Raw genomic sequence first — 144,179 nt, forward strand, 5'->3', positions numbered from 1 at the left:
AATTATCCCAGGAATATCTGTGTAAAGCAGAGCCACCTGCCCCAGGATAGTCAGGAGCTATCCGTAACACACTGTTGTGAATCTGCATGGAGACTTTGTCATTGGCTTTCTACCCTCACTTACCAGCGCCTCTCAAACATTAGCCAAATATGTCAACTCCAGAGTAGACCAGGTACATGTCCCCTCCCTTGATGCCGTGCCACTGCTTATTGGTTCTTTTTCCAACTGGATTGCCTCTTCGTGCTCCATGCACCATACTCCTATTTTATACTCTGGATTGAGAGAAGTAGAGAGAATGTGTTAAAAGTCTGGGTACGTCTTGACACTTACTATAGTTACCTAATAGACAAGAAAAGATATTAAATGTAAAACCAGGCTTGAAACTTGACAATCATGTCTACAGCCAGATCCAGTTTATGGTTCCCAGTGAAAAATGAACATGCATCATTTCTTGCTCAAAAAGCTAGAAAAAGTGCTATTTAAATATACTGAAATAGTAAACTTCCTTTCTTCTGCAGTCTCTCAAACTGACACGGGGTTTCCTATTTGCTTTCTGGGAAAGCTCCTGTATAGGCACACTGGAGGCTCCAATCTGCAACTCAGTGCATGTGTGCACCTGGCCTAATCTTTCTCACCAGGTGTCAGACCAAAGTGCTCTTCCCTGCCTGGTAACAGGGAAGTCAATTTCCTTTTACTATTGGCTTGCTGAAAAACTGCAGCAGACAGAAGACCGCCAAAGAACTACAACCCTCAAGCCAAAGTGCCCTTAGTACATGGATGGGTAGATGAGGAGTTAACACCGTGCCCTGACCTAAGAAGGCATGGTCAGCTGACCATGTCCATTTCCACTTCCTCATAAGTTTTCAATGCCAAGTCTACCAAATTGAGGCCTATGGAAAGTGCTGGGACTTATCTGTCAACACGGAGCTCTATATAAGTAGATGAGACGAGAAAGAATGGTCTTCAGATTGCAAAACTCCCTACCAGAGCTTAGCTTTATTGTGGTTATTCTTGCCAGTTTCGTTGACCTACATTCCACTGGGATCTGTTCTGTCTGATTGTTTGGAACATCCAACAGAGAAATGGAAAGAACAAAAAGGGCCATAGTTTACTAAAAAATTATCACAAAGATCACACTGATGAATAATGTCTTGTCACCGTAACACATTATATAACACATAACAATTATTAACACATTGAATAATGGGTCGAATGCCTTTAGGTAATTTATCCACCTTGGAATTAATGTTCTGTTTACATAAACATTTTAGCTGAAGTATGAAAATATTTTTTCAGGTTAAATTTTTTTTTGCATGCTAAATAAAGTAATCCACAGGTTCACTTGCTATGCTTTTGCTTTAGGATCTTCATGCTTAGAATTAGACATGCTTCACCCTCTGAGTTAGATAGGCCGTTTATTTAATTACTTTGCAGTGGGCATTTCTGGACAACAGGGGAGAAGGGGAGAGAGAAAGAAAGTGTGTGTGTGTGGGTGAGAGAGGGACAGACAAAGAGAGAGTTTGCCAAATTTTTTCAAAATGGACGTAAATATTGCATATATTTATGATGTAAAACATGTTGTTTTGATATATGCACATATTTTGGAATGACCATATCAAGGTAATTAGCATATCTATTACCTCATACTTAACATTTTTTGTGGTGAGAAAATTTAAAATCTACTATGAGCAATTTTCAAGTATACAATACATTGTTTTTAACTATGATAGCCATAGTGCACAATAGACCTCCTGAAATTATTCCTCATGTCTAACTTAAATTTTGCATCCTTTGATCAATCTCCCTAAACTCCTCTCCTCTTGGTCCCTGGTAATCACCATTCTACTCTCTATTTCTATAAGTTAGACTTTTCTAGATTCCACATATAAGTGGGATCATGATGTATTTGTCTTTCTGTGTCTAGGATATTTCATTCAACATGATTTTTTCAGGTTCATTCATATTATCACAAATTACAGGATTTCCTTCTTTTTATGGCTGAATAGTATTCCATTGTGCCTATATATTACATTTTTAATCCATTCATCCACTAATGAGCATTTAAGGTGATTCCATATCTTAGTTATTATAAAAAATGCTCCAATGAACATGTGAGTAGAGGTATCTTTTCAACACAGTGATTTAATTTTTTTTTGGACTTACACTCAGAAGTGGAATATCATATTGCTATATCATCTAGTAGTATAGGGCTTCCCTGTGACACTTCATTTATTATAGAATCCAATGTCTAAATTTTACTTAGTTATTATGTTCCCTCATTTCAGTCTTTTGCCAGAAATTGAGAGACTTCAATCTGCCTAATATTTTATTTTATTTTATCATATTGTGGGGGTACAAATATTGTTGGGGTTACATATATTGCCCCTGCAATTCCTTCCCCCGCTCCCGCCTTACCAAAATATCAAGCATGTCCTACCCCCAGGTGGTGCACATCGCACCTATTTTGTAAGTATAAATTCTTCCCCTCCTTCCCCCACCCATCTGCCCACCACCACATAAAATTTTGGGTTTTTTTTCTTTTTTTGACCTTTGGGTTACATTGTATATCTTTGCCTTTTCCTAGGAAGGATTATAGGTATTCCCTCCCCCCCACTATGCTCACCACAACCCTAAGATGTGTATCCCCCCCTCCCCCAAACCCTGGTGAGCACTATCACCATCTGAGCACCATAGTTTTAATCAGTCAGTACCAATTTGATGGCGAGTAGATGTGGAGCCCGTTTTCTTGATCTCGTGTCACCTCACTTTGGATAATGGGCTTAAGCTTAAAGCAGGATAGCATAAACAGTGCTAGCTCACTATCATTTCTTAGAATTGAGTAGTATTCCATTGTGAGCATATACCAAATTTTAATTATCCACTCATGAATTGATGGACACTTGGGTTGTTTCCATGATCTTGCAATAGTGAATTGTGCCGCCATAAACATTCGGGTGCAGATGTCTTTATAGTAGAATGTCTTGTGCTCTTTTGGGTAGATGCCTAATATTTTTATTCCCACAGCTAGAAGGCTCGGGGCAGACGATGGCAGGGTGTTTTCCAGTCTCATCACTGATGATGTGCAGGCTTAGCTTGACCTCCCCTTCCATCAAACCAATGGGTGAGACGATTGTTACAACAAACCCCTCAGGATTGCTTGTGATTGCATTCAGCTAACACAGGAAGCAAAGCCCTTGGACCTCACTCTTATGAAGACATTTCTATTAGCTCATTAGGAAAACAAAAAAGAAAGTTATTGTTCATAATAGATGGTGGAGGCATACACATAAAAAGTATGTTAAGCAGAAAATTTGTATAGGATTCAAATTCCCTTCAGCATGGACATACAGCTCCCTTCTAGGCAAGAGCACATTGATGGAGGTTGGCTTCTTAAGGAATAATGGCCTTAGTTTACTATCATTATCTTAAGTTTTAGAAAAATATATTACATGACAGATATAAAGATGTTGAATTCCTTGTAGGAATTTTTTGGAGGATCGTCCAAAATAATCTCTATGGAAAGAAAATGGGCAATTTGGCACACTTAAAAGAATTTATAAAAGAATTGCACATACTGTACTTTTGCTAATGAGTATTCTTCAAATTTTTACTCTGAAGTAAATATTATTAAATTAGTTTTATGTGTTATAGAGTTCTAAAAAGATAACTATATGTTGTGTTTCACAATTCCAGAGAAATGGTCAATTCTTAATGAACAATAACAAAATAAAGGTATTCATAAACGCATTTGATGACAAATATTCTCTTTCTTCTTCTATCCCTTACGTTGTGAGACACATTTCTTCAGGTACTGTCTAGTCAGTAGATAAATAAGAATAGGAATAGAAAAAATGCTACAAAGCAGCTATAATAAACGTAACTTACCCCTATGTATTAAGAAAATGTTTGCTCTATTTTCTATATATTGAAGGATTAAACTTTTTTTTCACTATATGCCTCTCAAAGGATCAATATTTAATACAAAATATTATTATTATAGTAAAAATGCATACTTTTGGTGATAAAGATTTAAGTAGTACAGATAAAATCTAAATGTCAAATACATAAATTCAATTGATTTTTAAATATAGAAAACAAATTTTCTAAATAAATAAACTATTTTACAATAATAGAAAGTACATAAGCACTTTAAAGAAAGTGCACTATTATATATCTACTCTGACTTTTTATTAGGGTCTAGGGATAATATTTTAAAAATATAATCCATCGAGAAAAAACAATGCACTAGAGTTGGAGAAATTTAGACATAATCCTGATCCTGACATTTAACCTTTTTTGTGACTTTCTTTAACCATTTAATCAAAGGAATAATAATGTCTTCCCATTCTATTCCACAGAAATATTATAAAAAGGAAATGAGAATATGCTACCTCTATAGTATGACCCAGCTGTAATTTCTTGCATTTGGATATATATCATGGTCTGATAATCATGGTCATGATGATACCACAAAAGTATCATAAAAGCTGAATATTTATAAAATTTTATATCACTTACATTGGTGCTGTTTCCCAAATAACTGTTTTTGAAGATTTACATTGTATATAAAATAATTTAAGCCTCAAAGTGTAACATGAAAACATAATTTTTTTTTTTTTTGAGACAGAGTCTCACTTTGTTGTCCAGGCTAGAGTGAGTGCCGTGGCGTCAGCCTAGCTCACAGCAACCTCAAACTCCTGGGCTCAAGCGATCCTCCTGCCTCAGCCTCCCGAGTAGCTGGGACTACAGGCATGTGCCACCATGCCCGGCTAATTTTATATATATATATCAGTTGGCCAATTAATTTCTTTCTATTTATAGTAGAGACGGGGTCTCGCTCTTGCTCAGGCTGGTATTGAACTCCTGACCTTGAGCAATCCGCCCGCCTCGGGCTGAAAACATAATTTTTTAAAGAAATTATTCCATCAGTATGCACTATATAGTACCTTCATAGCCTCAAATATCTGATAAAAGTATACCAGTTTTGACTTTGTATGTAATATCTCAGTAAAAAAAAAAACATAAATCCTATGAGATTTAGGTTAAATGACATGAAGAGTGAGTAAAATATTGTTAATCAAAATGCACCTTGTAATGCCACAGAAGTAAACATTGAATAACATCATCCTTCTATCAAAATTGCTAAAAATAAAATATTATTTAGAGACAAGAAAAACAAATAAACTATATTGGGGTTCTTCAGGTTTAAATGTTTGGATATTTCATTCTAGACCTAAGGAAAATTAAATAAGCTAGGGATGAATAGTACAACACAATGTGGACAACTTGGTATGAAAAGTAAAACAATTTTTACCAGGTTAGACTACTACATGGTCTAAATCTTATAGCAGAAGCACACTGATGGAAGTTGTATTTTTATGATAACATTCTCTTTCATTATTTCCACAGTTTTTCCAAAGCAGGTTTTATTTAATACTTACTTTTGAGAAATTAACAGGTATTTCTTATAATTTCATGATCAAAGAAGTTTGTAATATGTTGAATGTATCAAAATTAACTTCTCAAAAACTTTATCAGACTTAATATCCAATAAGACTATCCAATCTTAATATCCAATAAGACTATCTTAAAGGTGTGACAGAGAATATGGCATGCCCATGATGGTGACACTTTTCTTAAGGGAATATCTCTCAGCTAACACAATTTGGCAAACAACAATGGCTTGATTTGCTTTACATCTCTCTCTCTCTTTGTCTGGTTATTTACTTCTTACAAATAACCTTTCAAATTACCATGAAATTCCTACAACTTTTGACTATAATAATTTCCAATGAATAATTCAGCTTTAACATATCAGCAAGAGAAATTATTTATTTTATATCTGTTTCTGTTTATTCTTCTGTCTCTATAAAATTACAAACTCCACAGGTATTTCCTAAAGCCAAAATTAAAACACTGAAAACTAAGATGGTATGAATGATGGATACCATGTTTATTGAGTCTCTTTGCCTACTTACAGAATTTTCAGTAAAAATGAAGGAGAACAAGGAAAGGTAAGATACTCTTTTAATTCTTAAAGAAGCTAAATTTGAATGCTGAGACATATTTTATAAAGAAATAAAGTATAAATAATAGATAATAAGGGAGACAGTAGAAAAGGAGATAGGAAAAAGGTAACTTCAATGTTTTATGACTAGGAAGAGGATTGTAATAAGAAACAATAGGAAGCAATAAGTGGGAGGAAATTATGAGTTCACTACCAACATATTAATTTAGGCAGCAAAGGGATTAACAATGAGGGTTATTTGGAGGTGACTGAAAAAGAACACTTGCAAAGGAGATGAGCTATAATAACCAAGGGTATCATTTCAGGCATGCCATAGACATGAGAAGGTAGCTGAAACCAAGAAAGCTGTCATTTCCCTACACACTCATAGCAGAGGGGAAAATTAGAGCCAAAGGTTTAACAGGAGAACTCTAAGCCTGATAATGGAAGGAATGAAGAGGAACCCAAAGAAAAACAAACAGTGCAAAAGGCAAACAGCATTGAAGAGAGTTTCATCCACAAATGGGAAACATTTAAAATCGAATTGATAGAGACCTAAGAAGAGATAAGCAACAACAGATTTAGAGCTAAGCCTGCGTTTTGCTTTTGATTCAAATTCCTATTACAGGAATTACAATCTGGCTTGACTGAGTTAAATATGTGATTATAATGACAAAACAAATTAGTCAGAAATCAAATATAGAACCCTACTCTTTCCGAATTTCCCAGTACAAATAGTCCATTGATATTTACTATTTGAAGAGATATTAAGCATTATTAAAATGGGAATAAAAGAGGAAAAATGAAATCTAGTATTTGACAGCTTTTTAATATTTAATAATACTTGCAAACCTGAGTTTACATAGAAAATAGATCTTTAATCTAATAATGGATATTAAATATCTATTAATATTTAATATGAAATATAAAGTTATATTTCTTATGATAGTTCTCAAATTATTATTATTATTGCTGTTACTTGTATTAACCACAGGAAATAGGATGAGGAAATACAGATCATTTCAGTCTCAGGAAATAACCTGCTTTTAAGTCAATATTTTAGATCTGTGGTTTCCACATCTAATTAAGAATTCACCAGATTGATGCCTTACCATTGTTCTAGAAATTACCCATGGAAACCTAAATTCTCTTACCTGTTATTTCAAGTACTTTAATTTCTTTAAATTGATTTCTTTTTTTTTTGCTCCCTTATTTTTTCATGTGTCTCTTAGTTCTTGGCACTCACACCTACAATTATATTCTGCATGCTGCTTGTAATTATCTTGCCGCTATCAGAGCCTGCATGGTTTCCCGCACTTCAGATCTACAAAAGCATACTTGTGATCATAATTATGATCTTGTATTTCTGTTCAGCAATTTAAAAAATTTCTTAAAGCAATGAATCTTCTGCAAACAGCTTCTGGAACATACCCTATATAAGTAGCTATTTATCTTTGGGGATTTTGGGCCCTCTTTGAGAATTGATTAAATGCTTGTTTTCCCTAGTGAAACATATACACACACATTTTCAAACAAATTTAAAGGTTTTACTTGCTCCCTGAAGTCTTTTATGATTTCATCTAGGGACCACAGCCTGTTACAAAACTACTGCAATGTTTTCCAGATCAGAAAACCCACATTATGAGAAATTTCATAACAATGCAATGTGTCTTCTTACATAAAACTCATATCTATGTGCAGCATTCTTCATTCAGTCTTAATTCTGTATTTTAACACCACCAAACTGCCAAGAAGTTTATAGGTCATTCATGCTTTTTCTTACCTCTGCGCCATTTCCTAATGCCCAATGTGTCTTCTGTCCCCTTTACATATTACTTCAAGGAAATCACTTCTCCAGCCCTCCTCCACCTGTATCACCAATAATCTTCATGATCCTATATCTAATAGATGTTTTGGGATCTCTGTTTTACTTGACTATGCAGTAGAATTCTATGCTGTTGTCAATCACCTCAAATTTGAACTATCTTTTCTTGGCTTCCATAATCCCCCACTTCATTGTCTTTTGTTTCACACCAGCTGAGTCTCTGTCTCTATACAATTTCATTTTCTTCCTCTCAAGTAATGCATGTAATATTTCCCAGGATTCCGCATAGTTCTGCTTATCTTATTACTCCACATTCTCTCCCTAGACAATTCATCCCTATCATAGCTTCATTTACAATCCACACACTGATGACTGCCATCATATTATATATACAATCCTGACCTCTCCTGAGCTGCATGCACATATATCCAAATTCCTCCCCGGTATTTTCTTTTGTACATCTAAATTAGTTACCAAGTCCAACTGAATAGATTATCTTTTGGTCTCAAATCTAATCATTTTTCAATTAGCCCAGATCAGTGAATTGCACTCCATAAAGTAGAAAGCTAGGAGTGGTTCCCGGTACCCTGCTGTCTTACCCTGGGTTTCACAGAATGCAGAGCCTACAGCAATGGTATATGTGTTACTGCTTTATTAGGGCAGGCAATCACATGGACGAAGTGAAGCAGAAAGGAAGAAGAATCAATATGAGGGTACCTATCAAGTATGACTAATTGCTCCATCTCCCAGACAACTCTCTCTGGTGGCCATATAAATTGCACTTCAATACAGATTATGCCTAAGGAAAAAGGGAAAGAATTTATCCACCATATCTAATTTTCCATGAGTAAAAAAATAAAAATACAGACCTCTCACCTAGTTTAGACTAATTTTGCAGGAATGAGAAACTAATTCTAGTTTTGGATCTCTGGAAAAAACGATGAGAAGAACCAATCCTAAGTCTACTCCTTGGTTGCTAGATCTGAGTATTTTAGCTGTTGCAGATACAGCATTGTATATTATCTGTTGGTTTCTTATATAATATCACCAGGTGTTGTCCCCAGTGTCCCCAACCTGGCACCTTAATGAGACATTAACAGGCCAATCTGCTGCTTGCATCTGATGGTGAAGATACAGTAAAATAGTAGATCCTGTGGACATGGACTCACTGTCACATTTCCATTATGATAAAATGTTTCCCCTGCCCTGATACACAGTTGCATGGGCCGAAAATATCAGTAGATCATCATTTTTCAAGTTTTTGGGTATAACTGAGAGACTGAATATACAAATGGACAATGGCCAGACCATATAGAAAAATAGAACTCTTAACTTGCAGACTGAAGCAAACCAGTTCAGTGAAGTCAAATCACAACCTCTACAGCAATAAGCCCAAATGGTCAAGGGTTAATCAATAGCTGTTAATCAATAGTTAATCAATAACTGTCAGATTCCCTAGTTTCTGCCCCTCCTTCCACCTTAGAATGAACTAAAGAAGCCAAATATGCTCTGCTAACCAATCACATAGGAAGCCTTCTTCCAGTTAGCCTGCCTTCAGCTTCCTCATGCCAACAGACTCTAATCAGGATATGCCCGAAGCCTTCTCGTTTTGCCACTAGAAATTGTTTACATTACCCTTCCTGCCTGTGAATGTTGGCCAAACTCAAGTGAAGTTGGCTGACTCCCTTGCTACCACAAGCTCTGAATATTTATTCTAATCATTGGTCAAAGGGTGATCTTGGAGACCCCACCAAACAATATGCTTATTTATATGCATTTCTCCTACTTGACCATGACCTGTTCAATGATCAAGTCTTATTTAATTATATTTTTAATTCTTAATTCTGTGCTTGGTAAAAAAAATACATATGCAATCAATATCTTCTTGACTGTATGAAAGGAAGCATAAAAACAGAAAGGAGAGTATTATTTACTTACAACAGCAAAAATATAAGTGAGAATAAGAAATGGAACTTGGAGAAAATAGTTGTATGATTATAAAAATATGCAGATATAAAATAAATTAAATTCTCAAAAATAAACTCAAACTTAGAGGGTTAAACAAAACTCTACAGTAGAGAAGAGAAGAATAAAATAAAAGAAAATTGATGACACAAGGAAGCAAAGAGCTCATTTACCATGGAGACTTGTAAACATCTTCATATTTATGAGCCAACTCACTATAGAAAGAGATTATGATTTTATCAAAGATAAATATAAACTTTGGCATCAGGTAGAATTGATTTGAATTCTGACTCTGACACCACAATTTATTAAACTACTTTTGTCTCTGGTAATTTAAGGAAATATTTGGCTGGTATTAAACATTGCTCCATATTTACTTGATGGCATAGTTTACCACAGTCCATTTAATAAGCAGAGAATATAACTCAACCTATTGCTTGCTTAAAATACTGATAAGAAAAAATAAAATTTCTCATTCTCAGACTTCATAATTCTCATATGAAAGTAGGCATTTGCTTCATGGTGTTATTATAAGAACAAACATTTTATAATGAATATAAAACACCTACGATCTACTTTACCTGGCGGGCTCTTAATAATGTTAGTTTCTATTTCTCACAAACACACGAATTAGAGAGACAATTCAATATACCCACCTATTATTTTTGAGGTAAGCCCTACAAACTCCAAGTGCCTCTCAACTAAGACTAAGATAAATGTTTTATCATCAAAATACGTTCTCCTCTCTTGGGCACAATTATATCCCAACTCTCAGGAAATTTATTGTTCTTCAAATGTCAGTAAAGATATGCTTTGTAGCTTATTCTTGCAGTATATAAAATTGATAGGGAGAATATTCTAGTAAATGGAATATACCTTTTCATTGACATCACTTACATAGTCAGGATTTTTACTTCCCAGGTCCAGCATTTTTTTGGGGGAAGGTCATAATCCTTGGTCTAAAGGAATATTGACAATATGTTCACTCTTGACCTCAACATCTTCAGTAATAATTACCTTCATAAGATTTCTATAGTTGCTGTAATCAAAACCCTTGGACCTTCTTCCTGGCAGGGAGAACAGGAAGAGAGAACAGATAGTTTGCAGGTGGTCTGAGCCATTCCTCAGTGTACATTCTCTTTGGGTCTAAAAACTGAGATTATTCTTATTTTGTAATCCAACTACCACAACAAAAACCAACTTTTCATGTTGATTCACCTATTCTTTGGTTTTTTACTACTTCTGGGAAATCTTTTAACCTACATTTATATATTCAATCATCCATGTTTATCCACTCATTAATTAACTCATTTATTCATCACAAAATAGTTATTCAGTGCTTAAAATGAATAAAATAAGAAAAATCTAGTAACTTCCATCAAAGAACTTTTAGCTGAGGGGGTGGAATGGGACAAGTGAGACACACATATTCAAAAATAACCGTAACACATCATGAAATTGATGATAATTGGCATCATAATTGCCAATGCCATAAAACTTTTTAATATAACATATATGAAGGAGTAACTACTTGCAACTTAAGAAATTGAACAAGGTTTCACAAAACATTTGAACCAGATCTTGAAAAATTAGAGGGATGTTAATGGATGAAACTTTGGGAAAGAATATCTTTTGGCAGAGGATATAGCAATTGCTAAAGAGACTTGAAAGTACATACTGCAGAGTAAAAGTGAATCTTAATAGAGTTAGTCTATAGGATGTGTTCATTGTTCATTTTTGATGGAGACAGCTATGAATGGTTTGGGAGAAACCATTTAATTAGGTGTCAGATCATGAAGGGAAATGAAGATGTTAAAGGGTTTCCAAAGGCAGTATAGAGACCTCACAAGTTTCTGAGCAAAGTCACTTGAAGTTTTTTTGTCTTTAAAAGAAAAACACCTGCAATCTATGTTCAACATAGTAGAAGGAAAATAATTGGGAATTTGGCAATCACAAACCTGGTATGAAGGTCTGAGAAAGGGATGTGCCACTGGCAATGGAAAGGAAAGAATAGATTTGGATACATTTTATATTTAAAATTAAAAAGCCTTTATGACCAAGTGGATATGACTGAGTGGATGAAGAATAAGGAAAACTCAAATCACTTTAAGATCCTAGCTTGAGCATCTGGTGAAGGAATGGGACAATTTGGAGACAGAATTATCAAATTGGAGTGTGTGTACCATTATATTAATAGATGCCTGGAGGTTATTTGAATTGGATATGCCCAGGATGCTTTGGTTTTCAAACTCAGATATGAGCACTGGTACTCCTTTTCCAAGAGTATATATGTAAATTCATAAACTCTAAAATCAGTATTGTACTTATCTTCATAAAAGATAAAATTCCAGGTATTTACTTGCCTTTTGAACAAATTCCAAATAATTCTCCAAATGTTAAGCTTTTGGAAAATGAACTATAATTAATACAACCAGTACTTAATATTAAAAATAATCTCAGACTTTTATAACTCCACAGTAATTCTTTTTAAATGGAAAAGCTTAAACAACAATATGTAACAACCTATTCTCAAAACTGGGGCTACAGTTTTAATATAAATGAACTCTTTATTCTTTCACTTAAAGACTTTCCTGGGTTACTGCTTGCAAATAGTGGCAGAAAGAGTTGGAAATTGTTAAAGAAGCAAGAGATAATCTTGGTGAATATGGGTTTGGCTGCCTGACACCAAAGAACTGAACATGACAGGTGAGTGTTGGTGAAAGAAAGGTGGTTTATTCAAGTGCCAGCAGCCTAAGGAAATGGCAGACTATTGTCTTAATGACCATCTCATCTCCTCTGTTTACCAAATAACTTGTTATGGAAAAAGGTAAAGGGGGTTGTGACAGAAAGCAAGCTTTGTGCAAGTCATCATGACTTGCTCAATGGTTATTAGCAAACCATAAGTCTTCTGGTGGATCTTGTCATCAGCAGTCTTTGGTAGGCCTATTTGGCACTCTTGATCTGTTTCTCCTCTGGGTCATTTTCTGGTTTTGTGCCTGACAACTATGTAAGCAAGCAGCAGGTTAATTCTAAATTTTTAAGATGGAACAAACTGAAAGCATATTGGTAGCAAAATGGCTTCCCTTTAGCTATCCTACCAATATAGTCTGAATGGCCCTCAGAATGTGCTTACAATAATTCTTCCTATTTACCATGGGAGACTCCAACAGGACAAACAGTTGAAAATATAGGTACGGAAATTATGGAGCTGTAAGTTAGAAATCAAAATTTAGGAATCATTTCTGAGTAATGGCAGTCAAAATCGTAGTATGGTATTAGATATTCATAGGGAAATTCAATAGTTCATTTAAATTAAACTCAGTAATAAAACATATACTTAAGCATGTTATAACATGTTAACATATTGGGGGAAGCAATACATTAATTTATACTTCCAGTTTAACTAATTTTTATGAAAGCCACATAATAAAATCTTTTCTACAATTTCTGTATAAAGAAATATTTTGCACTTATTAAGAATGCTCTATCGTTTAGGAAGGGTAAAATGTGCATACTCAGTTAAGTAAGTCATATACTCAACTTGGGCAAACAGAGCAACACTCCGATGAATGCCAGACTAGGCCTCGTACACTGCCCTCCATGCATGCTGTCTCAATAAATGTGGACAAATTCAAGTGCTGAATAACATTATACAAAAGATAGTTTCATTATAATCAAGTTCCATTTATTTATTTTTGTTACTGCTGTAATTGCCTTTGGAGTCTTAGTCATAAATACTTTGCCGAAGCCAGTGTCTAGAAGAGTTTTTCCTACATTTTCTTCTAGAATTTTTATTGCTTCATGCCTTACATTTAAATGTTTTACCCATCTTGAATTAATTTTTTTATATGGTAGGAGATGGGGTTCTGTTTCATTCTTCTGCATGTAACTGTCCAGTTTTCCTAGCACCATTTATTGAATAGAGTTTTATTTCCCCAGTGTATGCTGTTGTCTGCTTTGTGGAAAATCAGCTGGTTTTAGGTAGATGGTTTTATATCTGGGTTCTCTATTCTATTCCATTTGACTATGTCTCTAATTTTATACCAGTGACATGCTATTTTTGTTACTATATCCTTGCAGTATAATTTCAAGTTTGATAATGTGATGTCTCCAGATTTGTTCTTTTTGCTTAAGATTGCTTTGGCTATTCAGGCTCTTTTATGGTTCCAAATAAAGCATAGAATTAATTTTTCTAGATCTGTAAAAAATGACATTGGTGTTTTGATGTAGATTGCATTGAATCTGTAAGTCACTTTGAGCAGTATAGACATTTTAATAAAGTTGATTCTTCCAATCCATGAGCATGAGGTGTTTTTCATTTGTTTGTATCATCTGTGCTTTCTTCCGTCAGTGTTTCATGGTTCATGTAAAGAACTTTCACTTCCTTGATTAAGTATTTTCTTAAGTATTTTATTTTCTTTGTAGTTACGATAAATGGTACTGAGACTTTGATTTGACTCGCAGCCTGTTATTAGTATATAGAAATGCTACAGACTTGTGTACATTGATTTTGTAACTCGAGACTTTGCTGAATTTATTTATCAATTTTAGGAGTCTTTTGGTAGAGTCTTCAGGATTTTCTAGTTACTAAACCAAACTATCAGTAAAATGCAATAGTTTGGCCTCCTCTTTCCCTATTTGGATACACTTTATCTCCTCTTGTCTGACTGATCTGGCTAGAACTTCCAGTACTATATTGAATATATATGGTGACAGTGAGCATTCCTATCTTGTTACAGTTCTTAGGGGAAATGTCTTAAACTTTTTCTCATTCAGTATGGTGTTAGCTATGGGTTTGTCATATATGATTTTTATAATTTTGAGGTATGTTCCTTCTATGCCTAGTTTGTTGAGGGTTTTTATCATGAAAGTATCTTGGATTTTATCAAATGCGTTTTCTGCATCTATTGAGATAATCATATGGTTTTTGGTTTTGCTTCTGTTTGCACAGCAAAGGAAATAATTAACAGAGTAAATAGACAACCTAGAGAATGGAAAAAAATATTCACAAACTATATATGTGACAATAGGTTAATATCTAGAATCTATGAAGAAATCAAACAAATCAACAAGAAAAATCAAAAATTCACATAAAAAGCAGATGAACCCAATTTGGTAAAGCTGATCTGAATGGCTTATAATTGCAGGTAAAGTGTCAATGAATGAAATAAAAAATAGCATTTTCACTAAACATGCAAAACAAGACAAATTTGACTGCCTTGAAATGTTGAGTTAATTTCTAAACATAAAGTAGTTGATTCTTATTATCCTATTGTTAAACCTCTCATTACAATAAAACACATTTGAAAGAGTCTTTTTCAGGAAACAATGACAATTTGGAGGGACCAAGAAATCCATTAATCAACTCTCAATTGAATTTTTAACAGCATGAGAATAAGTTCATATGCTAGATTTTGCTGCATCATTTTTATAAAAAATGTCTAGCAACTTCTGAGTTTTTGGTTCACTAAATAAGGAATAACTTGAGAGTTTAAGATAAATTGTTTTAAAAACAAATGAACAAATAGAAAGCATTGGTACTACTTATAATTACTTTAATGTGTGAATCAGGATTTTATCAATACTATGAAACCAAATAATATAGAAACCAATGTGATACTACAGTTGATAGAAGATTACAATTATCCTCTCTAATGAATCTTTCAAATTTTTGTGTCAGCCAAAATAATTTCATTATTTTTATTAACCAATTTATAATAAGCTTATTATATGAATTTAAACTTAAAATATATCTTATATAAAGTTTTATATGATTTATACATTGGATCTTCATATAAGAATTTCACCATAAAACTATTTCTTTGAGCACTAAAATATACTAAATGTATCTTGGTATACAATGTGCTTAGCTTCAAAGAGTTGTGAACAAGCCAAACTTGGTGTTCACATACAAAAAACAAAGAAACTGGACAAATAATTACTTAGACCCTGTGATTCTTTGGATTAGTTTTAGGAGTGAATCAATGCAAAATAAATACCAGTATAATAACTAAAGAAAATTGGCTGGAAGTAGGGTTGTGAGATTTAGATAAATAAACAAAAACCAGGATGCTAAACTAAATTTTAATTTCAGATAAACAGTGAATATGTTTTAGTATAAGTGTGACCCTAGGCAATATTGGGAAACAATTATAATTTTGAAATACTTATTGTTTAACTGAAATTAAAATTTAACTGACCATCCTGTATTTTATCTTGTAATCCTAGTTAGAGGATCAAGGGTCCTCATTAATGTTAGACATATTTTGCTTGTTCAGGTAATTATTTTATAATAAGATTTGACATGGTTCTTTGACTCTTTGTGAATAGCAGTGTGGTAGTTATTATTTCTGTTTGCTAAAGAATTCTAGTTCTCTTTCTTTCTGAGCTTATAATAGATTTGTACATTCTGATTTATCTGTAGTTAGGAGGGATTTTTATGTCAAGTTCTGGCCAGAACATTTAATTACCCACAGAAGACACTCTAGATAATTTTGATTTCATGCCTGTTATATCATCCCTGAAATGACTACAATAAGCAGAGTTTCCCTGCCCTGCAATTGACATATATAATTATTATTTTAAGATATGAATTTGGTGACCATTTGTTTGCAAAGGATAATATATCTTATTTTAACTAATACAAACACCCGAAGTTGAGGGCTCAGTGCAGTCAAGTCATGGTGATTGAGAATTTACACTCGACAGTAAATCAGATGCATCTGAAATGTCTCCTGTTAGACTGTGAGAACATTCAGGCTTGGAATCAGGTTTAGGAATAAACAAGGCCATGGCTATCTTCCATATGTTCTCTCCTTTTTTCATTTACTACATCCAATATGTAGGCAATATTCATAATTGCCTGTTTTCAGTATTAAATTCATTTATACTAATTAGTTAAATTAGAACAGATTTTAAAAGCTTGGCTTTTTTTCTTTTATCTGCCTTTGAGTCTAACATCATTGAGAAGGTTGAGAATAAATGGACAGAGAAATTACAGGGTGGTCATAGAAGTAAGAGGACATTGGGCTGAGTATAATGTATTTCTCGGAAGCCAAGAGAAGAGGTAAATTTAAAAGAAGGTAAAACTTACCATGTTACAGGCAAGGAAGAGATGTGCATGAGGAAATGAGGTGTGTGGAGCACAAAATTTAAGAGATTATGTACATAGAAAAAGAAAAAGAATCTCTGTCCTCATAAGAATAATATACTACTTAAGAGTTTGAAGACAATAAATAAAGAAGTAGCATGTCAGTAGTAAGAAGTGCTAAGGAGAAAAATGAGGCAAGCAAGGGGCACAGACCAAGGTGCAGAGAGAATGGGCAGAAAATGTGAAGAACGGTGTGCTGGGCATTGCACTCATACAAGATAAGCTGTCTATCATATTCATTATTTTCTGTGCCTGATTCTGCTGTTTTTTCCCAGGGAACACTCTCATGAAACTCCTTAGCAATAAAACAATAATTAGATATATTTTATTGGAAGAAATATTTTATTTAATAACTTCTTAATAACAAATTTGCTCATGCCTGACACTGATTTTATTTATTCCAGAGAGGTGACTGGGCTTGGGAATTCAAGGTTAATTTCCAGAGAGTCAACTTATTTCATTTACTGATTTGTTGTCAACGTGCTCATTTTTTAAAATTGTAAAACTTCCCATGGTACTAACACCCATAACCATCTACCACTTTAGTATACCACATATTAAAATTAGGAGAGGAGAAAATAGCCATTCCTAAAAGAACTCCCAAATTATCCTATGCTAAATGGCATGAAACAAGTCTGGGTAACAGTAGGCAGTCATATTTAGTTTGCTACATTTCTGCTTCCTAGTACAGATTATCTTTCCTTAAATAGCTCACCAAGGTTAATATAAACACTTTACTTGTTCCTTTAAGACTAATACAGGGAAGGAGGAATATTGATCTAATTGATCTAATATACAACTGTTTTATAAATAATGTGCATTTCTTTGAATCTTGTCCCCAACTTTGAACTTGACCAATGTATCATTCATTCAACAAAAATTGAGCAAACCTTTGTAGAAGGTTTTATATTGGACATTATGAGTGAGAACAACTTATAAAGGAAATGAGTATTAACTCAAGAAGATCATAGTCTAATATTCATGATATCAATATGCATAATCAAAATATAACATAATGTAATGAATATTATATGAGTTGTTTAAACTAAAGGTTGTATATAGGCAGAGGAATAATTATATCACTCTTTGTCAGAATATAAATATAGAAGATGGTAAGTTTGAATTTAGAATAACTTACATAAAATAAAAATAATTATAGACAGAGAAAATACATAACATATGGAAGGTAAAATAATGACAAATATTTAGAAAATAGGAGCAACATATTACCTACAGTATGGGGGGTTGTGCCATGTTTCTTACACATTAATATTAAAATTTAGATTCATTCCTATTCAGTATATCTAAGGTGAAGACTTAGATTTGGTATTTCTAATAGCTCCCAGATGATGTCAATTCTGCTCATAAAAATAGTAGGAAATAAGATTGCCATATAGCTTACAAACAGATTGTGGACTGTGCTAGAAAACACACTAAGGGATTTTGTCCTATCACCAAGGCCGGGTGATTTCAATTTTTGCCTTAATGTTTTCTGTAGGCAAAGAGTTTCTGGTATCCTAATCTCATTGCACCAAGTCTATATGTTTTTTCTGTCTTATGTATTGGCTTTATTCATAAGATGTTATTTGACGAAAGGATGCACAAGGAGGGAAAATGTTTTAAAAACATACATTGCTTGCAAAATTGGGGATTTTTTGAGCAGGTGACATATATTAAGAAAATCAATCTGATAGCCTATGCAGGGTGAATTGGAAGGGTATGATTGGTCATACCCTTCATACCCTGGGTATGAATGGTATGATTGGTCTGAAGAAGGAATAATACCTATTGGTCTATTTTAATAGAATAAGTATCTAAAATGAAGATACTTAATAGAGCAATAGAAGTGTAAATCAAAAAGGAAGAACAACTGAATATAGATAGATACCAGGAAAAAAGGCACATAAACCATTGACCTATATGAGAGAAATAAAGAATACAAAAATGGTTTGAGCTTGTGTACTTTGTAGAATTATTTTATTGATCATAAAAAAGTTGAGGACTAAGAAAAATAGTTCTTGAACCTCTAAACTTATATTAAGAAATGATTAGAGATTGAACCTAAAAGAAGATTACTGAACTGGATGGATTGTGAGAGATATATTAACATTGTGGAAATAGCTAATACATTTGTAATTGGAGTTCACAAATGGGAATGTGTCAGAGTAACATATGATGATATAAAGGTAAAGAATTTTATCACTAAGGAAGACATTGAATTTAAGTAGTGCTACAAATCTCAAATATAAGAAAAACAGAGAAAACCACATTTGAGAACTTCATGGTAAAACTTCTGCAAAAAAAGAAAGGAAGTAAACAAATGAAAAAATAGTAAGAAAAAGGAAAAAAGGATACATTACCTGCCATGAAACAACAGTAAGAGCTACAACTGACTTTTCACTAAAGCTATGGAAACATGAAAACAATGTAACTGTGTCTTTAATATGTTAATGAAAGTGACTGCCATTTCTATATCCAGTAAGAATATTCTTCAAAATTAATTCAGGTCATTTCCCCTTCTATTCAGAATGTATAACAATGTGAAAGAATTTTACTCCTTTATTAATTATAAGAAAAAATGTATGAAATACAAATTATGTTTTTTTGGGGGGGGCAGGTATCCACGAGTGGTGATTATAAGGAAGATGTACTGAACTAAATTTGAATGAAAAATAAGCCCTTCATAGTTGAGCAGACAGTGGACAGACTCCATATCTAGAATCAGATGGCTGGTCCTGGTTCAGGCTAGAGAAGGAACAGGTCTGCCATTGACAAGGAAGGTATAAACAAATGAGAGGAAAAGATCCAGGCTTTTGTGAAAATATAGGCTGATGAGATATATTGTCATCTTGAAGAGCCTCAAATACAAAAAAGTGTCCCTCAAGGCTCTTCTGACTTTAGTAATTGTGGAGTAGCTTGTATCAGACTAAGATGTCCACTAATAATAAGAAGAACCACCTTAGGAAAGAGAGGAGCATATTTTAAGCACAGAAAAACAAACAAAATAGGCAGAAACCATAGAGAATTCAACATTCAATTTTTCCCAAGATCATTCAATATAGAACATGAAGAATTAAAGCAAAAATATGTGGGCCAGGTGTAGTGGCTTATGCCTGTAATTCCAGTGTTTGGGAAGCTCATGTGGGAGGATCACTTGACGCCAGGAGTTCAAGGTTACAGTGAGCTATGATTGCACTACATGCCAGCCTGGGTGACAGAGAAGAACTTATCTCTTTTAAAAAATGCAATTTCACTAGATTGAGGTATCATAGATGAAATTTGGGACTGCCAGAAAAACCGACAACCAAGAACAAAAATACAATAAAGGAGGGAGGTTCAGAGGGTTGGAATCCCCCAAATATATATTTAAATATCTCTCTTATCATTAGCTAACCCTTAAAATGCACTTGTATAGGGAAGACTCCAAAGAACCTAGGAGAAAGCAACCTAGTAGCAGACTGATATAATGAGCTGTTATCTCAGACACCAGCCCATGCAAAGGAGGAAGAATTTAGATTTTTGAGTCACACTAATTTCAATGGGCTTAGGAACCACCTCAGGCTTTAAACTGAAATTCCACAGAAGTTATACCTTTCAGGTAAAGGCTTTCAAGTAAAGTATTTTTCCTTGCATTAATGGCAGTATTGAAATATATCTGCTTTCACAAAGTATAAAAGCAAAACTCTACAGATTTACAGTGATCATCCAGTAACATAGTTAAGTACCACCAAAGAAACACTCTGTAGAAGGAGACAAAATCCAAAGGGTCTGTAACACATTATCCACAGTGTCAATAATTCAATCAGCATTGCAAGATGTGAAGAAACAGGAGAATGTGAAACATGTTCAAAGTGAAAAGTAGTCAGTAGAAACATATCCTGAAATAAATGAGATGTTAAAATAAGCAAACAAAGACTTTAAGGCAGCTATTTTTTAAATCTTTAAACATATACATAAAATATGGTCACAAAAGATGTAGAGGGGAATCTTAGTATAGAAATTGAAACTAAAAAAATGTTAGAAAATACAAAACTAAAATATAAATTTCTCTAGAGCAGCTTTGAGATGACAAAAACAATAGTCAGCAAACCTGATGACACATCAAAATAAATAATCACAACTAAAACATAGAGAAAGAGAATCATTGATAAAAATATATAAACACATAATGTTGGACAGTATCATACTGTGTAGCATACTTATAATTGAAGTCTGAAAAGTAAAAATAGAAAAGTTGTAGCAGCAAAACTATTCAAAGAAATATCAATCTTTAGTTTAATTTTCAAAAAAGCAATGCAAAACCTAGAAAAATTAGTAAAAATCTAAGCAGAATACATGAAACATTGGCACATGACAATCAATATACTTAAAGTAAAAAACAAAACAAAAAAAAAAAAACTCAAAATAACCAGAGACTAAAAACACATATTTAGAAGAACAGCAATAATGATGATTGATTTCTCAATAGAAAAAATGGAGGTCAGAAGAAAACAGAGTATCTGTAGAATGCTTGAAAAAAGTAACAAACAACAGCGACAAAAAACACGCAAAAAATCCTACCAAGCTAGAATTCTATAATAAGTGAAAATATCTTTTGAAACTGGAGGCAAAAATAAATTGAAATCAATCAATAATCAACAATAAATTGAAATATATAACTAGTGAATGACTGAGTATTTGGAAATGAAGCAACAGTCTTCTAAATAACCCATGACTTCAAGAAGGAATCACAAAGGAAATTAGAAAATATTTTAAACTAAATGATAATGATACCCTAACGTGTCGTAATTTGTGGGATGTAACCAGAGAAGGGCTTATAGGAAAATTTATAGTTTTAAATAATTATTTTAGATAAGAAAACATATTTTAAAATAAATGAATTAAGCATAAGCCTTGAATTAAATGAAGAATGGAAACCTAAAGCAAGTAGGAGTAAAAAAAATGAAAACTGCTAAAATGAGTGATTAAATAAAATGGAGAAAAATAATAAGGAAGACCAATGAAGACAAAAACTTGAGGCTTTGTAAAGATTAATAAGATTAATAAACCTCTAGAAAACCTAGTGAAGAAAAAGAGAAAATCATAAATTGTCAATATTAGAAAGAAAAAGAGGACCATAATCTTATAGATTAAGTAATCTCCCCACTGTCTTCCAATATTACACTTCTCCTTTGATAATACACATTTAAGAAAGCCTAATTACTTTTTACCGCTCTAATTAGACCATTAGACTCTTATCCTTAACTTGGTAAATTGTATCTGTGTGTGTATGAACATGCATGTATGTATGTTTGGTTTAACCATATAATCAACCATGAAAACATTGGTTAAACCAAACGATTTGCCAATTGTATGTTTGTGTATATGTGTGCACATGTGTGTGTGCATGTGTGTATGTTTGGTTTAACCAAAGTATTTCCAGTGCTTATTACATACTTATTCACAATTAGATGCACCTGAGAGAATTTGAAAAGTGAGAAGAATTTTTGGTGGGCAGTAAGCTTTGAACAAGAGCATTACAATATCTAAGATATTATTCCCATATTCTGTACCCAAATATGCTTACTTTCCAAAAGAAAACAGTTCATAACAAGTACAGTTCCCAGTCAAGGTATGAACACACTTATGCAGCCATCTGAAAATAGCTAGCTTAGTAAGTTCATAAATCTCTTCTTTGTGAAATTAAATGTTTCATGTTTTTCAAATTCTTCAAGTTCACTTTTCTTTTTATTTTTCCTATGATTTTAACAATGTTTTCTTGGAAGCTCTAGCCTTTCTCAGCAGCAGTAAGGAGAACCAAGAGTAGGAGTTTTAGTCCACACATGGCCAAGAGCTCAGGAAGGAGGTTAGTTTACCTTTTGGAGGCAGCCTGGTATTAACTGTGGTAAAGGGAGGAAAAGCCAAGAATAAAGCTCAGTTGTGATACAAATTCTAGTTTATTCATGACTCTTTGCCCCAGACAATCCTGGCCCTATTTCTATCCGACTTAAAGTTTCGAGATCATAGGTTTTGTTCTCCAAGAAAGATAGGTGCTCTTCCATCTTAGTATAGGATTGAGAAGATCTACCCTGCCATTATCACTCCAGGTTTTAGCAGAGAACAAAATAAGCAAAATGACATACCACAGTACCAGAATGTCATAAAGAAGCATCAGGCAAACAAGAGGATATTGGTTTGTACTGTGTATTTGATATGAATTTCTGAGGTCTCAGAAGTATAATTTATTTATAGTGACACAATATTGATAGCAAAATGTGTGTATTGATATAAATTGGTTTAAACCCAAGATTTATGTATTTATAGAAATATACCTAAGCATACATGATAAAGCTAATTTAATAAAGCTATATATTGCTTTGGTTCTTTTCCATAAATTCTTTTCCATTTCATTTAGGCCTCATAGGAAGCCAAGTAACATTCAGAAGTTATTACCTTGGTAGCCAGGAAAGAGTTAACACATATTGGCTGTTCAGGATAACAGAGACTTCTTCTAAGACGGTATCTATGGAAAATCATTCGACTTCATTACTCCTCTTTCAATGACTCCTGCTCATCTTAGATTTCATATACTGATATGAAAATGATTCAAGAGGGCAGCTTCAGTGTCTCCACATTTATTGAATAGTCATTGTTCTTAGGGTGTTCGCAGATTTATTCTCTGAACTAAATGCTTTTCCTCTTCCCTGCTGTACTTTGATGAATTGGTACAGATGCTGGCTTAGCCTACTACTGTGTTCTCTTGTTATGGCAGTTGCCACAAACTACAAACAGAGCTTCATCCCAACTAAATCCCACAGACAGCCTGTTGCTATCCTGGGCTTTGTTTTGTTAGCTCATTTAGAGAGGTTACAATCTTAAGGAAAATAAACAATGTCTTCTGAACCATCTGTTTTGCTTTGATTTTGTCCCAATCCCAACTTTATGTTCTACATCTTCAAAATAAAGATAATAACAATTTTGTAAACATATTTAAGAAAATATCCTTGCTACCAAGAGAAGAATGTCACAGCTGTGTGTATGATGAACCAGACATCAAAGGAACCAAATGGGGAAGATTTTTAAAGCCTTGGTTTTGACTTGGGACTCAGTTCATGATGTTGACAAGATTAGAATTTAATGCAGATATGTTCACCCTTAACTACATACAGTATTAATGGTTTCTCTGTTTTCCAGGCTATCATTTCATGCCAATATGGTGATTTGTAAAGAATAACATAACCATTGTGATAGAATGGATTATTAAAATAAACTATCAATTTCTGAATAGGAACAGCTATTTATTGAGAGGGACTATGTGAAAAAATAGTTCTAGCTAGACCATTACATTGACCTGCATGAATTCAGTAGGCTCTAATCCTGAAATGGCCAATGATCCTATGTTTTTATGTTTTGAAGCTGTCTTTACTGATTTTCATGTATAAAATATCAGAAAGACATCAGAGGCATGGCACCACAAATGTACACAATTGTGATTATCAAATGTATTTGAAGGACTTCATAATATTTCTGCTGTTCTCTGGAGTCACATACAAGAGTCTGTGCAACCTATAAAGTGTCAAATCCAATATACTGATTTAATGGTTAAAAAATGATATGTGAAATTAAGAACCTTAAATTCTTTTCCTAATTTCATAGGAACACAGTGGGTGTCTCTGGAGGGATCTTTTAAATTATATAATTATCCAATTTCTCCTGTCACTGCAACAGGGAATACAGATAATTACATTCACATGACTGCAAATGTAAACTATTATATATGCTAAATCCCACAGTCAATATGAAATATGATAAGTAAAAATATTTATGGCACATAATTACAAATCACTGAAAATAAAATATTAATCTTTATCATGTGAATGAGAAGTATGATCAGTTTAAGAAAATGTCCATGTCATTTAAAACTATGTTTAATCATCTTTTGCACCCTTCACCCCCATAATTAGTGGGCATATTCTTACCGAGAGAACAATTCAATGAAATCTAATGCTAGCAGAACTTCTCAAACCTGCATAAAACTGTTATTTTTATTCTGCTTACTAATGACATATAGCATTTCCATATTCTTTTTAAAATTAATGTGTAAATAAATAATAAAATCTCTGTGTATTAATGTATAAAAGTCCGATTTCTATAGTGCTCTATCTGATGGATCAAAGTGCTTCTAGCAGGAGAAAAACCATAATTGAGACCCTAACCCAGTGCCACCCCCACCCATGCAGAACAGTTTGAAACGCTTTGCTCCAGTAAATAACCATTCTCTCAGTGGAGCTCAAGAAAAGATGAACAAATTTGGTAGCTTTTATTTTTAAAAAAATGTATAGCTAATATTTAGTTTTATGGCCTGTGGAGATTGATAAGAATGAGGCCTTCTCAAGATGAACCAGAAGGGACCAGAAATATTCCTAAGCAAAAATTTAAAATTTGTCTCTGATCCTCTGTTGTAATTTCTTACTTTCTCTTCACAATTTCCTTTTTAAATCCTTTTACCAGTGGGAAATTGCTGCCAGGATCCTGACAGTTGAAATATAAAAACCATTGATAATCATAAATGACAATGAATATAAGAATTATTCCTAATCTTGAATTCTACTTTTGAATAGATTTTTATGACATATTTATTACATAGATATTTACTATATGTTTATTGAGGCATTTTTTATTAGCCTGCAAAATTTATTTATTTATTTTTTATTTTTTATTTTAGCATATTATGAGGGTACAAGTGTTAAGGTTACTTATATTGCTCATGCCCCCCTCCCCCCTCGAGTAAGAGCTTCAAGCATGTCCATCCCCCAAAGGTTGCACATCTTACTCATGGTTGTATACACCCATCCCCTCCTCCACTCTCCCACCCTCCCAACACCTGATAAATGTTACTGCTATATGTTCACTTAGGTGTTGATCTGTTAATACCAATTTGCTGGTGAGTACATGTGGTGCTTGTTTTTCCATTCTTGAGATACTTCACTTAGTAGAATGGGTTCCAGCTCTATCCAGGAATATACAAGAGGTGCTATATCACAGTTGTTTCTTAAAGCTGAGTAGTACTCCATGGTATACATATACCACATTTTATTAATCCACTCATGAATTGATGGGCACTTGGATTGTTTCCAAAGCTTTGCAATTGTGAATTGTGAGGCAATAAACATTTGAGTTCAGGTGTCTTTTTCATAAAGTGACTTTTGATCTTTTGGGTAGATGGCCCAGTAGTGGAATTGTTGGATCAAATGGTAGATCTACTTGTATCTCTTTGACGTATCTCTATATTGCTTTTCACACAGGTTGAACTAGTTTGCAGTCCCACCAGCAGTGTAGGAGTGCTCCTCTCTCTCTGCATCCATGCCAGCATTTGTTGTTTGGGGACTTTTTGATAAAGGCCATTCTCACTGGAGTTAAGTGATATCTTATTGTGGTTTTGATTTGCATTTCCCTGATGATTAGAGATGTTGAACATTTTTTCATATGCTTGTTGGCCATTATTCTGTCTTCTTTTGAGAAGTTTCTATTCATGTCCTTTGCCCATTTTTTGATGGGGTTGTTTGATTTTTTTCTTGCTGATTTTCCTGAGTTCTAAATTGATTCTAGTTATCAGCCCTTTATCAGATTGCAAAAATTTTTGCTTGCAAAAATTTTCTCCCATTCTGTGGGTTGTCTGTTTGCTCTCTTGACAGTTTCTTTGGCTGTGCAAAAGCTTTTTAATTTCATTAGGTCCCATTTGTTTATTTTTGTTGCTGTTGTGATTGCCTTTGGGGTCTTCTTCATAAATTCTTTTCCTAGGCCAATGTCTAGAAGAGTATTTCTATTGAAGCATTTTTTAAATGTTGCTAAAGTATAGGAAAATTTTTACTTTTTAAAAAACTTTTGCTTATGTTTCAATTTCAATAAAACAAATGCTCCCTTAAGGAAGGAGAAGGAGAGAAATCTTCACTGTTCTAATAAATAGTACAATTCATTTTCTCTTCACATTTCCATGTTTTTTCTAATTTTAATACAGGTATATGGCATAATGTTAAGACATCTTCCAAAATACATCATTTATTACTAAGAAATATAATACTTACTGAAACATCTGAGTGTTTCAGTAAATAATATAAATATCTAGTTAATGATACTTGTCATTCAAAGATTCATTAACTGACTTTCCCAAAAAATTAGATTACTCATCATAGCCTACAATGTCTGTTTAAGTAAGTCTCAGTACTGGGCCACAGATATTACCAAACATTAAAGAGTTGCAATGCTAACCTATGTAGAAACCCGTATAACTTTTGGTTCAAAGCTATTTTTTACAATTTAAAAAGCTAATTTCAAGAATAGTTTCATCAAAATCTCAAAAGTGTTTATGGAATTCAAAATAAATTAATTGCTACTAATTTTCTTTTTTCTTAAGCTATATAACAAAAAATAAATTCAGGGTAATTTTGCAAATTCAATGAAACAATGTTAGGATTTTTTTAAAGGCTTGGGAAATACTGAATTAGAGAAATGGCTAATATCATATACAATATAAATATATATATAATTACATACAACATAATATATAAATATATTTAAATATATAATATAAATATATATGCATAATATAAATATAGATTTATCATATTAATATTCGAATATTTATATGACATGTAATATAGATGTCATATATAATTACATATAATATAAATATAAATATAAAACAATATGAGTATTCATTCTCATTTTCTACATTTGAGATATATTTTATTTCCTTTTCTACAACATAATTCAGGTCTATTTGTACCTTTTGTTTCAATCTACCAGCTAGTTACTGAAATCTATATTTCTAACTCAAGGCTTTAGGGAGACTTATTATTTTTCCACATTAACCATGTACCAGTCACTCAAGTTTAGCATTTCTGCTGTGCAGATCATCATGCTTTGCCATACTCCAAAATGCCTTCCTCCAAAACACCCCACTAGGCAAATCAGAAATTGAGGATTCATCCTAGATGTCTCAGTTTCCATTGTCCTGTAAACTAAAGTCCTGTACTAAATCTTGTGTATTCTACCTCCTAAACCTATCATGAATTCTTTCCCTCCTCTTTATCCTCAATGGGGCCTCACACACCAGGCCCAAACCAACTTTAAAGAGAATTTTGCAATAGCCTCCTCTCTAGCCTCTCTTTATCTTTTGATTCCTCTTTCCAAATTACTCCCCTTCCAGAGACATTTTCTTTTTTTTTTTTTTTAATTATTTTTTTTATTTTGGTATATTATGGGGGTACAGATTTTAAGGTTTCAATAAATGCCCATTTCCCCTGACATTTTCTTTTTTGAATCTATGAGTCTTTCACCTCACTTCTTTATAATAGTATTCCATTTATCACCTTCTGGGTACATTTTAACTCCTTAAAGTAGATTCTCAGACATTTTATAATTTGTTTCTGCTTACCTTTCCAGCATTATCCATTGACACCATTTCCCCTTTTAATAACCCAAATTATGCTGAATTACTTATAATTCACTAACCACATTTTACATTCATACATCCAAAGTACTTTCAGTTGCATTTATACCTAAAAGGGATATCTTTCCCAAGTTTGGTTGTCTGGCAAATTCTATGGCTGTCAATTTGAATTCAAAATGTTCATTTGATATGTTTGCTACCTACCACAGGCAGACATATGCATGTATATATGCCATCATGTATTCATATTTATGCCAATATTTAGCTTATTCCACCATAGCAATTGCAGCATTATTTTTAATTGTTGGCCTACCTATGTCTTCATTAGAGAACAAGATACTCAAGAGCAGACATGATAGCTTTTCCTCTTGGTAAACCTTGTGCCTAACATGGTGCTGGATATTTAGGTACTCAGTAAATATTTACTAAACAAATAATGAACAATGAATGAATGAGATAATATATGTTTAGCATATAACACATAGTTGATACTCAGATATAGTTTTGTATCAACTATTAGTTGGTATTCAAATGCTCATTATGTTTTCAATATGTGTCAAATAATGATTCATTATTCATTCAACTAATAGTGATTAAATTAGTATCATATTCCAAGCAGTGCCCTAGATCCTGGGAATGGAGAATAAAGTGATGATGAAAGAATAGCCTTTTTCTGTTGAGAAGTTTATATGCCAATGGAAGAGACAGACAATAAACAAGTAAACCAATAAATCAGCAAGAACATTTTAAAGAATATGAAACCAATAAAACAGACAATGAGTGATAGTTCCATGTGTGACTAATTTTATTTGGATGTTCTAAGAACATCAGGAGATAACACTTGAGCTGGATCTGATTGGAAAAAAGAGCCAACTGTTTGCAGGTATGCAGGAAGATCTAATGGTTCAGAAAGTAAAAAAGCTTTCAGATCAGGAATAAATGAAAAAGAAATAAGAAGTGAAGGGGGAAAAATCATGGGAGGATAGATATGAGATAAGAGATGAAGGCAGAAGACAAACAATAGAAGACCTTGTAGAATATGCTAAAAGTTCTGTTGTTTTTTTTCTTTTTCTACGTGCAGGCAGACCCCATTGGAGAATTTTACGTGGTTTGATTCACATTTTTTTTTATTTCGGCATATTATGGGGGTACAGATTTTAAGGTTTCAATAAATGCCCATTTTTCCCCCTCCCCCCAAAAGTCTGAGTCTCCATCATGACCATCCCCTAGATGGTGCGCATCTCACTCATTATATATGTATATACCCACCCCCCTCCCCTCTCCCACCTGCCCAATACCCTATTACTGTAGTACCTATGTGTCCACTTAGGTGCTACTCAGTTAATACCAGTTTGCTGGAGAATATATCTGGTGCTTGTTTTTCCATTCTTGGGATACTTCACTTAGTAGTATGGGTTCCAGCTCTATCCAGGAATATACAAGAGGTGCTATATCACCATTGTTTCTTAGAGCTGAATAGTACTCCATGGTATACATATACCACAATTTATTAATCCATTCTTGGATTGATGGGCACTTGGGCTGTTTCCACAGCCTTGCAATTATGAATTGTGCTGCTATAAACATTCGAGTGCAGGTGTCTTTTTTGTAGAGTGTCATTGGATCATTTGGGTAGATGCCCAGCAATGGGATTGCTGGATCAAATGGTAGATTCACTTGTATCGCTTTAAGGTATCTCCATATTGCTTTCCACAGAGGTTGAACTAGTTTGCAGTCCCACCAGCAGTGTAGGAGTGTTCCTCTCTCTCCGCAACCACGCCAGCATTTATTGTTTGGAGATTTTTTGATAAAGGCCATTCTCACTGGGGTTAAGTGATATCTCATTGTGGTTTTGATTTGCATTTCCCTGATGATTAGAGATGTTGAGCATTTCTTCATATGTTTGTTGGCCATTCTTCTGTCTTCTTTAGAAAAGTTTCTGTTCAAGTCCTTTGCCCACTTTTTAATGGGGTTATTTGATTTTTTTCTTGCTGATTTTCATGAGTTCTAAGTATATTCTAGTTATCAGTCCCTTATCGGATGCATAGGATGCAAAAATTTTCTCCCATTCTGTAGGTTGTCTGTTTCCTTTCATGACTATTTCTTTGGCTGTGCAGAGGCTTTGTAGTTTGATCATGTCCCATTTATTTATTTTTGTTGCTGCTGTGATTGCCTTTGGGGACTTCTTCATAAACTCTTTGCCCAGGCAATGTCTAGGAGAGTGTTTCCAATTTTTTCCTCTAGAGTTCTAATAGTTTCATACCTTAGGTTTAAGTCTGTTATCCACCGTGAGTTGGTTTTTGTGAGAGGTGAAAGGTGTGGGTCCTGTTTTAGCCTTCTACAGGTGGCTATCCAGTTTTCCCAGCACCATTTATTGAAGAGGGATTCTTTTCCTCAGCGTATGTTTTTGTCTGCTTTGTCAAAGATTAAATGGCTATATGAGGATGGTTTTATATCAGGATTCTCACATCTGTTCCACTGGTCAATATTCCTATTTTTGTGCCAATACCATATTGTTTTAATTACTACAGCTTTGTAGTATAGTTTTATATCTGGCATATTAATGCCTCCCATTTTGTTTTTGTTGCCCAGAATTGCTCTTGATATTCGGGGTCTTCTTTGGTTCCATACGAAGCGTAAAAGTATTTTTTCTATATGTGTGAAGAATGCTGATGGGATTTTAATAGGTATTGCATTGAATCTGTAGATCAATTTGGGTAGTATAGACATTTTGATGATATTGAGTCTACCAATCCACGAGCATGGTATGGATTTCCATCTGTTTACATCCTCTGCTATTTCCTTCCTCAGTGTTTCATAGTTCTCCCTGTAGAGGTCTTTTACGTCCTTGGTTAAGTATATTCCTAGGTACTTTAATTTCTTTGTTACTATTATGAAGGGAATTGAGTCTTTGATTTGGTTCTCAATGAGATTGTTGTTGGCGTATATGAATGCACATTTTTAAATTACTACTCTGACGGCAGAGCATAGATTGTCGGGAAAAAGAGTGATTAGTTTAAAATCAATTGTAGGAAGTAAGGTGAATAATAATAGTTGCTTGGGCTAAGGGGCAGCAGTGGAGGTTGAGAAGCAAACAATTATTTTGGAGGCACAACTGATAGCACTTGATTGATTTCACATGGGACATGAGAAGAATAAAAATATTTTTGCATTTTTAAGTATTTCTTTATTCTTTGCTTGTTTTGAGCTTGAGCATCTGGATGAAACAGAGGATGGAGTAGGAACACATTTGGGATATCATCAAGAATACAGCTTTGATTGTATTTAGTGTAAGATAGCCTCTTGGAATTCAAGTGACTATGTCAAGTAGGAGTTTGGTACTGAGGGGAGACTTAGAGCTAGAGATACACATTTGTGCGTCTTTAGATATAGATGGTGTTTATAGCTAGAAAATCAGAAAAGACCTTTTAGAGAAAGAATATAGGTAGAGAATAGAAGTAAAGAATATAGGTTTTAAGCTAATCCTAGGGTACTAGAACTCAAGGCAAAGCAGAGTGGAAGAACATAGCAAAGAGATTGGGCTAAGGCAATTAGTAGATAGAAGGAAAACCAGGAGAGTGTAGAGTTCTGAAAAGAAGAAAATAAATCATTAAGAATAAAATGGTCAACTAGTAATCTGTTACAAAGAACAAATAAGATGAGGAATGATGAAAAGTGATCACTTTATCTGGCATACTGGAGATCATTGATAATCTTGAAAAGAGTAGTTTCAACATAGTATACAAGCAAAAGGACCAAACGAATTAGATTGAGCAGAGGTTGGAGTCATTATGATCCTGCATAATGGAGCTCATTCTAAGGGAAATCATTTCACACAGTGTCTTTGTAGAGAGGCTTAAGGCAACTCTATTGTGTAATTTACAGTGCTCTTACCCTGCCCAACCAGAGCTGGTTGCACAAAGCCTTTGAAGTGGTTTAGCCCACCTCACTATAAAGTACAGCGATAAGAGACCAGATCAATCAAATTCTCTCTCACGTCTGACTTTGAAGTGAAAAGTATATAAGCGATGGGAGCTGAGGTTATTCAGATATACAGAGCAAGGCCTTGAGACAGGAGCTTTGATGGTCCTGAAGCGACTAAAATCCTGAATAATCATAAGCTATAACTTATGGGGAAGCTATTTGGGACTGAGGATAAGGCATCCACTTCTTAGGGAAAAATGAACTACAGGAGCCACAATGTCTGAGAGAACAGGGATGAGAAGGGGTAGCAGGAGCTCATTCACACAGAGTATTAATATAAAGATCCACAAGCTTTTGATGCTAACATCTCTTAGATGCCTCAGCTTCTTCATAACTAACTTCAGTTTCCTGTTTTGGTGCTTTTTTGGTACTTCTTTGGTTCCTGCTTTCTCATAAGGTCTTATTCCTTAGATCTCAGAAGACCTGGCTTATCTTTTTTACTCCTTTAGTGCTTGCATTCTTATAATAAAACATCAATCCTGGAAATTCCTGAGTGTGTTTCTGTTCTATACAGCCAACAGATTCTTGCTAATTTAAGATACGATGTACAAAGAATAGTTTATCAGATGCTTAGAACAAAAAGCTCAAATAATAACCACTGACAGAACATTCCAAAAATTGGTAGATTCAAGAAGTGATTTAGAAAATAAAAAGAAAAATTGTCAAAGTACTTAGAGTTGATGAATATGTGTTTATCATTGAATTACTTGCATTGTACTTACACACATTGTAATTACACACATTGCACTAGATAATAATAGAGTATTGAAAATAGAAGGCAAAGTGGTTGATTCTTTAGAAGCAGGAAGGGACAGGAATATGTTTAATTTTTGCTATATAATCTTTGCTGTTGCTGATCTGTAGGAGAAGCTGATAAGTTAAAGTATCATCCAATTGTGTGTGTGAGCAGGGGTGAGGGGGAATCCTTCTTTGTTTCATTTTTCAAATCATTGGCATAACAGAATGTTTTCATTATCTAAGGATATCCTACACAGGTAGAGAGAAAAAAATAATACTGTTTCTTCTACATAAAAAAAAAGCAAGAAACTCTTTGTATGCCATAATTTAAGATGAGAAAGTTTCTTAAACTTCTCTTTTCTCTTGGCAGAAGTATTGAAGCTCTCAGAAGTTACATTCTAAACTTTGGTAATGTGAGTGGCCAAAAAATAAAAAGATGATGACACTTGAAATATTAACAAAGAGATTTTGTAGGAGGTTTCCATGAATTGCTGAAAGACCTGTCAAAACAAGTCTCCCAAGGCTGTATTATGATAAAGCTGTTGGTTGGGATCATGAAACAAGATTTTTTGACCTTGAACACATCACAAATCTTGCCTTATGGACACTTAAACATACCCTGGCTCAATGCAAATGGAATTTTCCATTGGCCAAACTAATGGGCTCTTGAGCTCCTTGAGCCGAGCTCACCATTAAGGAGCCAAACAGTTGCAGTGCAAAATAAGAGACACCTCTGAGCTTGGTATTATCATAATCTCTTCACTAAAGGATCAAAGAATTCCACACCATGCATAAGAACATATAGGGAAGATGGCAAACACCAATAGCATTCTTCCTGTTTCTCTAAGTAAACTCAGAGAAATTATTAATTAATTGCTTTTCATTTCAATTAACAGTGTAAACCAGAGTAAGTATGATTCTCCAACATTCTAACAGAAGAGAAGCAATGAATAACTGGCTTCTCCATAGTTATTAAATGCTTCCTAACTATTTTCATGTCTTCTTCTTTCATAAACTTCCATATTTCTAAAAATGGATGTGGCTTAATGCATACAGAGTAGATGGTAGAATTACCTAACCACCAAGTGGCCTTTCTGTTCACTCAAAAACCTCACTGATATTTCAATTTCCACCAAAAAGATCCTTAAAAGTAGTTGTTCAAGTTTATATTTGAATGTCTTTAATAGAGAAACTACTTCTATCTTTTAATCTTCTCTCATAAGATATATGGAAGTTTTTTTTTCTAGTGGTATTCAAACCAAAACAGAACTTTTAATGCCACCACACTTATACTAATGCTACCATTCAACTCTGCTAATGCAGGCATCTGCACACCTAAGCATAGGACTTCATGAAAGACTCCGACATAAAGAAGAGGCTCGCTCACACTCACACATCTCTGCTTTTATTTTCACTTTCAAAGTCCTAAGAAAAGTAAAATAAACTATAATTAGGGTGACTTCATATCCCAATTTGCCCCCAGACAGGAATAATTTATGCCATTTTTTCTTCCATGAGAGTAATTATTACTAGTTACTCTTCACTTTCAAAATGGCCTCATTTGGACATGCATTAGATACGCTCTTTGTATCCGTGAGGATCATTTATTTTCCCCCAGTCTGGCCTGTGAGCACCCTTTCCAGAGCTGCAGCAAGTCATCAGTCACTTCACCTTCACCCTAATTACAACTCAAACATAGGAGCAATTAAACATCAGATAGCTTTTGAAATGCATAAACAATACAAAAACAATACTCCACTTTATATAGTATGTAATTTGCTTTTCCTGCTCTTTCCAATTTCTATGACCTTTCCTTCTCTCCTTTTCCCTCTGCTATTCTCTTCTTTCTCTTTCTGGGTTGCCTTTGCAGGAGGTCCTTCTGCTTCAATTAAGAAGCCTAAAGGATACAAATAACAGTGAAATCAGACCTAGAAAGAAAACTTTGCCTTAAGATACAGGCTGTGTAGGCAGTCATAATCTTTCATGCAGAGACCAAGCTGAACTAATATAACATGAATTGTTGCTACTTATTTGCCTGCTATCTCTGCAAAAGACCTTTTGGGGTATAAACCTAAGACCTACACATAAGAGTCTTGTTTGTATCATATGAATCTTATAGCTGTTTGCACTCTGTTGATATAAAGGACCTCAACAGGACCAGCCATTTAAAGAAATTCTTTTACTTTGTTTGGTTGGTTTTTCATTTTCAGAAACACATTGACCTTCTTCTTGTTATAAGTTGATATATTGCTAAGTGGCCAAAAATATAAGGTTATCTTATAAATAAATACAAAGCCTGAAGAGTGGGCTATGTTTCCTCTTTTGTTTGTAAGAAAAATATTCTTTAAATATAGAACTATATTATCTTCAAACATCTTTTTAAAACTATAACTTACAGCTGTTATATATACACATATCCCTATATGTAACATATTCATATAATTTATAAATTTATGTAGCATAAATATAACAAATTTATGTTAGTTATAAATAATTTATATAACTTAGAAGTTATATATAATATATAAATTAAGACATTAATATAAAACATATATTAAAATATATAAAATAAAATTGTATATAAATTCATATAACTTAAAAATTATATATAGATATGTAACTATATGTAACAGACATAACCTATGTATCATATAGTTTAATAAGTGAGGGAAATTTGATTCAGATACATTCAATTAAAACACATAACAGGTATCAAGTGTGGTGATATAAGTAACAGAGCATAATATCAATACAAAGTGGTGAGAGACAAAATGGCTAACCAGAGACACCAGCCGCCATATCACCTCAGAAAGCAGGAAAAGTTTTAGATGAAGCAGAAAAAACAAACAAACAAACAAACATAGATCAAGAGTAATTCTAAAGGAGAAGTTCCAGAACCTACAAGAGATTCCATGGGAAGAAGTTGAGGAACAGAACAGAAGGAGCAAGATATTGGCAGAGGTCAACCACCAAGAGGCTTGGAGTCCAGTGAAAAGGGTAGATAGAGTGATTTTTTTCTCCCTCCCTCACATCTTTGGCAGTCAGCAGGCCCCTGAGTTGCTGGAGAACCTTTCTACCCTCACAAGCTCAAAGGCTGCTTCTGCCAATGAACTGGGAGCTTCTCGAGGACAAAGCACCAGGCTGTGAGCCCCTTTGGGATGCTTTCCATCATCATAGACCCAAGCCAAGGCTGCAGGCTTCATATTGCTTCTCCACCCACTGAGCACCTTTGTCCTCCCCAGGGACCTTCAGCCCCTCAGTTTTCATCTTGCTCATTCCTGTACAAATGTTTCCCAACTCCAGCCCAGACTGCAGGAGCCAGGGAGGGCTGGTGGGTCCTGGGGGATCTGCATGACCCCAGAGCCTGGACATTCCAGTCAGGCTGCCTTCCAAAGAGAGGGACAGAAATGGTCAGAGTGCTAGCTTTCATCCATTCAGACTTTTTGCCTCCTCTTCCCTCTGTACATCCACCACACAAGGACTTCCACAAAGAGTGGGGTTCAAACCTTTCCTCTTAAAGAGTTTCAGTGGACTAAGCCCTCCTTGGTGCCACTTGCTAGGATTCTCCATCAGAGCAGGGCACACCCTGAAACAGAGGAACACCAAACCTGCTTGAGCACCACATAGGTAACTTGGGACCAGAATGCTTCTCCCTGGCACGGTCAGGCATTGATCTTCAGGTACCCAGGGACCAGCCTGCAGGCCAGAACCCATACACCCATTCCGAGCTTACTGCATGGAGAATGTAGAGATAGCCAGGAGCAGAAAAGGTAAATTTATCCAGGCTTTGGAAGCTAACCAGCTATGGTATCACTATGGTTTGAATATACCCTCCACAATCCATGTTTAAATTGCCATTGTGATGGTATTGAGGGGTGAAACATTTAAGAGATGATTAAATTATGAGGGCTCCACCATCATAAATGGCATCATAAAAGTAATGCCATATCACAGGAGTGGGTTAATTATCACCAGTGGCTTTGTTATAAAAGCGAGCATGCTCTCTCACTCTGTCTGTCTGTCTCTCTCTCATGTGCTCTCTTGCCATGTGATGCCATCCATCATGTTATGATGCAACAAAATGGTCCCCACTAGATGTGGCCTCTTGATATTGGATTTCCCAGCCTCTGGACTGTATGCAATATTTTTTTTAACAATTATCTGATGTGTGGCATTCTAGATAGCAGCAGAAAATGGACACAGACAGGTATACTTTATATTAGCCGACATTTTGGAAAGGGCAAGGAAGGGTCTAGTGGTAGTGGCTGTGACCTAAAACTAGACCTACCAATCAGTGACAAATAACAAATGTATGTTATGTCAGCTCTTGCCAGTAGGTAAGTCATGTCAGTGGGGAGTTCAGCAACAGTAAATAGGTTCTCAGAGGTCAGGGTTCCCTAAAAGGAGAGCAAGACCCCAAAATATGAGCCAAATATCCACTTTACAGCAAAGAATAAAAGGGAGCTAGACAACTAAGATAGAACCCTGCCTTAGAGGGAATGTGGTGTTTGCCAGGTTACCAAGAAAAACATTCACCCATAGAGGAACAAGCCAGAATCCCTCTGATAAGACAAGTGACCCAATCACAACAGTTCCAGAAGTAGGTTAGGGAGCCTCAGTGAATGGGATTAATGTTTCTTAGTTCCTTCTATCCTGCCTAAAATTAGGCTTGGTTCTAGGGATCAGAAGAGGGCTCAGTGGAGATTTAATGGCCTGTATAATAGATACAGAAAATCAGATGAGCCTTAAAATTCACAGGTTTTATTAACATGTTTCACCACAGACTGACAACTCGGCCCTTCTATGGCTGACTTGTGGTACGAGTGTAGCAGAAAATGGTACCTGAGATCATGAATATGGATCACGAAGGGAGAAAAGCTGATAGCCCCAGGAAGCAGCAGACATAAAAAAGAAAGAAGAGGGTGTAGAAACCTGAAGCAGCAATAAAGAGGGGAAAGAACAACTAAAGGGAGTTTAGCATAGTAAGTTGGAAATTACTTAAAGTATCATATTTGCATATAAATCAAGTTGCCAGCACCAGAGAATGTCGGCTCCATTGCACTTTTTATTACATTGATATTTACTTCTATTTATAGTCTTAACAGTTTTTCTTGTTTGTTTTTTCAAAGTAGGCGGAGGTAATAGGCATTTGGTTGGCAGTGCAACTTTCCAAATTGCTACTATCAAAAGGAGAAAAGGCAGTTAAACACAGATGTAGGGTACTGTGTCATGAGTAATGAGCTCAGCATGTGGTAATGAACCCAGTTTTGCTGCAAACCAAAACAGAGCAACACTATTTTCCAATATTGGCTTTTGCCCTGAAAGTCGGAGTCATATAAAAGAGCTTCAGAAGAGTAACTTTAAAAATATAGTTCTACCCCTATAATGTCAGTACCCTTCATAGGGTACTAGTTTTCCTATCATGGTTATATTTGACAACAGAAGGAAGTAGGACATTATCAGAGAGTCACGGTGACAAAAGAATTCCATTTTAGGTTACCTTTAGTTTAGGAGGCAGAGGTGTAAACTTTTCTTAAAATCAAGATAAGTTTTTGCAACCATTATTACCTCTAAACAGCAATTACAACAACAGAAAGAATATATAGGTCACAGATCATTGATAGCTTAGTGATAATATCACTTTCAAATATGGGAATGGTGCATTTTAACTTTTTCTCATTAGAAACAAATGGAAAACACCCAGCACTTTGGGAGGCCCAGGCAGGAGAATAGTTTGCGGCCAGGAGTTCAAAACCGGTCTGGGCAACATACAGACACCTGGTCTCTACAAGAAAAAATAAATAAATAAATAAAAACACATATAAACAACAACAACAAAAAAGAAGTAAATAATAACAGACAAAAACATTGGCTTGAAGTTTTATTACAAACCCTAATATATCTGTTACATGGGTATTTGAAATCTAAGTCATTATGAGAAACAAAATAAAAGATCTCTCCAAAATGGAGATTTTTCGCATAAACCATATTTTGTTAAAGTCAAAAGCATTTTTTCCCAAACCCCAGATTTTCATGGCAGTTAGTTGATGATCTGATTTCAAGAACACACAGTGCTCTAAGAACACTTAGCAAATGTCCTGTGTTTATATTTTGGTTCACCAGGCAAAAATCTTAAGTTTTTGGATCGTCGTTAGAGGCTGTCATCCATAAGCAAGAAAATCAAAGGTGTGAAAGATCTTGGAGCTTGCTATTCATATGCAGGATAGTCATATATAAGAGAAAGGGAGGAGAATACACACACACCACAAAACACAAGACTGAATTAAAATGATTTTTGTGGAAGACACAGGTGGGTCCGCATAAACCCAATGCCTGTAGATGGCTGTACAGTGGAGAATCAAATGTTGGGGGGGAAAAGAGAAGTACAGGAAGGATTACCTAAGTACAGTGAAAACTATACAACATGACAGTGACATATGATTCTTCTACTCATAACACCTCATTAAATCACATTCTAGAAGTAAATATTTTTCAATGACAAGAAACTACTTTTCCCTCTCAGACAGCTTATTTTTAGGTCCTTTAAAATTTTTCCTTTGCAGTTAGGAATGATAGGGCATTCGTTAATGAAATGCCATGATTTATTTCAACTACAGAAACATGGCACTTAATAACTACACCTCTTCTGACTACAAACTTACAGGAGCAGCGGTGCCAGTGCTGGAATGAAGGCTGCCTTGCTGGACTTCAGGTCCCCTGTCCCTCAGGTGACAAAGGGGCATGTGCTGGGTTGGGGAGCAAAGACTGCTCACCCAAGACTTTGGGATTTATTATGTCTCACTGCTGCCTCTGTAAAATGAAGCCATTGGATGGGAGACTGTCAGCTAATGATCCTCTCCTGAGGTCCCAGAGCGGAGGACACTGAAAACCCAGCCCCACCCACCATCTCAGCCTTTATTTTCTATTTACAATAGCACAACGCATTGGAATATTTGCTACTTTCAAGAGTTCAATTCCAGTCTATGTTCTAGTTGACCTCTGGTCCCTAAAGAAAAATTTATTAATAGTTATCTGATTCACTTTCAGATTAATTAAATTTATACTTATTTCCAATGCTGCTTTTTCTCCAGAGGTTTTTAGGAAGGTGATAAAATAACCATATACATTATCCTTCAAACCAAGACATTTTTGAAAGTTGAAGAAATGCTATTAATAATTACCTCAGGAGTATAGGCATAAATCTGTACTGTTCCAAACTAAAACGTGGTCACCATAAATATGTATATTAGGGTAACACTCTTCTTTACAATTCTTGAGCTCTAACTGTTCAACACAGTTCACATTTCAAACTGCTCTGTCAGCTTCCCTATAAAAGGAAACGTAAGTTCAAAATGACCAACCCATTAAATCAAAGTTAAAATAGAAGAGGAAGTAAAAGAGACAGGCATACATGTTTGTTTATATAAAAACATATCTGTATAGATGTGTGTATTACATATGGGTGGGGAGAGAATAATAGAGAAAAAGAACTGAGAGTTAGGGCCCATGAATTTTAACCTCATTAATTCTATATCACATTTCACTTTATGTACCTTAGTACATAATATTTAATATTTACAAAAGAAGGGAAAATAACTATACTGTCTCATAGTTTCTCTGAGATTAAATTGAAATAGTCATTGAGAAATGCATTTTAAAAATACACTCACACACATTATATATAATACATATATATATAAAATGATTTGAATTGAAAGATCTTTATAGTCATGCATTGTATAGTATGATTATCCAATGAATTAGCCTCTAGGTTGTAGGCCCAGGCAAGGTACAGTAGGCAGCCTTATTTAAAGAATAGAAAATCTTGGGCCTAAATTTCTGTGATGAAAAAAAAAAATTCTGAATTGAGTGCTCCATGTAAATAAAAACACAGAATTCCTTAAAGTTACATGCTTAAAAATGTATTAGACAAATTAACCAAATATTTTAGTGACAGTAATGTACATTTTTTTCCAATTTATATATTTTCTTTTTAAAAAAATTTCAGAATATTATGAAGGTACAAACATTTTGGTTACATATAATGACCTTCGCATCACCCAAGCCAGAGCTACAAGTGTTTCCATCCCCCATACAGTGCACTCCACACCCATGAGTTATGAGTTTATCCATTCCCTCCACTTCTGTCCCACCCACCCAGCACTCGATGAATATTACTTCCATGTGAGCACCTAAGTGATGATTAGTTAGTACCAATTTGATAGCGAGTATATGTGATGCTTGGTTTTCCATTCTTGTGATACTTCACTTCGACGATGGCCTGTAGCTCCACCCAGGATAATATAAGATGTTCTAGTTCACCATTGTTTTTATGGTTGAATAGAACTTCATGCTATACATGTACAACATTTCATAAATCCACTTATGCATTGATGGGCACTTGGGTTGTTTCCACATCTTTGCAATTGTGAATTGTGCTGCCATAAACATTTGAGTGCAGATGTCTTTATTATGAAATGTCTTTTTTTTTTCCTTTGGGTAGATGCCTAGTATTGCTGGATTGCTGGATCAAATGATATTTCTGTTTTTAGCTCTTTGAGATAGCTCCAAATTACTTTCCACAGGGGTTGTACTAATTTGGAGTCCTACCAGCATTGTAGGAGTGTTCCTATCTCTGCATCCACACCAGCATTTGTTATTTTGGGACTTTTACAAAAAGCTGTTCTCACTGAAGTCAGGTGATATCTCATTGTGGGTTTTATTTGCATTTCCCTGATGATTAGACGTGTTGAGCATTTTTTTAATGTTTGCTGGCCATTATTCTGTCTTCTTTTGAAAAGTTTTGACTCATGTCCTTTGCCTACTTTTTAATGGGGTTATTTGATTTTTTCTTGTTAATTTTCTCAAGTTCTATGTAGATTCTTTTTATCAGCCTTTTATCGAATGTGTAGAAAGCAAATATTTTCTCCTATTCTGTAGGTTGTCTATTTGCTCTAATGACAGTTTTCTTGGCTGTGCAGAAGCTTTTTAATTTGATGAGGACCCATTTATTTATTTTTGTTGTTTCTTTGATTACTTGGGGTCTTCTTCATAAATTCTTTGCCTAGGCTGATGTCTAAGAGTTTTCCCAACATTTTCTTCCAGAAGTCTTAAGGTTTCATGTCTTAGGTTTAAATATGTTATCCATCATATGTTGATTTTTGTGAGAGGTAAGAGGTACAGATCCAGTTTCAATCTTCTGCATGTGGTTATCCAATTTTCCCAGAACCATTTACTGAATACAGTTTCTTTTTCACAGTGCATATTTTTGTCTGCTTTGTTGTAGATTAGATGACAATATGAGGATGGTTTTATATCTGGATTCTCAGTTCTGTTCCAAAGGCCTATATCTCTGTTCTTGTGCCAGTACAATGCTGTTTTGGTTACTATAGACTTGTAGTAAAGCTTGAAGTCTGGTAGACTTATGCCTCCCAATTTGTTCTTTTTACTGAAGTTTGCTTTGGCTATACAAGGTCTCCTCTGATTCCATACGAAGCATAGAATTATTTTTTCTAGATCTGCAAAAATGATGATGATATTTTCATAGAGATTGCATTGATTCTTTAGATAACTTTAAGTATACAATTAGGTGTATCAAAAATATCTTTGTTTGCAACATTAACTATACTCTAGGGGGGAAAAGTAAATGTTAATAAGCTTATACTTATCCTTAAAATGGGACTTCCTGTGAGAGGAAAAATAACTTTTTGAAAAAATAAGCTAATCATCAAAGTCAGTGTTATTTTCAGAATATTATTCTCCTTAAGGGTGTGCAAAATTTCAGTTTAAAGCATAATTTATGTGTTTATACCCTGACTATCAGGAAGTTCAGAAATAAATTTTATTTAATTTTGTATACTTGTGTTAACATATTTTTGGTATCTTTTTGTAACACTTATGTTTAATTTCTATTTTTTTTAACTAATTACATTCTCTAAAAGTCTTTTGTCTTTTTTGATGCAGCTACCTATGGTTTTGGAAATAAAAAGGTGAAAAAAAAATTGTCAATATATTAAAGCCTAAAATGTTCAGCAACAAAATATTGGCATTCTAAATGTAATATTATGCTCATCAAGCATCTCAATAGATAAAATTTCTCCTAAATTTCTTTTCAAGTGCTATTTTAAAGTGCTATATTGGTCTTCCATTAGCATGGTTACTGAAATAATCAAAAACACTGGAGTAAATTTCAATTTTTCTTCCAATTATTCTGTGTCCTTGGCACAGAACTCCCAATGATTGCATAAGAAGTTTCCTATGTGGAAGACCCATGCACCTCATGAAGGCAGGACAAATACTCATTCTGTTTAGTCCCATTTCTGAGATTTTCTTTACCAGATATTAGCTTTTTAAATCAATGAGTGCTTTTTAAATGTAATGAGAGCTCTGGATCAAGGATAATGAAAGGTATCAATTGTAAAAAAGTCACTGTAATCAGCAGTGGCTGGTACAGATATATATTTTTTTACCTTAAAAAGTGACAAAACAAAATTCAACCTTATTTGTAGAGATTTCACTGTCCCCTTTTCATTTGGTCTTCAGAGTATCCTACACGTTCCAAATACTATTACCCTCCATTGAATTTTCCTTCACAGAACATCAAAATTTAAAACTACATAGAGTTAAATTAAATATCAAATCAGCCAATAAAGAGGACAATTTATTTGTGTAGATCTATTTATATAAATAGATTTTATAGTTATATAGATCTATATGTATTTTACAAATTGCCATATATGTGGATATAGGTAAAATTATATACCATCACGTAATGCAATAATGCATGCATTAAGTAAATAAGTTATCATTAGCCTGAGACCTATGTTAAAGTGATGATTAGTTGTTAATATCCACATGTCTTTTCAGTACCTCCTCAGAGTCCCCTAGGCAGAAGCTGTGAGACAGCTAGATATCAAAGTTAAAAAAACTAAAACAACTTTTTAGGAAGCTGAGTTTAGAAGCTTTGTTCTAAGCTTTCTCTGTAAGTCCTTTATTTACTAGGTATATTTATCTTTAGGACAGTGGTTTCAAACTAAGAGCAATACTGTCTGGAAATTTTTTAGTTGTCACAACTTGGAGGTTGTAGGGGCAGGAGTAGTTGCTACCAGCTCCTAGTGGCTAGAGGACAGGGATGCTGTTAAACATCCTGCAATGCACAGCATAGTTCCCCAAACAAAGAATTACCTGGGTCATAATGTCAGTAGTGTTGATATTGAGGATGTTGAGAAATGGAGCTCTGGATCAAGGATAATGAAAGGTTTCAATTGTAAAAAAGTCACTGTAATCAGCAGTGGCTGGTACAGATATATATTTTTTTACCTTAAGAAAGATTTTGAGGCTATTTTCAATCATGAAGTAAATATTGTTGGTATTTTAGTGATGTTTCCTCCCACATGAGTGACAGATGAAACCAGGAGGTACATTTTCTACTTATTTAGAGTTCTATTTGTCTATGATGCATCAAAGGACTAAGAACCTAAAAGCTTGTTATTTGAAGTAATTATTCATCTTCTGGTTACTTTTTCTTCCCTGTGTGTCTTTGGCAAAGAAAATTTAATTTGAGATTGGGTGAAAAAAGTATGAAATCCTTTTGAGTGTAGAGGTGATTTGTTTAACTCAGACCTGGTGTGAATCCTGTGCCAGTAACTTATTTCATTCCAAATCCCATTAGCTATCTTTTACATGTATTCACAGACACCTGAAATTTAACCACTATTTTTCACTGTACAATGTGATATAACAATATAACAATTAAAACAAAAGATCATTAGGCTCAATGCCTTATTTTATATATAGATTACTACTGCTTGGTTACATGTTTTGCTTAGAAAACATGTAAAGAAAACAAGACAAAATTTAACATAGTCAAGTGTAGCAGAGTTTCTGAAAAGTATTTCCTAGGTTACACTTATGGACACATGGAAGTTACTGCATGCTTTCTTTACCAATCATAGAGCATGAAATATTCAAAACTATCCAAAAATAACATCTTGATGATGATGTCCCAAATCTAACATGTTTGGTTTCCTGGAGCAGCAAGCAACAAAAACATGTTTTGCAGAAAATGATATAGCATATGCCAGGATAGGGTGATAATTATCATCAGCTTTCATGTTTAATGGTGATAGGATGTTATTACAGCCGTCATATCTACTAGTGTCTTATAATCAAGTTTAAACATAGTCTTGGAGTAGCAGAGCCCAGCTCTGTGATTTTGTGACAGAGAAAAAAGTGCATTTCATGAAAGGTTCTAAACATCCCAAAGGAGGAAAACAAAGTCACTTACATGGAGGTACAATTAACATTCAGTTTTCCTCCTTAGGTTTCTCTCCCTGCACTTAATGCCTAGAGACAATCAGTGGCTTTCTAGTATTTATATGTATTATCATTTCTATGATTATAACATCATTTTTCTCCTCAAGCTTTCCAGTGGTTTCTGTGTCTCCAAACCAGATGCCTGTATCATGGTCAATGAAGTCCTTCACAGCCCAGCCATTGACTCACTCCCTGATTTCATGTGCATCTTCCACTCTTGCTTACTCTGTCTTAGCTTCACTGGCCTCCTTGCAATTCCTGTGAAAAGGTAAACATGCTCTTACTTCAAGGACTTTAATTTACAGTTTGCCCTACTTGAAATGCTCTTCCTTTTGATTTATGTGTAATTCACCCTCTCGATGAAGATGAATGACCTTGGCTATTTAAGTGTGACACCGTCCCTCCTAGCTTCATCAAACCCTGGCCACCCTCTGTCTTCCCTCCCTGCCACATTTTTCTACAAAAGGGTGTGTTCCATTTCCTGTTAGGCTTTTTTCTTTGTAGTCTGAATAAATTGTACATTAATTGCAATCTTTTTTATCTGATATATTTTATACTATTGCACATCATATACTTAAATGCTCTATTATCAACATCTGAATGATCTAAACTAAAATGAATCCCAGACCATTGTTTAATTACGAATCAAGGAGGTTTTTAAAAAATGTCTTTATGCATCATAAACATTGATAATTTTTCCTGGAATTCAGAAGTTCTTTTCTTTTCTTTTTTTGTAAATAATAGCTGAAATAAAGGGTACATAGTTATTCAACCACTTGCAAAATTCACATGATGGAAAATACTAATTATTTCCCTGTTATTCCTATTTTGCTTACCTCCTTTTGAATTGCTTCTTAATTAATGAAGGAAGAATTTGAGATCATTTTATTAATATTTATAGTTCTAGGTCCTCGCACAGTGCCTGGCACATACTAGATAATTAATAAATGTTGATTACATTAAAGAATGGATAATTTAGTAGTAGAATTACTTAGTAATTAGTAATTAGAATTAATAACAATATTTTCTATATGACTTTTGAAAGCAGGCACTCTGCAGTATCTTTTGTATGTTTCCCTAGTTTCAAAAATATGTAAATATGGAAACAAACTAGTTCCTATGAATGATCTTGCTGTTTTCAAAGGCATGCTAATTAACTTTCTGACTTTCCAGTTAAATTCTTTCTTTAAAGAATGTGATGTCAATCTTTAACTTTCATCTTAACTGTATTTTGTAATTTAATGACCATATTGACGAATCTCTTTTTATGACAAATCTAAATTCTATGTATCTTTTGAATGGCATGTGTTCTCACTGACAGATCACATGAATATACTACATGTTTTCTGAATTTAATAACTAATCTTTTAAATAAAATTCTATGCCAAAATGCCAGCATTTCTCTGGGTTTGTTCCTAAGATTTAAAAAGGATTTCAACAAATTCTAATTTTAAGATTATATGTTTTGAGGATATGAAAAATTTAATTTAATATCTTATATTTTGACCTAAACTATCCCTTCTTCTAAGTACTATTAGTTTCTTAGGGATATCATAACAAAGTAGCACAAACTGGGTGTCTCAAAATGACAGAAATTTATTGTCATGCAGTTCTAGAGACTAGAAGTCCAAAATCAAGGAGTCAGTAGGGTGATGTTCCCTCTGAAATTTATAGGGGAGAATCCTTCCTATAACTAATTTTTGTGACTGTTTAAAGGTAGGGGTTCTGTTTCATTCTTCTGTATGTGGCTATCAGATTTTCTTGGCACTGTAAATACTTTTTAATGTCAGATGCTAGCACCTAAAGAATATAAAAATATAAGTTGTTTTTAATTCCATTTTGGTTTTCTTTTTGTCCCTTGCCCACCCATTTGACTTCTAAATATTTAAAATAATTTTTGACAAGACAATTGATTTTTTGTCTAGTTTTTCCTAGACTTTGATTAACTTAATAGCATCCCTTGCTATAAAATCAATTTAAATTAATGACATATTATTATATTAATAAAGAAATGTCATTTTTGCTTTAATTATTTTTATATTAATTGTTTTAGTTTGGTACTTTATCTCCTCCCATAAATGATTTGCTGTGTTGCAGTTTTCTATTTTTTGTGGTTGTAGAATCAATTGCTTAATATCTCATCTTCATTTGTATGTCAACAGAGCGACAGTGCAAAAAGTCATTTTTGTCTATCATCTTGAAATGATACAGTAAGTGAAAGTCATGTTCACACAAATTTGGCTTTAACCCAGATAACAAGAAGTATTTGAGTCAAAACACAGACACGTGCTCTTCATAAATTCTCACAGATTACAGTAACCTTGCACAGGTTGAAATGACTTCACTTGGTATAGGCAAGTTGACCTTTGATTTATTTTCCTTCTAAAAGTAAAACTACTTTAGCTTGGGCAAAATGCTTAGACAGCAGGCAAAAGTGATATCGTTCCATTCAAGTCATGTTGGTTTCATTTTGAACAGTATTTTAGAAGTGAGTGGGAGATAAGTTTTACAGATCAAGTAAATGAAAGGACAGGTTATCAGTACCAGCAGGTGTGTATTAATAAAATGAAGCCATTTTTGTCTAAAAAAGGTCATTTGGAAGGAGAGTACAGTACCTCAGATTTAATTTCTTGTCTTTTAATGATTCTGGAATCATTCTAGAAAATAACACTGGTCAAGGATAAAACAAAGAGAGAGAAGATATACCAATTGTGTGTCATTACTTCAAATTGTAATCACCATGTACTGGTTATGGCTCTCAATTTGCTTCTCAGGTATACAAGAAATAAATCTTAATTTTATAAAATTATTTTAGTTCTTATTTAAACTCATAATTCACTATGGGAGAGGTAAAATTCTAATCTCAGTCAATCTGAAGTTCACCTTTTACCAGGTCAGATTTAAATTCCAGGGCCCTTAACTAGTTTTAAAGGATTGGAGATGAAGGGACCACCTGGTTCTCAACTGTCTTTTCTGCCTGATATTTGCTGAGACACTTATTTACCCATCTCATCTTTGGACATCCATCTGCAGAGACCATCATGGAGATTTTCCTCATAGAGGCAACCAGGCCCCTTCATATCAAAATAGTATTGCCCACAGTTCTAAACCCTGGTGGTGAAGATCCTGTTGATTTGCAGATCCCACAAACCAATATTGGGTACTGCTGCTGGTTTTTGATCACTTTGTCTCTCATTTTCCTCTCCATCTGGGGCAATCTCTTCTAGTCAGTCTATCGAGCACTGGGGAGCATGGAGAGGCAGAGGTGAGGAGGGAATACTCTGAACCTCCTCAAACTCACCATTTTCAAATATTTATTCATTTAATTTTAAATTATAATTCCTGTGTGAGCAAAATCATCATCACCTAGAACTTGTTAAAAGTCCCATACTGCCACTTACAAATCAGAAACTCTGAAACTGGGGCAAGGGATAGAGCAAGCCATGATCTAACAAGCTATCCATGTAACTCTGAAGCACACCAAGTTTGAGAACCACTGACTCAGTCTACACCAAGATTGGCTTTATTCCCCTAAGAACTTTTAAATATAAAAATCATAAAGGGAAGCTATTTTTCCCTTTATTTTTCATTCTATCACATCCATCTCCTGGGTCCATGAGCATGAAGTATTCTAGGTGCTTGAAAAGGAAGTAGCATATGGAGGAAACTTTAGTTATAAGATTAAAAAGACATACTGGCAATATTGCAAATATATTACCCTTCTAAAACTTTTATAAAAAGCCAGGGCAGAAAGAAATTGATTAAAGCAGAAAGAAATTTAACTTCATGTAAATGTATTAAAGCAGGGAGAAATATTCAAACCTTTTGCAGATCCATTCTAAGTTATCATATAGGTTTAATACTTGTAGGTTAATATGGACATGTTGCTCATGTTGATCATCTACAACAGGAACTTTCAAGCTTTAGTAAGCTCAAGGGTCTTTTAGAAAGATAATTCTCAATGCAGATTTTCAGGCCTAACCTAAAAGGTTTTGGTTCTGAAATATCGATTTTTTTTTAACAAAGACTGCAATTCATGGATCACAGGTTGAAGAACAACATTTAGAGAGTTTTTGCCCAACACTATTCATTTATATGTATACATATATTTTTACTATCAAATCCCTTTATCTCCTCAGAAAAATTTAAGTCTAGCATATTTTATTTAAATATCACAAATATTCCTGAGCAACTATACATTCAATAAAGTTGGTTTTTCTTTAGAGTTCAATAATTATTCTTCAGTAAGAGAATTTTTAAAAAGAGCCATTTTAATTAAACTCATTCCCTTTCCTTCCAATGGACATTTATAGAACAGCAGCTTTTTCTTAATGACTTAAAATCAGAGACTATATCTTTTTACCTTAAACCCAATAGTGATTGGTACAATGACTTGCATATAGTAATTGTCAAATCAATGCCTAATAACTGAATGTAGATGTGTTTAGAATGAGAGCTATTAGGCTTTTTCAAACCCTGGTAATTTTCTCTGGCTCAACTAGAATTTAAGGATATTTGAGATATAGCCCCAGATGGTTATACTTTTCCATACATTAAAAAATGTTTCCCCTCAATCTTTCTTGAACATCAGATAACATGCTATCAGGGTAGCAAATATTTACCAACTTGTAATTTGCACTGAGTGTTCAAAAACTAGATAACCATGCTCAGTAGAAATGTTTATAACTCATAAATAGGTTTTGATAAAGGGCTTGATATCATGGGCATAACATTCAATTTGTCTTATGAGAGGATGGTATTTCCTTCGTGGCTTTCAGCTATGTTCTAAAGACTTTAAAATAATCACCTAAGAGAGAAAACATCCTTTTAAGGTTATCTCACTTGGGAGCAAATACAGGATTTCTTCAGTAGTCATAGTCCCTAACTAGGAGGCTTAACTATAGAATTTAATGATGTCATATGGCTGAAGTGTATTTTATTTGGAACAGGGAGGCTAAGAAGACTATAATACCATTGAAATGCAGTGGTGGTCCCAGAAACTTGTTCTTCACATGGACAGATTGAACCACAGTTTTTGTTTTTTCTAGGAATTCAAATAATATATGTGTTATTTTAGAGGGCGAAAATACTGCTCACATTTTCACTTTCTCTGGCAGTATCTCATAGCATTTTCATGTAAACTTTCATTCTTCTTATTATTATTATTTAGAGACTTATATATGAACACAGGAGAATTATCCCTGAGTTAGGTTGGATGGACTGGGGAGGGATAATGCTATCTCAGGTGTTAAGAGAATATTAAATTGATGTTTATTAAATGCCTACTATATCAAGAATCATTATAATAAATGAATGCTCAAATTACCTAAGCCAAGAAAAAAGAAAAAAACAGCAATGTATTAATTCTACTGAAAAATAGAGAGGTAGGACTGGCTTTAAGAAAGGCCTGCTTGATCTGGAAGCTCAATCCATAAGAACAGGGAGAGATTACTTTCTATTTCTCTTTTTTTGTCTGCTTGTGATGTTCTGACATTCTCAATAACTTTCTACTCCAGTCCCAAGGTGGTTCCAGTTGCCCTTGTGGCTTCATGAATGAAGAAGACAGTATTTCCCAGCATTTCAAGAATTCCTGAGGTTCATTTTAATTGTATTAATTTAGAATATAAGTCCATCCTTAAACCTAAGCCACTTGGGGACTAACCTACAGCTGGGTATGAGGTAAAATTCCACACTAAGGAAAAAATCAGATTGGACGGAGGGCCTCCTAAAATGAAAATCAAGATACTGATATAAAAAGGATGAGTGACTAACGCCAATCACCCAGATGTCCACTGCAATGTGTAGGTACTGCAAAAGATAATTTTGCTCTTTATATAATGTAATTATTAAACATTTGAGGTGATATTCCAATTTTATTGAGAAAATAATGAGGTTTTAAAATTATAGCAAATACATAGAACATAAAATTATCATTTTAAGTGTACAATTCAGTGGCATTAAGTATATTCACACTGTTGTACAACCATCACTGCTATCTGTTTTCAGAACTTTTGCATCATACCAAACAGAAACTCTGAACACATTAGACAATAACTACCCATTTCTCCATTCCCATAGTCATTGGTAACTTCTATTATATTCTCTTTAACTATGAATTTGCCTATTCATATAAGTGGAATCATAAAATATTTTCCCTTTTGTGTCTGACTTATTGTACTTACCATAATGTGAAGATTCATCCATGTTGTAGCATGTATCAGAATGTCATTTCTTCGTGTAACTGAATAATATTCCATTTGTGTGTATATGCGTGTACATATATCTATCTATTTATAGGGAGATAGGTAGACATAGTGTTTTTATTCACCTGTAATTGGATCATTTCGACCTTTTGGCTATTGTGAATAATGCTGCTATGAACATTTGTATACAGATATCTATTTGAATCCCTGCTTTCATTTCCTTTGTGTATATATCTAGAAGTGGAACTTTTGGATAATATGGTAATTCTATGCCAAATTTTTGGGAAAAACGGTTTTCCTCTGGGGCTGCACCATTTTACATTTCCACCAGCAATGCACAAAGGTTCTCATTTTCCACATCCTTTCCAACACTTATTATTTTCCATTTTTTTATAATAGCCATTGTAATGGATATAAAGTGGTATCTCTTTTTAATTTTTACTTGCATTTCCCCAAAACTAGTGATGTTGAACATCTTTTCGTGTGCTTTTTGACCATGTGTATATCTTCTTTGAAAAAAAAGTTATGGAAGTCTTTTGCTCATTTAAAAAAATTTTTTTGAGAAAATTGATATTTAAGGAATTTGTAATTTGTCCAAGATTGTCCAAAGTGTAAATGGCAGAAATAGCATTCAAAATCGGTGGGATGGTCTCTCAAGCCCTGAGTCTCTTTAGAATTCCATGAGTTCTCTTTGTACGCCAATGGCTGCTTAACCAAAGTTCATTCTCCCTGACACTATGGAATCAATCCAAGAGGAAAAACAAACATTTATAAATTATAACAGCTGCTGCTCCCACTATGAATATCTCTTAAATAACAAACTCCGACATTGCTGCTATAAAAGTGGTAAACACTCCTCCAGGTACTGGCCCAATTTTATGGCTCTTAAGAAATAAAAGCTCTTTAAAGGTTAATTTTTTTTCACAAAAAATTCTTGCTGCTACAAACATATTTTCAGGTGGTTTCCCTAAACACAAATGAATACTAAACCTCTAAGTGCAGGCAGTGTGTGGAAAGTGCATTTCTAAAAGCAAGGAATAAAGAAAACTCTCCCATTAAGCAAATAATAATAAACATAGATACAGTGTTTTCTTTATTTCTATTAGGCTTTCTTTATATAGGAAGAAATGTATATGCAATCAAGCATTGTATTTAAGAAAACTGTTTGAAGCCAAAATTTTTTGTTTCTTGTCAAGACAAATATCAGCTGATATAACATATATATGTAAATGATTGATAGATTTGTCCTAAATTATCTCTAGGGAACTGAGATCATCTTTTTATATGGAAATAAACATATTTTCTGGGGAAAGGAAGCCAGCTTGATTCTGGCTGTGGAGACACTAGTTTAGAAGGAGACTTTGATCCCAGTGCCCAAGAAAAAAGAATTATGGTGCATCATATAAAGACTTGCTCTGGCTTTAAAGGAGCCCACAGTAGAGTGTGATTTACAATTGCTGCCTGAGAGCCTGCAGACAATAGTGGCACTCCAGCTGACCGCAGAGGCAGTCTCTCAACTGCTCCTCAGCAGGTGGCCAAAAGACATCACCTCATCCATCTGCAAATTAATAGGGTTATAGCATGGTCTGACATCTTTTACCCATTTCCCATGAAAAAAGCGACTATTATCAGCACAACAATGAAGAAGGTCACGGGAAGGGTAATTATAAACCATCACAAAAGGCAAAACAGTACAACAAAAATAATTCAATAAAATAAAATACTGCTTTGTATTTCCAAGAGTGTTTGGGCTATTTTTACCTGTATTTAATTTTTCAACTGTAGTTATAACTTAAGAATTAAATTTGGAGCTTACTCATTTGGGAAAACTACAGAAAGGAGCATCCCTGCCTTCATTGTCTAGAGACTGAAAGAGTTCAGGTCAAGCATGAAGGTGGCCAGGAGACAATGTGTCTATAAACAGAGCATCACATACCTCAGGGAGGCCAAATGTTAAAAACCCTCCAGCAATTTGTGCTGCAAAGATTCCTTACATTGTTCTATCCATTGATCACCAAAACTAGTTTTCATCATGCAAAATTCTCAGCTTCTGTGGAATGATGTTTACCTTTCCTTTTATACCATTCCCTCCTAACATTGTCCTTTTGGCAAGGCAGTTCCAAACATATGGATAAATGGAAGGACTCTGAGCTGTGTTTGTAGATAGAGCATCACTAAACTCTTGGCCTTTTCCAGTATATGTTCATGTTTATTATCTTTGATAATCAAAGATTTATTATCTTATTGTCTCTGGTAATCAAAAATAATAAACATGTGTCTTTAAGTTAGTGACACTGATTGTCTACCCATAATTCAAACTTATGAATGCAACGTTATGAATATTAAAAAAAAAGTGTGTTTTGATTCTGAAATTACCCTCAGCACCTATGAGAGTCAGTCTGTAAAACTGTGGCCAAGTACATCGCCCAGGTAAATTGCTGCCATCCTCAAATGTTGGAATTGTTCTCAGAACTCTTTATGAGTCATTCACAAAAATGAGTCTCATCACTTCAATTAACCCAGTCTTGATCAATCACCTTATTCATCACACTTGGCTCCAAATGCCTATTCTTCTCAAATTAAATTCTTGTTCAATATATGAAGATCATAAATTACTAACTCATGGATATATTTATAAATGCCACTGGCAAATTCCAAAAGAATGGCTCAAAAATAAATGACAATAAAGACAGCATTTCTTGGTGAATAAATACCTATCTCCCCAACAGGGATTACTTTGAAAGTTAGTTCACTCATCAGGATATATATTTTGCTGAATTACTTTGAACATAGTATTAAGGATTTCTGGGCACACTTTTATTTGAGCACTAATTGAGCCCAGTTCCTCTAAATATACAGATGATACTATAGATTATAGGTAAAGCACTTGGTGAAAGTTTAGTCAGGAAAGACATATTTGCTATTTATCAAATCTAATTTGGAATATATTGATAGTAGAGTAATGATCCCACAAGTTTGAGAACATAAATTTATAGCTAATAATAATAATTAACATTTATTCAGCATTTATAGCCCAGCTGATTTTTGCTCGGTACTGATTCAAAATAATTTATTGTATTATTTGTACAACAACATACTGCTTATTTGCAATTATTATGCCCATGTTACTGATGAAGGAAAAAAACAAGTTTTATAACTTAATAGAGAAATAAAATAACTTGCCAAAAGTTAGTAAACTATATAAACAGAGACATTCAGGCTCTAGAGCTCATTCTCTTACTCATAATGCTATATTGCCTTTTAAATGTTGTAGATAATTTACAATAGGATATACATATACATAGAGAGAGGGTAGGATAGAGTTATTCCCATATTTTTTGTTTCCTTCCTATAATCCCCTTACTGACTTTGACTTTAACAAATATATACTTTTATTCTTTTAAAATTTTTGGACATAAACCAATTAATATGTAAATCATTAGTTTAAAAATATCTGGCATGTAAATATTTCTTTAGCTATTATGCTATGTATTTCACTTGCTTGTCTTCTACCTATTACAGTTTCATTAGCTTAGAAAGTTCAAATATTACAGTATTTTTCTAGCCTTTACAAGTATTCAGAATACATAATAGCCCAAATAAGCTCCGATTGGAATTATGAAGCAGACAAAGTTAGGCTATAATTTTAAAATATTTTCTGACTTCTGCCAGTAAAACCTAAGTAGATTTCCTTGGTCTAAATTCTACATGTGGGGAACGAAATAGTCCAGGGAAATGTAGGATGCATGAGTTTGATGTCTGACAGCCCTGAGTTCAAGTTTAGATTCTACCATTTACTAGCTACTGTACTTGAACAAATTACTTGCCTCATCTTTCTAATATTAAGCTCATATTAAGCTTAATATGAGCTTAATATCACCTTCTCACACTGCTACTGTAAGAAGTAACTTAGATTAGTGTAAGCTTCCAGCATCATATTTCTTCACTGGAATAAATAATTCTTGACACTGGGGTGGCTAAGGGTGGAGTGGGAAGTGTCTGTGTTTCTTTTGTCAATAAAAAAAAAAAAAAAAAAAAAAAAACAACTAGGCAGGGCATCCTGGCCAGCATTTGTTATTCTTTGTCTTTTTGATAATAGTCATTCTAACTGGAGAGAGATAATACCTCACTGTGGTTTTGACTAACATTTCCCTGTTGATTAGTAATTTTGAACACCTTTTATATGCTTGTTAACCATTTCTTTGTCTTTTTTGGATTAATTTCTATTCAGATCCTTTGCTAATTTTAAATCAGATTATCAGTTTTTTGCTGTTCAGTTGAGTTCCTTGTATATTCCTTATATATTCTGAATATCAGTCCATTGTTGGATGTATAGTTTGCAAATATTTTCTCCTCTTCTAAAGGCTGTTTTTCCACTCCATTGATTCAACTTTGCTACACAGAAGGTTTTTTTTAGTTTGATATAGTCCCATTTGTCTATTTTTGCTTTCTTTGCCTATGCTTTTGAAGTCTTACCCATAAAATCCCTGCATAGGCCAATGTTGGTGGGAATGTAAATTAGTTCAGCCATTATAAAAAACATTACAGAGCTTCCTAAAAATACTAAAAATATAACTGCCATATGACCTACTTGGTATTTATCTAAAGGAAAGGAATTTAGTACATCAAAAGATATCTGCACCCCCATGTCTATTACAACACTATTCATAATAGCCGAGATATGGAATCAACCTAAATGTCCCTCAACAGATGAATGGATAAGGGAAATGTGGCATATTATACACAAAGGAATAATATTCAACCAGAAAAAAGAATGAAATTCTGTCATTTGTGGCAATATGGATGAACTTGGAGGACTTTGTGTCAAGTGAAATAAGTTAGGCACATAAAGATAAATACTACATCTCCTCATATATAAGAGCTAAAAAAAAAGTTGAGCTCATAGAAATATAGAGTAGAATTGCAGTTCTTAAAGACTGGAAAGGGTAAAGGGGAGGAGAGGATAGAAAGAGGTTGGTTAACAGATACAAGATTAAAGCTAACTAGGAGGAGCAAGTTGTAGTGCTCTATAGCTCTGTAAGGTAAATATAGTTAACAAAAATTTATCATACTTTTTCAAAAAGGTAAGAAGAGAGGATTTTGAATGTTCCCAATACAAAGAAATGATAAATATTTGAGGTGATGAGTATGCTAATTACCTTGATTTAATCATTACACATTGTATGCATGTACTGAAATATCACTTTTTAGCTCATAAATATCTAGTTATTATGTGTCAACTAAAGGGAAAAAAACAATCTGGGGATTATAGTCCAAGAAAAATATACTTTCCTTCCTGTTATCCTATTTGACTGTGTTTTTCATATGCCTTTGTAGTCTACAGTGTCTCCCATGAGATTAATTTAATATGCTTTTAAACAGCTCTTCCATATCAATAACAAAAACATTAAACACAACCAGATGTAATAGCGTCTCCCCAAGATGTCCTGGCAGCCATAGTAATAGCTCCTTTGCTCCATCTCCCCTCCCTAACCCAGGATAACTTCTGATAAAATCCTACTTGTAGGGATCAAAAATTAAAGGTCATTCTGTGGTTCTAGACTTTAAAGACCAAGGAAAGAATTATTCAGAGAAATGCTGACACTGGGTTCCAACATTCCTATTTAGAACATTTCCCAAGTTATCATTGTTTCACAGAGCCTTAGGGGCACCACACTTAACAGGAAATATTTTGGAACCACTGATGTCTCATCACATATTTAATAACAGACTAAACAGGCAATAACAGAAGCCAACTCTGATTAGTTACACAACATATTTCAGGTTCACAATGGATTCTCTGTCATTTATAATTAATAAATAAAAACATTTATCTTTATACAGTTAAATTTATCATTAGTTGAATTATGTTTTCAGTGCAGGGAGTAAATTAAGGAAAAGAAACTTTTTCCCTTCTCATTAAAAAAAAAGAATTCTAAATATGAAGACATCCATTTCTCAAGCAATGTTTAGGAAGCATAAGCAAGTAAGGAACAGAAAACATTCAAATAATAATTTACATTGGCTCAGCTTCAAGAGGGTGGTATTTTTACATCATTTTTATTTTTACATTGGCATTGCAATATCCCTGAGGTTAAATTTGGAACAATAGTCAATTTAAAAAGTAAACTACAGTATTGTTAATACTAACCAAGAAGTAGATTTTCTTTGAAATCTTTTAATTCATACTAGTTAGCTCAATTTAAAATATTCAATTTTATTTTATAAATTCTGATTTAGAATTAAACATCTTATACAAATAAATTCTACTCAAAATGCTTTTCCATTCCCATTTATTAGATCCCTATGTGAATATTCATTAAGGCCTAGATTCATATGTCCTTAAAAGAGTTATGTGAGAAGATCATTCAGAAATCAAAGGACAGGGATTTTGTTTTTCTGATACAAGTGTAAAGTTATATGATTTTAGTTATCCATGGAAAGATAAATCCTTGACAATAGCTTTACCTAGAAAGGGTATAAGAGAAAAATAATAAGAGTAGTACAAATAAATATATTTTAGTAATTGTGATAATTAGGTAATACCTAAAATAAATTCTGACCATATACCCCACATAACTAGACTTGGAGAACACTGCACCTAAGTCTACAGTTATATTTTGGAAAGTAGCAAGTGAATACCAGATCATTCTCAAATAATGTTATATGAATAATTACAGGCCAAAGAAGTTATACTTGCATCTCTCTGATGAAAGTAAGATAAAACAATGATTCCTCATTAGAGTTTTGGAGAAGATAGCAAAGAAATTATGCATCTGTTCCTGTCAATATTACATTATCGAGAGATATGTAGTCTGTACATCTATATGAATTTTCAATGTTTATCCTACTATGTTTATTCTTTAAAATATATCCTGAGTATATTATTTCCTTTGAATAATAAATATTATATTGCATTTCTGGTATAAACTAATTTATAAGGGGAGACCATGTTGTTTAATCTGGTATAAACGAAAGTACATTGCACTTTAAGAAAAAAATATATATATTATTTAATATAGAAAGAAAATTTTTATTATTAAATAATTGTCAAGTTATAGTTGTCTGTTCTCAGTTCTCAGTGTGCTCTTGGCCAAAGAATGACCAGATGCACCAAAAGCAAGGGACGCATAAAACGAAGTTTATTGAGAAAGGCAACATAGGTTTACAGAACAAAAGCAAGATACATTCACCACAGATGATGAACGGACCGGACCCCTTGTCACAACAATAGGCCTAAGTATATTAATACCAACCCTGAAATCAGTGCTTTTCTAATATCGTTGGTTCCATTAAAATGGCAGGCAGGCAGAAGTCAAAATAAGGCACTTCCAAAGTATTTCCAAACAATGCTCTCACTGAATTTATAATATTAGGTAAATGGCTACATATGTTGGATGTGGGAGGTTTTAGGAGTGGGTGATTGGGTGTCAGTAAGCAAAGATCTATATGCCTGGTGCATACTCTACTTGTTTGGCGCATACTTTCTTCAATAATTAGGACATCTAAGATAATTTGAATATACATTCACATTTGTATATATTTAGACAACATACATATGCATATAAGTATGCATATATAATTGTACATATATAATAAATACACACACTTATAAATATAGAAATATCTAAAATTATATAGCTAAAATTGATAAAAATACAAATTTTGTTCTGGGAATGTATTCAATGCTTTACCCATGTTATTCTATTTAAATCTTTCAGCAATCCTTGAAGGTAGATCTCAGTATTAGCTGTTTTTATCAGATTAGGACATTTAGAATCAAAGAAGTTATTTTACTTCTTGTTTCCATACCACAAGTAAGCGTCAGAGCTAGTTTTATAATTAGTATCACCCTGAATCTGTTGCCCTAACAATTATATGGTTAATAAGAATAGTATATGATATAATTCTATTTATACTGAAACCATATAGACAAAGATTAATGTACAGTTCTTAGTTACAATTGATATTTTCAGGGTCTATTATTAAAAAAAGAAATTTAACTCTAAGTACCATGGCCAACTTTAGGTTTTTCTCAAATAAAGCCATATCTAAGTGCTAAACTGATGACAAGGGTATATGTTAATGATAATAATACCATGGTAGATACCATGTGATACTCAAGACCTAATACTGCCATTAATATTACTTGCATTGATTAATGTTGAGGTTTCTTACCCATTTGTGTGGGATTTTATGGTTAAATCAGAATGGTGTGAGCCAGGCACGGTGACTCACGCCTGTAATCCTAGCACTCTGAGGGACCAGGTTGGGAGGATCACTTGAGATCAAAAATATGAGACCAGCCTGAGCAAGAGCAAGACCCAGTCTCTACTAGAAAAATTAGAAAAAATTAGTCAGGCATAAAAATAGAAAAAATTAGCAGGATGTGGTGGCGAGCACCTGTAGTCCCAGTACTCAGGAGGCTGAGACAGGAGGATGGCTTGAGCCCAGAATTTGAGGTTGCTGTGAGCCAGGGTGATGCCACAGCACTCACTCTAGTCTGGGCAACAGAGTGAGACTCTGTCTCAAAAAAAAAAAAAAGAATGATGTGACTACAGCTCTCATTAATATCAGCCATAACAATTTTCAGTTGCAGTGAAAGTTAATATAATCTTAAATATCATCATTAAAATAATAATTAAAGACTAATAGAAATGAACTACTTTACAGAGTTGTGAATGATTGGAAGACACTTTGTACAAATCTTAAGCTATTTTTATGGACTATCATGCAGGCTCGTTAAATTTTTTTATCCTCAGTCAGTTATATTAAAGAATCATTTCGAGAGATTAACTAAAAATTGTTTGTGATCTTGTGACCATCTGACGTCGAGAATTTCAACCATATTCATAAACAAGGATATGTGCATAGAGGAGGAAATAAAATGATTGCTTTGGTTCTTTTCCCAAAACCATTTGGCAAAGATACTTTCACACCCCAAAGATCCACATCTGCAATAGCAAAATAATTAATTTGTTGCCAAGCCATTGTGCATATTCCAGGACACCAGCCAAGATCTAATACTGGCATCATTAACTGAAAAATATCATAATGTTAAATACTGTATATTTTCCTGCTTCATTTTGCCAATCATTGATGTCATTAGTATCCTGTTCTTTAGGAAACTTAATTAAATTCTTTCATTCAAATAATCAACATTTGTGCTTCCAACCACTCTTTAAATAGAGTCATTCTTTCGGCAGCTGTGAGAACTTTTTACCCCGAACCCTCACAGAAACAAATAGAGAAAAAAAAAGTTCATTTAACACTTAGTTAATGAAATCCTGTTTGAGATACCATTCACTGGCATGTTTCAGTTTTAACGGTAAAGATTAATCCTGAGATTTATTCAAGCCAAGTGGGCATCTGAGTCAATGAAGCTTGGTAAAAATGAATTCACTCCCTCAAATGACCAGATCAACATGCCATTCTCTCCTCCAAATAGACCATATAAATATTGCTAATAGTATAGTTTTAAAATGTTAAGATAAAGCAAACCAAAATCATATAATCAAATATTTTAGATTAAGGTTTATGTCAAAGGAGGAGTTTTAACTACAAATAGACACAAATCAATTTTAGCTATAAATCTTCTCAAAAATCGAAACTAAATAATTGGTAATTTTGTAGCACCTTGGTAAAAAGAGATGTGTAAATGTGTGTATATGTACTGTCAGAGTAGGGTCTGTTATTTTTTAGTTTTTGATTAGCATATTCCTACTGTTTAATATAATAGCTAGCAAAAGTGTATCAATAAATAGTCATTTCTCCACCCTTTCATTCTCATCATGTAGACTTGCACACACACACACACACACACACACATTCTCTCTTTAAGTCAAAAAAAGGTGAATGCCTATATTAAGGTCATTACAGGTAGATTATTTTACCTACTCACCTTGCATATCCCTAATATAAATTGTGTATTTGGAAACATTGAATAAAACTGTCACTGAAAATTTTAGAGAAGACAGTTGCAAATATTTAAAATGTTTATGAAAATATTGATCTTTGATCCTTGAAGCACACTTGGGAATTCAGATATAATTTTAAACCACACATTTATTGTTATTCTGTTTCCTCATATATAAGCCCTAAGAACAAAAGCCAGGCACTAGAAAAATGCATTTATAAAATTCATTTTAATCATCTACGTAAGCTACCATCAGACTGCAGCTAACATAGCAAAGTTGAAGACCATTTACTTTATATATCTTTCATATTTTAGATAGTATAACAATTTTAGAAGACCTATGTAATAAAAATTCTAGATTGATACATGCAGTTATTGAAGCAACATCTAAACACAGCGATGTTAAAAAATTCATGCCCTTCAAATAGCTTTTATTAGTATTGAATTTTTTATATTAACATATCCTAAATTAACTACAACTCCCAACTTTTGCTTTGTATGCACATAAATTCTTTTCCTTCTGGCTTGGGGGAACTTCCTCCCAAGAGAGATCCAGACCTCAGCTGTGTTTGACTTCCCTCTACTGACTTCCCCAAGCCAAATAATGGCCCAGCACCCAAATAATTATCTGTACAAATATACTGTTAGCACTAAGCATATTTGACATTTACTAGGTAAAAGGGAAGCTATGCCTCTGAGTATAAAAAGACGACAAAATAATCATATACAGCATGTGTATATTGATTAAGTCTACTTGATATCAAAGCAGGACACATGAAGCAATAAAACCACAAACCCATTACTTACTAAATGCGAAATTCCAATCATTATGGTTTAGTTAATTAGAGTTCAGCACACATATTTCTTTGGATCAAATTCAAGGTAATGCAAAAAGCCTTGTTCTGAGAGAACAAACCTACTGTGAATGAATAGAGGAATATTTTTCTCAAGCAATAGAATCAACAGTGCTTTTATTTCTTAATGGATTTTCTATTTTTACACTAAAAGTATGCAGTACTGTGCTCTTTATCTTTCACATGCAAGAGGAAAGCATACTTTTCCAGTGCAATTGCTGAAAACAAAATATTCCGTCCTATTTGAAGCTTTACCACAGCTCCCTGTCCATGTGCTTGTTTCCAAAAAAACTGTTAAACCTATGTGCAATTTGTATGTAAACAATATTTGTGATCCTAATATTATAATTCCTTTCCTAAGATAAATATCTCAGTAACTAAAAATATGTATTTTTACCATACCCCAGAAATCTTAAGGATGTTTTCAACTCACTGAAAATATATGCAGCCCACACATAAGGAATTTCAAAAGGCTTGAACAGATTGTGTGCATTGTAAATAGGGCATAATGCCCTTTGCTGTGAATGGGAAGGCATATGTGAGCCTTTAGCTGCAGAGAGTCACATCGGTCACTTTCTCACAATGATGACTTCAAAATGAGAAACCCCTCCCCCATCTGCAAAGGAGCATAAGTTTTTCTTTGAAGGCTTTACGATTTATCATATTGTCAACCTCACATGTGTGAATAAAAATTCAATAGGGTTTTTTTAGAGTTATAATATACATCATTGTTTCCTTTGGTTCTCACGAAAACACGATCTCTTCTCATAAATTAATAGTGATTTAAGGAGAGTAAACTGTAGGTGCTGGAATAGAATTATAAGCCACGCGTATTTGAAATTCATTCTCATCCCTGTTTAATTATTAAATATAGAGAAAAAGATGATTGAAAATATAAAAGAGAACAAAATCTGCCAGGAAACCTTTCTTTTTGGTCACTAGACCAAGGCATAATAAGCTATTGAAAGGAAATCCTGCTGGAAAATCAAAATCACACACTGACTCCAAGTATTTCATGTCTTGTCTTTAGCTTGGTTTAGAAATATAATTATTGTAGTTAAGACAAGGGTTATTTTTCATCCCTCACATTGGCAAGTCAGTTTTAAAACAATAATCCAAAATAAAAGAAACATGAAGTCTGGTGGGAGTGTAAATTTGCATAATCATTTTGCATCTCCTCCAGGCTCATGGACATAAATATGATACATATACTCACGGCAGAATAAATTATTGTCCCCATCCCTTCACTTCTGTCTGTAGGCACAGGCTTTACAATGTAATTTTGCATTTTCTCCCACAAGAAGTAGAGTGAAACTCCCCACCTCCTGACTTTGGGATTGGCCTTGTGACTTCGTGTAGCCAATGGGACTATAACAGAGGTGAAACATGTTTGGGCAGTAGGACTCACCCTCTTATGCCTCTGCTATCACCATAAGAAGACAGCTAAGTCCCGGAAGTAATACCCGTAGAAAAGAACAAATCCCAGTTCACAGTGAGGAGCAAGGTCCTGTGTGACCCTTAGCTTAAGCAGAGTTGTCTAGCTAGGGCCAGCCTAGATGAGCCAACCCTGTCAATTGTGTAGACATGTGAGCAATAAAATCTCATCGTCATCTTCCACTGAGATTCTATGGTGGTTACTTACACAGCAGTAGCTGATGGAATGCTAATGACTCCCCAAAGTATTTCTTTATGCCTGAGTTTTCTCTTAAGTCGAACTGCCTGTTCAACAGTTCTAGTATTTCAAATGTGTCCTATTCAACACTGAAGTCCTGATATTCTTCCTCAACTCAAACCTGCTCCTCACTGTCTCTCTCACCTAGGTAATGGCAACTGCATACTTATAGTTCCTGGATACAAAAACAAAAATCTCTGGAGTCATTTTTGATCATGTTCTTTCTCTAACTCCCTACTTCTAATCTTTAAGTAAACCCTGTCAGCTTTATCTCCAGGATTTGACTAGTTTTCACCATTTTCAGAGCTATTACTTATGTCAGACTAGCATTATTTCTTCCCATGGAATTCCAAGAGTCTTCTAACTGGACTCTTTGCTTCGGCTCTTATCCCAAACACTCTAGTCTTAGGGTAGGAGTCAGAATGCTACGTATAGCCATGTCATTCCTATACCCAAACCCCTCAGTGACATTCCATCTGGCTCAGGGTACAAGCCACATCCTGACAATGACCTGTAGGACCACTCATAATCTAGACCCTGTTTCTTATCTTAATTTATATCCTCTAACTTGCCTCCTTTTTCACTTGGCTCTGGCCACACTGGCCTCTTGCCAGTTCCTTCCAGGAACTAGGCACATCCTCAGCTGAGGTGTTTTGCACTGGCTGGTCACTGTGCCTGAAAGGCTTTTCACTGCAGGTACTTTTACTTTCCTTAGGTTTTTAACCAAATATCCTCTTCTTGAACGAAGAACAAAGCTTTCCCTAGCTGACTCATTTAAAACTATAACACCTACTTCCTTCTCTCTCTCTCTCTCTCTCTCTCTTTCTCTCTTTTTTTCCCACACAGTTTCTATTCACCTCCTCTGTTTTAATTTTCTCCTTAGCCCTTGTACATTTCACTTTCTTACCTTGTTTATTATCTGTTTCCCCCACAGGAATGAATACTCTGTGAGGGCATAAACTTGTCTGTTTTGTTCACAGTTATGTCACTAAGAGCCAAAAATGGTTCCTAACATCATAGTAGATAGACACTTAAAAAAAAAAAAAACCAAAATACTGATAAATGGATAAATGGCAATACTTGTGTAAAAATATTTAAAATGTGGATTCCTTTTGATCAAATAATCTCATTTTCAAAAATTTACCACAACAAATAATGAGAGGAATATGCCGATGTATGTCCATAAGGATATTTATCACATTTATAAAAAAGCAAAATGAGTGAAAACAACCTAAGTATTCAACTTAAAATCTTATAAGAATCATTATAGCCACATAATTAAATAGTATACCTGAAAAAATACATGCAAAACCATCGTGCAGACTAATACTTAATCACCTTAGTCACATGGTATAGAAATGTCCATGTGCAAATAAACTTACCAAACAGTATTTATATTAAAATCCTAATTTTTAATAAAATATTTTATAATTGATGAATAAATAGATAGACATCAAAATTAAAATCATGATTATCTCTGAGTATTGAGAATAGGAAAATTGTCAATTTTTTGGTGGAGATGGTTGTGATTTAAGGGATTTTTAAAATTTTTCACAGTGAAAGATGTTACTTACATAATCAGAAGAACAACATATCTGTGATACATTTCCATCCCAGAAAGCAAGAAAACTCTGTTCTCTTTATTCAAACCACAGCTTTTAAAAAGCAAGACAAAAGCTTGGGCAACAAATGTATTCCTATGTGGTATAATTCCTACCTCAGCACTTCCTAAGACTTTGAGGAGGTTTGAAATGATAATCCTGAACATTAAAACTAAAGTTGTACAGGGAGAAATCATATCTGTTGCCATCCGCATATAATTTTTACATCAACTAAAATAGTTCACTTATGTCTCCTCCCCTTTGAAACAGCTACATTTGAGAATCTCTGGGTGTCTCTGGAGTAGCATGAGGCCTAGAAGAGGCTAATTGTGGTTGCTCCTGTCTCCTCAGCAGCTGAACTGAAATATACTGGCTCCCATGGTAATTTCGAATAATACAGAGTTTTCAACTGTTTTTACTCCAAGATGCATATTGTTAAATTTCTACGTAACAGACCATTGCTCATAGACATAAGAAGCATTGATATTGAAATGCAAATTAATGGGTTCAACAAAAATAATAATTTTGCAAAGTTGTGTCCTGGTCCTTTCCATCAGATCCATAATTTGCATTCATTTTACCAATTTTCATATTTAGCTTATTGCCTATATAGTAATTTCTTACACTTCAAAAATCAATTTCAAAGAGGAAAGTAAAGAATATTACATACATTTTAGTTTTTCATTTATTGGAAAAATATTCTGTCCTCACTCAGAATGTGCTATTTATAAGGATTTGCAAAGTAGCCTGAACATTCTTTTATCTTTTATTTACAAATAAAAATCCAGAAATTATTTTTTTTAAAAAAACCTAATTTATTAATTGCAAAATGCAAGAATTACAAATGGTACCTCATCGAATCAGTTTTTGGATATTTTACATACCCTAACACATATTTCAATTAAAAGTCTACCTTTTAATATATAGTCATTCCTTAATTCCATCAGGATAGAATAGTGATCTTTAAATTAATTAGATAAAAGAAAAAAGTTTAAATATATAGTATGAATTTCATTAGAGATGGTCAAAATGAATTTAAACATACTATTTGGTAGGATGTGAATAATTTTTTAAATGTTAGAAGGTATCTTTTTATTATACAGATACTATAACCAAGAAATAATTTTTTACATCCCCAAAAGGGGGAAAATACAATTGAATTTAAAGGAAGATAGTTTACTTTTAGTAGGTAGAAGAAATGAAAGTACATGAAAAGGGTAAGTTCCTCACAAAGCAAGGAGACAAGGCTAACTTGTGTGACTTGTGAACTCAGAATTCAGATTCTATTTGTTCTACCTTTCTTTAAAAAAAAAAAAAACCAGGGTCTTGCTCTTTTACCCAGACTAGAGAGTGAGTACAGTGGCAGCATCACAGCTCACAGCAATTCAAATACCTGGGCTCAAGCAATCTGCCTGCCTCAGCCTCCCGAGTAGCTGTATGACAGGTGTATGACACTAGGCTCAGCTATTTTTGTTTGTTTGTTTGTATTTTTTGTATACAGGATCTCCCTATGTTGCTCAGGCTGCTCTTGAACTCTTGGCTGCAAGTTATCCTCCTGCCTTGGCCTCTCAAAGTGCTACAGTTACAGTCAGATTCTATTTCTTCAAGGTCTTTACAGCTTTAGAGCCTGGTCTAGCTGCACAAAGAGAGAGGAAATGACGGTAGTCATTGCCTTGCACATTACTCGGCACACATAGATCCACATTATTTCACCCTGAGCAGGAAAAAAAAGGAGAAGAGTTTAGAAATAGAGAGACAAAGCAAAAGAACAAGCAAGAAAGCTTTATTCCAGTAAAGTAATTATTTTCCCAATGGTGGGGAAGGCGGAGCTTGAAAGAACACCAATTTTCTTTTGGCTGATAAATATCATCTTGTGCAATTTCACATATAAGGTGTGTCCCTTTGCCTGCCAACTAAGTTAAGGCATGTGGGTGTCTGAATATTTGTCTGAGAGCTAAAAATGCTACACTGAGATTTGTCATTGCTCTGTAGGGCTCTCTCAAATTGCAGAAGAAAATAAACATGATATCAAACTTGGTGTTTCTGCTCCTCCTATAAAACTTAAAGCAAACAGACTGGAACTCTACAGCTGTGGGTGACTCGACCTGAAAAAAAGAAAACTTCAAAAGCAGCCTCTCTATTCTCCTCTGTCTATCTCCTCATTCTTTCAGTAGCAAATTGATTAGACTGCTCTCCCATTATCCAAAACATTCCACACTCTAAAAGCCTGACGTAACCTTTGTGTGCTGGAGAAGGCTGAGGCTCCCACACAAAGAAAGAGAGAGAAAGGTCACCCTGGACTGGTGGGTATGGATCTCACTGAAAATAATAGCAAAAATCACACACACAAAAAAAATCTATGTAATTTAAACTAGACAATCTGTGCAACTATTACTAACTGATCTATTCTCATCATTCCAGATCCTCAAATCTTATCCTTTAATATATGTTTCTTGACATTTTATATGTAATATACATATATAATGTATTGAGAAAACAAAATTTTTAAGGCAGATTCTAAGATATTTGAGTCATGTGAAGTTAGAAAGCTCTGTGAGAAACACCTTGAAAATGGAAATTCAGCCAAAGATGAGTGATTCGACTTGGCAATGCTTTGTAAATCAGTGCTTTCAAATAAAACAATGATTAAAATATAATCATTTGTCTCTTTTAATTTCATTTTGAGAAACCTTACCACCTTCCTAGTATAATGAGGATATATAAATTTTGACTGAATGTTTTCCAAACGTTATAAGTGAATGTTATTATAGTGACCACTATTGGATTTTTAAAAGTTATTATGTAAGACTTGTTGTTTCAACAGATAAATTTATTGTATCATATGTGAATTAGGCAATTTTTATCTTTCTTCTTTTAAGGTGCAAAAAGTGCCATCTTAACAAGCAATCCTGTGCAATTGGGAACACTCTATTCTGTGGCTTTGATTTTGAATTGAGTATAGACATATTCCGGGGAATGAAAGAAGTTCAGGTTTCTTGGAGCTGCATTACAATAACCTCAACAAACTGTCATTCTTAGTAATTATTCTTACTATTCCTGTAATATTCTTAGCATATTCCTGGCTCTGTGGTGTGGCTATACAGTAACTGGATTTCTCAAGTGTTCCAAGAATTGCAATTTAAAGAAAAAGAAGAAAGAAGACATCTTTCTAGACAGCTGAAAGCTAGTTATTTCTCACATAACTGTCTTTTTCTTTTGAACATAAATATTTCAAACACAGTATAAAAAAAGGATGTCCAACCCATGTTTCTATGAAGCCATGGATGTACCACCAGATGTGACTCAGGGATCTAAACACCATAGCTGAACAGGGCTGTCTTTGTACTTGAAATGCAGATTATCTTCCGGTTCTACTAGCATTTGCTTTCCTTCTATTCATGAGTTTTCTATTACCTGCTGGACTATTGTGTTACTGTTAGTAACACACAGTTCTTTGTACAGAAGCACCGTCCACAACATAAGCAGTCCTTTATCTAGCCATCACAACCTGTTTTTAGAAGTAAATTCATTCCCTCTCAAAATGTGAGGGTTTTATCAGGTTAGTAGAAGGAGAAGAAGTATGTAGGGAGAAAAAAGAACATTCATTTTTTTGAACCTTTGCATTCCTCAAATAACAACAGTCCTTGTTTCTCCGAATACCATCACGGCATATTTTTTCTTTTATTATTTAAAATTCTGAAAATTGCAAGCAACAAACTTGAAGAACACTGGGGAGCAGAAGAGCTGAATCTGTCATTTCATTCCTAGATTTTAGGTGAAAAAATGTGACACAAACTATTATGCCCTTGTATAAGGATTTTTGATTCTTCTGTAATGTATAAAACTAAACAGAATTAAAATTACTTTGTAACGTTAGATCTCTGGTATAGCAGAAACAAAATTAATTTTATTTATTGATAATACTAGTAAAACATAATGAGTCTTTTATGTGGTGAGGCAAGAATACATTTCCTAATATTTTCTACTTTTGGATACCTGTTTCAGACTACTTAGTTGAAATTTGGTCAGCTATTCTTACTGCATCATAAGCCATTCTGCCCACTGGATTCATTCTCTACTAAAGTGGTGTTTGACTCCAAATTGTAAGTGGTTCTGATGGTTAATATTATGTAACTGAAAAAATAACCTTTACTTACACAGCCAACTTTAAAAACAAATATATACAGCAAAATGGAGTAATAAATGAACAATATAATGAGAATGGATAGTAGCTACTTTCTAAAGTTGCAACAGCATTGTGCAGGAAAAAATAAAAATTAGAATGCAAATAATTGCCTTTTGCCGATAGACTCTAAATATTTTTAAATAGATAATGAAAAGGCATATATGTGTTTACATGGACCTTCTCATACATAGCAACATGAAATTATTTATATAGCCTTAAATTGTATTCATTTTGCTAACACTGGATCAATTTTTAATATAGGTTTTTGAAAAGTGGATCACAACAAGAAGGATAGAGTTCAGCATAAATGCTATCTCACCCAAATGCATGCATTTTTCAATTTTATGTTGATGGGTAGTATTGAGTTACCATTTCCATTCATGATATTATCTTGGAACAGGGAGTTTTATAGTGTGATCTGGGGACCTCTGGAGGTACTTGAAACACTTTCAGGGGATCTATGAGGTCAAAACTATTTCATAATAATACTAAGATATTGTTTTCCATTTTACACTCATTTTCTCATGACTGTACAGTGAACTAATCCAGAAGCTACATGACATGTGATATTGCAACAGATGAAGTGCCAAAGCAGATATAAGAGTCCAGCTGTCTTTCCTACACCAGACATTAATGAGACTTGCAAGAATGTAAAACAAGGCCACTCTTCCAATTAATTTTTTATTTTAAAAAACATGATTATTTTTCATAAAAATACTATTCATGTGAATACATAATAAGTTTACTTTTGCTGTTTTAAACTAATGAAGAAGTACATATTTTTAAATGCCTCAATTTTAATTTCTAACATGGTAAACATTAATAAATACTTATGACATTAAAAAGACTCTTTGGGGTTTTCAATAATTTTTATGAGTATTTAAGACTCTGCTTTAGAACAAACTTTGTCTTTAAGATACTTTTCTTTTATAAACCTAAGAATTAAAAGGAATTTCAAATTCATGTCCTAGTCCTGCTATTTCCTTTGTATCTGCATTTTTCACTGATAGCATTTCACCTATGCACATTTGTTTTATGTGGCCATACAACAAGAGCTCAGTAAATATCTTTAATTGGTTGATAGGCAATGCTTCATTTGGAAAAAAGAGAAAAGACAATATAGGTTTATAAGAGCTTGGCAAGTATAGATACCCCCTTTACTAGCAATTTCATTATATTGTATCAGTTTTCCTTTAATCAGGTTTCCCTGACAACGTAGCAAACTATTTAGAAAAATAATACTCTAAGCACTGCTGAAGATAACAAATTTGTTAGGCCTAAAAGTACTGATAGCTAATATCTGGGCGTGAACTTGCATCTTTATTTATTTAATGAGTTCTCTGTGTTCTTCCCAGGGATGGCATAGCATAGCTAGTGAAAAGTTGCCTTGGTAATGTTTAATATCATTCCACCCAGTATATGAAAATCAGAGTTGTTCCCACAAGAGGCGCCAAAAAACCAAAGGTTGTTTTACAGCTCTCCTACATAATTCTGAGTCATTCTTCACCTATACTGGCTCTGACACATTCTCATTAGAATTAAAACTTAGCACATGTAAATTGAGATTGTTTGGTAGATCTAACATTTTCTCAGAAAAATTCTTTCAGCATCAGAAATATTAAAAATTGAATTTGTTCTCCTAGACTTAAATGTAGGTTTCCTTTTTTTTTTTTTTTTTCTGGTTTCTAATAGATAGGTGGTAGCACTTTGACTATCAAGTCTCAAATGTGGTCTTGATCTTATAAAAGAAGTCTAGATGAGAAATTCTTTCCCTTTGGGTTAAAGAGTAACTAAAAGCAAACAGTATTTTCCACATTTGGACTGGTCAATAATTACACCATTCTGTCTACTATTGCTTTAGAAGGACAGAAATTTCTAATTAGGAGAGCACCACCAAGTTTAGTATGTCACAGTATATCTTATCACTTGTGAATTTGGTCATTAAGTGATCCAAGTGTAGGATGGCATTCCCTCCCTCACAGAACAATTCTACTTGGAATCTTGAAGGCAATCTTTTCAACAAGTTGAGGGTGGTATGATAGAAATAGCTTAAGCTGTATAGCAGAAAAGCCTGTGTTTCAGATTCAGCTTTGCTACTTACGAGCAGCTTTGTGATATTGACAAGTTAATTTTGAACCCACTTAGACTCAGTTTCCTTTTTGTAAAATGGGAAAGGCAATGTCTATGTTAAATAACGGTTATGAGACTATACACTGTGAGCAATTGAAAAAATAGTAAGGATTACATAGCTAATAAGGAATTTTGTTATTTTTATGTGAAGGTATCTATTGATAAATGGAATTTAAAGAAAGCTAGAGTGGACAAACTGGATTTGCCTAAGATATCCAAGAATCTGCTATGATAAATGGGACCAAGAACTTAATTCTGCTTTTCATGAGAAAAGTTTTAAATGTACACAGCTAGACTAGGCTGACAGAATCATGCATGTTAAATAATTCTATGTGGTTGGACCTTCTAGATTTGGGGTTTGATAATGGTAAAAGTGTCTTCTGAATCCAATATCAGTAGCAGTCCCATGGAATCATCCAGAATTTGGAAAAAATGTCTGAATTCATCTGAAGCCACTAAGCAAAAGCAAATATTAATACAAAACCAATTAACCACTATGTTGAAAGATCTGTTGGCGAGAGAGTAGAGATAATACTGAACTTCATAATAATATTGATAGATGAGTTCTTTTTTTTTCTTTTTTTCTTTTTTATTTTATATTTCGGCATATAATGGGGGTACAGATTTTAAGGTTTCAATAAATGCCCATTCCCCTTCCCCCCAAGAGTCTGAGTCTCCATCATGACCATCCCCCAGATGGTGCACATCTCACTCATTATGTATGTATATACCCGCCCCCCTCCCACGTGCCCAATACCCTATTACTGTAGCACCTATGTGTCCACTTAGGTGCTACTCAGTTAATACAAGTTTGCTGGTGAGTATATGTGGTGCTTGTTTTTCCATTCTTGGGAAACTTCACTTAGTAGTATGGGTTCCAGCTCTAACCAGGAAAATATAAGATGTGTTATGTCACCATTGTTTCTTAGAGCTGAATAGTACTCCATGGTATACATATACCACATTTTATTAATCCATTCTTGGATTGATGGGCACTTGGGCTGTTTCCACAGCCTTGCAATTATGAATTGTGCTGCTATAAACGTTCGAGTGCAGGTGTCTTTTTTGTAGAGTGTCATTGGATCTTTTGGGTAGATGCCCAGCAATGGGATTGCTGGATCAAATGGTAGATTCACTTGTATCGCTTTAAGGTATCTCCATATTGCTTTCCACAGAGGTTGAACTAGTTTGCAGTCCCACCAGCAGTGTAGGAGTGTTCCTCTCTCTCCACATCCACGCCAGCATTTATTGTTTGGACACTTTTTGATAAAGGCCATTCTCACTGGAGTTAAGTGATATCTCATTGTGGTTTTGATTTGCATTTCCCTGATGATTAGAGATATTGAGCATTTTTTCATATGTTTGTTGGCCATTCTTCTGTCTTCTTTAGAAAAGTTTCTGTTCAAGTCCTTTGCCCACTTTTTAATAGGGTTATTTGATTTTTTTTCTTGCTGATTTTCGTGAGTTCTAAGTATATTCTAGTTATCAGCCCCTTATCGGATGTGTAGAATGCAAAAATTTTCTCCCATTCTGTAGGTTGTCTGTTTCCTTTCATGACTATTTCTTTGGCTGTGCAGAAGCTTTGTAGTTTGATCATGTCCCATCTATTTATTTTTGTTGCTGCTGTGATTGCCTTTGGGGACTTCTTCATAAACTCTTTGCCCAGGCCAATGTCTAGGAGAGTGTTTCCAACATTTTCCTCTAGAATTCTAATAGTTCCATACCTTAGGTTTAAGTCTGTTATCCAGCGTGAGTTGATTTTTGTGAGAGGTGAAAGGTGTGGGTCCTGTTTTAGCCTTCTACAGGTGGCTATCCAGTTTTCCCAGCACCATTTATTGAAAAGGGATTCTTTTCCTCAGCGTATGTTTTTGTCTGCTTTGTCAAAGAGTAGATGGCTATATAAGGATGGTTTTATATCAGGATTCTCAGATCTGTTCCACTAGTCAATATTTCTATTTTTGTGCCAATACCAGATTGATTTAATCACTGCAGCTTTGTAGTATAGTTTGATATCTGGCATATTAATGCCTCCCATTTTGTTTTTGTTGCCTAGAATTGCTTTTGATATTTTGGGTCTTCTTTGGTTCCATATGAAGCATAAAATTATTTTTTCTATATGTGTGAAGAATGCTGAGGGGATTTTAATAGGTATTGCATTGAATCTGTAGATCAGTTTGGGTAGTATAGACATTTTGATGATATTGAGTCTGCTGACCCATGAGCATGGTATGCATTTCCATCTGTTTAGATCCTCTGCTATTTCCTTCTTCAGTGTTTCATAGTTCTCCCTGTAGAGGTCTTTTACCTCCTTGGTTAAGTATATTCCTAGGTACTTTAATTTCTTTGCTGCTATTGTGAAGGGAATTGAGTCTTTGATTTGGTTCTCAATTTGATTGTTGTTGGCATATATGAATGCCTCTGATTTCTGTGTTTTGATTTTGTATCCTGAGACTTTACTAAATTCATTTGTCAGTTCAAGGAGTTTTTTGGTTGAATCTTTGTGGTTTTACAGATATAATATCATATCATCAGCAAACAGTGAAAGTTTGATCTCTTCTGCCCCTATTTGGATACCTTTAATTTGACTTTCCTGTCTGATTGCTGTAGCTGGGACTTCCAGCACTATGTTGAACAGAAGTGGAGATAGTGGGCAGCCTTCTCTGGTTCCAGTTCTGAGTGGAAATGCTTTCAATTTTTCCCCATTCAGTATGATGTTGGCTATGGGTCTGTCATATATGGCTTGTATCATTTTTAGGTATGTCCCTTCTATGCGTATTTTCTTAAGTGTTCGTATCATGAAAGGGTGTTGAATTTTGTCAAAAGCTTTTTCTGCATCTATTAAAAGAATCATGTGGTCTTTGTTTTGCTTCGGCTTATGTGGTGAATTGCATTTATAGATTTACGTATGTTGAACCATCCCTGCATCCCTGGGATAAAGCCCACTTGGTCGTGGTGGATTATATTTTTGATAAGTGTCTGGATTTGGTTAGCTAAGATTTTGTTGAAAATTTTTGCATCTATATTAATTAGGGATATTGGTTTGTAGCTTTCTTTTTTTGTTGCATCCTTTCCTGGTTTTGGTATCAGAGTAATATTCGCTTCATAAAAGGTGTTGGGGAGGTTTCTGTTCTTCACGATGTTGTGGAATAGTTTCTGCAAGATAGGTACTAGTTCTTCTTTGTAAGTGTGGTAAAATTCAGGTGTGAAGCCATCTGGACCGGGACTTTTCTTTTTAGGGATATTTTTAATGGCTGTTTCTATTTCAGCAGTTGAGATTGGTCTGTTCAGGGAATCTATTTCTTCCTGATTGAGCCTAGGGAGGCTATGTGTTTCTAGAAATTTGTCCATTTCCTCCACATTTTCCAATTTGTGTGATTAAAGATTTTTGTAGTACTCATAAATTATATCTTGTATCTCTTTGGAATCAGTTGTGATATCTCCTTTTTTGTTTCTGATGGAACTTATTAGAGATTTCTCTTTTCTGGTTTTCGTTAGCTTAGCCAGTGGTGTGTCAATTTTGTTTATTTTTTCAAAGAACTAACTTTTAGTTTTGTTAATCTCCTGAATAGCTTCCCTATTTTCAATTTCGTTTAGTTCTGATTTGATCTTGTTGATTTCACTTCTTCTGCTGGATTTGGGGCTGGTCTGTTCTTCTTTTTTGAGCTCTTTGAGTCGTTTCATTAGATTATCTATTTGTGATCTTTTTGACTTTTGGTTATAGGCATTTATGGAGATAAACTTTCCTCTCAGAACTGCTTTAGCTGTGTCCCAGAGGATTTGATAACTTGTCTCTCCATTGTCATTTTCTTCATATAATTTTTTTATTTCCATCTTGATTTCTTCATTTATGAAGTAATCATTTAGTAGGAGGTTGTTTAATTTCCACGTTTTTGCGTAGAAATGTGAGTTTCTGTTACGGTTGATTTCTACTTTTATTCCACTGTGATCTGAGAAGGTACATGGTATGATTTCTATTTTCTAAATTTCTTGAGGTTTACTTTGTGTCCTAGGATATGGTCAATCTTAGAGAATGTCCCATGAGCTGATGAGAAGAACGTATATTCAGTAGATTTGGGGTAGAATGTCCTGTACATGTTAGTAAGACCCAATTGTTCTAGAGTTTTGTTTAAGTCCATTATTTCTTTATTAATTTTCTGTTTGGAGGATCTGTCTTGTGCCACCACTAGGGTGTTGAAATCTCCGGTGATTATGAAGTTGCTATTAATCCATTTGCTTAGATCCAGTAAGGTTTGCTTTATGAAACTGGGTGCACCTAAGTTGGGTGCATATATATTTAAAATTGTTATCTCTTCTTGTTGAAATGTGCCCTTCACCATTATATAATGACCCTCTTTGGCTTTCACTACTTTTGTTGGTTTAAAAACTAAATCATCTGAAATTAGAATTGACACTCCAGCCTTCTTTTGGCTTCCACTTGCCTGGAATACTGATCTCCACTCTTTTACTTTTAGTCTATATGCATCTTTGCAGATTAGATGTGTTTCCAGAAGACAGCATATACTTGGCCTGTATTTTCTTATCCATTCAGCCAGCCTATGTATCTTGAGTGGAGAGTTTAAGCCATTCACATTTATTGAGAGAACTGATAGGCAAGGTAGATTATTGTTCATTCTGTTGGGTTGGATGTTGTTGCTTTGATTTCTCTCTTGAGCCATTGTATTATCTGGCCTTTAATCTTTGGGTTTTGGTTGTTTTTATATTCGTGAGCTTTTATTATGGTGTTCCGTGCATAACACTGTTTTGAGTACTTCTTCTAGGACTTGTCATGTGTTGGTGAATTCTCTGAGACTTTGCTTGTCTGAGAATGTCTTTATTTCTCCTTCATAGATGAAGCTTAGTTTTGCAGGGAATAAGATTCTAGGCTGGGCATTGTTTTGTTTCAAAAGAGTGAGAATGGGGCCCCAGTCTCTCCTTGCTTGTAAAGTCTCATTAGAGAAGTCTGGTGTTATTTGAATTGGCTTTCCCTTGTATGTCACTTGCTTCTTTCATCTTACAGCTCTTAGAAGGGCCTCTTAAGTTATTATTTTGGTCATCCTGATGACTGCATGTCGTCACGTCTTCCTGTTTGCATTGAATCTCCCAGAGGACCTCTGAGCTTCTTGAACTTGTATATCGAGATTTTGACCGAGGCCTGGGAAATTTTCCTCTATTATATATTCAAATAGCTTTTCCAACCCTTTAGTGTTGTCTTCTTCCCCTTCTGGTAACCCTATGACCCTCACATTAGGTTTCTTCACATAATCCCACTTCTCTTGTAGGCGTTGCTCTTTTCTCTTGTTTCTATGCTCTATCTCTGTGACTGTTTTATTTAGTTGGAGGGTGTTATCTTCAACCTCTGAGATTCTTTCTACTGTTTGATCTACCCTGTTCTTGAGACTTTCCACTGTATTTTGTAGTTCCCTGAATTGATTCTTCATTTCTAGGAGTTCAGTTAAACTTTTCTTCAGTGTGTCTATTTCTTTAGTGAACTTTTGTTCTAGGTCCTGGAGGCTTTTTGTGGTTTCTTTGTGTTGGTTATTGAGTTGTTCTTGTAGGTCGGTGAGTTTTCTTATGATCCACATACAAAATTCCTCTTCTGTCATTTTGGTTGCCTGATTTGGGTTGGTGTCCATTTCTAGGGGGCTGGTGCTCCTCTTTGGGGGTTTGTTTTCCATTTGGTTCTTCATATTTCCTGAGACTTCTTCCCATTTCGATCAGTTGTTGTTTCTTTCTGATTTCTTTGCTGATTTCTTCACTAATTTCTTCCCATGTCGATCAGTTGTTGTTTCTTTCCTTTAGGTTTTTGTTTGGGTATTCACACGTCTTGTTTAGTTTCTGAGCCGGTAGGTGGTGTCTGTGGGTGAGATTCGACCACTCCCTGTATAATGAGTCAGTAGGTGCCGTGAAAAGGCTGTGCAGGATGTCCTCCCTGTCAGTAGATGGGGCTTGCTTGGAGGAACAGGCTATGCTTTTGTTTTTGTGTCCTGTTATCAGCTCTTGTTCCTGTAGAGAGGCACTTTAGTGCCTCAGGTGGTCGGTGGGGCCCTGGGACTTCCAGGTGTGTCCTTTTCTCCCCCTCAGTGAGGGCTGGTCTAGGAGAGAGTCTGGGCAGAGCTGGGTTGGGTAAGCCTGCCCTCAGGCACCACCAATGCCGTTAGCAAGGGTCAAAGTTCTGTTCTCTGCTTCCAGGAAAAGCTGTCAGGGAGGGGCTAGAATGGCCCCGCTCAGCCAGAAAGTCTGCGTGTGGGGGTGGGGCTGTCTGAGACCCACAGGCTGGAGCGGGTCTTGCTTCTTTCGACTGTCCCCAACTCCGCAGCTACTCCTGGGCCTCTGCCAGCAGGCCAGACCTCATGCCACCAGGCTTCCCCGGACTGTGATGCTGGAAGGGAGGTTCCCTGTGCAGGAACCCCACCTGGGCTGGGCTCACGGCCTCCTTTTGGGAGGAGGGTTGCCCTCTAAGATGCTGATCTTCCCCTGAAGGCACACACACTTCAATGGGCTATTCACGTATATCCCTTCTGTGCCCCAGGCAATGCTAGACCTCGGTGCACGGGATGTGGTCTACAGGTCTGACCTCTGGGTCCCAGAGTTCAAACTGTATCCCCACCAGGGAGAGGAGTGCCAATCTCTATTCACCACAGGGAGCCCAAGCTGGGTCTATGTCTCTCAGCCTCAGGGTCTGCTCCGTTCTTCTGGGATTCCCGTGCCAGCAGCACCTGGGAGGGCTGGTGGGTAGGGAGCTCACAGTCTGAGTTCCCCTTAGTCAGCTGTAGTGTCCCAAAAGGGAAGGTCCCATTCCCTGGAGGTGCCTCCGGTTGGTGGCTATATTGTCTCTTTGGGCAGCCTCCGGTAGGGTCAGCGGAGGGGAGAAGGAGGCAATATGGCGCCTGCCTCACGGCTTGGGTCTATTCTGAAGGATTTGAGAGCCTGGTGCTGTGTCCGCTATAGGCTTACGGCTCACTGGTGGTGGCCGTCTCTGGGCTGGTGTCCGCAGGTCTCTCCACCCACTGGAAAGCTCACCAGCAGTCCCAGATGCAGGGGAGGGGAAAGGTGACTGATCCACCTACTCTTCCCACTGGTCTCCAGGCTGCTCCGGCAGTCCTAGCTTCCAGTTCTCCTCTGCAACCTCCTCCCGTGGAGTCTCCTGTGGCCTCAGGTACCCCTCCTTCAGGCTCTCATCTGCTGTATGCTCGTCTTCTTGCTTCTTTTTTCTAATTTCTGCTAGAATCTGTCTTTTCTGCAGAGACACTCTGGTGGTGTTTCTCATCCGCCTTCTTGATCCAATCTCCAATAGATGAGTTCTTGACTGTTATAATTTATAACCATATTGAGCACCCCAATTAAAAAGGAATATTTAATAACAAATAGGCAAGTACAAGGGATATTATAAATTTTGTTCTGTGGCAAAACAAACTTTCATCAAGGGCAATGTTTAGTGATATTAGATTAGAGTCAATACTATTAATATCTGCTCATTTTCCCTGTGTGTAATTTGAAATGACTGCATACAGAAAATGGGAATCGACTTGCCCAATCTTGTTGGTGCTGGGAAAATATTTATTTGAATTGCAACCAGGTGGTGATTGCAGACACCATAGTTATGAGAACACTACTTAAATGATTCTCTGTGATGTTTAAATGGCCATTCAAATGAGGTTTCATTGAAAATTATTGAGAATATGGCAATTATTCTGCAAGTCTATCTCTAATAAAGAAATGTTTAAAATCAAATTTCTTAAGAGGTATATTAAGATCAGTTTATTAGATAGTTCTTTTGGACTACCTCTTTGTCTAGAGCAACCTCCATAGATTAACCCTAAGAGCTATAACTTATTCATCCTTTTACTGATGACCATTACTTTCAAAAGTGGAAATAGTTCTCAGCATGTGCTACTCTATCACAGAGTGTTCAAACACTGTTGGCATATAATGTTAGCCCAGATTCCAGGTGGTCTTGCCAATATAGTGATTCTCCTATACCTTTATGACAATAAACTCTTCCCCACTGTACCTTATGTTCAGTCCTTCCCCAGGCTAAAACCACCCAAATCCATTTCCAAATGTTCTCTTGGATCCTGTCAGGACATATTAGATGGGTCCTGCAATTTTTCTGAAGTGATGGATATTTCTTATTGGCAAAGGTTTTGCTTATACTTGCCTGCTCAGGCCATTTCAAGATTTGATTTTTGTTATAAGTCTAGAAGCAAAGAATGGTGGTGACAGAGGGTCTTGTGGAAAATAGACAATATTTTAGAAGGCATGTGCTTCAGAAAAGTCATTACAGAGTTCTCCTCTGGAAAAGGGGAAAGGATTTCTTTTGCCAGCCAGGAAGTCCTAGGAGATGGGAAGAGGGTCCAAGATTTTCACACTCATACACTAAAATGTCACTATGCAGCTCTCAGAATTCTACCCTCTCTCCATTAATACTCTGTCTTTTACAGAAGCTGAGAATTTAGTCTCCTTTAAGCATATAACTAAAATGGTATGCCTGATGTTCAGCTAGTCTACCTTGTGGCTGCAGGAAATAAAAATCCCCTTTACAGTTGTCATATAGTCCCTCTAGCTTTAAAATATGAATTTTAAGCTTGCAATTAACTACCCCAAACCTATTATTTTCCTTTGAAAAACTCCCGTGCTATTAAAAGCAGTTGCTCCACTTTATTATCCTTAAAATAGTCATTGTTCTCATAATGACCGAATGCTGCAGGTACTGGATTTCTAAATGCTTTCCCTCCACCTGCACTTCTTCCCAATTAATGATAATGAAAGTTTGAGGCAATTGTCATGCCACTGCATGCCAGAAATTAATGTCACACCACTATTACCAGTAAGAGAGTCCTTATATCTTTTACACAAGTGAGCAATCCATCTCCAAATCACTTCCTACCCATGTGCTTTCTAGAACCACCCTGGTTTACTAGAAAACAGAGGCCAGGGCAAGGATTAACAGCTAGTCATTTATTTGAAGGTGAAATCCCAAGGAAACAAAGCAGAGAATGACAGTAAGTAAAACAATAGGATATGTGAATGTGCTGGCTTCTGCTTCCTGAGACCTTATCAGATACACCTGCTTTGCCACATGAGAAATCTATAGAAAGGATAAGTGGTGAATCAGAAAGTACCATCAACTAGAAAAAGTAAAAGATAATTTATCTACCTACTGTCCTCCCATATTCTGCTTTTTGTTGGTTAAAGGTTTCTTCAGTTGGATTTAACTCCATCACAGTTTTAGATTGAATCATCTAGGCTTTTTGGCAGCTGCTTGGAAGACAAGTCCCTGCCCTGTTATGTGATGTTTTATTTCAGTCCAGAAGTAATGAAAGATACCACAGATTCAAGATACCATTGGCCTCAGATGGGAAAAACCACTTTGGCCAGTAAGAGTTGGCCAGCCGTGGTAATTGCTGGAGGGGGAGTACTTCACCTGAACCCTCAGGATACAGTTGAGCCAAGAAAATCTAAAAAAGTATAAAATGTGTACACATGATACTAAATTTGATAGCAGTAATGAATTCAATAAACAGCAAACAATGGATATTAAGAGAAAGCCTAATATTCATGCCTAATATTTGAGAACTTTCATAATCTCAAGTTGAGTATTTCTGCATAACATTCATCAAATGCTCCAAAAATTTGAGCAGCAGAAGACTGTGCAGTTAAGTTTCCTAATCACTTTGCAGAATGTTGGAAAAGAGATGTTGACTGATGATTCAAAGCTAAAGACCATATTATAGAGCAATGAATAAAAAAATAAGATGCTTGGAAATACAGATTAAGCCTCTTAGTTTGAATAAAGTCATTTAAGATCTGACTACTCAACCACAGACCCCATCCCAACTCCCTCAACATATTGCAATTACTAAAATGTGAGTAAGAGAATAAAGAACTTTCTTAGCATAATAAGAGAAGAGAAAACAGAGCAGAAAAGTAATAAAAGGTGCTACCAAAGCTGTGCTTACCATAGCAATCCTTCTCAAATTTTATATGCATGTAAATAATCTAAAGGTCTTATTAAAATATAGAGTCTGATTCAGTGGTCTTTGGGTTCTGAGGTTCTGTATTGTTTTAAAACCTCCCAGGTAATGCCAATGTTGCTGGTCTGCAGATCACATTTTATAACTCTACAAAATGTCATATAGTATTAATGACTGGTACAGATGATACCTAGTACTATAGGAGAAATCCTGAGAGAGCCTCAATTGTTTCCAGAGAACAGGTGTAAGTGCTGTTTTATAGTCAGATAAAGGGCACGTTTCTGAGATAGCATCACAAAATAGGCAAACCCAATATGTTACCAGGATACGAATGAGGGTCACAGGCAGGCGGATTGTCAGCAAAAGAAAAACTGCATGTGCTATTACAAAAACCAGGTAAACGGAATCTAGGGAAAGTGGGAATTTAGTGAAGGGGTTGAGAAATGAGCTACTCTTGGCACCAACATAGTAGGCTCATGCCAAATAGGATTGCAGACTCTATTTCCACTGGTCTGATGAAGTAGAAGACAGAGATGGCAATACAGATATAAGAAATTTGAGTATCAGTATTTCTGGATAATTATCAAAAATGGTTGTGGTTTTTAAATCTCTTAAAGAGAGAAATATAATCCAGATCCCATTATGGCAAGTAAAGAGATTAGAATTATGTACAACAGCCAGAAATCTCTCAGTTGTTTGTTTTGCCAGAATTCTCCGGCAGCCTAAGTATCTTCAAAGAGGAGAAAAACACTGTCAAAGTTCTAAGCTCATATCTAAGAAAATACGTGGAACAGGAGGACAAGGGTTTATAATGATCAAGAACAACTTTTACTCTGTTGAAACAACTGCCTACTGCTCTGAGTGTCCGGTTTACACAGAAGCCTATGTGAAAATAGGAGCAGAAAAGACACTTCTATTCTCCAATTGCTGTTGAGGAACAAACCCAACTGGATCTTGTAAATTAAATTTAGGAAATGATATTCCTAGAAAATTTATATTACTTAAAGAGTAAAAGAAAGAAAAAGTAAAAAAATCTATAAATTGGGATTAAAGATCTTTTTCTCTACATAAATAAGGTGTGGTCTTAAAATGGATCTTTAAGACACACAACACCAAAGACACTTGGAATAGGTCTATAAGGTTACAAGATTTAATATGTGCTTTGTAATATCATACTAATAACCTCCTGATAAAAGTCATCCTGCTAAGTGCCTTATTTAACATCTTTCTCCCATTGTGCAGATAGGATAAGCATTCCTAATGATTGTCTAGAAAACTTTCAGAAAGAATCCTATGAGTAGAATTGATGAAATGTCCTCAATAACAACCTTGGTGGACTTAATAACTACAAGGTAAAAACACTAAAACTTGTATCTCTGAACCAGAATGTCTCTTGAGTCTCAAACTGTACTTAATAAGAGACTTTCTCCATGATGTTCTAGGGGCACCCCACACTCAACACATGGAATATTATGTTCCCCATCTTATCACCTACAATAAAAGCTTTTTTTTCTTTTCCTATCTTATTGCATTTGGGTTCATGTCAATATCATGTATCCAAGGATCGAAAATCAGATACCAAGGATTCACAAATAAAGAATAGAAAAACAATAGAAAAAAATCAGCAAAACCAAGAGTTGATTTTTAAAAAGATGAACAAAGTTGACAAATTCCTAGCTAGACTAAGTAAAAAAAGAGAAAGAAGATTCAAATAAGTAAAACCAGAAATGGAAGAGAGACCGTCATAACTGATGCCACAAAAATAAAAAGGATTATAAAATCTACTATGAACAACCATATGCCAACTAACTAGATACCTTAGAAGAAATTAATAAATTCCTAGAAACATACAACCTATCAGGACTGAATCAGAAAGAAATAGAAAATCCGAGCAGACCAATAACAAATAAGGAGTTTGAGTCAGTAATCAAAAACCCCACAACAAAGAAAATCCCCAGGATGACATATCTTTGTTGGTGAATTCTACCAAACACTTATAAGAAGCATTAATACCAATCCTTCCGAAACTCTTCCCAAAAACTGAAGAGGAAAGAATGCTTCCAAATTTATTTTTAAGATCAGCATAACCCTGCTACTAAAGCCAGATGCAGACACTACAAGAAAAAGAAGATTATAGGCCAATATCCCTGATGAACATAGATACAAATATCCTCACCAAAATGCCAGCAAACTAAATTCAACAGCACATGAGAAAGATCATATACTATGATAAAATGGGATTTATCCCCAGGATACAAGGATGGCTCAACATATGCAAATCAATTAATGTGATACACCACATTGACAGAATGAAGAATAAAAATCACATCATCCTCAATAGATGCCTAGAAAGCACTTAATAAAAGTTCAACACCCTTTATTATGTTAATAGAAACTCCCAATGAACTAGGTATAGACAAAATTTACCTCAGTGTAATAAAGGTCATATATGTAAAGCTAACAGCTAGCTAACCCCATATTCAAATGGTGAAAAACTGAAAGCTTTTTCTCCTAAGATCAGGAACAACACAAAGATGCCTAATCTCACCACATCCATTCCACATACTGTTGGAAACCCTAGCCAGAGTGATTAGGCAAGAAAAGGACATTTTAAAAATCCAAATAGGAAAGAAGCAGGTAAAAGTATCTCTGCATGCAAATGGCATGATCTTTTATGTATAAAATCCTATAGACCACAAAAAAAATACTTTTAGAACTAAAAAAAAAATTCCATAAAGTTGCAGGATATAAATCAACATATAAAAAAATCAGTTGCATTTCTATTAAACCCCAACATTTGCAGTCAACCAATTCTTTAACTAATCTTTAAGTAATCTTTAATGTTGTCTAGAACACACAATGAGAGTCTGGACAAGGTGGTTTACACCTGTAATCCTAGTACTTTGGGAGGCCAAGGCAGGAGAATTGTTGAGGCTAGGACTTGGAGATCAGCCTGAGCAAGACAGAGACACCATCTCTACAAAAAAATAGAAAAATTAGCTGGCTATCGTGGTACGCACCTATAGGCCCACCCACTTGGGAGGTTGAGACCTTTGGGTAGGCCCTCCACTTGGGGGGATACCTTGAGCTCAGGAGTGTTAAGGTTGCAGTGAGCTATTATGATGACACTGCACTCCAGCCTGGGCAACAGAGTGAAACTCTGTCTCAAAAAAACAAACAAACAAAAAAACCCAGAATATACAATGAAGAAAGGACAGTCTCAATAAATGATATGATGTTGGAAAACTGGGTATTAATATGCAAAAGAATAAAACTGGATACTTTTCTTGTACCATACATAAAAATCAACTCAAGATGGATAAAAGACTTAAATGTAAGACCTGAAATTATAAAACTTTTAGAAGAAAACATAAGAAAAAAGCTTCTTTACATTGGTCTTGGCAATGATTTCTTAGATATGAGAACAAAAGCACAGGCACCAAAAGCAAAAATAGACAAGTGGGATAGCATCAAACCAGAAAGCTTCTGCACAGCAAAGAAAACAATCGAAAGAGTAAAAAGGGAATCTATGCTATGAAGAATTTGTTTGAAAACTATGTATGTGATAAAGAGTTAATATCAAATATTTATAAGAAACTCTTACAATTCAATAGCAACCCCCACAAATAAAACCCAAACCAAAAATAAATGAATAAATAATTCAATTAAAAAATAGATAAAAGACATGAATAGATATTTTTCCAAAGAAGACATACAAATAGCCAATGATTATATAAAAAGGTGTACAACATCACTAATTATCTGGGAAATGTAAATCAAAATCGCAATAAGTTATCTCACTGGAATGTTGGGAGGGCTATTAAAAAAATTAAGATAAGTGTTGTTCAAGGTGGTGGAAATGTAAAATGGTTCAGCAACTATGGAAAACAATATGGAGGTTCCATCAAAAGATTACTTTTAATGATCCAGTAATCACCCTTCTGTGTACATATGCTAAAGTATTGAATTCAAAATCTTAAAGATATAGTTGCACTACCATATTTATTGCATTATTCACAATAGCCAATATAGAAATAACTTAAATGTCAATAGATACATGAATAAAGAAAATGTTGTATATCCATATCATTGGATATTATTCAGACTTAAAAAAGAGGGAAATTTTGCCATATAGGACAATATATTCGAACAATATAGATCAACCTGGAGGACATTATGCTAAGTGAAATAAGGCAGTCACAGCAGATCAAATACTGCATGCTTCCACTTATAGGAGATATCTAAAGTATTTACTCAAGCGAAAAGTATAATAATAGTGGTTGCCAAGAACTGTGAGGACAGAGAAATGAAGAGTTGTTATTCAATGAGTACAAATTTTAAGTTATATAAGATGAATAAGTTCTAGAGATCTGCTATACAAGACCGTGGCTGGAGTTAATGATACTATATATTATAGTAGACTTTTTAAGAGTGAAGATCCCATGTGAAGTGTTCTTACCACAATTACATAGCAAGAAAGAGAAAAAGAGAGGAGAGAAACAGAGAGAAGGGGGTAGAAAGAAAGAAAGAACAAATGTACTCACCTTAGGTTACTCTCTTTCATCTTCTACATCCAAATCTCGAGTGATTCTTTTTAAACTTCTCTTTAATAGAGAAATGTGAAATTTTCATTATTCAAGGCCTCATTGTCTTCCAGTGAGACTATTGTAACAGCTTCCTAACTATTTTTCATTACCTTTATCCTTCCCCCAAGAGATATCAAAAGTGCTACCAATTTATAGATCTGATCATTTCTCATACCCAGAGATAAGATTTTAGTTAATTCCTTATTTTTATCTTTAAGATGGAATGTTGGGTCATGTACGATCTATCTAACAATGCATGTCCCACTACTCTAGTAACTCTTAGTTCTGCAATAGCAAAATAAATAAATGAATAAATCAATAACCTAAAGATATCATGCTTTGACCTTTTTACATGCTGTTTCCTCTTCCTAGAATAATCTTGCCTCCCAAACTCACTGGAACGCCTTAAAATTCATATTCATTTTCAAAATTCAGTATAACCATTATCGCTTAAAAGAAGCTTCTTTTCTCCTTTTCCTTCCCCAAATTCAGAGTTAATACCTCCTCTTTTGTACTAACTGTATATTTTAGGCATAATTATGTCATTGCACCTAGCACAGTCTATGGCAATTTGTTTACATAACTATGCTCAAAACTTGAATATGACATTAAAGTTGAGCATATTGTCTATTCTTTTCTTAAACACTCACGTCAAGCACTGTAACCTGAGACACTTAACAAATCTGTATTGAATAAATGAATCTATACATGCCTACTTGCATGCAAGGATGAAAGAATCAACCAGTTAAATTCATTATTGTTCAAGCTATCCAACTTGCTTGAGTTCTTCTTTGTACCTAATAATCTTCTTAATTTTCCTTGGGTAGATTATTACTCTTTATATAGTGATTGATTTAATCTTTACATGTAGTAACAGTAGCAACACAATTTATAAATGTTAAAAGGTTTAAGAAAGTGAATATATTTTTCCAAGTTGTTTCGCCTGATCCATAAATGAAATAATAAATGGGGCTAGCTTAATTATAGTTCTTTCTGTGACTCTTTTCTCAGATAGACTCATGGAAATTTTATATGATCTTCCTTTTTCTTTCAACTCTGAAATGAGAGCTATTAAGTCATCTTTTCCTTCTAATTTCCTATCCTTGTCTGAGGTTTTAAAAAAAGTCTAAAAAATCTGTTAGAACAGAATAATAGCAACGAACTCATAGTTTATTCAAGTGACCAAACTCAAATGGATCACATATATCCTGAGATATTAATATCATCAGAGAGGTAATTATTCTCTTTATATAGGAAAAGTAATCTTAGATTATTTCCATACCGTAACTGCAGGACTCAATATCAGCTGCCTAGCAGAATCATCTGGGAAGCTTTTCAAAGATCATTATGTTATCTAGTTTCTTACCCCAGAGACATAATTTATCTTGATTGGGACTCAGGCATATCATTGTAAAATCTCCCCAGTCACTGTGGTGCACAGACAAGGAAGATAATCACCCTTAATAGATTTTAGAGACACTACTGAACATTGAAAGAACAAAGTGTTGAATAAATAACCTTTCTCGCATGTAACAAGAGGGTAAAACAGAGAGAAATAATGCCAAAACATACATAAACTCCCCCCATCTGTGTGCTAAGATGGGCAATAACTTTTCATAGATTTCATCTCTTCTATCCTCTAATTACCTCTGAATAGTCTGGGCTATTTATTTCCTTACTGATCCAATAGGTAAGCCAGCCAGGTGGAGAAATAGAAAACCTATCTATTTTTGTCACATTTTCTCCTGACAGTTGGTAGATAGCAGTTTGGTTCTGAACTGAAAGAACGCCAGTGGTATACTATTCACTGATGTGCACTGCCCAAATAGGGCTTCCTTGGAATTGACAATGAGATATACAATTAATCCAAATCAACTACTTTCTATGAACATGAGAATCTATGAGCATGAGGGTAAAATAGTTCCTTTCGATACATATATATCATTCTCAAACCCCCAAATTTTCTGCCACCTATGCATGTAAGTAAGGGCGGTCATTAATAAGCTGCAAACTAACTGATCTGCAATTCTATCTTCTTTCTCTGTTCTTATGCACAGCAGCCAAAAGGAGAGTTATAATAAGCAAGAAGAGCAATATAATCCATAACAATAAAAAATTAACATTACCATGTTGGGGAGAGACAGAAGGAGAATAAGAGAGAGAGAGAGAGAGAGAGAGAAGGAGGGAGACGGATGGATAAGAAAGGAGAATGAAACACTTAATGTCAGATTAAAGCCTATGTAGAAATATATGTATAGGTCTTTACAATTAACAATTTAAATGGAATAATTGTTGTGACATCTAGGTAGAACTTTTTACAAGCGGGAAGACAAAAAAGTTTCTGAAAATATATACTTCTGACATTTTGTGCTTCAATATCAGTAATTCATTTACCAAAATTACATTCGTGGAGAGTGAGTGTGTGTGTGTCCGTTGGTGCAAAAAATCTTAAATCTGTGAAGAATTTGCAGATTTAGTGAATTACAAATTAAGAGTAATTAAGGTTATAAATATTCTCAGAGGAAAAATTAGGGGAAAAAGTTTTCAGGAATAAATTATTTTTCAATGATAAAGCATTATAGTTTAATAGATGAACCAGTTTACATAAATTACACCTTCAAATAAATACAATCTTTATTCAACACATATTTTTTAAATACCTGCAATAAGACAGGTACTATTGCAGGTGTTAGAAATATGGTGGTGAACAAAGTAAATAAGGTCCCTTTTTTCATGATGTTTGAATTGTAGTGAGGACAAAGAATGAGAGTCAACAAATAATTCCAGATTGTGATAAATATTATGAAAAATCTGAAAAAAATAAAATATATTACCTGATAATTTTATTTGTGGTAGACAGAAATTTGGTATTTCCAGGATAAAAAGTTTTAGGTATATAGAGACATCTTAACAATATCTAACCAGCAAGATATCAGGTGCTGAATCAGTAATGGTTTATGAGTTATTTTATATGTCATGTAAGCACATACTTTTCAATTTCTAGTTCCTGGTATGTTTTTATTTTTAATTTAATTTTTATTTTTAATTATTATGGGGACATAATAGTTGTGCATCTTTATAGGGTACATGTGATGTTTTGATATAGGCATACAATGTGAATTAATCACATCAGGGTAATTGGGGTATCCATTAACTCAGGTACTTAACATTTCTTTATGTTAGGAACATTCTGATTCCACTCGTTTAGTTATTTTATGGAGCTGCTTACACTATTAGTGGTATACATATTAAGTCTATATATGTTACAAAACCAGTAATACATTGTCATGATTATCATTTTTATAATCTATATCTTTTAAAGAAACTGAGAGAAGAAAAGACACCAAGTATATATCTGTAGAGTTTGTAATTTTAAACTTCATTTTTACCTTCTTGTTCTATTCATTTCTTTGTGGACATTTGAGTTACCATTTTGTATCATTTCCTTACTCACTTTCTTCCTTTGAACTGTTATTGCCAAATAATATTTCTAAATATCATAGGCCCAAAAATATATTTATGCATATAAAACAACCTCTTTGTTATATTGTTTTATGCAATTAACAATTAAATCAATCAAAAGAAAAAAGGAAAAGAAATACATGATTATGCTGTCTTTTATAATTATCTGCATAATAACTCTTGCCAGTACTCTTTGATATTTATGCAGATTTGAATTACTGTCTAGTGTTACTTATTTTCATCTTGAAGAACTTCCTGTGTTATTTCTTATAAGGCAAGTGTTCTAGTATTCCATACTCTCAAATTTTGTTTGTCTAGTAAAGACTTTATTTCACCTCCACTTTTGAAAGATAGTTTTGCTATATATAAGATTTTTGACAGTTTTTATTTTACTTCCAGCACTTTAATTATGACTTTTCAATGCTTTCTTCCCTCCATTGTTTCTAATGAGAAGTTAACTACTCATGTTATTGAACTTCCCTTGCTTATGATGTTTTTCTCTTGCTGCTTTTAAGATTTGCCTTTGTCTTTCATCATTTTGACAATAATGTGTCTCTTTGTCTTTTTCCATTTATCCGACTTAGAGTTTGTTGAGTTTCTTGGATGTGCAGATTAATATTTTTTCTTCACATTTAGGGAGTTTTCAACCATAATTTTTTTGATATTTTTTTCTGTCCTTTTCCCTCTTACCTCTCCCTCTGGTATATGCATGGCACATATTTTGTGTGTGTTTAATAATGTCTCACATTTTCTTAAGTTTTCGGGGATTTTTATTATTTTTTTGTTTGTTCTTCAGACTGTCTAATTTCTACTAATCTATTTTCAGTTTGCCGATTCTTTCCTCTGCCAGCTCAAATTTTTACTTTAGTTTTTCACTCTTCAACTCCAAAATTCTACTTGCTTCTTTTAAGTAATTTTTCATCTCTATTGATATTCTCTATTTAATGAGGAATCACAATTATACCTTTCTTTAATCCTTTAAGCATGATTTCTTTTAGTCTTGAATATATTTATAATAGCTGCTTTGAAGTCTTATCTGCTAAGTCACCACCCTGTTATAGAGTCCCCTTCAAAGGCAGTTTTTATCACCTGCTACTTTTTCCTGTGTATGAGTTACACTTTCCTGTTTCTTTGCATTATCTGAAAATTTTTTACTGGAAGCTGAAGATTTTAGGTATATTTTATCAAATCTGGATACTGATAATACTCTGGGAGCTGTTCTTATTGTTGTTTTCTGGGTCATTTGCTTATTTGTTTAATGACTTAGTTGAACTAATTCTGCACATTCTAATTCCTTCCAAGTATATAGCCTCTGATGTCCCTGCCCAGATTTCTTTCCCTTGTTTTTATCTCTTGGCCTGACTCGCTAGGGATTACCCTTGGGTTGGCATAAGCCACTTATTTATCAAAAGTAATGTGGCTTGGAGGTTACTCTCAGAGTTTAGGGAGTTTATGGGGTTTTTGGGGGGTTTTTTTGTTTGTTTTTTGGCCTATGGTTAGCCAAGGACTAGTAGCTTGGAAGGTCCTTTCCTGAACTCTCTCAAAAGGGAGTAGCTTTGGGAATACATAGTCATTCAGACTGTCAGGGATTAGTGCAATTTTATTGTTATGTGCATCTTTCTAGGAACAGGCTCCAGGTCAGAGCATGTTATTGTTTGATTTGTGTTTGATCAGAGGTTATGTTTAAGTTCTCCATGGCAGTGAGGGCTGCACTCTGTGGTGATGGGACTGCGGAATTTGGGTGAATGTTTCAAGGCCATCCTCATCCTGCTCTCATTGCTCCTGAAAACACAGACTTGCTGGCCCCAGAATTAACTATGCTCTAAGGAGGATTCTTTGTGACTATCTCTTTCTCTGGCTTTTTCCTTAAATGTTTGGCTGCTCAGCCATTGTGCTTGTTTCATAGCACTACCAGCCCTTTTAAATTGCGTTCCACCAAGATCTCCACCATTCTTAAAAACACTGTTAGGTGTTGAATTCTCCATGCTCTCTTCCAAATAAAGCCAGTTTTCTAAGGCAGAGCTCCTTGTCCTCATGGCCTGCCTTTCCTCCTGGACAGAAACTTGCTTTTCCGAGAGTGACATTCTGCTCTATGAGTTGTGATGAGCGGAAAAGAAGAATGGCTGCCCCTCATCTTATTGGCTTGCCCCTCCTGACATGGAACATCCACCCTATGAGTATGCTGGGCATGGGTCCAGATTTCCAGATTGGGGTCCTCATATTTTCAGCCTGTTGCATTTGAAGTTGTGCTTCATCTTCAGGAGAAGGGACAAGATAGGAAAAGGGAGACCTGTTTCTCTTAGCCATGTCTGCCTGGGAGAAAGCTTGTGCAGCATGAGACTGGGATGCAAGTGAGAGACGGAAACCATGTCCCCAAATTGGAAGGTCAGGGGAGAGGGAACCTCTTTCTTCTTGGCTGCAGCTGCTCAAGGAAGAGAATCTGGGCTAGTGTTTCTATAACATAGAGCTAGAGGTGGAAAAATAAGGGGACAAGTTGTGGTTTAAATGCCACAGACTTACTGCTTTTCCTGAGATGTATAGATTTTTCTGACTGAATGTTTTTGTTTTCACTCTGTGGCCTTGGAACAATTTCCAGAAAATGATTGTTTTCTTGGTGGGAAGAGAGTTCATCAAGAACCTTATTCTGCAATCCTAGAATTCCCATATCCTTCATATTTAATAGCCTGATATTTAGCCAAGTAGCATAAGTACATATTCTAAATGACATTACCGTTCATAATTTCTTCCCCTAATTTACAAGGTCAGGAGTATGAAATAAAAAGAAGAAAAGATTGTTCCTGTGGAATGCATTTTAATATGCTGATAGCTGCCATGGCCAATTGCAGTCCTCCACATAAACTAGGAATCAAAATTATTTCTGAATCAGGCTTTGCCTGTAGAGGCCCCTTCCAACTTCAACTTTGGACTTCCCAAACCTAGTTAGGCAGTGACAATGTTTATGCTTCTCCCTAAGGTTATTATTTTTATTTTTAAATCCAAGTATCTTTCAAGTTGATAAATATTTTCAAGAATATCCCAAAGCAAGTTTATCAATTTATTTTCCTCTTCAAGTAAATCCCTTGAAAAGATATTAAATGTCAACCCAGGTGATAGGCATCTCCAGCTGGAATCAATATCCAGGAGCATTAAGACCATTTGCTGACTATTCATTAAAACAGCAGGTCACATCTCTGGCAAAATTAAAATGTTTAAAATTTCCAGAAGGATCTAAGCAGGTCTAAATTTCTGCAGACTGTTTTGTTTACTCATTAAATTATGGTGGCCGCCAAAACTGCTAACCAAGCCTTTAAATTGCTAGAGCACTATACATTTTATGTTGTTTGAGGAAGAAAATCATTCCAGAAATGGTACAATATGGTTAGAAATAACACAAATGAAATCACACAACAAAAGAAAAATCTGAGATTGGTTCCTGAAAGGGCAAGATAATTAAACTCTACATTGATAGTTCAAATGCAGCAATGTTACCAAATATTATACCACATATTATTCTGAATATACAAAAATGATTAACTATAAACAATATAGTTAGCAAGAACCATCTTCAAACAATAAAGGTATGCTGATAATTTCTCATTGTGCATTCTACCAAATATTTACCCCTAAAAACCTCTGCAAATTGATATTCATTGGCAACACTTTATATACTCAATTTTTTTATTATGTGATGTCATGTGAGCTGTGTTTGATCTGTTTCTAATAGGGTTTTTCATATTTTCATCTATGTTTTTACTGACTTAAAATGTGAGCTAGGAAAGGAAAGCTATAGATATGCTAACAATGATTGCATTAGAGTTCTAAGGATATAATTATTTTTTTCTCCCCATTTTCTAGTTTATGAAAAAATATTTTTTAATACATGGTCTAAGAGGAGAAATAAAAAACTTAAACTGTTTTTCCTTTACTCTCTCTCTCTACAGTAACAATCAACAAAGAATATTTCTGTGACCAAATGTATGGAGATTTCTCCCCACACATCATGTAAGCAATCAGTTCTGCAGCAAACACCAGCTGAGTGTCCTCCAATTCAATTGCAACATTATCTGCCTAGAGATAGGGTCAGATCCCAAAGGCTTAGTCCTCCAAGACCACCCCTCCTTCCTACCAGTCCCAAGTCAAGGCCTCTGGCACAAATGACCCACTGGCTTCAAACCTGGGTTCCCACCACATCCTCTTTGGGTTCCATTAATTTGTTAGAGCTGCTCACAGAACTCTGGGAAACACTTACTGACATTTGCCTGTTTATTACAAAGGGTATTTTAAGAACACAAATAAACAGCCAGATGAAGAGATACATAAGACAAGGTCTGGAAGGGTCCTGAGCCCAGGAGCTTTTCTTCCCGTGGAGTTGCAATGTGCCACCCTCCCAGGACATGAATAAGTTTTTGCTAACCTCGTTAGCTTCCATGTGCGCAGCTACCTGGCAGCTCTCCAAACCCCGTCCTCTTGGGCCTTTTATGGAGCCTTCATTGGATAGGCATGATTGGCAACCATGCAGAAATGTGATTGGACAAAAAAGGGCATATGATCTAATTCTAATAGACTTAGTGGGGAAATGCAGCAAGGTATGTTGTCTGTTCAGATTCTTCTTGGCCTTTCCGTGCAGCATTCCTTCATCCAGGGTATGAGACAGGACTTTTTTTGAAATGGAGGTCTTATCACCCATACTTATATTAGAGTTCTGCTTTGGGCAGGTGAAAGGAGGGCAGGAGAAGGTCAAAGTGAGAGATTCTGTTTTGTGAGGCTTGCTTATGAGGCCTAAGGTGTCCCAACATTACAATAATGACTATATGAGTTATGAGCCAGGAACCATAAATGAAAACCATAGATGATATAACATCAAACATGGATATTTACTCATGCATACAGACACAAGTGGCCAGTAATTTTAAGAGAAAAATATCAAATATTTATGAACTACATAGTAAAAACTAAAATATGTTTTGCAAAGATTCCCTAGAAATGGAAATATTTGGAATTATTAAATGGACCTTTTTCTGGCCTCTCAGATTTGTTTGAATGAGACTTTAATTCAAATCTTCACATATTCTTTGCGGCAGTATTGTCTAACATAAATATAATACAATCCACATATGTAATTCTAATTGTCTTGTAGCTACATTTTAAAAAGGTAAAAATAAAAAGGTAAAATCAATAATCATTTTTTCATCTCTCCATTTTCTATTTTATATAAAAATCCAATTGATTTATAAGCTCTGATCCTCTTAAAAATCATTTCAAATTTCTTGTTAAACATTTAATTCTGATTTAAACCAATTCATTTTGTGCATGCTTTAAAATATTATTTCAAGTGGCTAATTTCATTGGTTCTTTCTGTTTAAAGAAAATATTGCATCAAATTTACTACAAATTTGTTGAAAATGTCTCTTTCCAGTGTACACTTTGTCCACAACAAAAAAGTTGCACATTTTATTTACCTTTTAAGAAAATTTACACAATAATAAAACAGCTATTTTCTTTTGCCATGCTTTAGTGAAATGCAATGCCTTTTCCTAATGAAATTTGTAACATAACTTCTAATTTCTTTTTCTCTTTACTGTTTGGATAGTAGCATTTCCACACAATGTTGCATGAGTAGTAATCCTCCATTTATAATTTAAAAATGTGTCCATACTTATTTTTTAACTAGAAAAATAATTTAATTATAACTAAAACAATGATTAGTATTCAGTTTAATTACCAATTATGATTTTATAGATTATTAGTGGATAAAATGTCACATAAGCATGCTACAATTTTACACTGGTACATAGAAAAAAGTATTCAAATTAAACTAATCTGTTGACAATGATTAGATGCATGCCTCCACCGTGCATGGAACAATAAGGCACTAACATCTTATGCAATGCTACCATTAAAGTGTAAATCTACCAAAACAATAAAGTTGCATTGAATAGAAAAATATTTGGCACTGCTTTCGTGTTGAAATTTATATTTAGATAAATTAAAATTGCATAAAATTAAAAATTTAGTTTTTTAGTCACACTGGTTAGTGGGTTACAGTTTTAGATGTTCACCAGATCTTACTAATTAAAAACTGATACTCTTAAATACATGTAAATAATCCCTCTATACTAGTTCTCAATGATTCTATCTACTCACAAACAGTGTTGTTATCAGAACTAACAGCTGCCAAAGCTCTGGTGCAGGCAGACAAGTTGGAGCTTGCACGGAATCTGGGAAGCAAGGCGTGTTAAGCTGTTACTGTGGGACCACTAAACATTACTGGCAGAGGAGTCTTGTTGCACTAGTGTAGCTACTGTTTCGGTTGGTCAACAGCCAAAGGTCTTGGCAGGGGCCAGGCGGCTGCTGCTGGGCAGCAGGACCAGCAATCAGGATGATGAATATGGGAGAGTGAGCACAGGCTGGACTCTGCTCTCACACATACATTCATGATCACATCTCAACACACAGGCCTGCAGAGAGTAAGGGCTACTTGCCTGGCCTCCACCTTCCAAATCACACACAACTCTCTCTTTTGGTCAACTCTAACCCAAGACCATGGGAGGAAGGGGACTCAGAGAAATATAATTCCAGTTTAATCAAGTTGATATAACACAAAGCATCACAGATACTATGTTCAAAAGTCTCCCATGAAATGGAAGAGATGATTTTTATTCAGATCCATTTTTGGAAAAAAATAAACAAATTCAAGCTTCTGCTATTCAACATTATCATAATGGGAATAGATTGAATGCTTACTTTGTGACAGGAACTTTACATAGAAGTGTACCAAAGTATAGAATTTATAGTTCCCTTACTTGAAAAAAAGTAAAAATTATGCTTTTTCTCAGTAATATGTAATTTCAGTCATAATTTACCTATCTTTGAGAAGATTCTGGCAAAATGACAGATACTACAAGGGGAGAAGAGGTATTTTTAAACAATTTAGTACTTCCTTATTCAGGAAACTGTCAATGGAGGAAGAGCAACATTGCTCGTCATGCACAATCATTCCTATTTATTGCCACACATATTATTAATATCTTCTCAGGGACAAATACAAGCTATTTGTAATTTTCTGAGTAGTTTAAAAATGTTGAAGTAGATTTGGGAAAACAATGTTGATATGGGCTCTAGAGAAAACACTATATATAAGAAGTGGTTCATACTTCTCCAGAGAGGCACCTGATCCATAATTGACATGCATCTCAGAGCAAGATAAGTGCATTTTTAAAGGTTAGACTTGTTAATATTTAGCCATTAGTACATATTCTTTTGCAAGAATGCTATTTCTAAGAAATAATCTGAAGATTACTCTCATTCTCAAAATGGTTGTAATCCCAGGCCATTTTAGTGTTCCACCTTCAGAGTTTCTATTTAAACCTAAAGTGAATAATTGGAAAGCTGTGGGTTCAAACTTTTATTTATTTATATATTTTTAATTTTTTTTATTTCAAAATATTATGGGAATACAAATGTTTCTGGCTACATGAATCACTTTTGTGATGCTTCAGTCAGGGCTATAAGTGAGCCTACCACCCAGATAGCGTTTGCTATACAACTTAGGGAGGTTTTCACACAACCCCTCCTCCCTACTCACCCCCTGCCTGATTGTCACTGAGTTTTACTTCCTTCTGTGCACATGTGTGCCCATCCATTGGTTCCAATTTAATAGTGAATACACGTTGTATTTGTTTTTCAATTCTGTAGACACTTCACCTAGGAAAATGGTCTCCAGTTCCATCCAGATATTTGCAAAAGGCATTAATTCATCCTTTTTTAGGCTGAGTAGTATTTCATGGCATACATTTACCACATTTTGTTAATTCAATCATTAATTGATATCCCATTAATTAATTGGGTTGACTCCAGGTCTTTGCAATTGTGAATTGTGCTGCAATAAACATTCTAGTGCAAGTGTTCTATTGATGAAATGACTTCATTTCCTTTAGGTAAATACCCAGTAATGGGATTGCTTGATTGAATGGTGGATCTACCATTAGTTCTTTGAGAAATCTCCTTACTCTTTTCCATATAGGTTGTACTAATTTGCAGTCCTACCAAGACTGTATAAGCATTCCTTTCTCTCTGTATCCATTCCAGCATCTATTGTTTTGGGACTTTTTAATAAAAGCTATTCTAACTGGGGTAATGTGATATCTCATTGTGGTTTTAATTTGCATTTCCCTGACGATTCGTGACATTGAGCATTTTGTCATATGTTTATTGATCATTTGTGTATTTTCTTTTGAAAAGCTTCTGTTCATGTCCTTTTGCCCACTTTTCAATAGGGTTTTTTGTTTGTTTTTTGTTTTTCTGATTTTCTTGAGTTCTTTGTAAATTCTGGCTATTAGGCTTTTATTGGATGTCTATCTTGTGATTATTTTCTCCCATTCTGGAGGTTGCCCATTTGCTCTGTTGATTATTTCCTTAGCTGTGCAGAAGCTTTCTAATTTAGTCAGCTCCCATTTATTTATTAATATTTTTATCATTGGTGTGATGCCATTGAGATCTTTTTCATAAATTTCTTGCCTAGGCTGATATCTATAAGAGTTTTTCCAACATTTTCTTCTAGAATTCTTATGGTTTCATGCCTTACATTTAACTCTCTTATCCATCTTGAATTAACTTTTTGAGGGTAAGAGGTACATATCCTGCTTATTCTTAGGCATGTGGTTATCCAATTTTGCCAGTACATTTTATTGAATAGGACTTCTTTTCCCCAGTGTATATTGTTGCCTGCTTTGTCAAAGATTAGTTGGCTGTATGTGGATGATTTTATATCTGGGTTCTCTGTTCTGTTCCACTGGTCTATATCTCTATTTTTGAGCCAATATCATGTGGTTTGGGTTACTATAAACTTTTAGTGTAGTTTGAAGTCAGATAATATGATGTGTCCTGATTTGTTCTTTTTTGCCTAAGATTGCTTTGGCTATTCAGACTGTTTTCTGGTTCCAAACAAAGCACAGATTTATTTTTTCTAGATCTGTGAAATATGATGTTTGTATTTTGATGGAAATTCCATTGAATCTATAAATCACTTTGGGTGGTATAGACATTTTAACAATGTTGATTCTACTAATCCATGATCATGATATGTTTTTCTATATGTTTGTTTCATCTGTGATTTCTTTCTTCAGTGTTTCTTGATTCTCTTTGTAGAGATCTTTCAACTCATTGGTTAAGTATATTTGTAGGGTTTTGGCTAGGACTTCCAGCATCATGTTAAATAGAAGTGGTGACGGTGGGCACTGTTACCTTGTTCCACTTCTGAGTGGGAATACTTTCAGCTTTTCTCCATTCAGTATGATGTTGGCTGTGGGTTTGTAATATGTGGCTTTTATAATTTCTATGCCTAGTTTGTTGAGGGTTTTTATCATGAAAGGGTGCTGAATTTTGTCAAATGCTTTTTCTGTCTCTATTGAGATGATCATATGGTCTTTGTTTTTGCTTCTGTTTATGTGGTGAATCACATGTATTGATTTTCATATGTTGAGCCTTTCCTTGAATCCCTGGGTAGAAGCTCACTTGCTCATGGTGGATTTTTTTTGATATGCTATTGAATTTGGTTTGCTAGTATTTTATTGAGGATTTTGTCATCTATATTCATTGGGGATATTGATCCGTAGTTTTCTTTTTTTGTTGTGTCCTTTACTGGCTTTGGTATGAAGATGATACTGACTTCATAAAATGAGTTGGAGAGGATTCCCTCCTTCTTCTCAATGTTATGGAATAATTTCTGCAATATGAATATCAGTTCTTTTATTGTAGGTCTGGTAAATTTTGGCTGTGAATTAATCTGTTCTGGGGCTTTATTTTGTTGGAAGATTTTTTTTTTAAAAAGTCTTGCTCTTATCACCCTTACTATAGTGCAGTAGCATCATCATAGCTCACTACAACCTGAAATTCCTGGGCTCAAGTGATCCTCCTGCCTCAGTTTCCCAAATAACTGGGACTACAGGCACACACCACTGCATATGTCTAATTTTTTCTATTTTTAGTAGAGATGGGTTCTAGCTCTTGCTCAGGTTGGCTCAAACTCCTAAGCTCAAGCAATCCTCCCACCCTGGCCTCCCAGAGTGCTAGGATTACAGGTATCAGTCACCATACCTGGATGAAGGATATGTTATTACTGCTTCAATATCACTGCTCTTTTTTGGTTTGTTCAGTTCTATTTCCTCCTGATTGAGTGTTGAGAGGTTGTGTGTTCTTAGAAAATTTTCCATTTCCTCTACATTTTTGAGTTTATATGTGTAAAGATTTTCATAATATTCACAGATGATATTTTGTATTTCTGTGGTATCAGTTGTAATATCTCATTTTCATTTCAGATTGAACTTATTTAGGTCTTTTCTCTTTTATTCCTGGTTAACCTAGCAAGAGGTCTATCAATTTTGTTTGTTTTCTCAAAGAACCAACTTTTGGTATCCTTGATTCTTTGTATTGTTTTTCTGTTTGCTTGTTGTTTTCCATTTTGTTTAGTTCAGCTCTGGTCTTACTTATTTCTTTTCTTATGCTGGCTTTCCGTGTAGTTTGCTCTCCCTTTTCTAGTCCCTTGAGATGTGTCATTAGATTATTTATTTATGATCTTTCCCTCTTTTTGATGTAGGCATTTAAGGCTACAAATGTTCCCCTCATATCTGCTTTTGCTGAATCCGTAGATTTTGATAGCTTGTGTTCCCTTTGTCATTCAGTTAAAGGAATCTTTTAATTTCCATCTTAATTTCATTATTGACCCAATAATCATTCAGCGGCAAGGTATTTAATTCCAATGACTTTGTGTAGAATTATATGTTTCTCTTGGAGTTAATTTCTAGTTTCATTGCACTGTGATCTGAGAAGATACATGGTATGATTTCTATTTTTTTGAATTTGTTAAACATGTTTTGTGGCTTAAGATATGATTGATCATGGAAAATGTTCCATGTGCTGATGAGAAGAATATATATTCTGTAGTTTGGGAGTAAAATGTTCTATAAATGTCTGTTAGGACCATTTGTTCTAGAGTCCTGTTTAAGTCCAGTATTTATTTATTTTTTTATGTTTGAATGATCTGTCCAGTTGTGTCAGTGGGTTATTGAAATCCCCAGCAATTATGATGCTGTTATTTATCTCTACTTAGATCTAATAGAATTTGCTTTATGAATCTGGATGCTCCTGTGTTAGGTGCATGAATATTTAGGATTATTATATCTTCATGTTGAATTGCTCCCTTTACCATTATATAATAACCACCTTTTTCTTTACTATTGTTGATTTAAAATCAATTTTATCTAATATGTGAATGGCTACACCTGCTTTCATATGATTCCTGTTTGCATGGAATATATTTCCATCACTTCACCTTGAGTCTGTATGAGTCCTTGTGGGTTGGATTTGTTTCCTGAAGAGAGCAGATATTTGGATTGTATTTTTTTCATCCATTCAGCAAGGCTTTGTCTTGAGTGCAGTATTCAAACCATTCACACTGATTGACAGAATTGGTATGTGGGATGCTGTTTTGTTCATCCTTTTGGATAGTACCTTATTGCTTCGTTTTACCTCCTGTGCTATTGTTTTATATGCACTCTGAGATTTTTCTTGTGGGTGGTTTTACACTGGTGGGTGTCTATTGTGCTGATCCATGTATAATGTAGTTCTGAATATTTCCTGCAGGGCAGGTCTGGTCTTGACAAATTCTCACAGTGTTTTCTTCTTTCAAAAAGCTTTTATTTATCCTTCATATATGAAACTTATTTTTTCAGAATACAAAATTCAGGGCTGGCAATTGTTCTGTTTAAGAAGATTAAAGATGAGGTTCCAATCCCTTTTGGCTTGTAAGGTCTCAGATAAGAAGTCTGCAGTTAGCCTGATGGGTTTTCCTTTGTAAGTTACTTGATGTTTTCATCTCATGGCTCTCAGGAATTCCTCCTTCATTCTGACTTTGGCCAGTCTGATGACTATGTATCTTCATGGTTGCCTATTTTCAATGAATCTCCCAGGTGTTCACTGAGTTTCATTTACATGGATGTTTAAATCTCTAGCAAGATCAGGACATTTTCCTTATTTATTCCCTCAGATATGTTTTCTAGCCCCTTGCATTTTCTTTTTCACCCTCAGGGATGCCTATGATTCTTATACTTGGCCATATTACAAAATCCCAAATTTCTTATAGGATTTGTTCATTCCTCTTAATTCTTTGTTCTTTATTTTTGACTGACTGAGTTATTTCAAAAGAGTTGCCTTAAAGCTCTGAGATTATATCTTCTGTCTGGAATAGTCTATTCTTACAACCCTCCACTGTTTTATATTTCCTTAGATAAAATTTTCATTTCCAGAAGTTCTGCTTGCTTTTTTTTATATATGTCAATCTCTTTAGTAAATTTTTCATTCATTTCCTGAATTACTTTTATGGTCTCTTTGGGTTGATTTTCTGTATTCCCTTGGATTTCATTGAGCTTTCTTATAATCCATATTTCAATTTTTTATTGGTAATTTAATATTTTCATTTTGGTTGGTATCCATTGCTAGAGAGTTGGTGTTCCCTTTTGCACTTGTCCTTTTGCTTTGATTTTTCATACATCCAGAGTTCTTATACTGATTCCTTCTCATCCTGAGAAGCTGTCACTTGCTTCTTATTTTTGGATTTTCTTTTGTTTAGACAGGGCTTTTTTTCTTCCCCTCACTCATAAAGGTGTGTCTGTAGTATATGTTGGGGAAGAACCTTTGCCTTTGCTTGTGAATACTTTGATGGTGGTCTAGGTTCTGGATGGATGCCACTCCACCTGCTCTTTTTGCTGGACTCCAACCCTCTAAAGGATTGATTTCTACCTATATCTTGCCCCTTCTTGTTCTGCTTACCTGCAACTTCTTCTCATGAAATCTCTGGTAGGAACTTCTCCCTCAAAATTACACCTTATTCTGGAACTTATCCCTCAGAATTACACTTTATTTTCATTTGTGTGTGTGTTTTTTTCTTTTTCATCTAAAATTTTTCTTTCTTTATGAGACAACATCACAACTGGTGTATCTGTTTAGCAATCTTGTCTCCCCTCAGACTCAAACTTTTAAATAAATTGAGGGATAAGAAAATCACATACATGGCTTCAAGAAAGCAAAAAAAAAATTATTTTGATTCTATTCTTTGGTTGGAGGAGTGGTTAATATTAATGAAATGATTCTTTAAATTAACTGTGTTGGGTGGGGTAAAAAAAATGTAATTTTTGAGAGGATGTGTGGAAATTATTCTGCCCAAACTTTACTCCTATTAGAGAACTAACTTATAAATTACCTGAATGGGAAAGAAGGCCATTTGCTATTTTGTCTTGTATTGGTTTATTTTAACATTATTAATTCCAGTAGTTTTTTTCAGAAAAACAACAACCTCCCCCTCACTATCAGAAAGACCTTTCCAGAAGGCCAATACTAAGAAAAGGAGAACATGCTCACAGATCAGGATATATATATATCCTGATTATATATATATATGTGTATATATATATATAGGAAATATATATTATATATATAATATATATATCCTGATTATATATATATATGTGTGTGTATATATATATATATATATATATATATATATATATATATATATTTCAAATCTGACACTACCTAGATTTCTTCACTCAAGCCTGTTGCTAATCACTACATACCCTCTTCCATGGAGCACCAGAATGCAATTCCTTGATTATCAAGGGCAACTCCTAGCCCACTATAAAGAACAATTCTAGTTGTGAGTAGAAGGTACCAGGGCTTTTCACTGGTGAAATACTGAGAGTTGTCAGCTCTAACACACACAGGAATTCTCAGTGGTTAGACAAATAGTATTCTCAACTTTCTTGGGAAGGAATCAGAGTGAGAAACAACTCTGCAGCAAGCATAGACCATTTTCTTTTTTCTTTTCCAAAGTGAAATATTCATTCTAAATATAGCTTACAACTTATCAGATCAGGTTAGGTTTTTTTGTTTGTTTATTTGTTTGTTTTTTGTTTTTAAAAATTCAGTTTTTTTAATTCATAGTAGATGAAGCTATAGGTCATGAAATTCAACCTAGTAAGGAGAGGAAGTTATGACAAAAAGTGGCTGATGCTTTGAGGCAAAGGAAAAGGTTCAGGGGACATGGGGTTCAACCTTTATATTTGAAATTTGATTGAGTTTGAATAACTGGATGAATGCTGAATAGCTGAGTTTGATGGAAAGATGGGAAGTTATGGTCAGAAAGCTAGCAGAAATGGATTGTATCAAAAGCAAAGGCTTTCCAGGTGTTTCCAAGATCCAAGTTGTGGTCCTGGAAGTGGGTAGCTGATGGGAGCGAAGGGAAAGGATGTTGGAAGCAAAGATGTAAAAAGCACGGGATGTAATATATACTTATGATTCTGCAGTCAATGATTAGTATATCTGGATTTGTATGCATAGAACCAAAGGGGAGAATGCAAACACATTGTTTCTAGAAAAGCAAATTGGGTGTTTAAAAAAATTACTTCAAATATCAATGCTAAAATTTATTATGATTTTAATAATTAATATCATTATATCCTTGGGTTAATGTGTTTTACCACAGGTGCTTCATAAATATTTTATAGATTATAAATTTTTAATTAATCTATTTCTCTTCTAAGCCCATTAAGAATGTTTTTAAATCCTTGAGAATTAAATCTCTGGCATGCCTAATAACTTATTGCAATGCTTTGCTTTTATGACTAGAAATTTCTTCTGTATACTTTTATTTATTGACACATATTTATTGAGTGGGTATTACATGCCAGTATTATTCCAGGTGCCAGGCATACATCAGATAACAAATCAGAAAGATCTCTGTCCTCTTGGAACTTCTTCCAAACAGAGGAGATAAACAATCATAAACATAACAAATAAGTGCATGAACTTTTAGACGATGATAAGTACGATGAAAAAGTAACACACAGAACAGAGTAAGAATTCAGATTTGGGGATTGATGGGTTAATATAATTTTTAAATGGGGTGGCCCAGGTGAGCTTCACTGAGAAGATGCCATTTGAGCAGATACTTGAAGAGGTCTTGCAGCATTCAGAAAACCCAGTTAATTAGATGGTGTTGCACTTTATTGACAAAAATTGGGGGGCATGCCATGATGTCAAATTATATTTGAGGAATGACATCTTATTCCTTATTCCTTACATTCTGCACTACACTTTGGAATATCTTGATACAACTGGCATATGAAAATAAAGAATGCTGATTAAATGTCACTTCATCTTGATTAGGTAGAGTACATTATACAGACAGATTCATATGTAGTTTAACTCAAACTCCATTTTTTTTTCATTTTCTAGTCTACTGAAGCCTAGAAGAAAATGATTCTTGAACTTGCAAACTAAAAAGCATTCTCAATTTTTTGATGTAAACTTTAAATAAAACCATATTACCTAAAAGATGGATTTCATATGAATCAAAACCCAAACTTCATGTTTGCTGATGACAGAATTGCTAATCTCAAAACATTTTTAGTAATTTGTTTTAAAGTATATCTGTAATATGCAGTACAAATCAAATACTTATTCCTTATTTAATTTTGTTTGGGTTTTTCTGTTTTGTTTTTTTCTGAACCACATACGTTTACCAGATACTTTTTAGAAATTGAAAAGTCACTGTTTTACACTAAAAGAGTTGTGAAATTCATAACAGGAAGAAAGAAAGAATGTGGTTTAAGCAATTAAAATTTTGATAAGAAACACATATAATGTTGTCATGAAATATTAACTGCATACTTCCTGGATCTAAATCTAATTGTAGGTAATTTAGAAAAATCATTAGAAACAAATCCAGATATCTTTGATGATCTTCCAATAGCATTATTTCCTTTTACTTTTTATTTATAACTCTTCTTCCTTTTGTTCCAGGCCCTGTAAGTTCAAATTATATGTGCACAAATAGCCTTTTTTTCGTTGTAAAACTAAGACCACAGCATCCGCAATGTTCTACAGCTTGCTTTCCTCATTTTCATTTCAAACATCCTCCCTTTAACTATTTAATAAATTAACTAATGAATAACATACACAAGGTAAAAAATATTCATACTGCACAATTTAATGTACAGCAAAATGGTAACTCACATTTTGCAAACCCAATTTCTATCCAAGGTGCAGGCACAATTAAAATTTTTCATTAATATTTTCAGTTAAAATTGAATATTACAGCAGATATACGAGACTGTGTCATTTTTAAAAGTGGGAGTACATCATACTCTTTTGCATTTTAATTTCTCCTACAGATATGACTTATTGAACTATGAAAGGATATTCATTTTATTGTTGCTTGTAATATGGAAACAAGGCCCAGGCATCAAGTTATATTTAAATAAATTATAATAATCATAAATGGAAAAATATGTAGTTATTAAAGTAAGCAGATGTTTTTGTGCCAGACCTCAAAGGTTTCTGTGATATATTGTCAAGAAAAATCTATTCATCAATGTTTTTTATCACCTAGGTTTATTAAGGCTTCAGTTTTATTTTTAAACTTAAAAAGAATTGGTGATATAATTGTTTACCCCAGAGAACTAGCCTTTGTCCCAATGCCACATATTGATAATTATTTGAAATCTAATTTTATCATGTGCTAAATTCTCATATGAAATTGAGTTTATTTTATTCTATTTTTATTTATTATATTTTATTAACTATATTTATAGAATATACTATACTATATTCTATTTACTATATTTTATTCTATTTTTTGTCCCATGTTTTTCAACATTGAAAGCACTGTAACTTTCCCAACTGAACTTTAAAATCAATTTGTCAAATTTTTATAAAAATGCCATTTTTGTTGTAATTACTTTGAATTGATGAATGAACTTAGATGGATTTGACACATTTAGAAGAAGTCTTTCAAACCAAGAACAAACCATGTATTTCTACTTAGACAAGCCTTCCTTTATAAAAACTCCATAAGTAAAGTTAAAATATTTTTTATTTAGACCCCTTGTATTTCTTCTTAAATTTATTAAAATATATTTTATCTTTATTTAAAATGAGATATCATCCTATATTTTCTGATGCATTTTTTGTTTGGGCATATGGATATTATTAATTTTTTAAGTATTTTTTAGATGACAAAAATTATATATAGTTATGGTTTATAACAAGATGTTTTGATACATTGTGGAATGGCTAAATCAAGCTAATTAACATATGCATTACTTCATATACTTATTTTGTAGTGTCACTTAAAATTTACTCTCAGAAATTTTCAATTATATAATATATTGTTATTAGGCTATTAATTTATATATCAACTCTGTAATTAGGAATTTTAGTGAAATATCTTTTTTTCATATCATTTATCTTAAGACTAATGGATTTGGATTTTTCTGGTAAATATTATATCAACTGAAAATAATAATAAATTTGCCACTTCTTTTTCAATACTTACATTTTGTCCTCCTCTAATCTAATCTTATTGATTAGAATGATATTATTAAATAGAGATAACAGCGAATGGCATTTCTTTTACTAGACTTCAACTATTGTTACTTTTCTGATATAAATTTTACTTGGTCATAATATATTATTGCTTTAGTGTGATTTCTTAATTTATATATGGATATTTTATTCAAGATTTTACAATAACATTTGCATGTGAGCCTAGTATCTAATTTTCCTCTACTGTATTATGTTTGTCAGATTTTAATGTCAATATTATGCTTCCTATTTTAAAAAGGAATTTTTTTTCATTCATTGTGCTTTGAAACATCTTAAAAGCATCAGAGATATCTGTCTAAAAATGTTTTCATAAAACTCAACAAAGAATTCACCTGGGTCTGGAAACTTTTTTTTTTTTCTAAGACAGGATCTAGCTCTGTCTCCAGGGCTAGAGTGCAGTGATGTCATCACAGCTCACTGCAACCTCAATCTCTTGGGTTCAAGGGACCCTCCTGCCTCAGCCTACCAAGTAGCTGGAACTACAAATACGAGCCACTACACCGGGCTAATTTTTTAATTTTTTGTTCTTGCTATTGCTTAGGCTGCTGTTGCTCAGGCTCAGGGTCTTGTTCTTGAACTCCTGACCTCAAGCAATCCTTCCACCTTGGCCTCCCAGAGTGCTAGGATTACAGGCATGAGCCGCCATTCCTGTCCTGGGTCTAGAAACTTTTAATCAAGATAACTGTGACAATTTAAATTTTGCCATGTTAATTTGTCTATTAAATTATTGTAGCTCTTCTTGCATAAGTTTCACTAATTTATAACTCTCTGTGAATTTATTTATCCAGGTTTTTAAAAAATTGATTTGCCTGGAGTTGAGCCAAGTTACCTCACTGATTTGGTAAATATGTTTTGAAACTATAGTCAATCCTCACTTCTCCCAGTATACATTAATGGAAATTTATATGTATGGGAACCTGCAAGGCAAGAATGTGGTTCCAATACGCACACATTTCAATTAACACAGTGCAAATCAAGGACTGTTTGTATAGAGATGTTTTCCCTGTTCTTATTTTGTATTATATTACAAAGTATGAAATGTCTGATTTCCTTAAGTATTAACACTAAGTTTGACAGTTGATATCTCTGACATTTCACTTTGACACCTCTTGTTTTATTTTTGTTGTGAAGGTACACCCTGAGTCTTTCAAACACACATTTTGCCTTGTGATCGTTTTTCAATTTTTTTTAGAGCAGTATTTGTGAAAACATGGATAAATAAAAAATTCATGTTATTTATTAATGCAAGTTCTATCGTACAACCAATGCAGTGCAGACAGTTCAAAATATCAGCAAAATACTTGGGAAGTATGTGGCTAATAAATGCACAGTACGTCAAGGGTTTGAGAAGTTCCATGCTAGTGATTAATCTTGAAAATGAGCCACGTGGACGACCTGAGTCCAAGGTGGATAATGATGAGCTGAAAGCTGTAGTGGAAGCAAATCCATTTCAACCTATGCATGAACTAGCAGTGGGGTTTCATGTTACTGTTACAACAATATTGGACCATTTGAAATAAATGAGCAAGGTAAAGAAGCTGGATAGATGGGTACTGTATTAATTAAGTGAGCATCAGCAGAGAAATCATCTTGAAGCTTGCCTTTCTTTGCTATCACGACATAAAGGCGAACTATTTCTATAACATATTTCTACACCATATTGTTAATGTGTGATGAAAAAATGGATGCTTTTTGACAATCTCAAGAGTTAGCACAATGATTGGATAAAGATGAAGTGTCAAAATACAGTCCAAAACCAAATACTCATCAAAAAAAGCTAATGGTATGGGTTTGGTGGTCCAGCCCTGGTATTATCCACTGCAGCTTCATGAAGACTCGTCAATCAATTACAGCAGATGTCTACTGCAACCAATTGGACCAAATGCTGAGGATGCTTGTGATTAAGCAGCCAAGATTGGTCACTAGAGACAGGCCAATCCTCTTGCAAGATAACACTCAACCACATGTCGCACAAACGGTGCTGCTCAAACTATAGCAGCTGGACTTAGAAACTCTGTTATTCACCATACTCACCAGATCTTGCACCAACTGACTACTGCTTCTTCCAGGGTTTGGACTGCTTCTTGCAAGAAAAAATATTCAATTCTCAACAAGCCATGGAAAATGCCTTTCAAGATTTCATCGCTACTTGCTCTCCAGGCTTCTTCACTGCTGACATAAACAAGAGACAATTAAGATGGCAAAACTGTGTTGATAGTTTAACCGCATACTTTGATTAATTGTACCACTTCTTGTTTGAGATATGATAAGCTACATTTTTTATTTGGACATTTCATATTTAATGATCTAATACTTTGTAACATTTTGATTCTTTTTCTGATTAGGTTGCCACTGCTGCAAAAATGAGTTACTAAGCTAGTTATTAATTCAACCATTTTCTTATTTTGTTATTAACACATTTCCACTTTTATCTTTTTTATTTCTTCTTTATGTTTATTGTTGAAATGTACATTTCTATATTTATACATACTAAATCTCATCTTATTGGGTATATTAAGTTTTCTTCCTTATCAAGATATATAGTCAATGGTCCAACAATGATATTGTCAATAGGAATCCTACCTTTGTACTTTTTGAAGTTTTATGCTAGGAGTTCTAAATATAAACTTCGGGCGATATTTAGAAACCTAGTCTTAGCAGAGATGAGTAGAAAAATGTATGAAATACAGTAGTTTTTTTTATTGTTACATTATATTCATAATAAATGTACTCTGTCCTTTTATTGAACAGCTACATTTTCAGTTTATATCTTGCTTCTTATAAATAAATTATTGATTTATTTTATGTTAACTCTTCTTCAATCTAAAATTCAACAGTGGAGGAGGAAGAGTTGAGATTGCAGGAGTAGCAAAGTAAACTTACTAGCCCATGGAAGGGCATCCCAGTCATTGAGTAATTACTATGTGTCAGGCACTACAGATAGCAAGATGAAGACAATGCTGTTCTGGTGTTAAAGAGCTCACAGCCAGGCTAGAGGGAGAACCACATGAATAAATATACAAGTATTTATGGGTAAAGAGATTATTCAATGTTCAAAGGGCAGTTGTGGTACAGAGGGGTAACTCATTTAGCCTGGGAGCTCAGGGGTCATGACAACTATTAACAAGCAGCAGAAGTACAGTTTTCTCTAAAGACTATAACCTATTTTGGAATGAAAGTAGAATCTTGCTGCAACCACAAAAAAGGTAAAAAGTATCCAGGAAGAATTGAATTTGAATCTGAGTCTGCCACTTCCTAGCTCTGGGATTTGAGGAATAGGCTTTTGTTACCTCATCAGCAAAACAGAGATCATAATTCCTAGAATGTTGGGTTTGTAGAAAATTAGACATAATGTACCTAGTGTGGTATTTGACACATGGTAGATATTTAAAACAATGGCAATTTAAGCTAAGGGAAATAATAAGCAAATGAACAAGCAAAAAAAGAGAAAGGAATGAGGGAATTGACCTGGGTCAACTAATGATTTTAAAATTAAAGACTTTCTAAAAGTCTCAGAGATCAGCTTCTCTTTTGGAGATGACATTTATTGAGAGTTATAATTTAAATGCCCATTTTGCAATAATAAAGACAGAGCATTTATTCTTAACTAGCCATTCAAACTTTTTAGAGAAGTCAGGATAGTGAAGTGGAAGTCAGAAGACGTTAGGACAAAGGTAGGCCAAGCTGCAATTGAGGTTTCCCAGATAGACAAGAGAACCTCAGGGAGGCCACAGGAGATCCGGCTGTTTCAATTCAAGCCCATCTGTGACCACAAATTGCTCCTCTCCAAGTGAGCACCTTGCTCTGGGCCATCACGCAATGGAAATTAGATTATTAAGAATGTAGGCTACTCAAATAATGAAAATAGGCTGCAGTCTAAACCAGCTTTATATTCACTGCAATTAAATAAGAGCCAAACGTTTGTGTCACCCAAAGGTTTGCTCTAGAAATACTGTTGCAATTTTCTGTGTTGCTAGTCCAATGTGAGCAGTCCAATGTCTTAATAAACTTGCAACTTGACATGCTGATAGTCCCTCCTATAAATGTGATTTAAAATATTTATAAAAGAGGGTTTTAGAGAAGGAGCCTCTTACAGGCTGTTTTTGCTTAGTGCAAGCATTAATAAAAACAATGGCAATTTAAGCTAAAAGATACAAAACCAATTGCCTAGCAGTAGTCAGCCTTCAGAAGGATATTGAAAATACTGCAAAATTTAAGACTTTTTTGAAAACACAAGCAGTTCTTTAGGTTGATTTCAAATTTTGCTAATAAGTCAAATAAAAGAAAAAGTCATCTCCATCCTCATTTATTCCCACAGTCATTAATTTAAACTTGCAGACCCCTTTGCTACTTGCTTAGATTTTTTTAATAGTACTTATCTTTATATTTAGATCAGACTGAGCCTGATAAATAGTGAAAAGAGAAAAAGAATTCACAGTCTACAGTGCAAGAAACAGCTACACAATTAACTCCGTTTTTAAGAATGGGATAGTTACCAATGAAGGTAGTTTTAAAGATTAACCTGAAAGAAAATATTTATAAAATATTCCTTAGTTCATGAATCACTCTTTATAAGTTTTCACTAAATAGAGCTTTTCAAGACTAAAAAACTTAGTCTAATTCCTAATAGCTAGCTTTTCTTAAAATAATATCTAAAAAATTTCTTAAAATAGTCTAGGAATATTTTGCTACTCTTATTATTTTTATTATATATTAATTCAAGAATTAATAATAATTATTATTATGAATTTTTATATACAGCTATACAAAAACCAGCAAGCAAACAAAGAAATAGAAACTTCAATTTGATTATCACCATGCAGTAATTAACCACAGTTGGTGATTTAGGGTTCATACTTTCAAACTTTACATATTCTTTATTATTGTCAACACAATTACACAGGCGTTGTATTTTCAAAAATGAGCCATACAACAGAGGAACATGTTAAACAATATGGGAAATAAAATTGTCAATATCTAGACTATAGGAAATGCTAAAGGAAAAGCAATTTGGTTTCTTTCAAAAATTGCAAAATAGAGAGAAATTAATTATCTTTTAATGTATAGCAAATCATCAAGACTTATGGTATAAAACAATGATCAATAATCATTTATTTTTATTATCTCTTATGGTTTGGGGGTTGGGGTTGACCTAAGCAGTTCTAACTTGGAGTCTCTGATGATGTAGGATGGTTGTGTGGCAAAAGAAATAAGACATGAGTTTTATTTAGGTTAATAATCAATTATTCTTGACTAAAGAAGAGAGAAACTGTAATTTTCTTATCATCCTTAAAAACAAAAACAAACAAAATAAGAAACTTGTGGTCCTTTCTTGATACATAAAGTTGATTATATTTTACCTTTATTTAACAAGGAGAATGTATGCAAGGCCAGATTCCCCCTATTCAGGAGAAGTTATTTGTCTGGATAGACTCTCTGCTTTAATCTCTTTATTGAGAGTCTTTAATTTTCTGCTTTGAGTACCGCAAGCAACGCAAGCAACCTGCACTCACCAAGGTTCTGACACAAAGAGGCTTATCGCTGATTGCAGAAAGGATGATCCGAGGCATCCCTTGCCCCATTCTAGAGGAAAGCATGTTAGTTCAGTATCTCTTATTCTCTCTTCAGAACCATAGCCTGGCTACTTGCTATTGGTTAGAATAGCTTGCCGTTTTTCCAAAGTCATGAGTTCTAAAGTAACTAGTTCCTGAATAACAGCACAGGCATTTGGTAAAGTCTTGGGTGAGTTCTCCTCCAGTCCTGCCCCTTTGCCCAGCTGGTTGGCAGAATCTAGTACAGAAAGTCCTCATTTAATATCATCAATAATTTTGTTTAAAATCATAGTTTTGCAAGGACCTATCAATGACATTAGATAAGGACTTACTGTAGTACAGCTTTTAAAGTGGTCAGACCCACAGGGAGGAAAATATTAAACTTCACAGAGATGGTCCTTTGAGAATTAAATATCAGAGGACTAAAGCAATGAGATCAGATTGAGAATTATGAGGAACTTTGAATATGTGATCTTGTATCTAAAACTCCTTCTATATTATCAAAAATTGAATCTTTTTTTAGTATATACATGAATAAGCACAGGTAAGGATTAAATAATTAGAACAGAGATGAATAGAGGAGGCAGCATTCTTTTGACTACAGTGAAAGTTTTTGAAGTCAGTGAAACAAGCCCTATGAGTTTCTTTCTATTGGGAAAGTATGTCTTGAGTTGATTTTGACTACAGAAAAAGAATGATGACAAGGAAGTGTGAAGAGATTCACCCCATCTAGAGAAAGGTACTCAATCACTGAGGGCTCAGAAGAGTAATATCCATACAATGATGGCAAGGTCATAGGAGATAGATTGTAACATAAGATGTAAGGAGGTAGGGCCAATGGCTGTGGCTTCTTTGATGGATCACCCTTTTATATAAAATGATCCAACATTGAGAGATAGTTCATTAATATTTACTTTTGCACTGGCATGAACATAAAACTTTGTTCTAGTAGCAATTTCAGACCTCTGTCTATACCTGAATAGTAATTTCTGAATGCCAGTTTAGCTTTATCAGACAAATCAACAGAGTTTCCTAAAAATTCAGACTTTTAGAACTCAACCATAAAGAATCCAATTTAATAGGTCTGGTTTAGGGTCTGTAAATCTGCATAGTTTCCTAAGTGCTATTAATGTATAACTAAACTTCAAAACTGATAACATGTTTGACAAGGCGCTAATCAACAGGAAAGCATCCATCCAATACAAATTTAGTCACAGATGCTAGCTTAAGAAAATTCAGACTACACATCTGTAATCTACATGTTTCATCTTGATAGCAAGACTCATCAGATTATAAACACCATGAGATCAGGGATGATGTTCATCTGATTCATTGTTTTCCCCTGAGTACCTAGCTTTGGTAACAGCAGGCAATTAGTATTTGATGAATGAATAAACAAATCACTGAATTGGTAAATAGTATTTAATTTCCAAATAAACTTCTTGTGCTGTCAAAAATATTTAATAAAAAAATGATATTTTTAATGCATTCTTTCATCAACCCACAAAGCAATAAATATTTATTGAAAGTTTATTGAATGGTATACATTATTTGATATACTAATGATGCAGTATCTGTATGTCCTATGATTATACAGTGCCTATTTCTAATGAAAAAATACAACCTTTTGGATCTTCAAAATGAAAGGTATTCTTTGAGTACCTGAATGCCTATTTTCTGCAAAGGTGATTGTTATGCAGCTGTGAGTCACTATGGTAAGATCCCAGACAATATTTCATGTTCTCTGTAGCTTTTATAGCTGAGGTTTGGAGTCTGTTTCATTTTCCCAATGATCTGTGTGTGGCTGAATGCCCATTTTCTCATGATAGTCAGAAAATTTCAGTGAATTCTTTCAGAAGCAAAGCTTTCAAATCCATGACCTCTTGGCAAAAATACATTCTCTACTAGTTTTTTGATTTACTAAACAAAGGATTTTTTTAAAAAAAAATCAATGCTTACACCTACACACATGTACAAATATTGCATCAAGCCCAGAAAGAATACCCAGAGAAAGTTGGCTTAGGTAAGAAGAGTAACTATGCAATTGTAAATGACAGAAATGACAGTCAAATCAGAAAAAAACTTCAATCTATTTCCTAGCTCTGAAATATTATCATGGGAGAGTATTAGAAATAGAAATAGACCTAGCATCTTATTTCTTTGGGAGGAAAATGAACCTTTTCCTCATTGGTTTCATAGACAATCCCACCAGAACATCTGTCTCTAAAATTTCAGTGTTTTCTCCAGTTCTCTAAACCATTTTTTATACCAGGCCATATTCTTTCAGACAGCCCTGTTCATCATTTTAGAAATTTTGTCTTCTACCCCTGCTGAGAGCAGCAAGATCTTAACTGAATTTGAATTTTTAAATATTCAAGGGAGTCCTAAACAATGGACATGGGGAATAGTAATATTGTGAGTCAGTATGCCTTTGATGTGTGCAGTTTTTGTGAGAATCCCAGCATTTTCATTTTCCTTTATTTAATTCTGGAAACAGCAAGGAGAATATATTCCAGCCAATTCCCGATTCATGACCTTATGATGTTATAGTCTGTTTTAGTTTATTTGAGGTGGAGAGTTGTCCTAGAGAAGTGCTTGACAAAGTGAGATTTATTATGACTATAGTTTAGAAAGAGAAATTTTTATAGAGGGAGATCTCAGTGCACCAGGTCAAATACCCAAGGGATCTTAGCGTTTGTTTGTAATAGGAGATAATAGTGGAAATTATCCCTGAATTATTCATTTTAACCCTTTTCTTTAGGGTTCATCATTTCAAAAATATACAGAGTGGTTGCCTCACTTCAATTTGGTTAATTAAATTATATTATATTTATTTTGTTTAATTACATCACATAATGCATGCATTACACAATCATGCATTATTTGTTAATTTGGCATAAACTTAGCCAAGGAGCTGACATAACAGATTACAAGTTTTATTGTACTTGTTTTAGTTTATTTATTATGCTATTTAAATTAGAAGGTAAAGAAAAAAAAACTTTCAGATTCCTAAAACAAGTCTTTATCAGAGATCAAAGAAAACTGTGACTCATCCCCAGGTGTGCGGATTCATTTTATCTTCAATGAGACATTATGCAATTTTTTTACAATGATCTATGAACACTGAACCAGTACGTGGCCTCTCTTAAATGGTATGGCAACGTGCTCTGGAAAGCACTAACCTTATTAAAAAGTGACGAACAGATATGTCAGTGTATAAATGTCATCATACCCATTTCAAGTCCCAATGCTTAAATAGGTTTTATGCAAGAAAACCCACAACTTGGATTCTAAAGTAGCTATCTCTTCATAATTGCTTGCAATATCTCAGTTACATGTAGGTCAGAAATCTAAATATTTATGAGACCAATGTAAACACAAAAGGAAAGGTGTCTCAAAAAGTTTCAGATCTACCAGGGCAGGTTAAATTCATGCTTGGAATTTTCTAGAGTTTGTTATTTTAATGATACAGCAGTAAAATGTAATTCTGAATAATATATGGCATATGTGTTCATAATATAATGAGTGCAATACCTAAAGAGATATATAATTCAAGCTATAATTGGATCCAAAGGAAAGTATAGGAAATCTACGACAGATTTCTCTTCTAAATGCATTTTATCTTAGCCTTTATTAGAAAGAACACACAGAGAAAAGGAAAGAAAAGTGAGTTAGAATCCAGTAAGATCAATATTACCTGTACTCGAGAACACAGAGTCAATGAAAGTGTTCAATAAATATTTGAGGTATAAATGAATTAATGAGAATCACAAATCACAAATATTCTGGGAATATTAACACATAAATTTTGTTTTGCTAATTCTCAAATGTCTACTTTTTTCACATTAAGCTTCTGCTCTTGCCAGCATATCCTGACACCAGATCAAAGGAAACTGCATGTGTCTCTCCATCTGCATCTTATTCAGGAGGTCAATGCCATCTCTTCCACTTGTCACTCATCTGAAACCTAACTTTCAAAGTCCTGATAAAGGTACATCTCCTCTTGAAAACAGCATCCCCACAAATATATATTGAATATATGCAATATATTAGGTGTTCTGAGAGCCATAGCACTCAATACAGATAATTAGGAGACAGAATATCTCTCCTTGAGAAGTTTTCACACTATAAAATTCAGGGAATAGTGCATACCCAAGATTTTCCTATGAATTTCTCTAATGCTTATTATCTGTATTTAACAATTTGGCTCTTGTACAGTTATATATACTTTTAATAATTGGTTCTTTGTTTTGTTCATTTAATAAATACTTATGAACTCCCTACCACATGCCTGGCATTGTTCTAGCTGCTGAGGATACAGCCACAAATAAAAAAGACACACTCTTCTCCTCAAAGAACTCACAGTCTAGTGGGTAGAGACAGTTGGTAAATAAAAAATAAATATGTCATATGTAAAAGTTGTATAAATATATATAAATTAGTGATAAATACCACAGGGAAAAATAAAGTAGGGTCACGGAAACTAAGTGTTTATGGATATTTTATATTAGAGAGTCAAAGGAGCCCCCACTAATTTCCTAATATTTGAGCAGACCCCCAAGGGAAGTGAGAGTAAGCCAGAAATAGAAACTTTCCTAAAATTTATGGCCCCTCTCTCTCTGTCATATTTTCCTAGAAATTAATGCATCATTCTAAATCTTTTCTTATTATACTCAACCATTTTTTAAACTTCTTAATCTTTACAATTTCAATTTTTTCAGCAATAAAAACGTTACACCCTTTGGCTTTCCGCTTTTTTCTTTCTTCAGACACACCATTTGGACTTTCAGGCTCTTCTATTGCACATATATGCATATGCAGTCAGTCATCCATTTGGCAGATGTGGATGTTGATCTAGGCATTGGGAATGCAAAGACAAAGCACCATGTAGAATTTGAGGTTCAAGAAAAGGTACTGAAATGAGAGAATCCAGCCTGGTTTGGAATTTCCTTACTAGCTAGGAGATCACATTTATAAAAGAAGGATGAGAATGGTAACCTACTCATAAAGCTCTTGCAAGGGTTAAGGGAGATAATTCATGTAAAATGCTACCATAGGCCTATAATATAGTAAAAGCTTAATAAATATTTAATATCTGGACATGAAATTTTACTCATACATAAATATGAGTAAGAAATATAATATACAACTTAAGAAACTTTCCTCTCTCCACCCTTACTCTGTCTCCTGAGCTTTGTTCCCAGTGGTATTTCTACCTGGATGCTATCCCACTGCCTAAAATCAATGATACCAGAACGGAACTCACATCATAACGTTTTCCCAGTTTCTGCCTTATAATGTGCAGTATTTTCATCATTGCTCCTATCTCTGCAAAACCAAACATGGCACAGAAATAACTTTAAAAATGACCTGGCTGCCTCACACATTCTTCTCCTCCAATATCTAAAGTAAATTATCTAACATTGAGATTTGTAGCCATTTTTATTGTTTGTCATGTGAATGAATTAAAAAGTAAAGGAAATAAGGCAATGTGATGTGTTAGAAAAATCAGGCTGACATGTTCATTGGGTTCTTAATTAAGCAAATGATGTGCTTTTCTTTAAGCTGTGCTTTTCTCTGAGGGGAAACTCAGAACAAACTCCTCTTAGCCCAGCCTGCCCAGCTTACCCAGGGTGAAAGTGATTAGCTGCCTCAGGCAGATCACATGGCTAAAAATGTACATGTGGGACAGTGATAAGCAAATATTCTTTATTTGGGCTATTATAGGAAGGTTTTCCTCTACCCTTCCCTTTAAGTACTTTTCCTTTCCTTTATTACTTGCATCTAAAACCATGGTTAAAATTTTTGCTCTGCATCTTGCTTCATTGATTTAGGAATTTTATAAACAGTATGCTTTGAAAGTTTGTGATTTGAGAAGCTAAAATGCCAATGTTCTGTATTAAGATAATTGTTTCAGAGACCTCAAGTAATAAGCATACTCTGTCTGAAATAATTTCAAAACATTTTGAAATAAGAAGCTCCTAAAGTGCCCATCCATACGTATAGAATCAAAATAGTATCACTGTTAGATTTAATCCTTTGATCTTTATTTTTTACCTAATCGTGAATGAATATAAAATTGAGACATATGATATCTCAGTGTGACAATAATGAATATTAATTTTCCTTTAGTTTTTTTAATTTGGCTTTGTTTTTTAGTTTAACCAAAGCCAAATATCAAAACAAATAACTTGAGAAAGTCTTGAGATTATGTTTCAAAATAACTTTTTAACCATTCAAATAGGGTTTATTGTTATTTAATAAAATTGTAAATTAACCGATTATCCTATTGTGCCTCTGTGGGTTTGAAGATAGTAACCAGTATGGAAATGGCTTTGTCTCCATAATTTCTGCATTGCCATATATGTGATGAAAGCAAGTTTTCTCTTTAAAAACAGATGACTAAAACTACATAATTACATAAAACTTTTACTGTAGCTGGTAACTGGCAACATTATCCACACGTCAGAATTATATTAATAGGCTCCCTTGCCCTTTTCTCTGAAGTAAAAATGTATCAAATGCTGACTCTAGGAATTGCTTCCGCTTTACTGTCCCTTAGCTGTGATTCTTTTGTTTATTTTCTGCTTACAGTGCCTGCCTGATTCCCTATTATTCCAAAAGTCTTAGCATATGGAATTTGAAACCCAGAAACTTGTATTTCAACTAGAAAAGATCTGCCTTTTAATAAATAGCTTCAAAGATGTTGCTCCTAAGGAAATGCTCTAGAGTAGGGAATATTAATCATCACTTTTCCCATTTTTCTTACATACAAAATATGTCTTGCCAATTCTATGAGAATGAAATTTATTTTCTTGAAAAGCACTCGGTTTTGTTTTTTTTTATCAATAGTAAACACTTTTGTTGTTGAATGTTTGTTGACTGAATTCCTTATTATAAAATTAAATTAAAATATTGTTATGTTTCCTTTGGGTCAGAGTTTCAAAATATAAGACAGGATCCCAGCAAGTGGCTTTAATCTCTCTCTGTTCATTTCTCTCCCTACATCCCGTCTCCCTTCTCTAACCACAAAAAATGTCAGAGAAGGCCGGGCACAGTGGCTCACACTTGTAATCCTAGCACTCTGGGAGGCTGAGGCAGCAGATTGCTCGAGGTCAGGAGTTCGAAACTGGTCTGAGCAACAGCAAGACTTTATCTCTACTATAAATAGAAAGAAATTAATTGGCCAACTAATATATATAGAAAAAATTAGCCGGGCATGGTGGCATATGCCTGTAGTCCCAGCTACTCAGAAGGCTGAGGCAGCAGGATTGCTTGAGCCCAGGAGTTTGAGGTTGCTGTGAGCTAGGCTGACGCCACGGCACTCACTCTAGCCTGGGAAACAAAGTGAGATTCTGTCTCAAAAGAAAAAATGTCAGAGAAGTTAGAGAACACGTGAGGGGTGGAGGTCCAACTCTCTCTAAGGTGGTAGGAGGAAGCCAATGGGCTGTATCAGTTTTTCTCAAAAAATTTTTTAGCACAGTATTCTAAAATTCTGTGGGGAGATTAAATGCACCACAGGGCATTGAATGTTCCATCTTGAAGCAAACTACTATAAAGCATGAAATGTGTTATTTTATAGCTTTCGAGTCAATGTGGATTTTTGCATTCTACATTCTGCACCACAGTTTGTATAAACGTAGGTACATGTGCAAATAAATAGACTTGCCTCACACAACAACTGTTCAGTTTCCACTTTTCATTATAATGGCCCTTGGAAAGTTATATCATGTTTTATATAATGACTTCTTTGGCTTTTTTCCCCTCTGTAATGACTTTTCACCCAAAACACAATAAATATGCTGTGAGTGCTATGTCTACAATATTGCTTGACGCAAATATACTCAATTTCCTTGTCACTGCAGACTCAGTCAGAGAATATTACATAAAAGAAATATAAACTATGCCCCATTTTTGAATGAATCAAAAATGCCTTTCTTTGATTGTAGACTAAACAAAAGTAACTAAATGGTAGCGCATGAGCTGGTGTGTACAAGTGCTCTTTCTTGTTTTGGAGTATTCATAATTTTAGCCTTTATTTTGCCCTACTGATATTTTCTGTTCAATAACTTTATTTTTATGTATAGTTTCAGTATGAGATAACCATGAGCCCCATAAAGCTTTAACACTCATTAACAAATGTGGAACAGAAAGAATGTACCTTTCAAAGGATGATTCCCAGCCACTAACACTAAATGTATTGAACAAGATCTACTTATTTACTTTCAAAGTGTTATTTATAACTAATATAAATTTTCTTCATTGTCTGATTTTTCTTCTATCTGTAAAAACTGTTTGTGTATCTTGGGTTGGAATGGAATGTATCATAATTTTTCCCATGAAAATTACTGATATTTTAGTTATTTAATGGCTTTTCTCTTAGTGGCATGGTTTTCAGTAGTGAATTAAGGTTGTAAAGCAAGAGATGCTAGTATATATGTAATTGTTAACATTCTAAGTTACTTGAAGTTGAGTTAAATTGGCTTTCCAAGAAGATATACTGGATTTCTTTTGCTCCTTCAATTATTTCTGGCAAACTGGTAAGTGCATCAGCTAGACAAGAATAGGATTATGCCAACTGAATGGGACAGTAGCTTTTATCCACTTCCCTCTCATTTCATACCTCCTTTTCCTGTAACAAGATCATTTAGATATAGCACAATCTCAAAGTGGAGATGAAATCTATGACTCTACTTTCTTTTAGGGGACTAGGAGGAAGATGCTGATTTAAAATGTTGGATAACATCTGTACCTGCGCTACCTTCCAATATATACAATGACGGAAACAACCTTCATCAGTGCAATAGAAAGAATTCAAGTGGAAAGAGCTAGTGGTTGAATAGTTAGATTTATTTGCCTCAAACTGATCAGCTTTATTTATAAGTGTCTGTAAATGATTAAATGCTAAAAATTGGGAATGTGGGGCATAGTCTTCAGCATCAGAGCATTTCCATTTTAGCAAAAAATGAAATGGATTCTGAACCAGAGCTAAAGTCTCAGCTCAAGTTGATTGCAATTCTGCCCTGGGAGAGAAATGTGTTTGAGTATAGTGGCTCAAAGGAGGCTTTGCTGCAAAATCTCGTGAGCAGGCAGAATTACTCTTATCTTCCTCTGTGTTTCTGTTACTCCAGCTATGCTCCCATGATAGCACTTATCATACCCTGTCTGGTCACACAATCAGCTGTCTATGCCTCTGGCTTTCCCACTAGGACTTCTTAAGATTAGGCAGATTGTGTCAATTTTCTGTTCTATTTCTTATCCCTCAGAGTATGGCTGTCTTTAACAGCATTTGGTGCATTATGGCTACAAGAAATGATTATTGAATTAAAATGTGCAACTGCAAATTAACTAATGCCATGAGAGATGTGCCTCATTTTTAGGTAAAGTGTGAAAACTACCAATGCTCTTGCATGTAGACAGTAGAATATATTTAGGGATCTTTGTCCTGCAAAGGTAATTTTGAGTTCTGAGATGCCAGTGGAATATGGGATTGCTTAAATGAAAATTTGCACCAGCCACTTTCTATTTTATTTTATAGAGGAAACAGCCTCTCCTTCTCCCCTCCAAACTCCTACCTTAGCTTTATTAAGTTCGTTTTTTACTCAACTTGCAACAAGTTTTATTTCTATCCTTCTTTCTTTCCTTCTTCCTCCCCCTCCTGCCTTTTTTGTCTTTGTTTTCTTTCTTCTTTCTCACCCTCTCTTCTCTCTCTCTCTCTCTCTCTCTCTCTCTCTCTCTCTCTCTCTCCCCGCCTCACCCAATATTCCTCCCATCCTTCTTTTATTTGCCCTCTCTTTTTATTTCTTTTTATGTTTTTCTGGCTGCTTCTCACCTTTTTCTGTGTAGGCACCCTAAGGACAGTAACTCTGTTTTTTACATAATTTATCATTCTCATTTCCTTCTCAACTTTCTTGCCCAGTGTTAGCATATGATAGATGATCAAGAATACTTGTGGGAGAAAAGTGCACCTCCTTATTCTTTCTAAAATAATAAAGTTTGGTGGAAGTACTTGTGCAGAATTCTATATTTTCTCCTCTTGTTTCTTGCCCTCTCATTTTTTGTGGTATTGTGGTATTTGGAATCATTTCTCACTTCTCATTTCACCCTGGTGTCTAAGAATACATTATCATTTGTAGAGACTATTCAGAACTCTTGTGGGAATAAGCAAATACATTCACAATGAAATCACTGTTTTTGCTCTCAGATTCCTAATATTTTGATAATATTAAAATACCTGCTATTTTTTTAAACTCTCCTCTCTTGGAATCAGCCTTTATGTTGTCCCTGATCTTCTTCCCCCATGTCATGGGATTCTTTTTGTTGGAAATGGTGACAATGAATGTAAGAATAATAAAAATAACACTGAATACTTACATGTCATTTTATATTTGACGAAGTATTTCATGATTCTTCACTGTTTAAAAATATTGATTTATCATACAATAATCATGGATACCACATAGATGCATTTATATGAGCCTACTCCACATTTTCTTTTTTTCAAAGTTTTTTTTCCTAACAAAAGTGACTTGTTTATGTCATCATTTTTTATCTTTCCTGCAAACTGGCGACATTGACATTCTTACACTCATGAATATTACGTGGTTTGAAGAGAAGAATTTTTCACTGACCCAAGGTCACATGGATAATTTTATTAACAACAATAAACATTATGTTAAGTACTTTATATGTATTGTTTGAGTTTAACCTCACAACAATTCTCTGAATAAGGCACCATTATTGTATTCATTTTATAGATCAGGAAAGAAGTTCGAGATATTAGGAACATACCTAAAGCCACTAAAATTTTGGTATATGGTGTTAATAAAACTGTATTCTTAGCAATTTTAATATCAGACTCTTCTAGATCTTCCAAAACACAGCCCACTGTGGGCTGCTCTCTGCTCTGAGCTTAGGAAATGAAGGAAGTCAGAAGCCAGGTTATCCTTTAATTTCTATCCCAGGGTTTGTCCTATTGCACCGTGTCATTTTTAATTCAGAAAACATACATGATTCCCAGCTCTTTAAAGTGTATAGGGCCATCAATTTAAACAGACAAAATTAAAACAAATTATTATATAAGAACAAAATACCAAGTACATTTAGGAAGCCCGGGCCTCTGCATACATGGACAAACATCCTTTGTATAGTTAGCCACCGTCAATCAGGAGAGCCTTTCACCAGGATTGAAGACTCCCAAACCATTTGAATAATGAGTGAGAAAAAGAAGACATTTAGAGAACTGAGAAGGGCTGGGCATGTCTTGCACCTTCTTTCTCAAGGGTGTAGCTTGGGAAAATGGTCTAAGGTGTCAAATAATGGAGTGAAAAGTCCTTGTTCCTTCCAGAAAACCATCCCTAAATCACTTTTATGGGAAAGCCTATGTAACCATCACAGAAGCCTGGAGTATGTTTTCCTCGTGGACACTATAACATCTGGCATAATGAATGCATGTTCCCCACCCAGCTATGGTTAAAACCTTCTTGCTACTGGGGAATACCCCACATAGTTAGGGCTCAGTGGAATAATCTCTGCCTCATTTAGTCATCTCAAGCAGGTTGCTGACATCTGAAATTAGAAATAAAGCATTTAAAAAAAATTCCATCGATATTCTTATTTTCCCATGGGGAAAAAATAGTATTTTAGTATGTCAGCTGCTCCAGATTCCAAAGCAGGCCACATGTTTTGTGACAGCTGCTGACATGAACAATTTCCTCAGGTTAAATCTTTCAGTGTATTTCATACAAAAGTATCCAAGCCCTTGCCTGCATATAGGATTTTAACTTAAAATATGATTGCATTCTATTCCCACAATGTATGTATAAAACAATTTAAAATAACAACAATAACAAATGTTACTAAATGTCCTTAAACTATTTACCAAAGGTGAATAAAGTATAAATAAAGTGTTGAGAAATTATTTAAAATGATTTGGGGATTGTCTGAATAGAATAATTTGCACACTTAAGAACTATATAAAACTCTATTTCTGAGAATCCAGGCCTGGCATCAGTGGAACTATGAAGTTTATTAATTCACCTCCCCAAGTCCAGCCCTATTGCTCCTAACTCTTAATGGTTAATCACAAAAACTAGACCAAATATTCAATTTCTAAACGAGTTTTTAAAATCTTTTAAAAAGCACCAAACAATTTAACTGAAATACATGTAAATACTGGATATGTTTTTAGGAAATTCCTTCTGCTCTGGAAGATTGGAAACAAACATACAATTAATTGGGGGGAAAATGTCACTGTCCCCAGAAGAAAATCACATATACTCAAAGGGAATGGAGGCACATTTGCCAAAAATGTGACACTCTGAAGCACTTTTTCCGGGAAGAAGACAACGTAAGCTCTTTGTAGGACAAGTAACCTGCTCTGGAAATGGTCCAAACAACCTCAGGTGATGACCTCTGTCCTGAAATTAGCCTTTTTCTTTGCAATTCCAGGAATTATCCCAGCTCCTACTGGATGGCAACAGACCTAGAACGTACCACTGTGCCCCTTACCCTGGTTATCAGGGTTAGACCATGATCTTACTGATCCCCTTTTTCAGAGAGAAGGTAGTCAGTCTTGTTCATGACACCACAGAGATGCAACTCAGTCAGTGCTGGAGGTGGTCTTAGTGTATCACTGTATTCTGTAGGGATCCCAGATGCATCCAGACTTCCCATATTTTACATTGCTTTCAACGTAGCACACTATTCCAAGATGATTGAATTACAATAAGATTCAACCTGAAATTTTATTCCAAAGACAATGATGTGTTGCTGCTTAGCATACATATTTAGTACTTAGATTAAAAAATAATATGCCCAGCCCTTTTTTAAAAACAGATAAGAAAGAATAACACATCAAAGGCAAAATCTTGGCTATAATTTATATCGCCTAAATCCTAGGTCTCTTTCAAATCTTGCTATTTTATTCTGAATACTGACTTGCTTAAGGAAGAAATCATCCTCAGAAATAAGTGTTCTGATTTGAATTAATCAAAGCCCATCCTAAATGCAGGGGAACTGTAAAATGTAATCATTTCACAGTAATGAAACTAAGCTGAGAACTGTATAGTCCTAAAGTGTGCTTACTAAAATATACATTGTTTACAGCATATAGGTGGTTTGAGAGGATATGGTTAGCGTTTTTAGACTCCTGTGGAGATAAGGAAGTGCAGAAACCTAGGTTCATCTTGTATTACAGTTCCAAGGTTGAAAGCATTCTTAAAGACCATCTCGTTCAACCACCAGTCTATAGTCTGAATTCCTTTTCTAACTTCTCTGCCATGGTGTTACCCAGCTTATGCTTATCCATTAGAATGTCTTTTAGTTGCAACTAATAGAAACAGAACTTCAATTAACTTAAATAATAAAGATAATTTATTCGCCCACCTAACTATATTTAAGAAGTAGGTTAGATTTCAAGGAAGTCTTAATTTAATGGCAAAACAAGGCCACAACGGTCCCACCTTCTATGCATGTCTCCATTTGTTCCTCCATGGTGCCAAATCCTCCTAAAGGAACTCACCCTCATAGTTAGGAAAGAGCTGATAGCCCCCAGGGATAGATGTCACCTCCTTCGCCTTCAGGAGAAACTTTTATCTGGAAATCCAAGGGAAGACCCAGGCTTGCTGTGATATGCTACCTTAAGTCACATGCTCATTCAAGAGCCAGTGGTCAAATCACCTGTGTGGCATAGCCTTGACCATAAGCTCTACTCTCAGAACCAAGATTGAAGTAAGTTTTTCTAGAACTATATGGATTCTCAGTGACAAACCAGGACTTCCGAGGCAAAGTGGGAAAGAGAGAGTACATGGCCACAACACTGAATGTCTCCAATGATAGGGATCTCATTTTATTTCCGAAATCGCTTTGTCTGTCCATGATAGTCAAAAAAACAACTATTCAACACCATACATAAAGTTCTATAGAATAATTTTGCCCCACCTAACTTGCATGAGCAAAGCATTAATTACATCTATATTAAATTTTCATCACTCCAAAGGAGAAGGGTTATATTGAATGAGAATATTGGTGTGTAATTATTGCTCTGTTTCTATCAAAGGAGCAACACTAAATAGACAAGTTGTCTGATGGGTAAGTCATGCCTGAGTAAGTAGTATGGTTTGTGTTGCTCACCTTTATTTGAGTTGGTGGTGGAGTTGCAGCTGGCAGTTGTAATTTGGAGGCTAATATAGCCAAAGTTTAGTAATAGGGGTAACAGATATGTCTTCAAAAAATGCACAAGCCCTCATAATATTCAGAGAATGCCACATTTGTCCATGTATATGGTTGTTCCCACATATCATCTGGGATAACACAGATCATCTAAGTTGTTATTTATATATTCTTATTTTACTAATGATTCTAATGTTACCAAAAAAAAAAAAAAAAATTGTGTGTTTATTTGCTGCCTTGCCAATCATGGATTTATTTTCATGACTTAGTCCATATAGTAAATAACCTGAAAACCAGGAAAACTCTGAATTCTCCTAACTTCTTTCTCTCCTTTAGCCCTCAGATCTCCTCAGACAAAATTACCTCCTTGATTGATACATTTGTGATCTTAAACTGAAGCTTTGTTTGTTTACATGACTCACTTTCTTATCCAGTCATCTTTCTCAAGCATTCTGCCTGAATAAATGCCAGGAGAAATGTGATTATTTGGGGAGAGAAAAACAGAAAGAGCCTAAAATACTATTCTTTTAAAATACTTGCTAAAACTCTTTGGAGGAGAAGTTCTTTAATGTAGAATTATATTTGGTAAAGCCACAGTAGCTTGTAAGTTTCTTAAGACAGAGAGGATTCCTTATTTACATTGTATGCTCAGGTCTTAGGCTAACACCAAGGACAAGGTAGGTCTTAATGCATGTCAGCCAAATAAATGAATTTGACAGTCTTTTGACATATTTTGACAGGATATTTAAACAGATTTCCTTTACTAAAACTAAATTTTCTAGATAAAATAATGAGTTAGCAATTTACAGTTATTTCTACTTTATAAGTATAAATAATGAATGAAATGTAAATATATCTGTTCAACTACTTTTATATAATAATTATTTTCTGTTACTGTGAATCTCTTAAAAATAAGCAGTGGACAATGTAACTGGAAGAGATGACAACTCTCCTACTGTTTTGGGGACATGGTGGGGCAGAATTGAGAGAACCTTTAAGTGGTTTCTTTAGAAATATGGTCTAAGGCTCTTCCAGGCATGATCCTTGCACACCCCGTAGCAATGTCTTTACATAGCAGCATCTGACTCTCTTTATCATCTATTTCAGATTCCTCTATATTTTAAAGCATATTAAACAAATGGGACCACATTTGGGGACAGGGATGGCAAGAATAAATTACAGCAATTTTTTTCCTTTGGTATCTTCTACCATTCAACAGACCATTTTATGTATTATAGTAGCTGTCTCATACTATTAATAATAACAAATTTTTGACCACAATGATGAATGTGTAGTTTTATTTTTGACTTTTGCTGTCAATCACACCTCTACATTTAATGTGTGTATGTCAACAGCTTCACATGATAATACATAGAGTTCTGCATTACATTAGAAATTATTGCTTGTATACCATTCTGTGTTCCATCCACCTTCGTGTAATCACAGAATGTATCATTATTAAAGTATAAAGCTTTATTGTGTGATTGAATACCTTTATACCATGCCAATTGAAAAGTCATCCAGTATATATAATTCACAAAGTGACCTATCCTTTCTTTGGTGGAGGAAAGGTAAGAAACTCCGAATGAGAAGATGAAATGAAGCAAGTCCATACAGGCATAGTAAGAATAAAAATGTTTCTCACAGATGACATTCCGTTTAAGGCCTTATCTTTTATGGAGAAAAAAGAAGTTGGGAGTTTTGGGGCTTGGGGATTCTAACAATGTGAGTAATGCCGTCTATGAGTTAACTGCTGGGTTCAGAACATTACCAGCAAGCTAGCTGATTCTCATGTCCTTGTACCTTGCAAAGTCATAACTTGTTTGGGCCAACAAACTCAGTTTGTACTTGTAGTCCTACCATTAATCCTGTTATATAAAAACAAGTTTGTCTGGCTGCTGAACAGTTTAAAGACAAGACAGAATCTCTTTGTAGTCACTGCACAATTATGAAGCTGTGCTGTTCAGAAAGAACATCAACATCTCTTACTTAAATGTAACATGTAGATAAATACATAGAGAATGGGATTTGACTGAGTTATCTATGAGAAAAGATACATTGAGTTAATGTGGACTAAATTAGGCCCTTGGGAAATTTTCTCTTGCTACTCCTAAATGTAATATGAAACCCACAGGAGGTGATTTGAGATACTACTGCACTTTTTTCTTTGGATGCAAAGAATGCTTTGTATTAAGTCAATGCTGCCCCCTATAAATCTCTATCAGTGCTTATTCATTGTCACTATGTTAACAGGACACCATGTTCCCTTCTAATCCATCAGTATTTTTACATAGTTCTCATGCACACACACACTAGCACACACTTTCTTATCTGGTATTTTTCACTTCTGTTGTAAACATTTTTATGTCTTCTCATCATCTTCATAATTGCCATTGTTAATCGTTGCAAATCATTTTATCCAGGTAAGTGGATTTATCATTGGCTCTTTCAGTTTATATCTGGTACTCTGCTACAGATAACATCAACTTCCATGCAAATTTTTCCAATTTAAGATTCTCTCTTTAAAGTAAGTGTCTAGAGGTATTGTTTCAGGAAAAAGTCTACTTAACAATTTTATGTCCTTTGAAAGTTAATGCCATGTTTTTTTCCAAAAGAAGTGGATCAATTTTCACAGATATGGTGCTATAAAAGTGTACCATTTTCACCATACTTCTCCAGCAGATGACATTTTCCTTAGCATAGCTCTTAATGAGAGTTAACACATATTTAGTACTTATAGATATGAGATATTACAATGAGCATTTTGGTGTAAAATCTCACTTAACCCCAGAAAATATATGAGGTAGGTCCAATTTTCATCCCCATTTCATAACTGAAGCAATCCCAGCCAAAATGGCTCAGTAATTTTCCCAACTTCACACAGCCTGTAAACAGTCGGGGCTCATCTCAGCTATAATTGACTAACATCCATGCTCTTAACCTATAGATTGTGCTGCTATATATTCATTTATTATGTATAAATGTTCTGTCCTAACATTTGTTTATTTACTGGTTATATTTTATTATTAATCTATACTTTATTTCCATTGGAAAGTATTATACAATTAAATATGCCAATTTGCTTTTTCCTTCACATTCCAATATCAGTGGTCTATTATTTCAAATCTACTCTGAAAAATATAGTCATTATTCCCACTATACCACAGATTTACTATTTAGCCATGGAAAATTACTCTGCCTCAGTCTTGTCTTTGGTATGGAGTAAACTACTTGCCTTCACTAGTAGAAGATACTATTAAGGTATCATGCCATTCCAAAGAGAAAAATGATTTCAAAGAGTTATATTTCGCTAATCACTTAATTTGAGGGAGGTAGATATCACCAGCTATTTATAATTTTTAAGAAAAAAATCAAGGAATAAAAAACTGATAATCATCGTAATCAGACCTTGATTTTAATCAGAAATTGACACTGTAAGCTTATTATTTTTTTCCTCCTTTTATTTTATTATATTATGGGAGTACAAATGTTGGGGTTACATATATGGCCCCTGCCACCCCTCCTCCCCTCTGTGCCAGTGCTTCAAGCGTGTCCAACCCCCAGTTGGTGCACACCACACCCATTATGTAAGTATGCCCCCTTCCCCTCCTCCCCCTCCCACCTGCCCACCACTTGATAAAAGGATTTTTGTTTGTTTGGGGTTTTTTTTTTTTTGACATTTTGGTTACATTGTATATCTTTGCCTCTCCCTAAGAAGGATTAGAGGTATTCCCTTCCCCTCCATAATGCTCACCACATCCTTAAGATGTGACCCCCCCACCCCCAATCTTTGGTGCACACTACCACCATTTGACACTCTGCTACCAATTCAGAAAAGATAAATAATTTTTGTTAAAAACAAAAATTAGAAATTGCTTCAGATTTTTTTATTAAATATTTTATACAATTTTTAGTTCTATCATATAGCTTATGTCTTCTTTCAATGAATAAAGATCCTTTACATTTATGAGACAGATATAATGCTTCTTATGGTAGTATTTTGGATTTAGAATTTAATATAATGATCATATCATATACTTTATAATAACTTATCTTAAAGTATCCTAATTATTTTAAAAATTCCTATTGGTATCCAATATGAGTATAACAATAAAAATATGGATATTTGAATAAATAAAAAGCCAAGAAAAAGTTTCATATATGTCTACAAATGTTATTGAAGAGACAATGTTCATAGAAGCATTATATGAGTGCAAAATCCTGAAAACAAAGCAAATACCAATAGACAAGGGAATTAATAAGTGTGTTTTGGTACTATTCATACAATAGACTGGGAATTTCAAAGTTCCTCAAAGAGGCTTTTGGATTAGTATTATTGTATATACTTACATTTACATTATTTATTATTATGGATGTATGTCATGTATAATTTTTAGAATTATAAATCTTGCTAATATCTCTTATGTTTTCAAAATAAGGAAATTAAAAGGATTGTTTTAAAAATAATAACTAAATAGAAACAGAGTATTTAATGGAAATTTCAAAAGTAAAGTTAGAAATATATCTTGAACAGCAAATTAAATAAACTTCAGCTACAGTAAAAAGTTTTAAAAAAAAATTTTTGAAGGGAGAAATTACAAGAATTTATGGAATTATCATATTTGGAAAAAATGATTATTTTGTCAGCAAGAGAAGAAATTGCATAAAGACATCACTAAAAGATTAATACTTTAAATGTCTCTATAGGAAAACAAAAAGACAAAGAAAACTTTTCAACTATTGATAATAATATAAAGCTTAATATGAGTATTCTTACCTCTCTGCATCCATGCCGGCATTTATTGTTTTGGGAACACTCATACACTACTGGTGGGACTGAAAACTAGTACTACCCCTATGGAAAGTAGTATGGAGATACCTCAAAGAGCTAAAAACAGAACATTTGATCCAGCAATCCCATTACTGGACACCTACCCAAAGGAACAAAAGATATTTTATTAAAAAGGTACCTGCACTCAAATGTTTATAGCAGCACAATTCACAATTGCAAAAATGTGGAAACAACCCAAGTGCCCATCAATACATGGATGGATCCATAAAATGTGGTATATGTATACCATGGAGTTCTACTCAGCCACAAAAAAACAATGGTGATATAGCACCTCTTGTGTTATCCTAGATAGAGCTGGAGCCCATTCTACAAAATGAAGTATCCAAGAATGGAAAAACAAGCACCACATGACTCACCATCAAATTGGGTTTAATTGATCAAGACTTATGTGTACATATAGTAGTAACATTCATCAGGAGTGGGGCAGGTGGGAGGGGGAGGAGGGAGAAGAGGATGGGTATATTCACACCTAACGACTGCAGTGTCCACTGTCTGGGGGATGGACATGCTTGAAGCTCTGACTCAGGTAGGGCAAAGACAATATATGAAACTTAAACATTTGTAACCCCATAATATGCTGAAATAAAAAATTTTTTCAAAAAATTTACAAAGCTTAATATATGTTAAGAGTTCTTAAATTTAAAATAATTCTTAAACACTCTAATTCATAAATGAGAGGAGAATCTTATAGAAATATATGAAATTATTTGGGAGACCTATACAATTGCTCCTTTTTAGAATTTACTATTTCTGGGCTTTAACTTTCCCAAAGCTACTTGTCTTCCAATAGAATTTAGAAAAACAAACTAAAGAACCACACTAGGAGTAAATAGACTTGCAATTTCCCCATTATCTTACTTTTGTGGCTTCAGATTTCACCTACCCATTAAGAAGATAAATCAGTAAATACCTACTGGCTTTGGCCACTAATCCAGAGAGAAAGCAGACCCATCATTTTGGATAATATTACATTTGCTTTTATTCCATTTCTTTTGGCAAGGAAAAATATTCTTGTGAAAGAGGATGACCACAAAGACCATTTGAAGTACATGATATATAAGAAATGTCTTTTCATAGTTATGTCATTAAATTGGATTATACAAATAAATCACAGTGGTGTTTTTCTTCATTATCTCACAGATTATCCTAGAAGAAACCATTACTCTGCTGTAGGGAAAATTAAATTATGGTAATTGTGGAGAATAAACCTCTAATTTTTACATCAGAATTCTAAATGACCCAGAGTTTTTTTTAGCCTTAGGTAAAAAAAAGAAAAGAAATAAAAGGGAATACTTTTTAAATTAAACAACTTCTTAAAATAAAAATCTAAATTAAAGTTAACCACAAATAAACACATTTGTTTCCCTAAGATTACTCAAAAAGTGTATTTACATATATAAAATTGTATCTTTGTGATTGATAAGATTATATGTTAACTCATTTTCTTCATTGATGTAAGTACAGACTATACTTCAATACTAAATAATTATTTTAGAAATTTATTTTAATGCCATATGCACCATTAATTTCTTTAAATCTGGCAAATCGAACTATTAAAATATTCTCTGATAATATCTTCATACTACACTTACCCTATCTGAGTAATTTAAAGAGATAAATTAACATGCAATTGACCTAAATCATCCAACTAAGTACTAGTATTATGAATTTTGCTAACTACACTGATGTTTGACGAGACTACTTAAGTGATCTCATATTTAGCTAAAAATGGAGACTCTATGGGAGAAAACTTCCCTACATTTTAATATTGTTTTTCTCTCATTACCATATGTAGGCTATCGGTTTTCTGTATGCTCTCTAATTGGATGTACTGCTGCATAGTAGTGTGTCATGGCTGGGGGGAGAAAGAAGTAGGCTAAACTTGCCAGGGGTGAGTTCAGGAATCTAAATGGAATAATTAAGTTTATAAGAACAAAGGATAAAGTTAGGAGTCAGTGGGCGAATTATAGAGCATTCCTGGGAAGATGAAGCTTGAGTTTTGGCTTTAAAGATCCGTGTGATTCTTTTCATTCATTAACCAAAGATAGACCAGGCAAAATGCTAACATGTGGAGTAGAAGAAGGAAGATTCTAGAAGTTCAGTACAGATTAGCAAGCATATCAGAATCCCAAGTGAAAGGCGGTGACAGAGAATCCACCCATAGATTAGACTTTAAAACACCTAAAGGAAAAGAGGCAATCAGCCTTAGAAATATCAGCCTTTCCTTAGGAAGCAAAGCCCATGACCACAGGTTTATGTAAGAGGGAAACATTATTAATACACAAAAGTGAAGACATATCTGGAAGAATTTTAGAATATTGAAAAAAAGAGAGAACATTGAAAAGAAGTTTATCAGAGAGGGTATGGAGGGAGGAGATTGACATACTAAGACCAAGGTTTTAGCACAGGGATAGAGAAGTGAGAATTCGGGTCCAATATTGAAGTTAGGTGTTGAGCCTCAAGAAAACAAACAGGAAAAAAAAAAAAAAATCCTGCTGAATCATAAATTAAGAACCAGTCTAAATAGCACAGGTAAAGGTGAAATACAGATAGGTTAAAACTTTTTAATCCCCCCCACCCTCCCCCCACCCCGGCCTATGTTAAGATTATTTCTGAAGACAGCAGCGAGTATGTAGACATTTGGAAATAAATGTCCCCAGATGTTGGGAAAAAGCATGCAAAATCTTAGCTGCACCAAAAGCCAACCAGGTGTTTCTGCAATTTAGCAGGAACTATAAGTGGGTCATTAGAATCAGATCTAGATTATTTCTCATACCATGGAAACTTTATTTATTTATGCACCATGCATTTTGTTCTGTGAATGATCAAGACTTTCACAGACCAGTGGGTGAGTCAGTAGAAAACCAACAAGCAATGGTATGTGATCAATGCTTTGTTAGAAAAGAGAGTGCAGGTAGGAGGCTACCTAGCCACAGGTGGGAACGTTTGTCTGAGAAGATAATGCTTGTGCTGCTGGGAAGTAAGTGTTAGGGGGAAAAAAGGAGTTTGTAAGATAGGTAGAGGGCATAGCTACAGGAAATATGTGTGAAAATATAGCAAAATCATAAAGCTATAATAACTGTGGTATTAAAAATGATATTATAATTGAGGTATTTGAATCCTAATCCTCCCTCCATTTTCCCCAACATTATCTACACCAAAAATAAACAGCTGATTTGTGATCTTAGCACAGTCATTTTTCTAGTCTGTATCTAGCTTTCCTTACTAATAAAGTGGGCACATCTACCATATGTAGATAGAATTTAAGGCTCATGTATACATCTGTGTGTGTGTGCACGCATATACATATTATGTAAAATTCCATAAAGATGCAAGCTATTTTTAGAAGGCGCCTGATATCTAGATATAGACACACATAGAATTCTAAAATAAATTAGTTACATATGCCTTCCATTCTGTCTCGCACAAAGATGGTCGGTGAACAGGAATCTAAGGTAACCTATTTCTGGCAATGTCCAAGATGGGGGCATAAATATCTTGGAATTATGCAGATAGCAGCTATTTCTGACCACTAAAGGCCTGGAATACTTCTCTACTTATATGTTGCATGGCCTCTTTTCAAGGTCTAGGTTAATTATTGCTTGGGCTGGATCAACTTGGCAAAGTGAAAAATCCAGATAAAGAAATCCAAACAAGCTGTTGTTTACATAGCTAACATCATGTCTGCCTTAAAATTTACATAGGGTTTAACTACTTGCCAAGCACTTTCACCTACACTAATTCACTTATCCTTGCATTCATCCTTTAAGGTAGGGAGAACAAGAAACATCGTCCCCATTTTAAAGGTTTAAAGAAAACAACAGACTCTGCATTAAGTTACTTCCCCAAGGTCAAATTGTGGGGAGAACTAGAACTTAATTTTTTTTCTAATTAAGAATTCCGGGTTTTTTTTTTCCCTGTGACCGACATTCTACCTAAAGACCACCTAAATCATGAAAGAAGGAAGGTGCCTGTTTAAAATGCCACATTTCTGTCTCAGTTCACTTAAACTTCTGCGTTCCTCTATTGGAGAAGTAATTCATTTCAAAAAATTTAAAGTGGTTAAAAATAGCTTGTTTTGGCAAAAACCACTTAGTGGTTATCACTACGTGTCATTCTGGATGCAAACTTTTAGAAAAGAGAAATATTTTACATGTGTTGTGCTTAACTCAGTCCAGTACACAATATAGGACAGAGAGAAAGATCTTTATCCTGGCCAATAATTAGTTCTATATTATGAAGGCCCAAGAGAATAAGAAATCAGAAATTGTATTTAAATCTGTCTATTTTGAATCAAATTGAATAAGAACTCACATCCTAGTTGACATATTTATAATCATATTTTCTAAAATACTTAAGTACCCTCGTATGGAGACATACTATAACAACAGGCTGGAAAACATTTATCTGGATCTTTCTGTCTTATTGACGTTATCCACGTTCTTAAGCAGATAAGGTCACTCTGGCTTCTGGAATATCCCTACAGGGATAAAAGAGGACAGCTCTTGAGATGTCAAGATTTTGGTCTATCATATGTGAGTAGATGATTCTTATTTTCAGATTGTACTTAGAAGAGCCTACAGCCAAATAACTCCTGCAGTTGTGCAAAGATATTTTAAATCAGGTTCACATACGATGAACTGTACAGACTTGTTGAGCTCTTGGCTGAGTTTGCACGTGTCCTTCATTAAGTGGATCAGCCTGAAGGAAAGTCAGCTCTGCTTGTGCAATTTAGTGCGCTTATACCTTTCTGTTTGACAAAAGGGCTGTCTGTTGTCTAACTTTGCCTGTTCACACAAGTGAAGGACAGATATAATCTTCTCAAACTCAGGCACCTAACAGAAAAAGAAAATAAAATTGAAATCCACAAATGTAGAATTTGATTTCCTATCTTTTGGGGGGGGGGGAGAGGGAATAACTCCAGGATGTTCTCTTAACAAGGATTGTAAAGAAAATTATAAATATGTTTTTAGAACTTTTTTCAGATTTTTCTTTCTATGTAGATCTTTCATGATTTTCATCATATTGTAGATATCTTTTCATTATGACTTTTTATCTCATAGACATTCTCTCCCTATTTTCCATATATATTAATTTGTTTCCACATTCTTTATTACAATCAAAAAATATATTAAGCACATAACACAGGCTGGTACTCTACTAGAGATGCTGGAGATTTAACAAGGAAAAATACAGTTCCTATGCACATGGAGAACATGCTCATGGAAGCTAGAGACTTGTGCGTTAGAATTCCCATACGGTTTAAGTGCTAGAATAGGAAAACTATATTGTAGAAGCACATAGTCAGAGTTCATGGCTGCCTGGCAGGGGGAAAGCATGTGTGATGAATAAGAGATAAGAGAGGATATGATTTTAGAAAACTGAAAATAAGTGCAATATAACTAGATCATAAAGTTTAAGTTTTGAGAACACTGGCAACAGAAAAGTTACTGTGCCAGGTCATCCCTATATTAATTTAGCAAATATTCATTAATCATCTACCTAGTGACAGACACTTGGGATACACTGATGAACACAATACAAGCATAGTTCCTGCCCTCATTGATCCCTGGTGGTTAGAAATGTGTTGAGTATGACAACAGGAGTGCAAGCTACATTGCCAGAATATTCAGCAAAGTTCCAAACTGAGTTTAAGAGGTGAACAAATAACTTACAGAACAAATGGCAAATGACTAAAGCCATGAATGGTGAGCCAAACTTAGCCAGGAAATTGGGGAATAAGGATGAGGTGTCAGAAGGAAAAGGAAATGTTGAAGGCCTTCTAAACTATATTAAAGAGTTTAGGTTTCATCGCAAGACTTTTGGGTTTTTTTTTAAACTATTTTTTACTTTTATTTTTAGTTAACATGTAATAATTGCACATATTCATGGGACACGGAGTGATGTTTTGATACATGTATTCAATGTGTAATGATCAAATTAGGGTAAATGGCATATCCATCACCTCAAACATTTTTGATCATTGCTTTGTGTTTTGAACACACAAAATCCTCTTTTTTAGCTTTTAAAAAAATTACATATACTAAAGTATTGTTACCATTATTCACTCTCTAGTACTATAGAACACAGGAGCTTATTTCTTTGGAGTTACATTTTCAAATTTTTATTTGAGAAAGATCTATGATAAAGAGATTAGATCAAAGGAGCAAGACCACAGCCAATGAAGTGAGTGGTAAGGTGCTTGCATTGGTCCAAAGAAAGCTGGTGCTCTGAGCTAGGGCTGTGCACTGGGTCGGCCAGGTGTAAGAAATATCTAGAAAAAAGAGTCAATAGAACTTGTGACTGACAGCATATAGATAGAGAGTGAAAAAAGCAAAAAAACAAAATTTAAGGCTAATACCCACCCTAGTTAAAGATAATGGCTTGGGCGAAGGGGCCATTCTGGAAGAGAAAACAAAAATGATAGATGGGTTTGAAGATGAATAAGTTTAGTTCAATTGGGAACATGTTATTTTTGAAGTGTTTTTTGGGACATTCAAGTGAAGTTGTCCAGTGCTGTGCTACAATTATTAAAAATAAGCATAATATGGACAACCCCCATATTGAATGCATTTGCAGAAAAAAAGATCTGTACTTCTTTTTCCTTTAATGCAGGGAAGTAGATTTTGGCTAAGCAAGATTACCTTCTTTTCATATTATTCTTTGATTTTTCTGACGTGCAGGGATCCCAAGATATTAATATTTGGAGAGGGGCATATCCAGGGCTCTAGATAGACCTCAAATGGGCTTGAGACTAACACTTTGGTTCACATAGATGGGAGTGATGTAGGGCACTCAAGGATGGCTTGAGCAGCACTAGTCACCTTTTACCAGAGTCCCTACCCCACCCACCAGAGCCTTGGAAAGGAATGAGCTGTGGGTTGGTCTTTTCTTCCTCTCCCTGGTTCCCTGAATCTGCATGTCTGTGCAGTCTGTGGGCCTCCAAATATTGTATTGACTTTTTAGGCTTAGTGTCGTCGTTACTGCTCATTAAGTAATGTGGCATGTAAGGGTCTGAAGCTCAAGAGTAAGTGATCTTATAATATAATATCCACCAAGTATTTATGTATAAATGTGAGTCATAATTTTATGTCAAAAAATGTGAGTGGTAAGAACATTCCAAATCTTATCCCCTTACCTATTGCAAAATATCTGTGCACTCAAAAGAGGTTTATCTGAAAATCTAACTTGTTAAATTTTTCAATGTTTCATAATTAAATTCTTTACTTAGAAGACAGCTAATGTTAAAATGATTATTTAAAAATGCACCTGATGTTTTATTAACAATAATGACACACACTATGATGTCTATATATACTTGATTCTACTTATAGATTTAGACAGCAGTGTGTGTAATTCAAAATTAAATATTCCAAATTAATGTGACGAATGTCAATAATAATTTTCATTTTATTTTGTAAAAAAATACAGCAGCACTTTATGAACCAGTCCTCAGAGACCAATGAAATTCTTCCTTTATGATTAAGATAACCCAGAGACTGTAGATCTCTGAAATATAGTGAGGATCTAAATTAATCCACTATTCCAAAAGCTTTATCACACCAAGATATGAAGCTTTTAATTTAAAAACAATATATAATATTTCCTTATATCAAAAAAATAAAATTTTTTCTGGCATAAGTCATGTTTTCATCTGATATTTCTGAAAAAAACAAGTGTATTGTACATATAGTAAGAATATTATATCCTCTTTTTTTATCCTTTTGTAGTTTATATAATATATAAATGTGTTATTGTAAAAGAATTACATAACTCCAAGTAATATAGGTTAAAACATAAAAAACAATTTACATACTATAAACCTCTATCTTTTCTTGAAGAAACCACTGTCAATAATTTAGGGTACTCTTCTATCCAATGTGCACTTTTTCCCCTGATTTTGTGAATTAGCATTATAATTTAATACAGTTGCTAAACTCCAAGGAATAATAAAGAATATGCACATATTGACTGAAAATTTCTATACACCACTTTCATTTAACTTTTTAAAACAAACAATATTTAGACTATATGAAAACACATTGAAAAAAACAAGAAAACCCTGTGTACTGTTAAGCAATGAAACACTACCAAAATATTTGAAAGCTTATGGATCGAATTCCCCATTGCTTACCCTTCCAAATCCTCCATGCTAAAGGTAATTTCTCTTATGAGATTATGATTTATCATTTTGGGGCATTTATTTATCCTTATAGAAAAATTATGTATCACTAAAATGCATAATATTTCTTTCCATATTTTAACATTAATGGTATCATACCACCTAAACTCTTTTACAGCTTTCTTTCTTCTTTTTCATTCAAAATTATGCTTGTGAGTTTCGTTATGTTAATCCATGTAGCTGTGGTTCATTTATTTTCATTGCTGAATAGTATTCCATTGTGTGTGTATGTGTGTGTGTGTGTATGCTCATAGATATGTCTAGGTGGTTTCAATATTTATCATTGAAATAAGTGATGCTACAAAAGCTCTTATGTATCTTCTTTTTTATTGTGTAAATATTTCCCTAGAACCTACAAAAGGAATAAATTGGAAATGGAAGGCGTGTGTCTTCAACTCTGCTAAATACCTAAATACAGTCTATTTAATTTTACTAAATTGGTTACTCTAATGGTTACCAATTTTACTCTAATGGTTACCAATTTATCTTTCTACATGAAGTGTGTGAAAGTTCCCTTTGCTCCACACACTCCTCAAAAATTGTTGTCAGATTAAAATTTTTCATCAGTTTGGCTGATAAGAAATAACAGTTTTAGACAGGCATAGTGGCACATGTCTATATTCCCAGCTACTCAGGAGGCTGAGGCCAGAAGATTGCTTGAGCCCAGAAGTACAAGGCCAGCCTAGGCAACATAGCAAGACCTTGTCTTTAAAAAAATTTAAAAATGAGAATAACGGTTTTAATATACATATTTTTCTGATTATTTTTGTAAAGAAGTATCTCACAAAGTTAAAATTTTGATAGAAAAATATGCAAACATCAAAAGTCATCACCATAATCATAACTTTATTTTAAAAAACAGTATGAGAAAAAAACAAAGCCGTATATTAAATTCTTGAGCCCCTCTGTGTAAACTAAGTAAATTTAAGTCTTATTAAGCTGTCTTGGAGCACACAGACTAGGATACATTATCCACAAACATGTTTCTATTCAGGAAATTTTGCACATGGGTGATAAACATACTTTATTGAAGACTTCTTGAAAGGCATTGTAAACTAAATTCACCGCATCAACCTCCAATATATTCCTTTGATAACTAGTGAGCAGTTGAGTCATATCATTTCTTTGGTGTGAGTTATTAAAGTCTTTGATGCTGGACAGCAGCAGAGTCTTGGGAAGTAAATCCACTGTCCTTATGTCTGGGAGAATTTTTGTCAAAGGAACTACAAAGCATTTTTATATTATTCAATCTATGTTTTACTACTTTTTTCCCCTCTTTTCCTAACAAAGAAAGAAAAAAGAGAAACATATCAAACAAAAATGACGATCAGAACAGAACTCAGAGAAGAATACATATAAAAGTGGTTTGAAAACTGTAGATTGCTACACAAATATCAAGGATTATAAACCCAATAATCATCACCATGTGGGAAAAAAAGTGATTATGTCTTCTCAACGATCACAGCCTCCCTAACAAGTCCATCACTGCAGAAAGCACAAATGAGTTAATTTAAATTTTCTCCAAAAGATGAAGTCTCCTGAGACAATGAATGACATATCTATGCTGCATTGCTAAATTGCTATCAGATGGTATCTACTTAGACACAGTTGGAAATTAACACAAGTCAAACAAAACAAGAACACAACTCAAAAACAAACAAACAAAAAAAAGTAAGGAAGAGATGGCTGCCCCAAATTTTGTAGCCAAAGAACATGGCCAAGGACATCAGACATGGAAAATTCATGAAAATGAGGTTGACTGCTTTTGTTCCCTGAGTCTTCAAGCCTTCACTTGTATGGCATGATCCTCTCTAGACCTGACAGTGCGATTTCATTATAAAAAATATAGCTTTAAAAAATAAACTCAGGTTGATATCAGCAATAGTCAATTCTCTTAATGATCCTTATCCAAAGCCAGCAGCTGTTAGAGCCTATAGGTTAGAGATCTTTCAATAATTGAAGCTTTAATTCAGAGTAATAGAAGTTGAGAATAGCTTGTGACCTAAAAGCAGGTTTTGCTTGTTCCCACAAGATTTATTTATATATAGTGTTATCAGAAGCCTCTAGGAGTTCATGAGCTAGTACATTAGGAAATAGTGCATTTGAACGAGTATCTCACGGCTAACTTCCCCAGGGTTCAATAGGTATCTCCTTGCTGGGGATCAGTGACTCAGCCTACTGAAAGATAATAAATTATTAGTCAGCTTGGGGAAATTTTAAAAAGCAGTGGAGAAACAGTGAAAAGTAAGTTAGATAAAGGAAGACACTCCCTAGCAATTTTTATATGCAGGAATTCTATCTAGAATAAAAATTTAATCCAATCTTTGTTGGATTATCAATACTCAAAAAAACAGGCAACAAGCCTGTTTTAAATTTCTATTTATTGTGACGAAATTCCTAGTTTTCACCACCAGTTCATAACTGACATACTTCTCACATAAACCCTTCCCTAACTATGTTCCCTTTCTCCTCAGTTTTCTTTTCTTTCATTTGGAAAGGAAAACGAAAATATTTCCTCCACAATATTTTTCTTCCCTCCCAAAGTTCTAAACTCCTTGAGGAAAGTTCCGTGGTTATGAAGTCTTTGTATCTCCTAAAGCACAATATTGCTCTACAGAATATTCAATCATCTTTGGAGAGAGGAATGATTTGGTTTTGGTCCCTTTTCTTCAGTATGAAACATTTGACTTCACCTCTATTATCACCTACTACATAGATAGTTTAGGCTACCTATGTATTAGAACTCAATAAACATTATTTTTTTCTATAGGACCTGTTTATCTTTCAAGTGCCTTTCCAGAGCTCCAGAAAGATGTATTTCCTATGTAGTGTGTGTTTACCCTTTAGAAAACGAGTTCTAAGTTACTGATCCTTTGAGGGCATGGGAGAAGGAGGACGAGGGTAAGGAAGGCAAAATGTGGGAGAGGAACTGGCAGTGCAGCCTGTGAGCAAAAGACCAGGAGGATCACCACGCCCACTGTTGACCTTTCCAATTCAGACACATACCCTCAGCCAAAGATCCATTAAGATTTATAAACTTCTCTTTTGAATAAAAAATAATCTTACCCAGGGCTAGTAGGATCAATCATATTTAAATGTTGGTGGTTTTATCAGCTATGATGCTGTGAGAAGTCATTTTGGAGCTTTGGGTATTTGAAGGAAGACAGGTCCAGTTGAGTGGCCCTTAGCTAACAGAGAACAAAGAGAAATTGGAGAAGACAACCTTTACCTACTTGCTGGTTTTGCCTGCCTTGTGTTGGCAGCCACTTTTCCTTGCATCAGAGGGCTATGGTAGAAAGGACACTAGATATGTTTCAAAAAAGACACAGAAGACAATACTACTAATGACGATTAACAACAGCTAAGCAACACAAGGAGCCCATCATTTATGGAGTGCTTCCCATAGGCCAGGCACTAGCCTTTCGCCCATTGTACTGGTGTACTATTGATTAATTTCTGCACAACTTTAGGCTTATCCCTGCCTGCTTCCCAGCACTTCTTGTGAAAAATGCTTCCTTGATTGTGTGTTTATGGTGGGTACGCCAGTCTTGAAACTCCAGAACCCTGCAGAAAGGCATAGTCATTGAGCTTCACTCTGGGGTAAACTTGGTAATCCATGCCCCTCACCACACACATACACACACACACACACACACACACACACACACACATACACACATACATACACACACGTTCAGAAGTGAGCAAAAGCCCCAAGCAATTAGAACACTCTTGTATTTTCTTTATTATTTTCCAATCCAGATGGAAGCAAGGTTTTTTCCTCTCTAATAGCAAAGCTATAAAAATGTGAACCTGGGTATGCAAATGACTGCCAACTTTGTCTCCTGGAGACACATACCCAAAAAGAAAAGCAAGGAAAGAAATGGAGAGGAGGAGTGTGGCAGGGTTTGTGTATCCAAATGGCCCTTATGCCTAGCATTCTCTAAGACCAGCTCTATCCTCTCCTTCCTACAGTAGGTTAT

This window comes from Microcebus murinus, chromosome 9, assembly GCF_040939455.1.
Source record: "Microcebus murinus isolate Inina chromosome 9, M.murinus_Inina_mat1.0, whole genome shotgun sequence".
Classification (NCBI taxonomy): Eukaryota; Metazoa; Chordata; class Mammalia; order Primates; family Cheirogaleidae; genus Microcebus; species Microcebus murinus.